This window comes from Periplaneta americana, chromosome 9, assembly GCF_040183065.1.
Source record: "Periplaneta americana isolate PAMFEO1 chromosome 9, P.americana_PAMFEO1_priV1, whole genome shotgun sequence".
Classification (NCBI taxonomy): Eukaryota; Metazoa; Arthropoda; class Insecta; order Blattodea; family Blattidae; genus Periplaneta; species Periplaneta americana.
In genome coordinates, this window is record NC_091125.1 from 61,062,097 (window position 1) to 61,206,275 (window position 144,179).

Below are 144,179 nucleotides of genomic sequence, written 5' to 3' on the forward strand. Positions count from 1 at the left end.
GACGCTATATCAAATACGAATTTATCTAACGTCCTAGAACTGGTGATAGCGAGATCGTATTTGACGACAATTTGCCATGAACGTATCTGACATCATCAGTCAACAGCAGAAGCACGTGATCGAAAAACGTGCATCTATTCAGTCAACCTGGTTTCAGTTCCGAGCCGAGACTGGCAGAATCTGTGATGATTAAAATTTACTTTTTTTAGACCCGGGTACTTCCAGTAGCTTGTCTCATGTAGAAAACTTTGACTTTAAACCAAGAACCATGAAACCCAGAAGTTCCTTATTTATTCGTGTAATGTTCTAAAAAGTAGGGATCTTTTCGTGACAGACAGTTAAATTCTTAACAAGGGCTACATTCCTCAAAACAGTGTCTGTTGTCTGCGTTTTATAAACCTTACCTTGAAAAAACATGACGTATACATGGACTGGTCGGCTTATACCGGAAGCATAAATTATTTGGGAGAGGATTTCGGCTAATTCAGGAGAGGTGGGGTGAGACGTAACTAGTTTTGTAGCATAATTGTTACGAATGGTGCGCAGGTTTTGCATGTATAATTATAATAAAAAAGTGACATATGTAAGAAGAAGCTGTTCCCTACAGTCTCACCTCAGGGCAACTCGTGGTTTCTATTCAAAAGATCTGGTATTCGATACCCTCAAGGACGGCTATTCTATTTTCATTGTCTTCTTTAGTAACTTTGGGGAGTTGCTACGAGAAGACACGTTTTACTCTTAACATTGATCCATAGCCTTACTTATGCCGAATTGCCTACTTGGATAAGACAATTAAAACAAAATGCATATGCAAATAAGTTTTGAAAAGTTTTCTTCTTATTCACGGTTTTGACTATTTAATTAATTGTGAATGTATATTGTTCGGACCATCTCTTCTTTCGCCTACCCAGGTTTCTTCCGCATTTAGATAGGTATTTTAAAGCTAGCTTAGGGATTTTAATTTTCGCAACGGCTAGATTTCGATTGCGCAATTTACTTGAAATTGCGAAATGATTTTGCGCCTAAGCATGGAGTAATTTTTCTGCCAATTGTACATTACACAATTTATTTTAGATTTTGTTATGAAAAAGACTGAATCTGAACCACAAATTTCTGTCCCACTTATGCAGAATTCGTATTGTCTGGCAAATTAAATAGCCATAATGCTAACTTACTTAATGAACATACTGGATGTGGTTAAACATAATTTTTGCTTGAGTGCCTTTATTCACTTAAATAATTTCAATAGGTCAAGATAATTTAATTTAAAATCTACATGAATTTCAAAATGGATTTTTCTTCACGAATTGTAGCTTAGAAATAGCATTACTTTGAAGTTTTTAGCCATCTCTATTTTGTGATGGTTTCTCTGCTCTTAAGTTTGCTTAAATGTGACAGGGTCATGTCAGTAGATTTCCTGGCATGTAAAAGAACTCCTGCAGGACAAATTCCGGCACACCGGCGACGCTGATATAATCTCGGCAGTTGCAAGCGTCGTTAAATAAAACAATTTAAATTTAGTGAAGTCAGTGTATTGTAAATGTGATATGATTTAAGTTTCAACAGCGTAGGACATTTACTTGAAATTAAAATATGTTGTTTACGAACAATGAACTACTTACGTCCCGCGCAAAAACAAATTTGGCGAAATAAAAAACGAATATAATGGTCAAATTTGGCGCATTTGCGCTGCACCGTCTGTAATTCTATCTATTTTTGTCGCCAACGTTTCTGTGTTTGTTTCTTATTATTCGATTCGGTTCTTATATTCTAATTTTTGTCGGATATCAGTATTTCCTTGTCATCCAGTTTCAAACCTAAATCACAGATTTTGAAAATGTCCTATGAGCATTTCTCTCATATCGTACTTCATGGTTTGGGTATGAGAAAATTATAAACTACTGTAAATTGATCCCTATTTGTCTACACACTGCTCACGAATGATTCAGAGCGGCAATTTTATTCTCAAATCGATTTGCCCCCGTTTTTTAGTAGATTCTTCTCAATTTTTGAATAATATTGTAACCAAGAACGAAATATGGATCCACAATGACGATCCAGAAACAAAAGAACATTCTTGGTAAAAGAATGAAAACACTGTGGCTCTCCCTTCCAAATGAAATTTCGAGCTCAAAAATCGGCAGGAAATATTTTGCGTTAGGCTTTTAGAACAAAGACGGAAGAATAATTATGACAGACTGCTTAGAACGAGGTAAAACTGTGATGGTAGCGTATTGTTCTTATAATTAGGGGAAAAATATTTAGACAAACGTCGCGTTGTGGTGAAATTTTCGAAAATGTTCTTGCAAGACAAAACACGCGCTCACAAGTCCCTGATTGCACTGAAGAAAATTGACGAGGTTGGTTTTTAATTGATTGACCATCTCCCATACTCGCCAGATTTTGCCTGCTGAGACTAGTACCTAGAAATTGTTGTCGAATAAAGCAGTAATAAGTATTGTGAAGTGTGGTCTTCAAGCCAAGTCATTTTTCCTTAAAAGAGTTTACATTGGTTATGGACTTTGTACTAGTTTTAAATAAAACTTTTTGAGATAATTAAAATAACTTTTCAATGCTAGGCTAAGAACTTATCAATACCGCAATATATTATTATATAAGTATCAAATACCTAACAATGTTTTCTTCTTTCACGTAACAGAAAATGAAAATACTTGCATTCCTACGCAGCGGCTTCGAGCCTTGCGAACTGGATGAAAAGCTCCAGATTGCCTCTTAATTGAGCTCAGATTCCTTACGAAGAAAACAAACTGTGGTTCTTTTCCATGTGGAAGTCTCACAAGTATGGAGCAGTGATTGACTCTCCTGTAGCAACTTGTTCTTCACTATGAGTATAATGGGTATTCATTTTAGTATCTACAATTTAAAAATGGCATGTTCAGTGTAGTAAAAAGTGGTTTCTTAGCACAAACATATTGTAAACTACTCATAAAATTAAAATGTAACGAGATATAATGCTTGTCAAATGAGATCGATATCCTCGTTAGAGCTTTTCAGTAGCCAATACTATTAAGTCCTCATATGAAAATAAAGAAACTAACTTTGAAATCGTAATTTATTTTATTTATTTATTACTAAAGATTAGTAAGAAATAGAAGTGAGTTTTGTGCATGTCATGTATGAAGCAATTTCATAAATTTGATTTGTATCTTTATTTAGGCTAAAGGTTAAAAAAAAACTCTGATCTCAGAAAAATATTTAGTCTCCATATTGTCGAGAAAGAGTAGGAATAACAGGACAAATACGAAAATAAATATACAATTTTAAATGAAACTAAAAAATATCGACCTCTTATGTCAGGTCATCTGTCAATGCTCTACACGTGTCATTTTCCGGGACGAACTTAGGACCATTCAGCAGTTGAGGTGCGGAAGGATTTTGCTTTATGTTTGTTGATATGCGGAGTCTTATTCTATGAAATAAGGATTAAAATTGTCGTATGCGTTCATGAGGCCTTCACTATGTCATCAAAGCTTTCAGAAAACAAACACAGATTAATAGTGGAAAATGTAAGAAGTTAACAAAGAAAGACACAATGAGACCATTGGATCTGAAGCTCCAATACTAATTTGACCCGCTTCTAAATCAATTCAATCGTTCTATTAAATAAAGCCAACGAATACTGATCAGTATGACAGTTACATTTCATAAATGTGAAATAAAACTAAAGTAATATCATATTAGCTTTATTCTATAAAATTTTCGGTAAATTCCAAGAGCGTAACATGGAGTTTTATTTACTTAATCGAGAATACTTTGAACATTCTCCCGGTCGTCAAGTTGATTTGAGAAATTACATTCAAACTACTAGTGCAGATGTGTAGGATGTATAAGATATTTTAAACTAAATTCATATAGCCTAATAATATAATAGATGTATATCATAGAGGTATAGAGGTGTCTGACAGGCGGAGCAGAGCATCGCTTTACACCTCAGCCCTAATAGGCTTTTTGTGCATCCGTGATAGAATGAGTTGCATGCCGACTGTGTTGCTCAGTTAAGTCAGCTCTACCGACCGCCACACTACGCATTTCTCTCCGGCTATCAAATCCATATAGCGTACATTTAGTAGTGCTGTGCTGTATCTCACAAATTTACACGAATCTTAATGCCCGTGTCAAACAATGAAGAACCTAGAGGGCTCCGGTGCCTCTTATGCAGATCTATTAGTTGTCCAGAATCCACCACCACTGTTATCTATCAATCTTTGGACAAATAGCGAGAAACACTTACTAAGGCGAACGATCGAGTCGGTGTCACAAGTGATATCCTCTATTTAGAAATGGAGATGATAATGAAAAACGGGAGAACTCGAGAAAAAGTCTTACAGCCTTCGCTTTGTCCACCAGGAATATAACTCACCCATTACCGAGATTTTATTTCGGGTCCGCGGTCGTAATAATTGATACTAGATTATAAAAACTCATATGTAGGATACAATAATACATTTTATGTTCATTTGCTCTTCAAAAAGTAGGATACGGTATTTGTTATGTATATTAAGGAAATCTCTGGCTTTAATGCTAAGGAAACTCTCAGTTTGACAACGTTCTTACAGATCCCTTTCTATTATTATTCTTACGTACTTAGCAAATATTTTTCTTGAATACGTCACTATGCAGAATACTGAAACATTCAAGATTTTGAGGGGTTGATAGTATCCATCAAAACAGAAAAACTCTAATAAACATGAGTCCTAAAATTAATGTCTTTCGAGATATGAGTACTTGTCCATCAACACCATAGGCGATGTTCAATAATGTAATAATGTTATGTTTTATTTAACGACGCTCGCAACTGCCAAGGTTATATAGCGTCGCCGGTGTGCCAGAATTTTGTCCCGCAGGAGTTCTTTTACATGTCACTAAATCTAGTGACATGAGCCTGTCGCATTTAAGCACACTTAAATGCGATCGACCTGGGCCGGGATCGAATCCGCAACCTCGGGCACAGAAGGCCAGCGCTATACTGCCTGTGCCACCCAGGGCGTCGATGTTCAATATGATTTCTATTCATTATAACGTATCCTTCTTCCCTATGTCTTAAGGAATTATACCGTGTTACCCTTTTGTTTACTGCATGTCTGACACTGCATTGGGCCTACCTAATAGGAAACAAGCAAAGAACTCACATTAGCAGACTTTCTGTTCTTACAATGCGAATTTCAAAACCCCAGTTTCGTACAAAATTTAGTTTTAGGGCCCATGTTTATTATATTTGCAGTGCTCGGGAAAAGTGACATAAGTCAGTTTCCACAAGCCATTTTTGATAATTTATTGACAACTTACACTGGTTTATGTCGATTTGATTTTTTTCTGTATGGATTATTGTAATGGGAGGAATATTTATGAATTTTTTTCCAAGCGAGCAGATGTTCCGTAAGTTGTCAATAAATTATTAAAAAAGGTCTGTGGAAACTGACATGTGTCACTTTTCCCAAGCACTGTAGATATTTTTTCCTTGTTTTGATGAATTCTACGATCTTTCATAATAATGAATGCTCTTTTTTCAATGAAATCAGATTGAACATCTCCTATAATGTTGATGACTACGCACTCATATCTCGGAAGATATTAATTTTAGAATCCATGTTCATTAGGCTTTTTTTCTTGCAAATCTAGCTTTCAGATATAGCTCCCTGTGAAGCTGATTTGAATACAAATCAAGCTTTTAGGTATAACTTTCTGTAAAGTTGATTTGAATAATTTCAAGGGAAAAATTATTTTTGGTCGGGTATCGATCCGGGATCTTTAGCTAAACACACCAAGGCTCTATCAACTGAGCTACCCAGGAACTCTACCAGACCCCCACTCAATTTCTCCCTTTACACTAGTCACACTTCAGATGCATACAAACAATTGTGTTTCCTCTGACACATAGTGCTATATAGGCCTACGTATCAGCCAGAACCTCAATCAGAGACAAATTATTCTAGTCTACAGTAGAATTCAGAGGATGATGGAAATTACATCTAAACTAGTCAATCAGGTAAAATAACAACAACATTTAGTATTAACAATGATGGTGTTGATAATAATCATAACGATAACGATGACGATAATAATAATAATAATAATAATAATAATAATAATAATAATAATAATTACTTACTTACTTACTTACTTACTTACTGGCTTTTAAGGAACCCGGAGATTCATTGCCGCCCTAACATAAGCCCGCCATCGGTCCCTATCCTGTGCAAGATTAATCCAGTCTCTATCATCATATCCCACTTCCCTCAAATCCATTTTAATATCTTCCCATCTACGTCTCGGCCTCCCCAAAGGTCTTTTTCCCTCCGGCCTCCCAACTAACACTCCGTACCTATGCATTTCTGGATTCACCCATACGTGCTACATATCCTGCGATGATGATGATGATGATGATGATGGTGATGATGATGATGATGATGATAACATTGTTAGTAATAACGTCATAGTAATCTGTCATTATTACTATACATCATGTCGAATTCAAGGAATTAATCGCGTTAGGTTTGTTCCGTTCTCATTCTTGCGAATATATAGGTATTTGAAACCAACACTAAACTTAGCGGGGCTCCTTATTAATCATGCACCCAGCATGTCGCATGGCCATTTACACGCCCAGAATAAAAAGATAAGGGTCTCTGTACGTGCTATTGAGATGCACAGGGCATAGGGAGGTAGAGTTCTCTTATTATTTTTTTACCACAGCTGCAGGAGAACGTTATGTAGTCGGCATCACAATCGTATCTCGTTTCACTCTCGCTAGGAACCCAGTTCTCAATTTTATTGGACCCGGATCTGTTCTGTAAGGCAGGGCGACGAAATTAAAATTTCCGTCTCCATCCGGTATTGAAATCTGACTCTTTCACTTGTTTCGTTGACTTGTTTAGGGCCCGTTCACACGGTACAGGAATTTCTCGAAACGGGCATTTATTTGAATCGATTTTTGCGGACAGCAGTGTACACACGATTCGATTTTTTTCCGTATATTACTTAAATTTCATTATGCATGGGAAAAAATCGAATCGTGTGTACACTGCTGTCCGCCCAAAATCGGTTGGAATAAATGTCAGTTTTGGGAAATTCCTGTACCTTGTGAACAGACACTTACGGGCAAAACTTATCCACTTCTGATAAACCTAGACAACTGGAATTATTGTTCACTCTTAAACAAAGTGAAATACATTTCTCGTGGTATATCTCAAGTGATAGCGACCGTTAGATTGAAAGTGGGTTCTATCTATTGCGCATGAGTTACATTGATTTCTACACTCTAGCTACAACACATCAGCTGTGCCACATGAAGTGGCCTATGTGATCAATGTTTGTAACTCGCAGTTTACCGTATATGAGCGTCCGTTATTTTTAGTTCTAATGTTCACTTATATCACCCAGCACAAGAGATACACCGCTAGATATGTAGGCCTACTTTGTTGTCATCGATGATATTCATTGATAATGCAACTAACGTTGTAAATCTTGTTAGTGAAAATATTCTTTTTACATTAATTCACTTGATTATTCTGTTTCCAATCGTATTCGTATTCCTTGGTTCCTTTCTTTTCCTTTCTTTGGTCGATTATTTAACAGCAGTGTATAAATTATCATATTATTTAGCTTTAATGGGATTGGTAATAGTGAGATAGTATTTGACGAGATGAGGCCGAGGATTCGCCATGGAATTCCTTGATATTCGTTTTATATCTAGGGAAAACCTCGGGAAACCTCTAACCAGATAATCAGCCGAAGGAGATATCGAACCCACGCCCTATCGCCTAAGCTACGCCGGTGGATCTTGATGGTCTTTTGTTAACACCTCCAGATGCAATCATTTTGACGGTATGAATAATTCCATTTACAAGACAAAGAAACATATGAGATGGAATTCCGTATCCCGATTATATGGTGATAGGCGAGGACAATGACTAACATGGTTAACTTTTGATGTTACTAAGAATGATGACAACATTGGCTGGAACCTTTTCATTCAGGACTTGTTTTACAAACTAAAAATGTATTATATCAGCTTTCTTTCATGTTAAGCGTGGTAAGTACACTTCAGTATAGGCCTACTGTAATACGTGGTGCGACAACCACCAAAGGCCAAGACCGACCAGCCGACTGATCTCACATCCTTATGCCTCGGCAGAGTAAACGATCATCCAACCAGTACGGGGATAAAGTATGGTTAGCACGATGATCCTCACAGCCATTAGAGCTGGTTTTCGAAACAGAATTTCTCTACCTAGCGGCTGGAAGGTCCTGGGTTCAATCCTGGGTGATGACGGGATGTTTCTCGTTGCCAAAATTCCAGAACGGGCCCGAAGTTCACTCAGTCTTCTATCAAACTGAGTATCGAATTCTTTCAGGGCTAAAAGGCGGTCAAGTCGACTACATCACCTCATTCTAGTGCAGAGGTCAAGAAAGCGTAGTGCTCTTTCTCAATGTCCCCGCCAAAGCGATTTATAGGGTATTCAGGGAGTACTTTTATCTTTACAGTTATAAGGGAAAGCTTCTGAGACGTCCAACAGCTAAACTCATTTCTCTCATGTAAACAGACAGGGTTTGGAATTGAACGGGTTACATCAGCTTCTTGTCTATGCGGATGACGTGAATATGTTAGGAAAAACTCCACAAACGATTAGGGAAAATACTGAAATTTTACTTGAAGCAAGTAAAGGGTTAGATTTGGAAGTAAATCCCGAAAAGACAAAGTATATGATTATGTCTTGTGACCAGAATATTGTACGAAATGGAAGCATAAAAATTGGAGATTTATCCTTCGAAGAGATGGAAAAATTCAAATACCTTGGAGCAACAGTAACAAATATAAATGATAACCGGGAGGAAATTAAACCCAAAATAAATATGGGAAATGCGTGTTATTATTCGGTTGAGAAGCTTTTGTTATCTAGTCTGCTGTCAAAAAATCTGAAAGTTAGAATTTATAAAACAATATTATATTACCGGTTCTTCTGTATGGTTATGAAATTTGGACTCTCACTTTGAGAGAAGAACAGAAATTAAGGGTGTTTGAGGATGAGGTTCTTAGGAAAATATTTGGGGCTAAGAGGGATGAAGTTACAGGAGAATGGAGGAAGTTACACAACGCAGAACTGCACGCGTTGTATTCTTCACCTGACGTAATTAGGAAAATTAAATCCAGACGTTTAAGATGGGCAGGGCATGTAGCACGTATGGACGAATCCAGAAATGCATATAGAGTGTTAGTTGGGAGACCGGAGGGAAAAAGACCATTGGAGAGGCCGAGACGTAGATGCGAGGATAATATTAAAATGGATTTGAAAGGAGATGGAATATGATGATAGAGTGTAGATTAATCTTGGACAGGATAGGGACCGATGGCGGACTTATGTGAGGGTGGCAATGAACCTGCGGGTTCTTTAAAAGCCATTTGTAAGTAAGTAAGTAAGTAAGTAAGTAAAAATGAAACTAGTGTCTCTTTTAATTTTTTTCATACGCAAGCTTATAAAAAATTGGCGAATTGTTTGCTAACACCATGATATAATAGTAAGATAATTTGACTCTGCTAGCATATAAGATTTAAAGATTTCATTTTAGAAGTTGTAATCTGTAAAACGGCATTTCTCCGATAGGTAAAAAAAAAAAACGACTACCAGGATTGAATATTCATGTGAACAAAAGATTCTATGTTGTATCAATGATACATGTCCACGTAGAATACATCACTCAATTTCGGTAATAAAATATGGTTCTAATGTTTGAATGTTTATTTTTGTTTCCCTTTACAAATGGAGAATATGGGTCTATGATAAGAAAACAATGAATGAGGGGCATGAAATATATTTTCTCTTCATATGAAGCGATATTCCGAAATTAATCCCAAGATCTTAAAAAATGTTTCATTACGGTTCACTCAAAGTGTACCTCACTTGTATATTAGCACTTAATATTGCAGAACTCGCGATTTGAAATCAAGCGAGTGGTCGCACAAGTCTATAGCCGCTCCTGATGCCGAGATATTACTGAGAAAGACCGCGCAGCACGATTGATTTTAAAAGCAAATTCAGTAATCTCATGTTTGTAGTGTGGGAAGGTGACGTTATTGGGCGTTGCCACACAAGTTACATTCGTTCCTGGTCTGACTACAAATAATATTAGCATTCGGCAATGGCTCATGATCACATTAGGTCTACACTTTACGTATATATTGGTATATTAAGCATGTGAATTTCTGCCATATTTTGTTTCACCACGAGTCCCATACTGTGTGCGGGAAAACATGTATTCTACGTCAAAACTACCCGATAAATGAAGGGTTCAAAACCATAGTGGGTCAAGCGCCATTTACTAAAACCGTAGAAAACAAGGATTAAAATGAAGTTATTACCATAATTCAATGGAAACATATAGCAAGTAAAATAAAGTATACACATTAAAACTAAATGATATGTCAATCTTCATCAAACTATGGTATTTATTTAACTTTAACCCTTACTTTCTCCGTTTTTAATAAATGGCCCTTGGCCCACTATGGCTCTGAACCCTTCAAATCTTTCCTTACGCTTTCTTATTCATAGTCAAGTCTGTTTTAAGTGTCCTTCCAACGTAATCTCTTTATCGTCAGTAAAAGTCCATTGCTCTCGTTCGATTTTGTTACTAGATAATGACAATCGCAATAACCACTTACCCATCGTCGTAGCTCAGTCGGCTTAGGCTCTTGCGTTCGGGCGTAGGTTCGATTCCCGCTTAGACTGATTATCCGTTTGAGTTTTTTTCTAAGTTTTCCCCAAATGTAAGGCGAATGTCAGGTAATATATGGCGATTCCACGGCCTTTTCTTATAAAATACCATCTCGCTATCACCAATCCCATCTACGCTAAATAACCGAGTAGTTGATACAGCATCGTTAAATAACCAATAAATTTAAAAAAAAAGTAATCACTTGACCGCCTAGGACGAAGCTTTTTCAAAGGCTTCTTAAAGCGCTGCCATTAATATTTTATCAGGCCCACCACATTGTTATGAAAGCAAGGTCTTTGTTTCTGATGTATGCATACACATGTTATCTATCGAAGAGAAGAAATTTTCAATTCAGTTCTCCCTGAAATTATACCACGTAATTTTCTTAAAGTATCCAGATTTAAATCACGACTCATAATTCAATTAATTACATTATTCTACAAGTCATGACTAGCTTAGTTCTCTTTCCAAATAACAATGTATGCTAATGAGGAAGGTCATTACCATACAACAAGACTGTGGAGGAATATCTGGAGTTGACACGCACGCAGAGTTTGTTTTGTATTCTTTGAAACCGATTCTAAATCCAAGGAACGTTTAAATCATAAGCATAAAGTACAACTAGATTCACATGTAGAAGTGAGTCATGTCTAAAAGTGTTACCAGTACCAAGAACAACTTTGATCTTTGCTTTTGAAGTATAAAAAATGCAGAAAGATGCTTTTTTTTCTTTCACCGTATTAAAAAAATTGCATAATATCCGTCAAATACGAAAGATATTAATATTGAAATACGTCATCGTAACTTAATTATAATTCTGCAATAGTAATAGCAGTAGTAGTAGTAGCAATTGTAGCAGTTGTAATAGTTTTACTAGCAGCAATAATAATAACAATAATAATAATAATAATAATAATAATAATAATAATAATACTAACTACAACAGAGGCCAACGAAAATACTTTTTCTTGGTGTCTTGGTTTTTAGACCTGTTCTTGGGGTTATTTGATGCGCTGTTTCAGAAAATGACATTGACTAAGCTTATCAGCTCTTGTTTCTTAGATATTGTTGAATTTATATAATAATTATATAATATATATTATAATTCTGTTTTGTTACAAAATTATCTGTAATAATCTACGGATGGTTTTCACGGAACCAAAAAATCATTTTGATGGCTTATTATTTATTTGTTTGCTATTATCAGATAAATCTATTAAAATAATCATATCCTGATCTACCTTTAGCTATGAGAACTGTGCCGTACTCGCATCTTTTATCATTCCACCCTTCCATGAGTTACCATAGCCCTCAGAGTATGGAACTTATACGTATGTCTGATATAGCACAAAGTAAAGAAAGTGGCGACAGAGACAGTGATTTTCAAACAGCTTTGATCAGAACGAGTTGAATGACCTGATTAGGGACTAAATCTTTCTAAAGAGTCTTTTAAATTGCTCGCCTACGGACTAAAGGAAAAGAATGTACTTCAGCCTGGAATGAAAATTATATTTTATCGAAGGAGAGAAGAGATTTCTGCCATTTCTTTTTTACTGAAGACAAAAGGTAGTATTTTGCAGGGACTTCGGAGGCCTTCTGAAGAAAATGTGTGTATCAGAATATACCCAAGTGAATGACTCCTTTTAATCGACACGATGAAAAAAGAGTACAACGTCTTCTCTTTATTGTTGGAAAAGATAAAATACCAGGAGCATCTGTGAAGACTTGGAGATGTTCATTATCTTCTTCTTAATCAAGAATGTGGCTAGACAGAATATCTTTACTTTCTGAGTCTTTGGGATAGTAGGGCCAAACATGTGCATTGAACAAGAAAGGATTGGCCTCTAAGGGAAGATATTGTGGTTGGAGAGTACATTGTTATAAATGTACCTTTGATAGCGCGAGACAGAATCATTCTGTCACCATTATCAGGCTTCGGCCTAGGGACACAGAGTAACCAGTATGAGGTTTAGAGTACACGGAGTATAAATGACGACATGATCCGTGTGGAAGGATGACTGCAACAGCACAGGTGGGTCCGTAATGTGAATTACCGTTGTGTGTATTGCTGTATGGCTGCGGTACATGTACAGTAACAGGCTTCGGCATAGGGACACCTGATTGAAGGTTACAACTCACATTAATACTTTAATGGTAGACATTTATTGTCTACACTAGGAATGTACTGTATATACTGCATCTGTACAGAGTGAAATATATTTTGTGCCGTACTGTGACGGACTGTTTACATGTTGAGGCACGAAGTTACGGCGCGCTCCATCTCCCACTCCACTCGACCAACACAACACTATGGTCCATGCGTTCTGAACTTCATGCGTTTCTGTGCCCAGGACCGAAGCCTGACCATTACACACAAAATAGAAATTAAAGGTTGTGAATAAAAATTGTTCGTGTTTTGAATATATAGCGCATAAATTGCCTGGACTTACCACGGAAAAACTGAAGTAGAAAGTTTCGATGGCCCACGATCAGGCAGCTCATAAATGACCCACATTGCATAGAATCAATTAATGAAATCTAATCTTGTGCCTGATCTTCATTTGTTCTTCTTGTGACAACTTCCTTGGCAACAAGAAGGCAGGCAACTATAATAAATTAGTAGAGGATATGCTCTTTCATTTCAACAGGCTTGGATGTAAAATGAGCATTAAAATCAATTTTCTGCACATTCACTCAGATCATTTGCAGAGAACCTTGATGACTTAAGCGAAGAACAAAGTGAAATATTTCACCAGTACATAAAAATAATAGAAGGCGGATACCAAGGAAGATTAAATGCACACATTATGGCAGATTACTGCTGGAATATTATGCGGGATTGTTTCGGCAGATCCCACACTCGGAAGTCTTACTACTGTTTCGAATGACTGGAATATTTGTAACATAAACTCGTGCTTTTTGTTTCAATAAGTAGATTTCGTGTATTTCACGTTTTTCATGCTAAAAAAATATTAATTAAAACAGTACCATAAACTATCTTGAATTTTGACGACCGACCAGAGTGAATAGAGGTATATGGCATTTATGCTGTAACTCAAGAACTAGAGCTGATAGGGGAAAACTGGTGCCATTTTTGTAATCAGCGAGTAGAATATACTCAGGAACAGGTCTAACATTGGAGGCACCAAAATGTGTTTTTTTTTAATTTGTTTGCTTAGAGTATACAACCTGTGTTTTGCCATACGCATATCACAGGATATTTTCACTGTTATACACTTATATTTCGGATGCTATTCATAAAGTGAACAGTAGATGTTGTTGATGAAACTTGTCACTCTTACTGTGTTTATGTGTGTCCTCATCATCTGGTGCAGATTTTGCTTCAACAGTATTGAAGGCCTGTCTGTTGAAAAGTGTGTGCATTCAGTCAGTAAATGTATTGCTGTCTGAGGAGTTTTCTCGGGGCAGCTGCGTAATGGAGACGGTGATTTTTTAACTCTGTGCAGGTATGATTTGAAGCATCCGTGGTTTGTCAGGAATTGGGTGAGGAAATAGTTTGGCCTTAGGGATATTGAGAGCCTGTGTGTAATGGATGGAATATACTGTGTAATGTATGTATGTATGTATGTATGTATGTATGTATGTATGTATGTATGTATGTATGTATGTATGTATGTATGTATGTATGTATGTATGTATGTATGTATGTATGTATGTATGTATGTATGTATGTAGCATTCCAGATGTTATAATATAATAGTTTTGGATTAGTCGTTTAGAAAGGGGTAGCGGGATGGAGTTATATTCTGTGGTCTTTCTATATCTAGCTGCAATTTTGGCCAGATATTCGGCTCTTTCGTTGCCCTGAGTGGCCTTTGATCCAGATCAGTGAAATTTCGGTAGTTTTCTTAAGGTCAATCATTTTCTTTCTGATGTACACTGCAATCGGCTGTGTCGTTCTTTTGTTTGATACTGCATGAAATGCAGTTTGCGAGTCGACGTGGATGCCATACGATGTTTCATCCTTACGTTGGGATATTATCCAATCAATTGTCATTTTGATTCCAATGAGTTCTACTTGGAAAACCAAGCATTCGTTTCCTTATCTTTGAGTTCCTGTGTATATTTCTAATGATTTTTGTACTGCTACCACTCCTGATCCGACGTAAAATGTGTGTTGGCCAGTGTAATAATAGTGTAATAATAATAATAATAATAATAATAATAATACTTATGGCTTTTAAGGAACCCGGAGGTTCATTGCCTCACATAACCCCGCTAACGGCGACTATCCTTAGCAAGATTAATAATAATAATAATAAATAATAATAATAATAATAATAATAATAATAATAATAATAATAAATAATAACACTGTTATTAATATTAGCTGTAGTAGTATTTTATTTGACTCTTTCAATATTATTTAGCGTTGAAATTCAACATAGACAAAAAATTGCCGACAAATTTTTCTGGAGTTCTCTATTAGTTGTATATATGCCGCAAAATCTAAGACACGGTACCCACAGATTTTCTTCCGGAAGAAGAGATATTGATAATTTTATCGCTTTTTAAAATCCATCGCTCTCGTTGGGTTTAAATTCGCGAACCTCATCAAGGACAACGACTCATGGAGGATGGAACTCACTTGTCTCAGGTTTGTAGTTCCGATGCCGTTTGAGATAGTGGTGCCGACAAACGAGCGAAAAAAAATCTGTTCAGATACTGAGGAAGTTGTGCTTTACGAACCAGTACCGGTACTTACAGTTAGTGATAGGCATCGACCTCACTCCGTGTGTTAGTATATTGTGTACTATCTTGGACTTTTCCTTCAAATATTTTGATGAGATGAGAGCGAGAATTCGCCATGGCTTATCCGATAACCATTTTACAGTTGAGAAAAATCACCGATAAAACCCAAGCAGTTAATCAGGCCGAACAGAACTCGTACCACATCCGAGCTCAGAGTCGGATCAACTCTTTGCACCTGACCTATGCAGGTGGCCCTGCCATCCGTTGCAAGACTTCTTTCAAGGACGCAGAATTGCGCGTACGTACATAAGATTTCTTCCCTTCCAACTTCCTTATAATTGCATATTTCCGTTGTGTACATAATTAACTATGAAATAGGTTGAATCTATTTTTTTAAAGTCAATATCATTTTGGTAATTTTAATGTTTATCAATCTTCATGAAAAATTTAACTACAATCATGCAGATTTTTAATTATGATGTAAGCTAATACTTTAAGGCTCTTCAACATGCTATGGGAATCTTGGATATTTACACAGTTTCGTAAATACATACACAAACATCTAATATTTTGAAGCTACGTAAGTGATCCCTCATCAGGGAAAGCTAATTGTTGGATCCTTTGATAAGAGTTCTTGAGATTGTTAATTTCGAAACTTCAGAAAAGCCCCTTAATCCAGATTCCTTTCAGTTATAAGCCCTTTTCTCTGCGATAGTTTTGCAAAATATAGGCTATATATTTCTTTCTTTCCTTTCCCCTTTTTGTTCGCTTTATGAGCCGATGAATTTATCATCATAGCCTTTTTATTGTGAATTTTATTTAATTTTCGTATTTCTTTTCTTTTTTATTATTATTTTATTACATTTCATTTTGTTATATTCTTCCTTACCTTTTCCATATTAACCATTTGAACTAAATGAGTTGCTTTACTATATTCCAATGTATTTTACTTTCTTTTTTTTCTATTATGATGTTATTTTCATGTTGTTTAGTGTCGATTTTATTATGCTATTATTATTATTATTATTATTATTATTATTTTTTTTTTTTGTAATATGTTAGTATTCTGTTCTTTAACTTTTTGTTAAATTTTAACTGCTTGTATACTTTTTGACCTGGTAGAGTATAAGAGAAGGCCCTATAGCCTTAACTCTGCCAGTGTAAATAAAGAATTATTATTATTATTATTATTATTATTATTATTATTATTATTATTATTATTATTAATCAGAGAAAGACAAAGAAAGGTGGAAACTTAACTTTTGTATCCGAGGGAACCTACTTTTGGATCCGTTACCAGGAGTCCTGGAGAGTAGCTCATTCCGGAACTTAAAAGCTTTTGGTAACGCTTTCAATACTTAGTACTTCTTTTCTTTGATAAGGGAACCATTATGTTGATTCGAAATGATCGCTATCTTTGACATAGTGAAATACTCAAAATTATCACACCATCACGTAGAATCTCCTTGTTAGCTCAATTGGAAGACCGATGGTTTACGAAGACCGTGCTCCTAAGTTCCAACTCGTGGATGGCAAAGTTATATTTTTAGAAGATAAAGCCAAGATTGTTAAGAGGCATATGACTCGGTTAAGAGAGAAGTTTTATATCATACTCTTATTGAATTTGGTATTCCCAAGAAACTAGTTCGATTAATTAAAATGTGTCTCAGTGAAACGTACAACAGAGTACGCATAGGTCAGTTTCTGTCAGATGCGTTTCCAATTCACTGCGGGCTAAAGCAAGGCGATGCACTATCACCTTTATTATTTAACTTTGCTCTAGATTATATCATTAGGAAAGTCCAGGATAACAGACAGGGTTTGAAATTGAACGGGTTACATCATCTGCTTTTCTATGCGGATGACGTGAATATGTTAAGAGAAAATCCACAAACGATTAGGGAAAATACGGGAATTTTACTTGAAGCATGTAAAGAGATAGGTTTGGAAGTAAATCCCGAAAAGACGAAGTATATGATGATGTCTCGTGACCAGAATATTGTACGAAATGGAAATATATAAATTGAAAATATATCCTTTGAAGAGGTGGAAAAATTCAAATAACTGGGAGCAACAGTAACAATATAAATGACACTCGGGAGGAAATTAAACACTGAATAAATATGGGAAATGCCTGTTATTATTCGGTTGAGAAACTTTATCATCCAGCCTGCTGTCAAAAAATCTTAAAGTTAGAATTTAAAAAACAGTTATATTACCGGTTGTTCTTTATGGTTGTGAAACTTGGACACTACTTTGAGAGAGGAATATAGGTTAAGGATGTTTGAGAATAAGGTGCTTAGGGAAATATTTGTTGCTAAGAGGGATGAAGTTACAGCAGAATGGAGAAAGTTACACAACGCAGAACTGCACACATTGTATTCTTCACCTGACATAATTAGGAACATTAAATCCAGACGTTTGAGATGGGCAGGGCAAGTAGCACGTATGGGCGAATCCAAAAATTCATATAGAGTGTTTGTTGGGAGGCTGGAGGGGAAAAGACCTTTGGGGAGACCGAGACGTAGATGGGAAGATAATATTAAAATGGATTTGAGGGAGGTGGGACATGATATTAGAGACTGGATTAATCTTGCTCAGGATAGGGACCAATGGCGGGCTTATGTGAGAGCGGCAATGAACCTCCGGGTTCCTTAAAAGCCAGTAAGTAAGTAAGTAAGTAAAGCCAAGCTTGTTACTTTATTAATATTTTGTGCAATAGCCGTCTATATGCTTATCAAGTATGAATAGTTATTAAATACTACCCATATAATAAATTTAAAAGATTAACGTTTTCGGCAATATTTGCCATCTTCAGATCTACAAAAATAACACATAAATGTGAACAACGTAATTCATAGTTGGTTAGAAATCAATAAACAATATATAAATTAATAAATATATATTTTTATTGATTCCTAACAACTATGAATTACGTTGTTCACATTTGTGTTATTATTGTAGATCTGAAGCTGGCAAATATAATCTTTTAAATGTACTATAGTATTTAATAACTATATTGTACTTGATAAATATATTGACGGCTATTACACAAAATATTAATAAATTATTACCTGCTTATCGGATTATTACCAACATGATCATAAAATTTCATAGACAAGATTGTTAGGTTTTCCTCGCGCTTCTTCCGTTCCGCTTCGTCATTCCACCAATACTCTCCACAATTCCGCTTTTATCATTATTTCCGTATCGAAAGTTAGGGCATCGCTTGTGTTTACATGATGATGAATCGATCATATGCAATCGTAACTGTTTCCAAGGGCATGTTCCAAGATTGGTAGATGGCAGTAATGGTGGATTGTACACGACTCGTAGATCTGCAATGAAGTAGTTTTTCCTTTCCTGAGAGAAATATGAGGCTTATGTAGGCCCGTGAGGTAAAATAGACCACCATAGATAATTTATGTATATGGATTTGATGGCTGCAAAAAATATTCAGTGTAAGGGATGGTGGAACCGGCTTAGTGAGGCAGCGAAATCGGTACACAACAAAAGGTTAACTTAGGCTGAAGTGCTTAAGGATATTCCATGTCTCGCAGGATAAGCGCCTCTCTATACGTGAATCACCAAGTACTTTTCAGTTTGTTAAAAAGAAACAGATATTTATTTTTAAGGTTATATTCCACTTTTTCACCTACTATTCTGTGTCGCCACAGGTTATGTTCATTGCGTGATGTTTGCAAAACTTGTCTCTGTTGTGTTTAGATTACCTGTGCAGTTACAATGGCAACAATAACATGCATCGCTATCTTTTTTTTATTTCTCCCCTTTTACAACTCCAATAAAAAGGGCAATGAGTAATAATGAACAACAATTAAGTATTTTAATTGCATCTGTTTTTAAAGGGAAAGCCTAGCATACCCTGAGTGCAGTCTTCTTCAGCAGTCCCGGACGTCTGGTCTGCGGTAGTTTCATGTCTGGCTACGTTTTATTATCCTTACACCAGAAGTGCCATGCGAATACTTTTCCTATGGTTTGAGAATTTTAATTTTATATATGTGTACATGCAAACGTAATTACAAGTTCCAACGAACAGACAGTAATTGTTATATCGTTCTTCGTAAACGCCGACGGTCAAATTCTCAGTATAATTAACCCATTTAAATACAAAAATTAGCCATTGTTTCATGAATTTTAATATGACTCTACCGACTGTTGCATTTATGAGCATTTATAACATAACAAATGAGTTTAAATTGCTACTTTATGGCAATACTTGAGTTGAAATTAGAGAGGCTGGTGTATGTAAGAGAGTGAATGGCATGTGACAGAGTTTCTTAACCTATATGATTTACACGACCACTAAAGCTAGAGCTTAGGGAATTTTCGAGACTCTGAAATTAATCTCAAAGAAGTAAACGAGGCATTAGTCTAATTAGCAAAATAACACTAATCTTAAATTTATTGTTGTTAGCACAAGAATAATGTTCTCTGTTGTAGCTCCAACGGAAGTGTTTCCAGCTACAAATTCAGTAGTCCCCAGTTCCATTCTTGTCTTGTGCAACAGTACTGACCGAGCCCCCTACATGACAGGCCGAAGGTATGATCATTTAACCACTGCAGTAGTGTTTATTTTACATATTTAAATCTGTATGCTATATAAAATTCACCTTAAGGAAATCTGTACACCGAATTCTGACAAAAAGAAAATGAAATTTTGGTTTCTATCGTATTTCGGTAGCGTAATATGTAAGCCGTTCAGAGCAAGAGTGGTGTAAGTCAAAAATGAGTAATGAGGGTTAAAGTAAACATTCTGTAAAATACAGCGCAAAGTAACAATTAATATTCAATTTATTTAAACTATTAGTAGTCAGTGAATAGCAAGGAGACCATATTAATTGCTACTTTGCACTGTATTTTACAGAATTTTTACCCAATTTTGACTTACATCACTTATGCTCTGAACGGCTTATGTGTAAAATAATAATATGATTTTATTTCTTCCAATTGTCAGCTTTCAGTCCTATCTTCAGCAAAAATATTGTAGTAATTCTTAATGTAAAAAATGTTATCAATTAATTTTTTTTGCCAACTGCTCAGTAAAATTTTAAATTTATTTAGCCGATTCTATACATAAAAGTATGTTAAGATCCCTTATTTTTCCTACATTTGTATCTTTTATTACTTCTGAGAAAAGTGCTCCCAAAATTGAGGATTTAACATTGCATTATATGGAAACTTTGACAGCATTTTCCTTCACTTTCTTATTTTTGTGACATTGGTGCACTTTTCTCTGGAAATATTGTACCCAGAAGACTGAAATTAATATACGATATCAATGCGATGGCATTTTACACAATTGATTAAAAAATTAAGATTATTTCTATCTTCAGCAAAAATAAAAAAACAATTGTAGTAATTCTTAATGCAAAAAATATTATCAATAAAAAAAATAATTCTTGCCAACCGCTCAGTGGAATTTTAAATTTATTTGACCGGCTGTATACATAAAGATATGTTACATATGTCCTAATTTTTCTATATTTGTATCTTTTATAACTTCTGAGAAAAGTGCACCCAAAATTGAGGAATTTAACATTGTAAGATATGGAAGTATTTACAACTTACAAATGGCTTTTAAGGAACCCGCAGGTTCATTGTCGCCCTCACATAACAACCATCGGTCCCTATCCTGTGCAAGATTAATCCAGTCTCTATCATCGTATCCCATCTCCCTCAAATCCATTTTAATATTATGCTCCCATCTACGTCTTGGCCTCCCCAAAGGTCTTTTTCCCTCCGGTCTCCCAACTAACACTCTGTATGCATTATTATTATTATTATTATTATTATTATTATCATTATTATTATTATCATTATTATTATTATTATCATTATAATTATCATAATTATTATTATCATTATCATTATTATTATTATTATTATTATTATTATTATTATTATTATTATTATTAAGTTTTTGTGAATCTTCTTCCAAAACTCTCTGTGAATTGTCAATATTACCTACCTTATATCTTCCAGGTCATTATAAATAGTTAATAAATTGAAACATTGGAATCATCACTCTGCTACACACTCACTAACGACATCTTCAACCTCCACTTCATATATTCTTAGACCTATAGCAGTAGCTTTATAATCTTGTTTCCAGTAGTGATTCAGGATGACTAACTTCAGACTTATCACTTCCATTTTATATTTATTGTATTAACAACTGAAGAAGGTAAACTTGCGAATTGTAAATGAGACAGTAGAGCAAGTGGACAGCTTCATATACTTAGGGTGTACTATAAGCAGTAACATGAGCTGCTGCCAAAAAGTCAAAAGGAGGATAGCAATGGCAAAGGAGCATTTTCTGCGGACCCCTGGAGAAAGAACTGGAGAAGAGAGTAGTGAAGTCTGGCATTGTATGGAATAGAAACATAGACATTACAACGAAGTGAAGTGACTACACGCATTTGAAATGTGGATTTGGAGAAAATGGAGCGTGTGAAGTGGACAGACAAAATAAGAAACGAAGCAGTGTTGGAAAGAGTGGGTGAAGAAAGAATGATGCTGAAACTGATCAGGAAGAGGAAAAAAATTTGGTTGAGTCACTGGCTGAGAAGAAACTATCTATTGATGGATGCACTGGAAGGAACGGTGAACGGGAGAAGAGTTCGAGGCAGGAGAAGATATCAGGTGATAGACGACATTAAGATATATGGATCACATGCGGAGACAAAGAAGAAGGCAGGAATAGGAAAGACTGGGGAATCGTGGGTTTGCAGTGAAATATCTGGCCTTGGACAGAACACTGATTGAATGACATGCCGACAATGCGAAATAATAAGCACAGCGTCCTGTAAATAGCAAGGATGATAACCTTTACTGATGGCGCATATGATGAAGATGAATAAAATTATACCAGAGATAATGTTATAGAAAATGATGTTAATGATATTGGATATACTGTATTTTGGTGATTATGATTATTAAAATTATCATGATAATGGTAGTGATAATAACAATGTCAGTTCATTTTAATTTCAATATCTCGTGACATATTTACGTGTCGTCATTCAATTAATAACAATATAACCTCTGTTAACATCGTTTAATAGTAAGTGAGGAACGCATTGTGACCAAAATTTCATTTAGACTATGATTAATTTGTTTACGAGGGTGGTTTAGATTGTTATGCATGGGTAACTTTTAACATATATATAACAACGAAGTGAATTGAATAGGTACGATTACTGTTTTGTTGCACAATTCTCAATCATACTGTAGAATTCTTTCAGATTTGAGGAAGAAACGACTAATGCAAAAATATCCGTCTTCAAAGGGACCCGACCTTATACTATGTAAAATATCCTGAGTCAGTTTGTCTGCTTTCTGCACTCTGTCTGGGGCGAATGCCACGGAACAATTAACACAAACACCAAAGCATTCTGGGTAATGTGTACATTAACCTTATGAATATTAAGAGATTGCTCTTGATCTGGAACCGAGAGCGGGGTTTAATATGTTTAACGACCGGTTAGTATGCACGGTTTAAAGAAAGTACATGTTCAGCGTAACATTAGTTACGATACCTGCCACGCCTCCTGCACACTGTTTAGAGGAAAACGACATATTTTTGAAGTTCTTTGCGCGAAGCGAAATTGTGGTTTCCCATTGCAACAGGTACGGGAATGCGCTTTTTTCTCTATCAGATACGAAGAATTTCTCACATTTGATATACACAACAAAATGGTTCTAAAAAAAGGATGAACACAATTTAAATTTGCTTAAACTAAAATGTGATTCGAAAGATTACTAGAAAAGAATGTTAGACTACTATACAAATTTGATAGCCTACCTAAAACCACTACAACGCGGAGTATTGGGTGAGTTAACATAATGTATTACTATGAATGGGAATTGAAAGTCAGTAATGATATCGATTATGACCTTAGTATACTACAGCGTTTTTTTATTTAAAATAACTTTATAAAGTAAAAGACACGATCATAATATGATTAAATTGATAAATAAACACCCAAGTAATAGACATGAAGGGAACATTTATAATTTTACAAACAATTGTATATTTCACATTCAGAAAATGATAAAGGATATAATTTCTAAAAACGTTAAAAAAATGTTATGTTTTATTTAACGACGCTCGCAACTGCTGTTATATCATCGTTGCCGGTGTGCCGGAATTTTGTCTCGCAGGAGTTCTTTTACATGCCAGTAAATCTACTGTCATGAGCCTTTCGCAATTAAGCACACTTAAAATGCCATCGACCTGGCCCGAGATCGAACCCGCAACCTCAGGCATAGAAAGCTAGCGCTGTACCAACTCCACCAACCAGGCCGACTATAATTCCTAAGATGATGCCCGCTCAAATATACAGGGTGATCAAGGAAGAACAGTAAATATTTTTGGGAATAGTAGTATGGACTATTGTGAGTAAATACTTTAATATAGACATGTATCTAATTCCCAATGATTGTGGAGATATAGGCCTAGCTGGTTACGCATAACAAGCCTTACAAATGGTATGAAGGAAAGACGGTTCTTCTCACATATAACGCTTATTTTGATTAACATTCAAACAGCTATATCTCCACACTCACTAAAAACTGGACACATGTTTATATGATTTTTTACTCAGAATAGTCCATACAACCGCTCCCTAAAATACTTACTATTCACCCTGAATCACCCTCACCCCGTAGATCAGGCATTTCCAACTGGACAACCTGTGACGTCGGAGGGCGTTTTCCCTCTCGGAGCAGAGCTGGTAAAGGACGTGAGGGAGGGTAATGTTGTATCTCCGCTATGTAAACATCTGCATCCCTTCCACTGCCACTCCTCCTACTTTGCTCTTTGAACTATGCTTTCCCTGTCAAAGAGCTCGACACCACAGAGCCAGCAGTTGGAAATGCCTGCTGTAGATCAACTGTACGACAGGATATTCAAAGATCATGACTGCGATTAACGACCAACTTTACTTGAAAAGATTCATACTGAAAGTTTGTTGTCCTTTTTGAAAAGCTTGTGTTAAGGAAGCTGATAAAAATTACATGGGCAGATTGTAACGATGTTTGTAATTTTTAGTGTGAAAACATCTTAATATGCAACAGCACAGGATAAAGCTTTAAGTTATGCTACAAAAAATGCAACAAATATCACTTAAGGTGCATCTACACGGTTAAATTTTTATTTAAACTTTACGCATGCAAGCAATGCATGCAATAGTACACGAAACACATTCAATTATGCGTACCATTTGCCACTAAAAATTATAGCGTAAGCAGCAATTTAAAGCTACCCATCGCCGGTGGGTATCTTGTCAGTTATTTAGTTCAAAAGTAGCATGTAGCGAGCAGTTGATTTTTCTAGCTGGCTGTGAGTAAACTGAAAATTGTTTTGTTTGGTGTTGTTCGACCTTTTAAGCTGAAAATATCGGAAAGTACGATTAGCTTGAACAAAGATTATAGCAAGCCGGAGTACCTATGAAGTTTTCAATTACAATTTAGGGAATCAAGAAGTTGTAAGTATTGCATTGATATTTTAATATTTATTAATTTCGTAGTGAAGATGACGTTCAATACGGCTTTTTCGCATGACACTCGCAGGCGCTGGTATGAACCACCAAGCGGCTATTTAGTGTTTCATACTAGGCCTACATAATTTTACTATATAAGTCTTCAAACTCAAGTTAATGTAGGAAGGAAATATTTCTGTCCCTTTTTCTTTTGACATGGAAGATTTAACACACTTACATATACATCTAAGTAAGAATACCCAATTGATGTTTAGAACTACAGGGCCGTGCGATGCCAGAAAGTTTCATTGTTAAACATTCTTCTTCTGAAGGACTTTCTTCAATCGAAACTAAATCCTCTCACATGGAGGGCACCGATTTTTCTGTAGCATCACAATACTCTAGATAAGAGACATCTCCATAGTATTTCATGTAATGAGAGGGGAAAAAGATAGTCTGATACTAGATATGTTGAATTTTTATTGAAACCGTGTGTATTGTTAGCAATTTACATCTGTCAAAATGTTGAAGAAGTACAACTATCATGGGAACGAATGCATTAAAAAACACCGTTGCTAGCTATTAGGTTACGTCCATTTTCGGCTTTTCCACCTTTAATCATTCTGAAGTGCCTTCAACGGAACGGAGAAAAACGGAATGAATCAAGTGGCAAAGAGGCTTCGATTTCACACAGATTCTTCCTAAGAGCCCCTAATTTCCTTACAAGGAGACGCGATATTGAGTTCTTCTTCTGTTTTTTTTTACTTGGTTATTTAACGAAGCCGTATCAACTACTAAGTTATTTAGCGTCGATGGAATTGGTGATAGCGAGATGGTATTTGGCGAGATGAGACCGAGTATTCGCCATAGATTACATGACATTCGCTTTATGGACGGGGAAAACCTTGGAAAAAATCCAATCAGGTAATTAGCCCAAGCGGGAATCGAACCCACGCCCAAGCGCAACTTCTGATCAGCAGAAAAATCCGCTGCTCTCCATTTCTCCCTCTTCCGCTCACTCATAAAACGAGGGGTAGCCTATATAATCAAAAACAAATGAAAGCAGATGACGAAGTGAGGACGCTCAAGTTGCTCAAGAACATAGTAAATTCACTTTAGATAAAAGGAACAGGTTATTTTTTTGTTTACTATTTTGCGTTATATCTATTTTCTTTCTAGAAATAATTGCAACATCGCAATAAATTCTATTCCACTTCCCAATGCATGGAAATATCCCTTCTCCGCAACCGTAAGGGGAGTATAGGCCTATGTGAACAAACATTACCTGCTGCACTCTCCTCTCTGCAAAACGCTCTACTCCCAGCGGCACTCAGTCCTTCGGATGAACCACGCATCCACATTTCGCTAACAGCGATGCCAGATATCCATTACTCAAAGAGATATAGTAATAATTACAGTATTAAATCACTCTCAAGCCGTAAATTTAACAGAAATATTATGCAAAATTATTTGTTAGATGTAACAACTCTGCCGTAGAAACGTTTATAAAATGTGTATAAATGTTTTTAAAAGATAATGGGATAAAAATTATCATGTAAAATGATTATTTCTGGAAAATCTAAGCGCAAAGGAGCAAAATGTCAGTAAACTTCTCCATTCATTTTATGTCAATGACCGTCCCTTGAAATGACAGTCATTGAACACCTTTCGCTCATTATAATGTGTTAGTATCATTCAATGGTCATAATTCTCTCATTAAAATACTTGTACACACAAGCAATGGAATTTAAAAATCCACTGTCACTTTTTAAATTTTCGCTTTGATTTTAATTCTAGAGTGCAATAAACTCCAGAAAAGAGACATTATTAGCTTCCACAGAACTGGCGAAGGAAGTCCAGACAGCGTTGTTATCTAATTCTGTACCTCTTTAGCATAATTAATATGTAAATAGGCACTGCACATATTAACAGAATGTAGAGAAAATAATGTAAGAAAGGTAAATTCCGTGTTAAAGTTGTCGGTTCGATGGTTAATCCCATTACACTTAAGTGGACAACTGAGTCAGCACAAGACCGAAACGAACTCAAGAAAAATCAGAGAAGGAAATATGCTACAACGAGAAGCTGGCGATAAATTACACACTTTTATCTCCTAAAAACTCAGTTCACTTCCCTCGAGAGCAGTTTTTACCTTGTCCATCAAGCATAATGGCAGCGATTATTAAAATACTGTAATACGATATCGGTTAAGACGTTGCGTTAATTATGACTTAACATAATTCATGCACAATTTCTCACTCTACTGCACTTACTTTGAATAATTTGAACTTCCAACTGTCTAACTGCGACAGGGATGAAATGCACATGCTGTACGGCCATATTCGACACTCGTTTCTATCTTTTGTAAATTATGCGTGGCAATAACAGTAATAAAACAAATAGATGAAATAACAATGCCAGTTGAAAATTATTTAAGTGCGCGCGGCAGGCTAATGAATTAATCTTATGTCACAATCGAATTTCGTCATAAGCAGGTACTGGCAACATAAACAAGATACACTCATTAGGTTTTATGATTCAGTTGGCGCTAAGGAAACCTGTCAATGAATTATATGTCGAAGTGTTTTATTGTGTAACAGTACTTGTTAATCCTTCCTCACATCTCTGGCCCATGTGTTATCCTTAGAGTGTTTTTGTTGCTTAGTCAACTGTCTGAAAAGAGGTTGGAATATTATAAGTAACAAAGCAGAAAAAAGAAAAGGCCGGAGAATGCTGCGTTTGTAGTGAAAAACCTGCTCTTTGGCAAAACACTATGAATGAATGAACCAATAGGAATCACTAATGGGACAACTAAGCCAGGAGATAATGGAGTAGGGTGGCCCTCCATTGCTTACATCGCTAACTAGTAACGTATTATACTAATCAGACTTAAGATATTACTTACTTATGGCTTTTAGAGAACCCGGAGGTTCATTGCCCCCTCAACATACGCCCGCCATCCATCCATGTTCTGTACAAGATTAATCCAGTCTCTACCATCATATCCCACCTCCCTCAAAGCCATTTTAATATTATCTTCCCATCTATGTCTCAGCCTCCCCAAAAGGTCGTTTTCCCTCCGACCTCTCAACTAATACTCTATATGCATTTCTGGATTCGCCTACACGTGTTACATGCCTTGCCCATCTGAAATGTCTGGATTTGTTTTTTTGTTTGTCAGTCAGCTATCCGAAGAGAGGTTTGAACCTCACAAGTGATACCACTAAGAAGGCACCACTTATGATGCAACTAGGCCGGAAGATAATGAGGTAGGGTGGCCAGTTCCTTTCCCCCTCCATTGCATACATCGCCGATTAGCTACATATTATTACACTAATCAGACTTCAGATGTATACAAACAATTGTTCTTCCTCTGACACATATCATCAAGTGAGATGATAATAATATATCAGCCAGAACCTCAATCAGAGGGTACGTCTGGATTTAATGTTCCTAATTATGTTAGGTGAAGAATACAATGCGTGCAGTTCTGCATTGTGTAACTTTCTCCATTCTCCTGTAACTTCATCCCTCTTAGCCCCAAATATTTTCCTAAGTACCTTATTCTCAAACGTCCTTAACCTCTGTTCCTCTCTCTAAGTGAGAGTCCAAGTCTCACAACTTTACATAACAATCGGTAATATAACTGTTTTATAAATTCTAACTTTCTGCTTTTTTGAGAACAGACTAGACTTCAGATGTATACAAATAATTGTTCTTTCTCTGACACATATCGTCAAGTGATATGTACTGCCAAAGATATATAATTAGCCAGAACCTCAATCAGAGGTACCTTAGAGTGTAAAATGTAATAAATGCAATACTAGCGCTACTGCGTTCAGAAACAAAAACATGCTATTGATCTTTTGCCTGGCGGTCTATAACGGAGGATCATTTCTGGGATTCTGCTGTTATTCATCCTATTGACATGCTGTATCCATTTTTCTCTATATGTTCCTGCATATTCTAATATATAATTAGTCTGTATTAAACCCACGTAACAGTATATTTTGTGAGTACTAGGCTATTCTTACTGTTCAGTGCCTAGGCTATATAGACAGATGTAAACACACAAAAGGGGCAGAGAGACGAATCAGAGCTTTCCTTCCCAAGCAAAGCTACTGTAGTATGATCCATGAACATCTAACTTGTATTCAAAATAAAGGCTGGTTCACAATAAACCGGAAACGGAAACTACAACGAGAACGAGAACGGAAATAATGTTAAATTAAATGCATTTAAATTTGAGCATTCACAGTAGCTAATTGTGACTGCTCTCATTTAAATACATTGATTTTAACAATATTTCCGTTCTCGTTTCTTTTTTCGGTTTATTGTGAACCAGGATTAACCAAACGCAGGACTCTAGTTATAACTCAACGAACAGTATACAATTTACGGCGGTTAAGTATTTCTCGATAAATTAAATTAAATAGGTCAAGTCATAAGATTTAGATGTGGCAGCAGCTGGCAGCAGAGAAATAATAATTATTCATTTGTTCATGATTTATGAAAAATTTGCGACATCCCTGAATTTTAGAATAAGGAAAGAAGAGTATGAAGTCGCTGCAGGATGTTAAACTACACGCACTAAGTAATGGGTCTGTGAGAAATGTCTCAGACCACGACATTTTAGAGCTAATTTTCCTATTAGCGTCATATCTTGGTATCGTTAATAATTCCCCTGTTGTAACATTATTATAATAATTACATTATTATTAACACGTCAATATTTAAAGCAGGTGTTATTCTTTATTGGTGATAGAAAAGACGTAACTATTCCAATCTTTGTATGACTAATTAATGAGAATTGGAAAAGACGATAGTAAAGTACGCAATGGCTATGACCTGTACATTTACACAACATGGTGGAGAAACAGTAGTCGTAATCATAGATTCTAATTTCGCTTAGGCATGGATATTTATTGTTGTAAATGTGATGTCCAATGTTGTCTCTGATGGGTGAGCCTTGCATCACGTGAATCTCAATGTGTGTAGATCTGAAGGGGCCGAAGTATGTCTTTTAGGTTAAATCTCATTGGGGACATTAAGGGTCATATTCATAGACATTCTTAGCGCGGACTTCCCGTGGATGATCAGCGAACTAACGTTTTTCGTATTCATAAACCAGTGTTAGCGATATGATATATGACATGACATGACATGACATGACATATGATATGATATGATATGATATGATATGATATGATATGATATGATATGATATGATATGATATGATATGATATGATATGATATGATATGATATGATATATGATATGATATGATATGATATGATATGATATGATATGATATGATATATGATATGATAGAGCAGGCTAGCGAAATGTCTATGCATAGCACCTAAGAAACCTCCATAATATGTAGGTAGTTATAGCTATAGGATAATAACTGGATAAATAAGCAGATACATTGGTAGATGTGTAACTAATTCGGACTTCGTTAAATTGAAACTGTCAGAATTAAGAGTGCTCTTCATCGCGTAGTAAAACACCACAATATTGATTAACGTAGAATGAATAGTCACAATTCAACAAATATTTGAAGTTATAACATTTCAATCTGAACTATCATTTTTTTTCTTTTGCTATTATTTTTTGTGACTTCAGATAAGAACAGTAAATAGGCTAAATGACAGTCTATTATTCTACATAAGCAGAGATTTCCTATGCAAATCAGTCCCACTTCAAACTATATCCAGCGTTGTCAACTGAAATGTTAGGAAAGTCGCCAAATAATAATTCAATAGCCACTAGATTCCTTACAATCAATAAAGAAAGTTTTACTTTTGTCGCTAGAGGTTGTTGAAAAGTCGATAAATCCCTATTTAAGCAATAGAAAAGTTAAAAGAAATTGTCGCCAAACTTATCAACAGAGTGGGTTATATTATATCATTTACCAGGCCTCGTAAACCAATTTATCATAGGTAGTTAACCACCATAGTAAAGTCCTAAAGATTTAGAATTACAAAAATGACGGATTCTTAATATACAACTAATAATAATCATGTTTTAACATACATGCCATTTTGAATGCCAGTTTTCATAAAGAGAACATTATTAGAACAGATTACATTCTATGTGTAATTATTTTATGCAAATAATAGTGACAAAGTACTTATAACATATTTAAACCATTATGATAAAATGACCTATTGAGACGCCAAAGGACAAGGACCTCCTACCACTGTGGTAGAACTGACTAACAAGGAGAGGACACGCTCTGTATATCACCGAATTAAATCATATTTTGTGACATGAAAGTACAAGACACACTGTTTAAAGTCATACCTGGTATGGGTGGCCAATGACCCCTCGTTTTGGAAATATTGGCTATTGTTTATGACATACTTCCGTTAGGTACCTAATAGAGAAGGATTAGACTGTGTAACGGCGTAGCTCATGTGGTTGGATGCTGAGTTGTCATCCAGGCACCCCGAGTTCGAATCCTAATGCCTTCTAATTTTTTTAAAGCTTGATATTATTATTATTATTATTATTATTATTGTTATTATTATTATTATTATTATATTTTAATTCACTTTCAGCTGTCAGTTCCTATATTCAAACATGTTGAAATATGCGTGGTATGCATTAAAATTGATGAACGAACGAGAAGTGTTTGTGAATGTGAAGGATATCTGTTTCGCAGCAGAAGTGGGAAAAATGTGTGTGACTGTGGACAACATTCTTTCATTTGCTGTGCAGCAAATATGTGTACTTTTTGTGTGTTTTATGACATCATAATGAATCGGGTACACAATGAAATGGAATAGCTGCTACAGAAATAGAACAGACACCAGTGACAAAACTTACCTTCCTACGTGAGCAGTATTTCATTGTTTATCCTTTACAATACAATGTTAGTTAATTAGTAATTTGTTTAAAACCTGATGAAGCATTCAATACATTGAGAAATATGATATAGGTATGTAAATAGATAACTGTGATCATAATATTAATCATTATTAAAAGAAAAAAAATATAGGACCAGTTAAGATTCGAACTCAGCATCCAACCATATGGTCTACGCTGTTATACAGTCTAACGCTTCCCTATTAGGCACCTAACGGAAGTATGTCACAAACAATAGGCAATATTTCCAAAACGAGGGTCATTGGCCACCCATATCAGGTATGACTTTAAACAGTACGTCTTGTACTTTCATCTCACACAATCTTATTCCATTCGGTGATATACAGAACATGTCCTCTCCTTGTAAGTTAATCTCAGAAAGAGAGTCAATTTCTACGCGACCATTCTCTGTTCTACACTCGCATATGTAAAATACACTTATTCAAATTAATATTTATACATTGGTCACTGGTTGAAGCTCTTGTTATTTTAGATTTTTTCCATAGGACCCTGCTCCTGGCGTTTCTGTATCATTTAACACCGATTATAATCCTAAATTCGTCCGAATAGCCTGTCTTTCGGAAATCCTTTGTTTCTCTTCCCCAATCACGGGTCCCATACAGTTGTGGCGTAGGTCAATTTGTCAGGAAGAATTTTCGCTACACGTCATCCTCAGCACCAATTCAAATGTTTCGCTCTGCTTGCTGTGTTTTCCATTCCGCTTGTTCTCTATAACTTCTGATAGCTGCTCCTGTGGTTTAGTCTGACGTCTAGAAACCTCCTTTCCATTTTGCGCTTGAAACAACTTAGTTTGGTATTTTGTGACTGACCATGTTTGGTTCCCGTAAAGTAGAACTGGCATGATACAAGTATGGAGGAACTGTAAATGTAAATTGGGGTTCACGGGTTCTTCTAACAAGAATGAATTTAAACTCCAGAATTTGTATGACTTCTGAATGAAGTAAACTACCCTAATTTTGAGGTTACAATGGGGGACAGTCGTCTCAATCAAGTTTTTTCAAGTGCATTTCAGATCCAATATGTATTTTCCCAACAAGTTAGATTTTTCAAAAACTGCATTCCTAATTAAATTTTTCCAAAATCTTTGTTCTTGCTAGAGGAATATTTAGCATGATATAATAAATAATAACAAATAATATACAAATTCCAACCAATTTCTCATAAATAAAAATATTGCCACAATATTCTTCATACATTAGCACAATGTTTTGTAAGTTTTGCTCGAGAATTTTTTATCGGCGATTTTTAAATTTTTCCAATTTTCTGTAGTCCCTTAGGGTTGGGAATTGCAGTTTTTGATTGACTATTACACTTTTACTACGTCATACTACTCTTGACCAATAAAACGGTCGAAAGGACATATTTCCACCAATCATGGCTAATTATCGCACAATTTTATCGCGTCCCTAGCATTTGTTTAACTTTATCGCGTCCCTAGCATTTGTTTAATTTTATCGCGTCCCTAGCATTTGTTTAATTTTATCGCGTCCCTAGCATTTGTTTCTTTGTTTGCTAACATTTCAAACTGCGCTGGTCTGGACGTCAAAAAAAAAAAAAAAAAAAAAAAAAAACAGAAAATTACAAACCACTCCAGTCGATGCACAGCAGTTTCAAATATGACTCGCATTGGCATTCAAGAACAAGAATTAATAAAGATCACTGGTCATAGCTATGCATCTTCCCTGAAACCCTATTTACAAATAAATGAAGAGCACCATTCGGAAATCCTGAATAAGTTGAGGAATACACCATGTAGGCCTACAACAACGAGTTCCACTTCTTTTACGCACACGTCCAATATAACATCAACTGAACCACCAACCACTAAAACAAACATTCAAATTTGAAAATTGTACATTCAGTAATTATTCCTTTTAAAATTATTCATGTTTATTTTTTATGTCATCGTCGTTAATTAAAACTTTTCTAACACTTGTATATATTATTTAGGATATGTTATAGTTTCTACTATATGGTATCATGGATAGTCACGTATCAGAGAATGTTTAATATTAAGATTTATTGAAAATCATCTGTCAAGTGACGTTGATTACTGGGATTCGAATAATTGAAGTGGAATGCAACTGTTTTAATAAAAATGAAACTGAATCAACAAAGCATTCTTGACTAGTAACACTGCCATCGTGATCTAGATCGAGAAGGCATTGCTAGTAATTGTCTACAGAGTTCAATGAAGATTCCATAGTTAGCAAACTGATAGCAAGATAACAGCTAATCATAACACACTACTGCCATCTAGCATGCATGTAGCGTAAAATTTGTAATGTTGAGATGGTACAATAATACATTTTGAAGACAGTTGTATTTTCGTAAGTCAATATTTTATTGTATTGGAGTACTTCGTTACTTCTAATCTTTATATACTTTCTTCTAATCGTGTAATAGTCAATTAAATCCCACTCGAGTTTTGATTTTCTCTAGATAAATCAAAACCTCTAGTGAGATTACTTTTGACTATTACACTCTTACTACGTCATACTACTTTTGACCAATAAAACGGTACGAAAGAACGTATTTCAACCAATCATGGCTGCTTATCGCACAATTTTATCGCGTCCCTAGCATTTGTTTAATTTTATCGCGTCCCTAGCATTTGTTTCTTTGTTTGCCAACATTTGAAACTGCGCTGGTCTGGACGTCAAAAATATATATAAAATGACAAACCACTCCAGTCGATGCACAGCAGTTTCAAATATGACTCGCATTGGCATTCAAGAACAAGAATTAATAAAAATCACTGATCATACCTATGCACCTTCTGAAATCCGATTTACAAATAAATGAAGAGCACCATTCGGAAATCCTGAATAAGTTGAATACACCATGTAGGCCTAAATCAACGAGTTCCACTTCTATTATGCACACGTCCAATATAACATCAATTGAACCACCAACCACATTCAAATTTGAAAATTGTACATTCAATAATTATTCCTTTTAAAATTATTCATTCGGAAATTCTGAATAAGTTGAATACACCATGTAGGCCTAAATCAACGAGTTCCACTTCTATTACGCACACGTCCAATATAACATCAACTGAACCACCAACCACATTCAAATTTGAAAATTGTACATTCAATAATTATTCCTTTTAAAATTATTCATGTTTATTTTTTATGTCATCGTCGTTAATTAAAACTTTTCTAACACTTGTGTATATTAGTTAGGTTATGTTATAGCTTCTGCTCTGAGAGGTAAAAAGAACTTCTGCTATATGATATTATGGATAGTCACGTATCAGAGATTGTTTAATATTAAGATTTATTGAATAGTAATCATTACAGTGTCTGTATCTGTCTGTATAAAGACACTACTGCCATCTAGCATGCATCTAGCGTAATATTTGTAATGTTGAGATGGTACAATAATACATTTGAAGACAGTTGTATTTTCGTAAGTCAATTAATATTTTATTGTATTGGAGTACTTCGTTACTTCTAATCTTTATATACTTTCTTCTAATCGTGTAATAGTCACTTAAATCCCACTCGAGTTTTGATTTTCTCTAGATAAATCTGCTCGTGTTCCACTCGCAGATTTATCGATAAAATCAAAACGTCTAGTGAGATTACTGTTGATAAAATTATTATGGATATAAATGAATGGGAATATTGGATTGGAAAAGAAAGGATTGGAAATTCGAAACGACTAGGAATACAAATTTTTCACAAAAAAATGTGTTTGGGAAAACTGTGTTGCAATGGAGTTTCTTTATGTATACATATATATAATATTTGAAGCAAATATACTATAAACAATAAAATCGTTTGCACAATGATAAAAGAACTCAATTGTTACGAAAAACGTAAAGTTGTAATAAAAAACGTGTCTTCTTCGTGCTTATTATTGTGTAAGTAACAATTCTTCAGAAATTCTTTATGAGGGATTGTATGTAACATATTTTCTTTTCATTGTGTTCGTCATATTAGATATGATACAAATAGATATTCTCAGACTGTGTTCTTATTGATTCCACATTACCCATTTATTCTAGTTAATTTTCAAAAGAAATAAATTCCTGTGGCAATAATTATTTAATTACATCTGAAATAGACAATCATTTGGAACTTAAGCAAGATTACGTTAAAATTATATTTGCCTTGCATCTGTGTAATTTTTTGTTTCTTTCCTACATCAGTCCAGAGGGCGACGAGAGATTAAAAGGCAATCGGCATTTAATGGCAATAATGATATCAGTCCAAATTCCCGCTGCCTTTACCCCAAGGAGGCTGTTAGAGGCTGAATAGGCTCCAGCCATAGTGCGGCTGGAATGATTAGATCAATTGAAAAACCCTTGATCCTACCGGGAATCGAACCCGCTGTCTCCCGGCTTGCAGAGTTGCGCCGCTATAGCGCGCGGTCTCTTTTCTTTTATTACTTTTTAAATTTTTAATTTACAACCTCAGAACAGACATAATATTGATATAAGTTCTGTACTCATATGTATAAACTATGTGTTATCATTTTAAATCTAATGTTAGACGATTTTAATAAAAGTGGAGAACCTGATATTAATTAAATAATCTAAAATTACTACGCTAATTAATTAAAATAATTTTTACTTTATGGCAAACTGAGTACATTTCCTTAATCCATCTCATTCTATGGATTGTTGGTCATGACAGAAGAATTGATGATGAATGCTCCTTCCAGATAATAATAACTTAGTAGATGAAAACTGTCCATCATATTTACAGGAAGACATATTTAAAATTTAAATCATTACTTGCAACAAAAGTTAGCTTGTTATTTGCGCCGGAACCTTTAATATCTCTCCACGGAATCTTATGGAAGCTATGTTTTTACAATAATTTTCACCCGACATTTCCTACTCCTTTGATATCTCATCTTTGTTTAATCGTTCATAAAATATGAAGACGTACTCAAACGCGAGCCTAGAAAACATTGCGTTATTTACGACCATACATGCAAAAAATAAGTATCAATTGGCTGTTCGATGCTCTAAATTTGATAAAAATTAATAATAGTAATACTGGTACTATTATTATCACCACCACTAATAATAATAATAATAATAATAATAATAATAATAATACGTAATAATACTCATATAACATACTTCAACAATTGTATTTGAGAAAAAAGTGATAAGGGATTTGAGGAAATGCCTTTCATTGGGTAGGATTTAGAGCACTAAAATTAGTATAAATAAATAACTACAATTTGCTGTAAGGTTTCAATGTGTCTAATGAACTTAATGAAATAAGCTATGAATAACAATCTCTGCTCTTCCTCCTCCTCCTCCTCCTCCTCCTCTTCAAACAATAATAAGTAGAGCTCGGATTTTTAGGTACTAAAAATCGGGAAAAATATATATTTTTATGTGCTAAAAATCGGGAAAATAGTGACAAAGAAGAAAAAATATTTAATTATGTTTCAATTATTTTATGTGAATATAAGTAGTATACAATATTCATCAGCATAAATTATGCTGAAGAATTACAGTACACAATGAGATTCATCCTGAAGTTGTCCATCAGAAATGACTGGAGATTATCGCGGAACACTGCCTTGTACTAGGAAAAAGAATGCCCTAGCCATTGAGAAACAATATGCACTCCCTAGAGAGATGTTTACCATTGGAAACGAACACAGAGGGAGCTGATGTTTATGAAATTATAATTGCTTCCTGAATCATCATTATGATAACTTACAAGGCACTCCTAAATGACATATCAATGTTTATGTGTATTAAATTACAGTACAATTTTTAGTGGTGGCATCTTTTATCGCTTGTTGGAGAGAGCAGACAGCAGTTCCACAGGTCCTCAGATAGGCAATTCCGAGAAACAGTTGCCAGCTGTTACGTCTATGCAACTGCACTGAACATTCGACTGATGATTAATCTGAAATGGGGCATTTGTTGATGAAAACTTAATTTTTATGTGTTTTTATGTGAATATTTGAAAATATGTATTTAAATTTTAAAAATTCAAAATATTTATTTTTATGTGAAATAAAATTTAAAATATTCGTATATGCTAAGATGACTGTCCGAAACTTAAAACACAATACATTGCGAGTTTCTATTACAGTGCAAATAAAATATTTATTTAACTAAGAATACTAGTCCTAATAGCAACAATAACAATAATAATGCGTTAAAACAATTTAATGTACTATTAAGAGGATAATAAAGAAATACTTCTCAGTAAGCCACAGGCGATTAAAAATTAACTGACATTCTGCATAGAAGGATATAAGAATATCTCGTAGATAATTTTACTGTTATTTATCCAACTGTATATAAGTTATGCCGCTTATATTACATTTCTATAGTTACGCATGTATTGTGCACACGTCTGTTTCGCGACCACGTCAAAGCAAAACTGAATACCGTTATGTTTTTTAATGTTTTGCTGGCCTCTTAATGGTTTATAATATGCACTTCAAAGTTCGTTCATTCATTCATTAATACTTTTCTGCTCAAGGGTAGGTCCTTCACTGAAAACCCAGCATTCTCCAATCTTCCCTCTTTCATGCCTTCACCGACATCACTATCTTCTACACGTGGTCCGAGTAAAGCACCAACACCATGATTTCCATTGAATTCATTATTATAAAAAGAACCTCAACATCACAATAACAAAAGTTGACAACAAACACATTCAAAATCTACAGAAAACCCACAACAACAGACATACATGACACAGGAATATAACACAAACACAATAACGCTAAAAATACATCACACTAACATACGAAAACAAAAAGACGTACAAGATTGCAACCTCATTCAAGAAATGAAATTACAATATCGTATATAGAACACAAAACACTCTAAAAAAGCACCTTAAAACACAAACGAACAAATACAACCACATAGGTGTATACAAACTCAAATGTAATACGAGTACATGCAACAACTTCTACATAGGACAGACAGGCAGATCATATTAAAAACACATTACAAAGAACATATCACAGCCATAACCAAAAGACAAAACACTTCCACATACGCAGAACATATCACAAATGCCAACCACAACTACAGTAACATAAACACAGATAAGGAAATTCTACATCTTCAACCAAAAAGCCATAAACTAAACACACTAGAACAATACGAAATATACAGACACACAAAAACACATGCGCACTAAATCCTCAATACACAACTCAGTTTCAGAACACACACACTTTTGACTCCACATTACACTACACAAACACACTCCCACAAGAAACATAATCAGGAAGCGCGAAGACCACCCAGTTCTGAGGATAGCATACAGCAATAGTGTCAGAGTTGTAAGCTCCGAAACCGGTTGTGGTGCTACAGACGTCCAGTCGGAGCGTGAACTTGCTTATGTCTGTGGAAGCACCGGAGCACGCAACAGTTATAGTGGAGCGCTCCGCTCCGTTTAGGCTGTGTCTGACAACGCTGTCATACAGGCTGAAACTAGTCAACAAGGTACCGTAACTTAGTATTTAACACGTGGAAGCAATATAAACTTTATATTCCGAGAGATATAATGTTAAAAGCTGTGTAATCAAGTTGTATACACAACCTAAATTCATCACTCACCAACTCACCAGGTTATGTATATATATATATATATATATATATATATATATATATATATATATATATATATACCGACTCCACTGGACTGGTTCTCATTTTTTTTAGTTTATTGTATACAATAAAGTAATTCCACGGTGATCGAAATTGAATGACGTCAGAGTAAGAATCGTTCCACCAATTCCTTTAATTTTTTCTTTCAATTTAGATCAAATATAGAAGTTCGTGAATAAATATGCACTAAAAATATTTTATCTACATCAGAATAGCCACCGGCGTGGTTCAGTCGGTTAAGGCGCTTGCCTGCCGGTATGAAGTTGCGTTCGGGCGCGGGTTCTATCCCCGTGGGCTGGTTACCTGGTTGGGTTTTTTCCGAGGTTTTCCCCAACCGTAATGTGAATGCAAGGTAATCTATGGCGAATCCTCGGTCTCATCTCGCCAAATATCCTCTCGCTATCACCAATCTCATCGACGCTAAATAACCTAGTAGTTGATACAGCATCGTTAAATAATCAACTAAAATAAAAAAATACATCATAATGTGATATCACATATGATCCATCAAAAGATATCTAAAATAAAATCAGTAACTTTAGTCACACATGAGAACCATTATAAAAACTTTGAGAGGAAACTGTTGGAAACAAACTCTGATGAATTTATCCAGAGTAATGATTATGCTTAATTTTCCGGATAGTAGTGATACTTGGGTAGTTAATGAAACAGACGAAACTTCCTAATAGCAACGATATTAATTATTGAATTTCAAATATCTGTCAAAGGCTGCTAGAAGGAAAACTTTGTAATGAAGATATAAAAAAACGAATTGAATGCTCTGATATAACTAACCACAGTTGTAGAAAATTGGAAAGAAGGGTCAGCCACTGGAGATACATATCCATTCTAGAGGAATACGGTATGTAGAAAGGTATAGAGAGTGACATTTACAAGTGAACAAGTTATCAGACAGTTGCTGCAGCTTTCAACGAGTCAACAAGCTTGACATTGTTTCTCTGACAGTAACTCGCACAGTTCCAGTCTTGTTCGTACAGATGAAAATCTCTCCCGCGATAATGGAGTCAATCAGTGGACAGATGAGGAAACAATAAAACATACTGACACGACAAAAGATATATATATATATGTATATGTATATATATATATATATATATACATTTTTTTCGATTATAAACCATATCAACTACAAAAACGAAATAAAAAATAACACACCACTTCATGCAATTTGCAAGATTTTCAAATAAATATCAGAGAAGGTGCAATGCAAATTGCATATAACGAGGAGAAATATATTAGCATATGTGATTGAATGTAATCAAGTGTGATGGTGGACCGTATGCAGAAACCACTACTACCTGAAAGCCTTATGATGAATATAAATATGAATATGAATATGGATATGGATATGAATATGAATATGGATATGGATATGGATATGGATATGGATATGGATATGAATATGAATATGGATATGGATATGAATATGGATATGGATATGGATAAGAATATGAATATGAATATGGATATGAATATGGATATGAATATAATATGGATATGAATATATCAAGGAATTACGTAAGGCCTAGTATTTTACTTCTGGAAAATATACTGATAATGTTGTTTCTTTTCATTTTCATTAGAAAAGCCTTATTTAAAAATGTCACATAATTAAATAAATTGAAAAAGAAAACAGGAAGTAGTACAGAAATTATTCATGATACAATTGAGTTTATTAAACACTCTAATTGAACACCGAACATCCTGGCAAAATTTCTGAATTTGTTCTCTATTCGTAATCAACAAGAGCTGATAACGCTGCACTCCTAGATTAACCGGTTCATTTCTTTCAACTAATCCCGTTTTTTTTTTCGGAATTTTGTAAATGACGAACTAAGCAGATTATTGTTCGTCCATTATTATGGCCTAACATACTCTTCACAGACGCTTGGGTTGACACTTGTGGAAAAATTGTAACGAATCAAGTTAACACGTTTCTCAAGTACTCTGGGGTAGTTTCCTACGAGTAAAATAAATGAAAGAGTATCCTCGGTAGTTATCATCACTGTTGTTGTTTAGTCAACTGTCCAAAGACAGGTCTGAACCCTACAAGTGATACCAAGGAGGCACCACTTATGAGGCAATTAGGTCAGGAGGACAAATTTAATATGTCGAGGTGTCTGACAAGGGTGTAGTTCATCACACATTTTGTTTAACTTGTACATTGACAACTTAGTAAGGAAATGGAAGAACGAAGTACATTTTGGGATTAAAGTATGCACACGATCAGTTAGTTATCCAAGAAACAAAATATAACTTACAAAAAAGCGGTATACAGCTTAAGCCAAAATGTAATGTTTTATAATTTAATTGTATCTATATTAAAATAAAGATAAAAACTTTAAAGGTAAAAATCCTATTGGATCGAATATAGTAATTCAGTATTTAAGGACAAAGATTGTTCAGTGATCGACATTCTGTATGCCAATTATATACAAATAAAACGCTGATATTTTCTGACATTTGACAAAATTATAAAGCTATACATAGTAAAAGAATTACTAATTAACACGACACGGCACTTGCACTATATGGATTTGACTGTGTTGCGTGGATATCATGCATTTTCGTGACTATTTTATCTTTCTTTCATGTTTCCGTTCTTATGATCATAAAATCACGAGATCACAGGATACTAAATATTAGCAGAGCCTTAAACCAGCTTTATTTAAGTAACAATAAGATTTATGAGGCAGTAAAACGAGTTAGTGTAGTACAATACATTTTCATAGTATCAAGTTATATTATGATAATCAGATTGTTTAACTCATCTTTATCTGGATTACGATTTTCCCGTAACAGTACGTACACGATCTTGGTAGAGTAGTAGACCATTACTTATATTTCTTTGCACAGTGTTAAAGTTGTTCGTTATAATAATCTCATGTTAAGAAGTAATTATATTAAAATATCATGACATACAAGTTGCATGTCTGTGCACCTCAATTGTCTTCTGTGTTTTTTCTATTAGCATACATATACAAACCCATGTCCTTATTACGGACTTAAGTTCGTATTTGTTGACCCATGAAGCTTCAAAACAGAAAAGTTACACTGGTTTATTTTAGTTCTTCTTTTATTTAAAAAAAATCTATACTTTCCCCCTATTCTGTTTCTGTAAATCTGCCTACTAATGAATATTAATCATATCTTCTTTCCTATTTTTCTAATTTGTCAGTATAAAATATAAATTCTCTTTTTGCTCTCAATTTCATCCTTTGTCCTTACATTATGCAACACTGACATCTCCTTTAGAGCATTTGTCCTTCTACAAACTTACTTTACCTGAAATATTTTTGTAACGAACGCCGTAGTAAAGAATTTTCTTTATTACAAATCTGTTTGTTTAATGTTTAACATCTATATTCGACCTACATTAACAGAAGAAATTAAGGGATTTGGTGGAACTCTTTGTTATACTGACATCATTCGTCTTTGGTTGTCTTGAAAATTCTTACACCATATAATTATGATAAACTCAACAAAATGAGCGAGTCCATTCCTGTATATGAGCCGTTCAGAGCAAAAGTGGTGTAAGTCAAAATTGGGTAATAAGGTTTAAAGTAAAAATTCTGTAAAATACACAGCAAAGTAGAATTAATAAGTCCTTCTTGCTATCCACTAACTACTAATAGTTTAAATAGATTGAATATTAATTGCTACTTTGCGCTGTATTTTACAGAATGTTTATTTTAAGTCTCATTACCCATTTTTGTCTTACACCACTTCTGCTCTGAACGGCTCATATAAAGGGAGTCCACATATACAGGGTGTTTCCGAACTGGTGTTACTAACTTTCAGGGATGATGGGGAAGGGCATATGTATCAATTTGAGATAAGGAATCCTGGTGCGGAAATGACTGAGTCGAAAGTTATAAGCAAAAATAGTTGTGTGGAAATGAAATTGTAATTTTCCACCACGTGCCCTCCTTCCCTTAACCTTTGGAACAGTCGTGGAAAGATGGTATGGGCCGGATGTCTCCTACGTGGGTACTTGTCCCGATACAATCTGTGAGCTTGCGTACCGTTCCCATTGGCTCATCCGTATTCGAAAATCAGGTCTGCATATTCCGCTCTCGTGTACTCCTCCATTTCACTAGGACTGAACGACTGGACATTGCAACTTGTACACATACACTACTGTCTACAGATGTGCATATCAGGACCGACCATGTCCGTTACACATTACGCTATTTGCATTGCTTTAGTGTAGTTTCCTGTCCCCACCCCTCAGACAGCGCACTGAACGGAATACTGTAAGTCAGGCGTCTCAAGGCCAACGCATAAAAGTTGTTATAGAGAGCAAGTATAAATAACATATTCAGCTGAAGAGATAAGCGCAGTACCCGAAGATAGCCGATCGCTGATTAATGTTACAAGCATGAGCGAGCTAAGTTGTAACTGTCGCGGGAGAAATGCCACAAAGCTGCACTTTTGAGTTGTACTGTCACTATAGACGGTTGTTTTCGGAAGGAATTTCTTAAGTAGTTTGCAGTAATAATAATAATAATAATAATAATAATAATAATAATAATAATAATAATAACACATTTATTTTCTAATTATATACTATCTATGAGTAAAAAGAAGACACCTGAAGCATGAAGAACCATACATGTTACGTAATTATTTAAGCACCAGGAACTGGCCACCTAACTCCATTATCTCCTGGCCTAGTTGACTCATAAGTGGTGCCTTGTTGGTATCACTTGTAAGGTTCAGACCTGTCTTCGAACAGTTGACCAAACAATAACAATATTTCATTTCTAATAAAGGTTTTTGGTATCGCTCTTTTTTTAAGTTTATACCATATTTAATAAAATAAAATTCAATTAAATAATAATAATAATAATAAAATTACAATAAAAACTTGTTGGTTGTTAAAGTAAGTATTCTTACGTTACGCTAATATTAATATATTAATTACAATAATAGTTAAATAATATATTTCGTAATGTTTTCAATAATTAAAAATAACCTAAACACCTTAGAAATTCACAAGCAATTATTTTAAATTAGAACTATTCAAATCTTAAATCTGATCTGAAATTCTTTTCTCAAGTCCTTCAGTATTTCATTATATTTGTTACACTGGTCTTGATTCAAATCAGGTAACAATTTTAGATTAATAAAGTGGTAACAGTTACCCACTGAAACTTGCGTCTCCCACAATTTCGCTTTCCCTATGAAAGCTTTTATTTCTTCATACATTTGCGGTAATAAGAACATTCTTTCCTCGGAGATGGACACAATGACTGACTGTTACATCGTAGCGGTTGCAGATGTCTATTCAAACGTCGCGGTCAATGACGTCATCCGGAGATACACGAACTTCTCCTGCATCTTGTTCCACTCTTACATTGAAAAAGAGAAAGAGGAGGAAGTGCTCTGAGAAGGCCCTATTGAGACGTCTGCTGTAAGTAGACAACGTAAACAATGTCAGAAGAATACAGTATGTGTAAGATGTATAGATAAATACACATAAATAAGGTGTACAGAGGAATAAAATTATTTCATTTCCACACACACAATTATTTCTGCTTATAACTTTCGACTCAGTCATTTCCGGATCAGGGTTCCCTATCTGAAATTGATACATGTGCCCTTCCCCATCATCCCTGAAAGTTAGTAATACTAGCCCGGAAACAGCCTGTATACAAGGTGATTCATAAATACCTGTAAACCCTTTGTGGATGTAATGTAGAGCTAAAACTAAAACTAAAAATGAAAATAAAACTAAAATGTTCGATACAACTTTTCCCGCAAATGCTTACTTTCAGAGTTATGATGCAAAATATCCTATCTTGCTAGGTATCAAAACATGGACCAGTAAAGCCTTCAGATCTTCACATGATTCCAAATGTCCTGTCCTACCAGCAGTTAGGGTTATTATAAAATAACTAACAGTTAAAATCAACTTCATTTTTGCAGAAATTGAGCAATTGGAAAGAACGAGGCGACAGTAGAATATGTGAAGAACGGAATTTAGTTATCCCATGCTAACAAATGCCTCCATTTTCTTTTGGTTTATTTTACGATTCTTTATTAATTGCGAATGAAATTTAGCGTCTGAGTGAAATGAAGGTGATAATGTCAACGAATGAGTCCCGAAGGGACCTCCGAAAGTTATCCAGCATTTGCATCTAATGGGTTGAGGGAAACCCCTGGAAAAATCTCAACCAAGTAACTTGTCCCAACCAGGATTTGAACTGGGCCCGCTCGTTTTACGGTCAGGCATACTATCCGTTACTCCACAGCGGTAAACTACCTCAATTGCTATGACGCAGCATTTAAGCTTCAAAAATAAGCAGAAATTTCTTAGGCATTTCGTTGATTTATCACATATTTCCCCAAGTTTGGGAAACCAGTTTTAAACTTTGTAACTAAAATTGTTTGGGTACAACGTTTTTATGATTGTGGTAGAAACTTGACTGCTAGATTAAAAAGATTTCAGACAAAAATATAACTTATCTAAGAGACTGCTCTATACAATGCTTCCTTGTCGTTCATTAAATTAAGAAGTTGGAAGGAACTGGTTCAGTTCATGAGAGCCAAAAAGCCTACCTAGAGAAAACCTGTTAAGCAAACGCTTTCAAGTGTCATTCAGCACTGTTTGGAAAAGCTTATGCAAACTTCTGAGAATTTGTTCTTATAAACTGCAAATGATGTTCAAATTGAAAGAAATTGATTATGGAAAAAATACAGCTTTTCATTATGTTTATTAACCCAGATGGAAATTGAGGCGGAAAGGTTAACTAATGCAGTGGACAAATGAGGCCAACTTTATTCTTAGTGATGGTGTTAATACTTACAGTTCTCGAATATAGACCACAGACATCCATTCTGAGTACACTGCATAGCCGCTTCGTTCACCTTTAATGCTAAATTTGTTTAAGTTACATTAACACGGCGCTTGTTGGTATCAAATTCGAATGTTAATCACGGAAAAATGGAAGGGGTTACAAGTTTGTCCCTCTCTCTAGCTGACTATTACTTACTATAACAATTTTCTTCGAAGAATTCACGGTACTCTGTAGAAGAAATACTTGTCAGACCAGCAGCTCAGTTATGATTGAATAATTGCTGTTACACCATTGTAAAATCAACGCATTTCTAATCCTATTCGGGTTTATTATTTATTTCTAAAAGTTTTTTGAATACAGATATTTCGTCAAGTTATAACAGGAAAAACCCAATGCTGCGCGCTAGCCTTAGCAAAATGCAGGGCATGCGATTACCCGAACTGTAGGCTATATAGCGACTTCTCCGGGTTAATTTCTACTGTGTTAGTTACTTTATAAAACTCTGCTCAGTAATTCTCTCTTTTGTCAATCTATTCTGTATAATACAAAAAATAAGAAATATGTATTATATGTCTTTCTCGTGTTAAATTTTACCGTACCCGGTTAACATGTTTCAGCCTGTTATGAGCCATCTTCAGAACTTGGCTCCTTTTGTTTTGCTTCCTGAGTGGGTGCGTTTGTGTTGTGTAATGTGGAGTCAAAGAGTGCGTGTGTTCTGAAATTGAGTTGTGTGTTGAGAATTTCATTTGAATGTATTTTTGTGTGCCTATATATTTCGTATTGTTCTAGTGTGTTTAGTTTCTGGCTTTTTGGTTGAATATGTAGAATTTCCATGTCTGTGTTTATGTCTCTGTACATATTCAACCAAAAAAGTCAGAAACTAAACATACTTGAATAATACGAAATATATTGATACACAAAAACACATCCAAATGAAATTCTCAACACTCTACTCAATTTCAGAACACACACACACACACACTCTTTAACTCCACATTACACTACACAAACATACCCCCACAGGAAACACAAACAAAAGGCGCCAAGACAGCACCAACCAGTTCTGAAGATGGCCAATAACAGGCTGAAACATGTTAACCAGGTACGATAAAATTTAACAGGAGAAAGACATATAATACATATTCCGTGTGATATAGTGTTAAAAGTTGTGTAATCAAGATGTATAAAAAATAAGGCAGAAAATTACGCGACTTTTTTTTTAATTACAGCGTTATTGTGTGTCTTATGAATCAGAGACTCGTTAATTTGTTACTATTATAAGCTGTTATTATATTTAATATGTTTTATAACTTGATAATTTGAACCGCAGTTACTGAGTTTGAAGGTACGATCAGTGATTAGAGGTGACGCTGTAGACAGACGGGCAACAGATAAAAGTCGGAATATCCAAAATCACATTTTGATGATGAAGACATGGTATTTCTGCGAAAATCTCAGAACGTTTTATTTCCAGCATCACAGTACTTTATCTAATGCGAAAGTTACATACTACAATATTAAATTACATCCTTGTAAGTATATACAAAACTTTGAAAGTTGCGGAATGTGGAGTTATAATTTGATGAAACCGACTTATTAATATTAATGTTGACAAGATTTTATCGCTTAAAATTTCCTAAGAACAACATCATAAACTTCTGAGGCCCATATATGGATATGACGACTATAGACTGAAGGTCTGTTACGCGTTATCTGGATTAAAATTTTAATGAAGTGCATCACATTCGTGACGAAATATGTAATGTAATGATGTTGCGTCACAAAGATTATTTCACACCGAAAGTGATATTAGGGCCTAAATATTAATGAAGTACGCTGCGTTCGTGATTGCAGCATGTAAGTGTCAACTTATAACACTGTCATTAAATTACACGAGATAATTACAATGTGCTGTACTATTGGATATGAACTCACCGCACAAAACTTGAGATGAAGAACGTCATTAGAGCACGTGTGATTCGCGTCTTTTCAATTTGTGTAAAGGGAAAACACCTTTACTTTCTCTACAAAAATCTCTTGTGAAGTTTTCTCGTACACCTGATACACTCTTGTTTTGATAGACAGGTGATACTTTAATGGAAACGTAGTGCCCGTGACGAAAATACACACAAGCAACGCATCCTCACGCAGGGTCAATTATATGTTGCGTTGTAGTCTACAGTAGTTAGGGAAACATGTAAAGACGTGTCCACATCAGAGGTTAATTTTTCCGTAAGTTGCTTCAAGATTGTGGTCACTGATTAGGTATTACATTCAGATTCTTTAAGTATAATTAATACCCTACTTATACACATCGAGTTAGAGACCTTCCGATGTTTTTAAAGTAGGTGGTGTTCACAAAAAAGTACAATTTATTTAATTTATATATTTATTTATTTTGCTTGGAGAACTAAGAGAAAGACTATCAGTAGCCAAGCGAGTAGAGCAACAAGTTAGGGTAAATTAGGGTCTGTTGGACACTTTGTACTTTAACTTGACTTCTAGCAGAATGTGGTGCCCACAAGTGGCGAGGTAACACGTTAAAATACAAAGTGTCCAACATGCCCGACTGTCCAACAGACCCTAATTTACCCTAATATTAGAAGATTCAATATTCCGAAATTAAAGGACGAAGAAACTAAGCAACATTATCAGGTCGAAATTTCAAATAGGTTTGCCGTATTAGCAAGTTCCGACGAAGTTGAGGAAGAGTTAGATGTTAATAGCATGTGGGAAAATAGCCGAGATAATATCAAAATTGCAGCTGAACAGAGCATAGGTTATTATGAAACTAATGGGCAGGGCATGTAGCACGTATGAGCGAATCCAGAAATGCATATAAAGTGTTAATTGGGAGGCCGGAGGGAAAAGGACCTTTAGGGAGGCCGAGACGTAGATGGGAAGACAATATTAAAATGGATTTGAGGAGGGTGAGATATGATGATAGAGAATGGATTAATCTTGCTCAGGATAGGGACCAATGGCGGGCTTATGTGAGGGCGGCAATGAACCTCCGGGTTCCTTAAAAGCCAGTAAGTAAGTATTTATTTTGCTAATAATTGTAACATAAAATATAATAAAAACAGAAATAAACTTTAGCACACCCCTGAAAGAGTAGAACTCGTACTCAGGCGCGGATTCCTGAATTGAAATTAAGAAGTACCTATATAATATAGCTGTCGTATCTCTACTACGCAATAAGGATATATAAATCTAAATTTGCAATTTTTCATTATTTATAAAATCCATACCTACATAACTTTTTAAAAATTTAATACTAGACCTATTAGAAATGATAAGATTAGGATATTTAAATATAAATTTGTTACATATTCTAGGGCCTAAATTACTACTATGATTAAATACTGTAGCGGTGTTGCATTTTGGTTCAAACAATCTTAAAGAATTCATACCTTTTGTTTCATAAGTATGAGAATAAAATTCAAAATTATTTCAATTTTTATGTATGAATTTTATTAATACGATATAATAAATGTGTCTTATTTTAAGAACATTGAAGTCTAAAAACAATTTCTGAGATGGAAAATCAATATTTTAATTATTTTTTTTGTAATAAATAAAGTGAATTAAATTGGTTTTAAATAAGCTACCCCATCCCGTAATTCCATACATAATTACCGATTGAAATAAAGTTAAGTATATTGTGCGTAATAATCTTATTGACAGTTCCTCAATAAAACAAAATAATATATTATTTTTACGTAATTTATTACAAAGGTAATTAATGTGTCGGTTCCATTTTAAATGATTGTCGAAAATTATGCCTAAATATTTAACTACAGAGGACTCCGATCTTAAAATGCATACATGCTCATCACAGGAGGTGCTCTATGTGGTTCCCACTCACTGCCTCACATCTCTCAGCCCTATCGAGGGTTAGGAACGGAGAACACGTATCTGACAAAATGAACATTTTACAGAAGAGGCAAAAAAGAAAGCATTATAGTTTCTGAACGAAGCATTGAGGAGTTTTTATTTTTGGCATGTGTACATATTATTTCGTTAGTTTTAAATCGCGATTTTTTTTTATAATTTGTCATATTTTATCTTTTTTCTTTTTTTTATTTGGTTATTTAAGGATGCTGTATCAACTACGAGGTTACTTAGCGTCGATGAGATTAGTGACAGTGAGATGATATTTGGCGAGATGAGACCGAGGATTCGCCACAAATTACCTGACATTTGCCTTACGGTTGGGGAAAACCTCGGGAAAACCCAACCAGGTAATCAGCCCTAGCGGGAATCGAACTCGCGCCTGAGCGCAACTCCGGATCGGTAGGCAAGCGACTTAGCCGGCAGAGCTACGCCGGTGGTTTTTTATCTTTTATCATGAGCTATATGAGCAAAGATATTTTTTTTAATCCGCCAGATATAAGGTCTCCATTTTTAACTCTCGCTATGTCACATTGAATCATGCATTCTTTTAAAAATATACCTGGCTGATCTTTAATTCGCTAACTCACATGCAGTGTCTGCACATCATCAATGAGTAATGAGTGCACTAGTGTCTTTAAGAGAGCCCATAGCCAAAAATCTGTGTGCTTAATGTCGGGGGATCGAGCAGGCCAAGTTATTGGACCTCCTTGACCAATCTATTTTCCGTTAAATGTATGTGTTAAATATTGCAAGTCTTGAGAAGAAAATTATGTAATGCTCCATCATGCATGAGCCATATCCGTTACCTTTGAAAGATAAATACTATCCCCAGCATTGCAAGTAATTGATTTGTCAACAAATGGTGATAAAAAGCACCTGATAAAAAGCACCCGTTAGTCTGCTCGGTAGAACATAAGAACTTATAACTCTATCCCCTTCAATTATTCTTGCCCAGACGTTGATAGAAAATACATGTTGATGCCTCAATTAGACTATCGTGTGAGAATTCTCATCGGACGAGACGTGTTGCCATGTGAGATTATCGGTAAAAGAAAATGATAAGCTACATACTGGATGAATCTTTTGTATAATGATAATCGTAAACTACACAATTACACCAAATAAAAGATATACCGATATTGATGTCAATTCTGACAATAGTAATTCTGAAGGCGATAATTCATAGAGAAAAAGGCCGACCGGCCGACTGCTGGCCTCACGTTCACATCCCCCAGCAGAGGTGGACGATCATCCAAAGAATGCGGGATATCATGTGGTTAAAACGATGATCCCAAGCTATTTTATAATTTCGCAGAGTCCGGTTTTACCTATCGTATCTTATCAAATTGATCATAATGTTGGATGGGCACCAGTACCATACATACTCTGGCCGAAAATTTCATGAGAAAATTATTTCTTCCCCGTGAGTATTGAAATCAGCATTCATTCTGTAACGCGAGTCCAGGCATGACGCCTTAGACCACGGCGCTATGACGCTGGACCAATTCTGATAATACATATGACGAAATTCAGGGAAATTAAAATTCATTTTCATACAACAGTGATAATTCCGCATTCGTAAATTATTTCCATAATATGAATTATGAAATGCACAATAAAAATTCATATCCAAGTTCGGAGAGATGTGAAAATAAAAGAAGGTGAATGAATGCCAGATCGAATATTAACTAATGGTATTCTCTTAACTACGTACAATGACAACAGAAAAGAATAGAAACTTTTGAAGTTTTACAAAATAGTTTTTCAGATATTCCAGGATTCTTTCTTTCCAAGTAGGCCTACATAATAGACACATTTGTTTCGTTGATCTGTATTCCAGCCAAAGGAGCAAAATTGTACCCTTAGTTGTACCTCCGTGGAATAAGATTGAATGTAACACTTGGGCATCATCTTACATCCCCACGGAGGTACTCAATTATTAAATCAACGTCACGAAGGCAACATATTTCTCATTGTATATTTCGCTATATATATGCAGTGTGTTTCAAAAATATCGTAAAAAAATTGTGGGGGGGATGGTGGTGTAGGGCTTTTGGAGCCGTTTGCGACAGAGATTGAAGGTCTGCCGAAGCCTTCTTCCAGAGCTATGTCATCCTAAAGTGGTAACCCTTGCAAGTACACAAATTGCTGTGTCAGTACAGGAAACAAGCAAGCAAACAATACTGTAGGCGAGAATTAAGTACATATGGGTAGTTGTAGTAGACAGTAGCGCTCCCAGTGCGTCAACAGTAAGGGTAACAGTTCCACGTCGTCTTTTACTCTGAGTTGTAGTCTGTGTTGACAGTGTACAGAGATCGCATCATTGCTTCTTCCTTCTTTAGGCCAATAAGTAGTGGAACGGCTACCGAGAAGTAGTAACACGGTGAGTTGTTTACATTTAATTTATTACGAACTGATACACTTTCAATCTATTATCAGTCTACAATCAAATCAAAATATTTGTTTCATAATACAAAACGAACCCAGTAGGGCAGTCTTGCGATGGTGACTAGTAATTTCGCGCGAGAGCTCTTTTAGGCCCGTAACACACTTGCAGAGTTTTCGCCAGCGAGAAATGTGTTGCGAGAAAATAAAAAAATTGATAACATGGATTCAAATGGACGTCCACACACTGGAAGAGATTTCTCGCTCGAGGCAAAAACCTCGCGCGAGTTTCTCGCTGGAATCGGTAGTTCAGCGAATTTTCTTGACACATTTATCAAAGATGTTTGACATTTATACTCTTTATGACGATTGAATGTAGAAAAATATATCACAGGTGGCGATGAATTGTATTGTTTTTATTTGAAAATGAGGAAATATGGCTGATAATTGCAGTCAGAAACTTATCGAACTTGTACGATGTCACCCGTGGACCTATTTATATGATACACGAGATGAAAACTATAAAAACACGAAACTTAAAGAAGAAATCTGGAAACAAATATCAGATTATCTGAAAATAAATAGGGCTATATATATTTTTTTTGATGAGATTTAATAGTATTGATTAAACATTTGAAATAATGTATCTATATGTCTTAACAGTTTACGTAATTTTAATCAGAATATAGCAAAGAATTCTCTATCATATCATGAATAGCAAAAAAAAAAAAAAAAAAAACTGTGGTCCACTGAACCTGAAATAACGCCTAAACGTATCATCATTCAAAACGAAACCAGTGTCCAAAACTCGCCCTTATTTTCGTAAGATACAATGTGATTTTCAGATATTTCTGGTTTTAATTTTAGGCCTACGTATTCTTTTCATGAACAAAATATATTCATGTAACTCCATTTCCTCATCATCTGAATACTCAGATTCAACAAAGCGTTCGTACGTAATTTGTAAAGTACGACGATATACTTACAGGTTATTTATTTAAGTACGACAATATACGTAAATACATAACCTATAATATTTCCCCCAACGAGTCATTACTATAATCAGAAAAATGCTTTCTGCATGAAGGCAGTGCATAGATGATCATAGCGAGGTGTGATCTGTGATAGCGAGAACTCGCCAAGTGTGTGGAGGAAGGTTCTTCGCCTCTTTCTCGCAACACATTTCTCGCTGGCGAAAACTCTGCAAGTGTGTTACGGGCCTTATGCCCGCTGCGCGCCCGCGGAGCTCTTTTACCTGTAAACATTGCTAAAGGATGTACAGATCTTAGAACACAGCGCATCATGACGGAACGGAAGCGCTTAAAACTTTCAAGATACAATATTTATGCTTCGAACATGGTGATGAAGTCCAGTGTTTGTTGTGTAAAAAATAATATCCTTTGCAAAAAAATCAACATAAAACGGCATTATGAGACGCAACATGAAAAAATATAGGCATTATTCAGGAGAAGAGAGAAATAAATTGATTTCGGAATTGACATCGAAGGTAAATTAATTTACATTTGGGTCAGTAGATTGTATCTAGATTCCTTTTATTACTTTATTTTAAATGTATTGTTGATGTTTTATTTGTTGCTTGTTTCTGGATATTTACTTTTATTAGACTACGTGTTTCTTTAATTTAGAAATAATATTTTATCTTTGATTCCACTTTAACTTATACTATTACTAAGCTCAAAATGTTAATTCACTTTTATTCCAATAACTATTTTCAAGATTTTGAGCAAATATGAACTAAACATTTTGAAAACTTTGATGCAAGGAGCTTTTTTAGTAACGTCAATATAAAATATACTTAAAAATATAATTTCAAAACTATTAGACCTAATTGCGCCAAATTTTGTACAGATGTTATTAATATAGATCTGTTTATATAGCTTAAATTTCTCAAATTTTGGTCGAAAATTGTGGAAGTTTTAAATATCATACATATCGCCTTTAATGATTGACCCCAAAAATTACAATGGCTCTCAATATCTTAATTTAATCAATTTGTTTTTTCGTGTTAGATGCATCTCACAAATCACTCTAAGCAAACTCATTACATAATCACGACTGGAGAGTAAGAACTACATTTTCACAATGACACAATCAATATACTCTATTTCAATCAATATTGTCATTATTTTTTCAACAAATACTCAAAAGTACTTAGAGATCACACACATGTCGAGCAGGTAGACCCTATTAGTTTCTCCTAACCAATGAAGTGAAGTATTTACATAGTAAATAATTGCTTTTAACAAGAAAATGGTTTACATACAATTAACTTTTCCTATTTCTCTTTTTGTTCCTAAAAAACCCTTCCCTTTGCGATTTGCTTTAATATGTACATGTATATTAAATAACTGAGTAATTAGCCCTATTACATAGCCAGAAATTTAGTAACGCAAGTTATTGTAATAATTGCTGCCTTTATTCGCTGCATGTGCATGTACATCCCTGATGTCTACGTTACGACGCTATGTAGTGGATGCGCAATGCGCTCGTAAACAAGGTCTAGCTCTTCTACCATGATTGGGAGCTAATATCGTCTCGTCCCTGCAGTAGGGTATAGTATTATAAGAAAAGAAATTGTTCAAGCGAATCTTACGTTTGGTTATTTCACAAATGAATTAGTTTGAGCTTACACTAAACAGTAAATTGCAATAATTCCATTAAAAATTGGAACAATGTTAATTATGAAGAAATGTAGAATCAGTTTCTTTATTTTTAAATCGTGAACACACACAAGAAATTCTGTTCGTACACCATTATCAGAAATCTCACCGTTTTTGTTAAATTTCATCTCCCTTCCTCAAGTATGACGAAGTGGATGTTTGGCGCGAGGCATAAACTCCTTATAATTAGGAACCAAGAGACATGACGCACTGTAGAGACACAATCAACGCATCCTCACGCAGGGTCAATTAAAATTGTAGTATATTCTAACCAGAAAATTATACAAGATCATGTCCACAAGGAAGGTTTATTTTCGGAAAGATATGTTCAAGATGATGTATGGTTTCTCATAGATGATAACACTAATTAGTGAACTCCGTCACCAAATTTACATCAAATGTAAGCCTATTTGGTGCAGATATTGCTTGGTGCTCAAGTAATTTCAACTGGTATGTACTCGTAAATATCTCCCGATTAAGGTTTTAGTTATTTTTTTCATTTTATGAGTTTATTCACTTATAAAAATCCTGTTCACAGGTCGCTACTAGCCGTGACATTTTTAGTACGACTAAAAGTTGATAAGTGGATAGTTTGGCACAAGACAAAGCTCATTGTAATTAGGGACAAAGAGACATAAAATCTTCTCAAAGCTACGGAACAGTTTGTTCAGGTTCACATCCAGGACACTTATATGACGCTGTTTTAACAGGAAGTTTCGAGAGGAACTTGTGTCTCCATCTTTACTTCAAATCTGGGAACGAATCTGAACAAAGCTTGAGAAGTAAAGTATATTAAAACTACATACCTACAACTGTCCTTACTTTACTTTATGAGTTAACAAGTATATTGCATATAAAACTGTAAACAATGGAACCTAATATGCACTTTTCAGTACGAGAATACGAAGAAAGATCTTCACAGTAATGATATGGGCAGTTATACAAACGGCCTGCTTGTGGTGTAGTCAGTAGAGAAAACATTATCTCTTAATGTACTCGTATATAATGTGAGCATGATTGTGGATAGAAATTTCATTATAATCTGAACATGATTGTGGATAGAAATTTCATAATGCAAGCATGATTGTAGATAGAAATTTCATAATGTAAGCATGATTGTGGATAGAAATTTCATTATAATCTGAACATGATTGTGGATAGAAATTTCATAATGCAAGCATGATTGTAGATAGAAATTTCATAATGTAAGCATGATTGTGGATAGAAATTTCATTATAATGTGAGCGTGATTGTGGATAGAAATTTCATTATAATCTGAACATGACTATGGATAGAAATTTCATAATGTAAGCATGATTGTGGATAGAAATTTCATTATAATGTGGACGTCATTGTGGACAGAAATTTTAATTATAATGTGGACGTGATTGTGGATAGAAATTTCATTATAATGTGGACGTGATTGTGGACAGAAATTTCATTATAATGTGGACGTGATTGTGGACAGAAATTTCATTATAATGTGGACGTGATTGTGGACAGAAATTTTGATTATAATGTGGACGTGATTGTGGACAGAAATTTCATTATAATGTGGACGTGATTGTGGACAGAAATTTTGATTATAATGTGGACGTGATTGTGGATAGAAATTTCATTATAATGTGGACGTGATTGTGGACAGAAATTTCATTATAATGTGGACGTGATTGTGGACAGAAATTTCATTATAATGTGGACGTGATTGTGGACAGAAATTTCATTATAATGTGGACGCGATTGTGGACAGAAATTTCATTATAATGTGAGCGTGATTGTGGATAGAAATTTCATTATAATGTGAGCGTGATTGTAGATAGAAATTTCATTATAATGTGGACGTGATTGTGGACAGAAATTTCATTATAATGTGAGCGTGATTGTGGATAGAAATTTCATTATAATGTGGACGTGATTGTGGACAGAAATTTCATTATAATGTGAGCGTGATTGTGGATAGAAATTTCATTGTAATGTGAGCGTGATTGTGGATAGAAATTTCATTATAATATGAACGTGATTGTGGATAGAAATTTCATTATAATGTGGACGTGATTGTGGACAGAAATTTCTTTATATTGTGGACGTGATTGTGGACAGAAATTTCATTATAATGTAAGCATGATTGTGGATAGAAGTTTCATTATAATGTGGACGTGATTGTGGACAGAAATTTCATTATAATGTGGACGTGATTGTGGACATAAATTTCATTATAATGTGAGCGTGATTGTGGATAGAAATTTCATTATAATCTGTACATGATTGTGGATAGAAATTTCATACAATGGACGACATTAAGGTATATGGATCGTATGCGGAGACAAAGAGGAAGACAGAAAATATTGGACAATTATGGGTTTATAGTGAAAGATCTGCCATTGGACAGAAAACTATAAATGAATATGCCTTTAAAAAGAAATAAAATAGGAAGTCGTCTTGGAAACAGACCATTACCCTGGTCTGGATGACAATGATGAGGGTTATGATTATGAAAATTCAGATCGCCTTTCCTTAAACAAAAGTCCACTAATTTTCACCTCTGTTTCCCTTCAGCTGTCGGTGTTTACAAATTGCGGCGTTAATGAGACTAGGTACCGATATCGGATGTTGTACACGGTCTGGTGACCAACTGATCAAACACGAAGATACTGTTTTCTAATATAGAACACGATGCTCTGAGCGTTCCAAGATTGTGCTCTTGATAAGAGCATTCTGTGAAACCACAATTTCTTGTGTTGTATCTAGTTTCAGATTGCACACTTGAATTAGAAGACATTCAAGAAGCAAAGAGTCTTTTACATGTTCACTTCGTTATAATGTATTGTGTGTGTACGAATAGCGCGGACATAAGTATTTTAACTTTCCGATTATCGCTACATGTTGCATTAAAGTGAAGTCATAGCTCTCGTGTACTTTGTAGTGGTTTCATAATGAATAATATCGTCGGTTTACAAGCAAAACACATTAAGTCAAAAAACAATACTTCTGAGAAAAAGGCGTATATATGCACATAATGTATGCGTATAAACTTAGAATTCGAAAAAGGAAATACACTTAAATAGAAAGAATGTAATAAAAGTAATAATATTTTGAGAATTCAGATTTATCAAAATAAAAATGCATTTCCCTCAGGAGTAATAATTTCGATTTAATGTGTTTTGCTTGTAAGCCAACGACGTTATAGTATTTTCTACATACCTACCTCAAGGATCGATATAGAGCGCATTTCTTTTTGTTGTTACTAGGAATGAATTGCCTTACAGCAGCGGTCATCAGAACACTGCACTCCCGGGCTAGCGTCTCTACCCGCGGACAAGACACTGCCCTAGCGTGCATTCGTGACTGCTGGCGGGTATGCTGTCTCTCTATCCCTTGTGCACGACGGAGCCATATTTCCTTACTCTTCATGCACTCTACCCATTCCAGCGACCACTGCCTTACAGCATACCTATTTACACTGTACTTTAGCAGATGATACAACTACTGTGACACACGATCAAGCTTTAGATAAATTTAAATTAACTGAATTCAATACTTTTGCTATAGTCAATGAATGGTTTTCTTTCAATAATGCACTGTGAATCGAAGATAAACCTAAGACTATACAGTATTTGTTAGAATTGAGCAGTCTTGTAAGAAAATGTTTTTCCTGTTTTTCAAGTTATTAAGATTAAATAACATAAACGTACCTGGAAAAATCATACTGATAAGATCTGTGTCAAATTGTCTACAAAATACATGCGTTGCAAAAATTAAGGTCAAGTGTATTTTTTTAAATTCATAAGAATCCATATTTTGCTTTATTCCGCACACAAATCCGTTACAGAGTACTACACATATGGAGACATTACTCTTATCAGAAGAAAATACTAAGAATAATGTCTAACATGGTACAGATTCTTGCAGACCAGGCCTGCACAAACGGCGCTCATTCAGTGCGGTCGCTCCTTCAGAGAGGGAGAGCCGTCTAACAGCTCGTCGGAAAGACGTAGGCCTGCTATAGGTAGAGGATAGTCCACGCAACTATCTGGTGTAGTGTGTATTATCAGCAGCTATTTCACTTTGCCTATCTACGGCTAAATAATGGAGGAATCTAAAAGACGGAAAAATGATCATCAGGCAAATTCTTTCAATATTGCATGGGAAAATGCTTATTTTTTCACAGCAGCTGGAGTCAATACTTATCTGCCACAAAAGTTTGAAAGAAAGAGGAAAACATAATATAATGCGTCATTACTAGTCTACACATACAGACACGATGGTTTTGTTAGTGAAGATCGCAGTAAAAAGGCTCAGGAGTTGAAAGTTGCACAATTACATGAGGTAGGGTACTTTAGAATTTATTAATCTTCAACAATTTAAATATAAAAGGCCAGCTCATTGTTGATATGTTGAATGAATTACGGGATTTCAGTCGTAAACTTACACATTTCGTAAGTCAGTTTCGGGAACGTAGGCCTAATATGGCTCACTTTCGAACGATAGAAACTACTCGTGATGAAGCCATATTAAATGATTATGTGCAAATATTAATTGAATTCAAAATGAATTTAATTCTAGGTTCCAAGATCTTGTGTTAATTGGAAAGAAGTTTATAATTATCATAATAAATTCCTTCAACACCAGTTGAAACAGTGTCATACGATTTACAGCGTGAACTTATTGATCCTCAATGTGGCCTAAGGGCTAAAGACAGTTTGAATAATACTACTAGACTGGTTGAGTTTTATAAGACTAAACCTCAGCAATAATTTCCAAGACTACACAAGCTGGCTGTGAAAATGATTGCTATGTTTGGCTCAAAATTTATATATGTGAGCAACTGTTTTCCATTATCAACTTTAATAAATGCAGACATTGAACATCTGTAACTGATGTTTAATTACGATCAATAGGCTATTGTTCTTTTCAGCTGCCAACAGCATAAAACCCCGTTTTGATGTACTGATAAATAAAAATATAACAAAATGATATTGTATATTTAAGTACCAATAGAGTTTCTATTATTTCTGTAAAATAAATATTTATTTATTCATTAATAATAGTCCAAGATAGTTTTGTAAATACTGAACGGGAATTCATTTCATGAACACTTGTACTAGTACTTTTGTGTACATTTTGTGCGTGATCACCCCTTCTTCCAGTCCACCCTTATACAGAGCGCAACCAATTCTGCATTCCGCTCTCGAGCTGTGAGCCGACTCGGAGAGCGCAAACCTTGTGCAGGACTGTTGTATACCTTTAATTATTAAAATGAAAATACCTACGATACATTGTACATTTATTCAACTCCGTTGTACACTAAAATTTAATTTCAACAATAATTATATATTAAGATTTGAAATGCATTCAGTGAACACGAGACAAGAAGGCAAAGTACAGACCTAGTTGACTTCTGTCGTCGATTTGCAAAAGGGGACATGTCCAAAATAACAGAGTTTTGGAAAATCGCAAAAAAACTAAGTTAACAAATCAAAATTGATATATTTTTTTCTAATTAGATATTATGGGTACGTACATTCAGGATTCATGAGTATTTAATTTTTTAACTCTGTTATGGATTTTTTTTGCGATTTCTCAACACTTTGTCATTTTGGACGTGTCTCATTTTGCAAATTGACAACAGACTTCTATGTATTTTACAAATTTTGTGAACATTTTTAACAACCTACCTGAACTTGCACGATCAGTAATTTTAAAAATTAAAAGTGTTTATATAACCGACTGCTTTCCAGATAGTTATAATTTCAAAGAATTTATAGAAATGTATGCAAATGTAAAGGTCTAACTTTGTATTTTTGACTATGTCATTTACAGTAATAACTGTTCACTACTGATTTAGTGAATTTGTTTCATTAACAATTTTCCCTGTTAATAGAAACTATTATGTAGTTTGTCTTAGTTAATGAGCAGACTCGACTTGATTTCGGCCATCTTAAGATTTCTAGTGAAGTCCTGTGCTTGCTTCCGGCGTTGGTTGCGATGCGTTTATGATCGGTAGTGTTGTGTCAAATTGGCTGTGAGTTCTGAAATTTAATTAATGAATCGTCCAATGACGTTGTTTAGTACTAAGTTAAAAAAAAAGTTTCTTGACATGTCTACGTTGGACCTTGGTGTACTAGATACTGTACTCACATTTAATGACGAATACACTGAAAGGATACAGTTGTATTCAAATAGGATATAATACCTCGAAAGACATAACGAATATGGAAGGCAGAGATCGCAAGTAACAAACACAAAAAAGAGGCAAGATCCAAGAGAAGGAGGGCAGCATTAGGTGCGCGGATGGAGAAGAAGATGAGGACTACCAACCAGGAGGGATTTAAAACATTTTTTTTTCTGTAATAGATGAGGTTCTATTGAAATTTTTACTTTTATTTGAATTAATCTATTTGATATTAATTGTACAAATTTGTATAGCTTAATGAAAGTATGCTTGTAAATTGAATTAATCTGCTTACTTTGTATTGTATATGTTTGTATAGTTTTGGCCGAAGAATTTTATATGCTTTAAATTGAATCTGTATAGCTCTATTGATAAGTTGTTTGTGTTTGTAATTCGAAGTAGTTTACATGATATGTATTTTCAATTTCTGTATATCACAACTGTTTGAATTGTTTATGCCTTAAATTTAATTAACTTACTTGTTTTGTATTATACATATAGCTCAACTGATGAATGATCGTTTGCGTTTGCAAATTTTATAATCTGATTGGCTATGTATTGTATATTTTTAGTAGAGCCATCGATGTAGCTCAGTCGGCAGACTCGCTGGGCTGCTGCTGATCCGGAGTTGCGTTCGGGCTTGGGTTGGATCCCCCTTTGCTCTCATTGAATGGTTTCTTCCGAGGTTTTCACCAGCCGTGAGACTGAAACCGGATGGTCTATGGCGAGTCCTCGGCATCACTTCATTTCACCCCTTTGATTTGATTACCTGGTTGGGTTTTTCCGAGGTTTTCCCCAACCATAAGGCAAATGCCGGGTAATCTTTTGGCGAATCCTCGGACCTCACTTCATCATTGTAGGAAATTACTAAATTGTAAAACTTTAAAAATTGTAAAATATTGTAAAAATTGTAATTGTAATATTGTAAAATTTTGACTTGTTCCACATCTTAAAGCTTCATTGCTCATGTAAGATCTATGGAATATAATGAATGAATGAATGAATGAATGAATGAATGAATGAATGAATTAATTAATTAATGAACGTCATACTTGATTTACTTAAAATTACATTTTTAAACACAAATTACTCCTTTTCTCAGAAACTACTGTATCTATCTACATGACATTTTACCACACATTTCAGATAACACTGTGATATGGTAATTCCTTTCATTGAGTTTGCTGTAATAGTTTATTTTAAAACAAAAAATTACAGATTTTTTTTTTAATTTTAGAGGTTTATCAAAAATAATATATATTTTTCTATTAGATATTTTATAATGAAAACGAATCCGTGCACTCAGAAGGAATGCATGAACATCCTGTAAAAATATCACACTTCTATACCTAGTATGTTCTGAGATAACGGGTCATTAATTTTGCCGCTTTAACATTAGTGAGATAGGGCTTGGCGACTTCCCTTGACATCGCCGATCATCCAATTGTTGTGGCTCAAAATAGGTTCGAGTTACCTTACACGACATAAAAAATTAAGTAGCTTAATACAGTAGTAGCGCAGCAGAAAGCTATGCATAACTAAACTAAAATTTTATGAAGTCTTTTAATTTTAACACACTAATAACTGTCATTAAAGAGTACGATTTTCGCCAAGGAAACCACAATTTAGGTAATGCAACTTGATGAGGAGACGAAATGGAAAATCTATTGCCCTAGATAATAATGCTACAGAATAATGAGTTTATAATTTACCAGACTAATAACGTTTGCCAATTACGATAAACATAAATAAGACTTAACATTGCCAATTTTAAGACGCGTACTATATATTATAGGCCTATAAATATAACGAGAAAATAATTACACTCGCATGATTCAGTATAATAACTTAGCAATATTGAGTAATCACCTTTACTTTTTAACTTCGCGCTAGAATATGCCATTAGGAAAGTTCAGGATAACAGGCAGGGTTTGGAATTGAACGGGTTACATCAGCTTCTTGTCTATGCGGATGACGTGAATATGTTAGGAGAAAATACACAAACGATTAGGGAAAACACAGAAATTTTACTTGAAGCAAGTAGAGCGATCGGTTTGGAAGTAAATCCCGAAAAGACAAAGTATATGATTATGTCTCGTGACCAGAATATTGTACGAAATGGAAATATAAAAATTGGAGATTTATCCTTCGAAGAGGTGGAAAAATTCAAATATCTTGGAGCAACAGTAACAAATATAAATGACACTCGGGAGGAAATTAAACGCAGAATAAATATGGGAAATGCGTGTTATTATTCGGTTGAGAAGCTCTTATCATCCAGTCTGCTGTCAAAAAATCTGAAAGTTAGAATTTATAAAACAGTTATATTACCGGTTGTTCTGTATGGTTGTGAAACTTGGACTCTCACTCTGAGAGAGGAACATAGGTTCAGGATGTTTGAGAATAAGGTGCTTAGGAAAATATTTGGGGCTAAGCGGGATGAAGTTACAGGAGAATGGAGAAAGTTACACAACACAGAACTGCACGCATTGTATTCTTCACCTGGCATAATTAGGAACATTAAATCCAGACGTTTGAGATGGGCAGGGCATGTAGCACGTATGGGCGAATCCAGAAATGCATATAGAGTGTTAGTTGGGAGACCGGAGGGAAAAAGACCTTTAGGGAGGCCGAGACGTAGATGGGAGGATAATATTAAAATGGATTTGAGCGAGGTGGGGTATGATGATAGAGACTGGATTAATCTTGCACAGGATAGGGACCGCTGGCGGGCTTATGTGAGGGCGGCAATGAACCTTCGGGTTCCTTAAAAGCCATTTGTAAGTAAGTAAGTAAGAGTAGTGTATTAAAGTATGGGACAGGAAACCATACAAAATGTAATAGGTATTTAATTAAAAGTAACAATGAAAATACAAACAAAGTTTCCCAAATTAAACTTATATTATAACTGAGGACAATGGACAAAGTACACGTTAAAGTTATAATTTAATTCTAATTTAAAAATATGTATGAATGAATTAATGTGCGTATGTATTTTATTTTAGTAGATTATTTTAGGATGCTTTATCAACATCTTAGGTTATTTAGCGTCTGAATGAGATGAAGGTGATAATGTCGGCGAAATGAATCCGGGGTCCAGCACTAAAAGTTACCCAGCATTTGCTCTTATTGGGTTGAGGGAAAATCCCGGAAAAACCTCAACCAGTTAACTTGCCCCGACCAGGAATCGAACCCGGGTCACCTGGTTTCACGGCCAGACGCGCTAACCGTTACTTCACAGGTGTGGACTATAGGCCTATGTATGTATGTATGTATGTATGTATGTATGTATGTATGTATGTATGTATGTATGCATCTATCGCCTACCCACTTCACTTGCGTGATTCGGGTTCCGCATATTGCGGACAGATAAAAGATCGGAAAGGAGACAAACAGGATTAAAGTTTCACTCACCCGATTCCCCAGTAATTCATGTCCTGCTAGCTCGAGTATGGGTGGTAGGCGACTCTCCCTATGGTCGCGCAGCCTAGTCAAATACAGGGAATGAAAGGTAAAATTTGAAGTTACATAGGTTAACGAAATCTGTAGAAGAATAAAATTAGTAATGTGACAAAAAATGGAATGGAATGAATGGCGAGCTCTATTGAATAATATTACAATTATTATGGCGATATGCATTTATTTAAAAAACATGTATCACAATATTTTAACATAAATTTTACACTATACTAAATAATATTATCTGAAATTTATTCTTATTTTAAGTTTTATTTATGTGGAATTTCCACATTTTGAATCTTGAAGGTGTCCACACCTATGGAGTAACGGTTAACACGTCTGGCCGAGAAACCAGGTGGCCCGGATTCGAATCCCGGTCGGGGCAAGCTAACTTGTTGAGGTTTTTTATGTGGTTTTCCCTCAATCCAATACTAGCAAATGCTGGTTAACTATCGGTGATGGAACCCGAACTCATTTCACCGGTATTGTCACCTTCATTTCGTTCAGACGCTAAATAACCTGAGATGTTGATACAGAGTCGTAAAATAACCTACTTAAAAGAAATCTTAAAGGAGAGGTTATTAACATATCTGAAACAGACTCTTATGTAACTGCGTTCGTCCATATATATTTCTATTCAGAATATCCAATAAGGAAGTGCTCTTGGGTATTGCTTGCTGTCTCTCCGAGAGATATGGTGAGACAGATGTTAAATTTAGGAAAACATTTAAATTTTGGTTTTTGTTCCAATTAATTACTTGTAATTTTCTTAGTAATTTGATATATAGGCCCTACATGATTGAATAATTATAAGTGCTTTTAATTACGTTGTAAGTTTTGCGTGTCAACCTACCTCATTTTCTCATTCCACACTACTGCATAGAAATAAAAATATCTCTGTAACCATTTTGTTAAAGAAAATAATTGTGGTTTGGCGTGTTTTGTAGGCTGAACGTTTGTTCCGAAAATTTGCTTCAATGGCTGACTTTATTGTGGATTTTCAAAACAAATTTAGTAGGCTATGCTGTGTTTATGAAAATGAATATTTTTCTAATGTTTACTTTGTGGTTCATTTTCTCCGAAGTAAAAGATTTACAGCATACGTATATTTTTCTCAGAAACTAAGGTAGCTAGAAGCATAAATTTTTTTACAACTTACCTACAGTATTACATTGATTTCGGAGCTATAGTTTCAGGTCATTTCGGTAAAAAGTTTATTATGTTTGAGTAATAAAGTAATTTCATTTGTCTTAAAAAGTTGTCAGTTACGACGAAAATCATGACTTATTGTTTCAATAAAATATGAAGGGTTCAGAACCATAGTGGGCCAAGCGCCATATATTAAAAACGGAGAAAACAAGGGTTAAAATTAAGTTATTACCATAATTCAATAAAACAGATAGCAAGTAATGTAAACTATGCACATTTAAACTAAATGATATGTCAGTCTTCATTAAACTATGGTATGCATTTAACTTTAACCCTTGTTTTCTCAGTTTTTAATATATGGCGCTTGGTCCACTATGGCCCTGAACCTTTCATATGCTCTCTAAGCAAGAGCTCAGTAGTTCTAAGATAATATAGAATTAGGAGTAAAATTTTCATGGAGATATATATAATACTTTCTGAGATGAAGGTACTTAAAGATGGTTAATTTAACGTGAGTAATATAGGCCCCTGATCTAATCTTAAATATAGAGAGAGAAAAAGGAAACATGCAAGAAAGAAAAACATATGGAAGATTAAAAGCAAATCAAATTCAAGAGAGACGTATCTATAGATGAGAAATTTGTAAAAATTTTACGAGGTTAACGCCACAACATTTTTTCTTTTTTTTTTAATGTGCATTTGGAGAAAGAGTCTCTAAAAGTTATGTAATCTTTGTATTAGTTGAAAGATAAAAAAAATAAAATTAGAAATGAATTAGCTAATTTCTTTAAGACAGAAAACAGTAGTACTCTACTGTGACAGAAGAAGGTGTCCTGAAATTGCACAGATAACAAGAGATTATATTAATGTTTAGGCCTATACACCGTATATTTATGATAGAAATACATTTAAAAAAATAATTGTCGCACCGTACATACGAATAACGTCCTTGTTGTCTAATATGTCCATCAGAACACTTAGAAAAGTAGAGAACTTTAAAAGTCATATGCAAAACATTTTACAGCTCCACCTGACTGAGCTCTAATTCTAGTCGTTTTATTTTTTTCACTTTGGATTTTTTGCTAAAGAACTGGTTCTTAAGATTATGAATTTTTCTGACTACTTTTTCTACAATTATACCTGGAATTGTACTGAAAGATCTATTTTCTGGACTCTTTCGCTTGACAACTCTATTATTAACTAGCGATTCATATGCTGACAAACCAGAAATACACATTTGTGAGAGAAGGAAGAGGTATCTAAATAAGAAAACGCTACAAAAAAGAAGTTACGAATAAAAGATCGAATCAATGCAGATATACACAGAATTCTTTAATTATATTCTTTATTCTGTATATTTAAATTTAAATAAATAAATAAATAAAATTAGATAAAGAAAGATGATAATTATTATGGTGTTCACCGCTGTGGAATAACGGGTAGAACGTTTGACCGTGAAAGGAGCGAGCCCAGGTTCAAAATCTGGTAATGTTAAGTTACCTGGTTGAGGTTTTTCTGGGATTTTCCCTCAACCCATTAAGAGAAAATTCTAGTTAACTTTCGGCGCTAGACTATGGTCTCAATTCGCTGGCATTGACACCTTCATTTCACTCAAACGTTAGATAATCATCGCAGTTGATAAAACGTCCTAAAACAATTAAAAGTACAGTGGTTAGGTCATCCGTTGATCATGACGAATAACGATAGCCAACCGACCTACATAACGTGAAGTCTCATGAAAAAAAAAAAAAAAAAACGCGAGGAAATCCTCGAAGGTCTTATAATTTTTAACGTTAGTCATGCTTCTATCAGACATGTTAAAGCCTAGTCTTGATTCGACAGTGTTTTCATTCAATTGATTAAAATATAAGAACAATGTAATTTAATGTACGTTTCAATACTGTAATAATAAAATTATATTGTTTTTATGTTTTAATCTTACAATTTTATTAGAAGGGGAATGTAAACGAATTTATGGGAATACACTGACTGAGAGCAGATGATGCCGAAGACCGACAAATACGATATTTAGGAATGAGGAGGAAATATTAGCCGCAGAATCTTGAGACAGGTATATTTCAAACTGCAGAAACTTGCAAAAGTGTATACTCATGAATCCAGTAGTTTTTGCGATTAAAGAATTTTCTGTCCTTTTTCCCTGAAAAAGATTTTAGTGCGAACACTCGTGATGTCCCACTTCAAAATATTCGCCGGGCTGAAATCCTCGAATGTTGGCCTGACTCCGTCTAGAAGGTTGTATAAAAAGTCACCATCTTCCTTTCCTCTTTCATATATTGCATCTCTCCAATCCTGTCTATCTCCTTCCCGTTTTCAAAATTTATCCAATCACCATAATCTAGATATACGATTACAGCATTCCTCAAAATTATCCATACCTTCCCACCGAACATCCCCATACTCATCGTCTTCCACTATGGCCGTTCCTCGATTTTGGAATTCCCTACCAAGTAATGTTAGAGAATTTAAGAATAGACTAAGGAAGCATGTATCAATTCTCGTTAGCAATAGTTGTAGTTTCAATTGTTTTCAATTGTTTAATGCTTATGCGTATAACAGAAAAATATTTAAATTACTTCACGATATTATCATCATCATCATCATCATCATCATCATCATCAATATTTATTATTGTTTCACTAAAGCTACTATCTAACTTTTACCACAGTCTACTATATACAGTCACGAAGCTTGAGTTTTGAGGGTGCTAGAAACAATAGACTGTGACGGTACTATTTTGCATTGCCTGTAATGAGGCGATATTAGCGATCCTAGTGGTGAGCAACTACCTAATGTTTGCATATTTACTACGTATTGAGCTTGGCGACTATATATACTAGACTGTGCTTTTACTATTATTTACTAAATTATTATTCACTATCACATTATTTTTGTACGTTCTAGATATTATTGTAATCATTACTGTATTAGGTAAGGCTGTTTTATTCAATTAAAGTCTGGCTGGACATAATCCTTCGAGATTAAATACATAAATTATTTTTTTTTCTTATTTTCTATTACATTGTGTGACATTGCTTATAGACTGTTCATGAAAGTGATTTGCAGACCTCTCTCCCAAAATGGACAATTTAAAGGTTTAACTTTGTATCAAGTTCTACTCTTTAAGAGGTGAGCTAAAATTTTATTTGTGAAAAGACCAGCAGCCCCATGGTTAACTTCCCCAATACGAACTATGATGACTGAACGTGACGCAGCTTACCGTAAATACAGAAGGACCAGATCTGAAGACAATCTAACTGAGTACAAACAATTACGCAACAAAGTTACTCAAGAAATAAGAAATTCGAAACTTCGGCACATGCATGACATTACTGGACCATCTTCAAACCCATCAGCACTATGGTGAGACTTGAAAACAATGGGCATAGGGAGACAAAGTGACCAAGTAAACGACTCTTCTATTTCACTGGACGCTCTTAATCATTTTACCACGATACACTCACAACCAATTGACCCCATGGAGAGAGAACAGACAATGCACGAACTACTGCAAGCGACCTATCAAACGAGAGAGAAATTTTACTTCACATACGTAACAGACTTAGACGTAAAGATAAGTACAAAAGCTGAAGGAGTCGACTGCATCAGCATTGTTCTACTGCGTAAAATCATAGACGTAATACTGCCAACTGTGACACACATCTTTAATGCCTCGCTTATGACCTCACCTCGACATATCCGACCCTATGGAAGAAAGCTTATGTACTCCCCCTTCCTAAAAATAATAATCCATCAAACCTAAACGATTATCGGCCAATAAGCATCCTGCCCATCCTGTCGAAAGCATTGGAACGCATTGTTCACAAACAATTGACGGACTTCTTGAACGAACACAATTTACTTGACGAGTATCAGACAGGCTTCAGAACTGGACATAGCACAAATACAGCATTACTTAAAGTTACGGAAGTCATACGGGAAGCCTCCGATAAACAAAAATTCTTGACTTCAGCAAAGCCTTTGACTCAGTTGACATAGATCTGTTACTCTGCAAGCTCCGAGACCTTAATTTATCAGAAAGTTCAGTGTCGTGGTTTACCTTCTACCTTCAAGTACGCCAACAATGTGTGCGGGTCTGTGATCATTTTTCTTCCTGGCGCACTGTGGGTGCAGGTGTACCACAGGGCTCAGTTCTTGGACCTCTACTTTTTACGATCTACATAAATGACATATCACAATCTATTAAACACTGTAGACATATCCTATTTGCTGACGACTTACAAATATATACCTCAGCACCTATATCGGCACTAAATTACGCAATAAATGAAGTAAACAATGACCTAAAATCAATTATTTCATGGACGAAAAAGTTTGGACTGAAATTGAACTCAGAGAAATCACAGGCAATTATAATGGGACATCAACGAATTAGACACAGGTGACTTATCTCCTGTTAAAATGAGTAAAACTGTTATCCCTTACAGTGATAGAGTAAAAAATCTAGGAATTTATATGGACAAAAATTTAAGTTGGAATACTCAAATCACACACACATGTAAAATAATTTTTATGAAAATGCACGCACTAAAAAGAATTCGAAATTTCCTTCCGTTGCTTCTCAAGAAGAAGTTAGTGCAGTCGCTCTTGATGCCTCATTTTGATTACTGTGACACTCTCTACACTGACCTTAACATGAGACTGACAGACAGACTAAGCGTGTTCATAATGCAAGTGTTCGATTTATTTGCAACGTCCGTAGATCTGACCGTATCACACCTTCACTAAATATGCTGTCCTGGGTCCGTCTCAAAGAGCGAAGAACTATTCACTCTCTCACTTTACTCTTCAATATTCTTCAAACCTCTAACCCTAGCTACCTAGCTTCTCGTTTTCAACATTTGTCCTCATATCACGAAATAGATACTCGCTCACAACACCATATCACACTCTCTATTCCTAAACACAGAACATCCTTCTACTCTTCATCTTTCACCGTCTCTGCAGCTCATCTCTGGAACTCTCTACCAAAACATGTCAGAGACTGTCGGACATTGTCTAGTTTCAAAAATAAATTAAAATTGCACTTTTTCAATTAGATTCCTTTCAGTTATAAGCCCTTTTCTCTGCCATAGTTTTGTAAAAATATAGGCTATATATTTCTTTTTCCTTCCTTTGTTCTTTTTATCAGCCGATGAATATTATTATCATAGCCTTTTTATCGTAAATTTTATTTAATTTTCGTATTTATTTTCTTTTATTATTATTTTATTACATTCCATTTTGATACATTTTTCCATAAGTTTTTCCATATTAACCATTTGTAGCCTACTAAATGAGTTGCTTTTACTATATTTCAATATATTTTACTTTCTTTTTTTTTTTCTAATATATTATTTTTTTGTTGTTTAGTGCCGATTTATTATGCTATTATCATTATTTTTTGTAACATGTTAGTATTCTGTTCTTTAACTTTTTGTTCAATATTTCACTGATTGTATACTTTTTGACCTGGTAGAGTGTAAGAGAAGGCCCTATGGCCTTAACTCTGCCAGTATAAATAAAGAATTATTATTATTATTATTATTATTATTATTATTATTATTATTATTATTATTATTATTATTATTATATTCTGTATGTTGCAATTATTATCAAAATAAATACATTAAATATGTAAAATGGTATATGTATACTACTATCAAAGGATAAGTGGCTTGAAATTTATATACTAGTTAACGTACTCAACCTTAAGATAGTGGACCAATTGTTTCATTGTTACCGGCTTACGACACCAGGCAGATACTCCTAGATTTGTGGTGGATATTCTTAAAACTTTTTCCGAGTACTGTAGCTTTATTCGGCATTCTCATTCCAGTATTTACGTCATATCACCGTCTATGGATAACCTCTATATTTTAAATGCGTTGTTAAACATGGGACCTAGTGGGAAGCTGTTAAATGTGTGGGTTCTATGCTAGCTCTCACCAGCTCCAGTCTCGCAGCTGTTTGCCCTCCCGAACCTAGACAACACGTAGGAAGGAAATAGGTAAGGGATAATTACAGCAACACGCAAGAAACTGCATCGAAGGTCAGATTGATCTTTCTTTGATCACGTCTACCTCGTAGTACCAAAACACTGCAGAGTTAGTGTAACAAGTGCGTATATCCTTTAAATCCGAATGCTTTATGTAGTCTATGTGCTATACAGGCGATATATTATTTTATTAGTGTTTGATTGATGATAGGTTGATCAGTTGCTTGGTCGACGTTTGACTAGTTGGTATGTTGGTTAGTTGTTTGCTTAATTGCTTGGGAGCTTGTTTGGTTTGTAGTGACTTGGTTTCATGATTGGTTGGTGGTTGCTTAGTAGAATGGTTGATAGTTGAACAACGTTTCTTATTCAGTTGGTGATTGGTTGGGCACTTAGGCGATTGATCGGTGGTTTATTAGTTGATTTGTTGTATTATGGTTACTACGTGTCCCATGTTACATGACCGCTGAGCGCTATTGTCGGCACTGTCGTTGTATAACAAGACATCTTAGGTGATTATAGAGCGCGGGGCATTGAGAAGATCATAGCATTCGTGGAGGGAGATGACGCACTCTGCTACTTGATGGAATCAACATCGGTTTATTTACAACGGTTGGGTAGTAGTTAGATTCTTGGTTGCCTATGGCTATTTGTTTTTTGGTTAGTTAATTATTATTTATGTTTTATTGGTAATTGATTCGTTGCTTGGTGATTGCTTGGTTGAATAGATAGTGGCTCATTGTTTGGTGATTGCATGATATATTTCGATTGCTTCTGAATGTGATGCACTATGACCTTTGTGAAATTTTGCTAGACTGTAAGGAATCAAAGTATATGATTATGTCTCGTGATCAGAATATTGTACGAAATGGAGATATAAAAATTGGAGATTTATCCTTCGAAGAGGTGGAAAAATTCAAATATCTTGGAGCAACAGTAACAAATATAAATGATACTTGGGAGGAAATTAAAAGCAGAATAAATATGGGAAATGCGTGTTATTATTCGGTTGAGAAGCTTTTGTTATCTAGTCTGCTGTCAAAAAAATCTGAAAGTTAAAATTTATAAAACAGTTATATTACCGGTTGTTCTGTATGGTTGTGAAACTTGGACTCTCAATTTGAGAGAGGAACAAAGGTTAAGGATGTTTGAGAATAAGGTTCTTAGGAAAATATTTGGGGCTAAGAGGGGTGAAGTTACAGGAGAATGGAGAAAGTTACAAAACGTATTCTTCACCTGACATAATTAGGAACATTAAATCCAGACGTTTGAGATGGGCAGGGCATGTGGCACGTATGGGCAATCCAGAAATGCATATATAGAGTTAGTTGGGAGGTCGGAGAGAAAAAGACTTTTGGAGGCCGAGACGTAGATGGGAGGATAATATTAAAATGGATTTGAGAGAGGTGGGATATAATTGTAGAGACTGGATTAATCTTGCACAGAATAGGGTCCGATGGCGAGCTTATGTGAGGGCAATGAACCTGCTGGTTGTTTAAAAGCTATTTGTAATTGTTGTAAGGAGTGGAAGTAATTTAACTCTGCAGATTTTAATAGTTTATTCCTTAGATAAAGTACAACAAAATATTCTAATACTATATTAGACCCAAATGAATACTTTTCTCAGAAAAAAAAATCCCTGAATGTTAATACTGTTTTACTCGATAAGTACTATCCGTACTAGTCTGAATTTTACTCTTATCGTTAGAAAAGCTGATAAGAAATTATTAATCTCTTTGTAGTTTTTAAGTAAAATGGACTGTTTTCTTGGAATTTTAGAAAGATTAACGCGTGCCGTTAGTTCCTGCCATTAGAAAGCCTGCAACCCAAATGGAATGACTAAGAGACGGAATGCTACTATTCAGACCGAGTGCGCGTATGTATTCATAGGTGAGCCGACAATGAGCTGTTGCCAGACTTTCAGCCTAATGTTCTAATTAGCCATGCACTTGATTACAAAACGAATTGTATATTTTTTATTTACTTTAATATATTCTATATCTGCCTTCAGTTTGCAGAGTTGTATCAGTTCTACAGAAGTATTAGCATAGAGGGATTGCAAAGATTAACTCCATGCTGAAGTTTACATATATATCGTCGTTGGTCCTGCAATAACTTCTATGTGCAAAATATACAATTTTTCAGTAGGAGGAAAAAGCAAATTTATTGATCCTATGGCAGCCGTACATAGGGGATTGTGAATTCTTACATTTTCGAAAGAAAGAAATATAATTACATATAGGAGATTTTATTACTTGCTGTATCACTATTTAAGTTATTTAAAAGAGCAAAAATCTTAAAATCGATAAATATATCACATAGAAGTTATTACAGGAACAACGACTATATACAGATATCGAACAATTTTGCTGTTAGAACATTTCACCCTTTTCTTTTGCAAGATATTACATACAGAGGAAAAAAAAAACTGAAAACATAAAACCAAATAGTACATTAAAATATTTGTTAGGGGCACAAATATAGACACGGCAAACTAAATCCAGAAAACAGGCATCAGTACTCTCTTAGTCGTTGTGGAATTCATACCCAGGAAGCTATTACCACAGTCTAGTATATACAGTCACGAAGCTTGAGTTGTTGAGGGTACTAGGAACAATAGACTGTGCCAGTACTATTTCGCATTGTCTGTGATGAGGCGATAATAGCGATCTTAGTGGTTAGCAACTATCTATGGATGCATATTTACGAGGTATTGAGCTTCGTGACTGTATATATTAGACTGTGCTATTACTTCATAAACAAACACTGTAAATATTAGTGAACACAAGGGAAAGAAAGAAAAAGAGTAGACAATTAAGGAAAAAGAAATTATAATGAACCTACATAAACAACAAAAAAGTTATGAAGTTATACAGTATTTTCTGATGAGAGCAAATTTAACATTTTTCAGAATAATGGATAAAGTTTTGTGTAGATAACATAGCATATCAAATTCACTTTGAAACATGAAGGTGATAGCGTTATGGTATGCGGATGTATGGCAGCTAATGGCGTAGGTGAACTTATGTTTATTGATGGGACAATGGATAAGTATATTTATAAAGATATTTTGAAAAACAATCTCGAGAGAAATGCACACAAACTGCGCCTGGCAGACAATTACTACTTCATACAGGACAACGATCTTAAACATACTGCAGAAATTTTTCGTCTGTGCATCGTCTGCAACACCCCTCATCAACATCATACTCCTCCACAGTCACCAGACATTAACCCCAACGAACATCTTTGGAGTGAATTAGGCAGAAGAGTGCGTAAATACATCATTACTAGCAATAAACAATTGAAGAAGAGCTTCTGAAAGAGTGGAGAGAAATAGAGGCTGAACTCACTGGTAAGCTTGTTGCTTCCATGCAAAACAGGCTTAAAATGGTTATTCACGAAAAAGGGAAGCCAACGAAGTACTAAAATATAAGAATCTTTTTACGTGTGGAAGCAAAAATCTGTACTTATACTTGTGTCTATCATTATCAGAGGTTTCTTCCACGCAAAACAGGCTTACGTTGTTATTTAAAGAAAAGGGAAGCTAACGAAATACTAAATGAGTGATCATTTTGCGTGTACAGCAAAAATCTGACCAAAATTGTACTCTACTTATACTTGTGTCCACTATTATCAGAGACAAAGAGAACAATTATTTTATTTTCTATGTTCAAATAACTTTTATCTTGATTTCCAAAATGTTGTCTATACTTTCAGGAGAGGAGATTAATTTATGTTCAGTTCCAGTGTTATAATATGTATAATAGAGTGAAATATAAAATTGTAAATCTGTATTCTGCTGATTATACTTCTGTCCGTGACTGTATTTTAATTCCATTTATATTGGAGACGAGCATCTGTAAAGCAGTCACAATCGATCTATGACATTTGCTTTGAACGTGGGTTGCAAACATGTGCAGATCAAAACCAGTCACTCTTCATTCCTGGTTTTGTGTACACTTCCATAGCAACTTCACCTATAGGCAGAGGATTTACCATGTGACTACCTGACGTTTGTCTTATAGTAAAGTTAGGGAAAAACCTCTGAAAAGGCTCAACGAGTTAATCAACCCAAGTGGGATTCGAACCCAAGACCGATTGCAGCTCCGGATCAGTTACGAAACGCACTACCGTCTTGAGATAATCCTCATGAAGACTACGGTCCATATATTTTTGTTTGTAAAAAGCTATGGCGTATTTCAACTTTTCAATTTTTTATTTTGACTATTACACTCTTACTACGTCATACTACTTTTGATCAATAAAACGGTACGAAAGGACGTATTTCAACCAATCATGGCAGCTTATAGCACAATTTTATCGCGTCCCTAGCATTTGTTTAATTTTATCGCGTCCCTACCATTTGTTTCTTTGTTTGCCAACATTTGAAACTGCGCTGGTCAGGACGTCAATATATATATATATATATATATATATATAATTACAAACCACTCCAGTCGATGCACAGCAGTTTCAAATATAACTCGCATTGGCATTCAAGAACAAGGATTAATAAAAATCACTGATCATACCTATGCATCTTCTGAAATCCTATTTACAAATAAATGAAGAGCACCATTCGGAAATTCTGAATAAGTTGAATACACCATGTAGTCCTAAATCAACGAGTTTCACTTCTATTGCGCACACGTCCAATATAACATCAATTGAACCACCAACCACATTCAAATTTGAAAATTGTACATTCAATAATTATTCCTTTTAAAATTATTCATCTTTATTTTTTATGTCATCGTCGTTAATTAAAACTTTTCTAACACTTGTGTATATTAGTTAGGTTATGTTATAGCTTCTGCTATATGATATTATGGATAGTCACGTATCAGAGATTGTTTAATATTAAGATTTATTGAAAATCATCTGTCAAGTGACGTTGATTACTGGGATTCGGATAATTGAAGTGGAATGCAACTGTAACTCACTACTGCCATCTAGCATGCATCTAGTGTAATATTTGTAATGTTGAGATGGTACAATAATACATTTGAAGACAGTTGTATTTTCGTAAGGCAATTAATATTTTATTGTATTGGAGTACTTCGTTACTTCTAATCTTTGTATACTTTCTTCTAATCGTGTAATAGTCAATTAAATCCCACTCGAGTTTTGATTTTCTCTAGATAAATCAAAACGTCTAGTGAGATTACTGTTGATAAAATGTTTGTTTTATATAATTTTATATTAGATGAAATCAGAAAATAATTAGGTAAAATAATTTTTATGTAACTGTTATTCCTTAACAAATAACAAAGTAAACAAATGACAATTCATTCAAAATTGGGATTACATAAGATTATTTCGAAACCAGGTCTGAGATATGGCAGTTAAATTTGGATTTTAAACCGCAGAAATACGAAGTAAGACAGAAGAGCTTTCTGCGATCGCTTTTAGGCTTTACGAGACTGGAGCATCAGAAGAAAACATCTAGGGGAAAAATTGAAGTATTGAACACTGTTGACGAGATCTATTAAGAAAATTGGAAATATTAATTGCAACGTATGGACGCACACAGATTAAAAAAAATTGGTATTTTAAGAGGCCGAGATCTGGTATGACCGTAACATTGACGGAAGACCCAGGATCATCTTTCTTAATCCTAAATAATTTATGACGATAGTGGCGTCTGCTGAGGACGAATAACTCTGAAGAATGATAGAATCCTTAAGTTAGTATGAAATTGAGGAGTTTAGTTTATGCACATATATTGTTCGGGAGGTTGCGTGCTCTGAACAACTACTACTCTTTTAAAGAGTAGCCTATTCAAATCGTTTCGATTATACTCGTACTTACCACATTGAGATGTTCATGAAAACGGGGGTTCAAAACAGTCTGACTCTCAATATCGATACACTTAAAAAGAGGGATCGGATCGTATTCAATAGAAATTGTGTTGCATGAAAACGCGCATCGTATTCAAAACTATTTCAATACGTCAAGCGTATGAACGATCGTTATTTGTTGGATCTGTCATCTGTTTTATCAAGAGTGAGCGCAATTTTCAATGTTGAAAAGTCGTGTAATATTATAACATATAATATTTTGTATTTTCCTGAAAACCATTATTACTCGTACCGTTCTACATTAACAGCCAAAATATTAAGTTTTCATGGTCCTCATTTAGAAAACACAACGTTGTTTATAGTCAAGGTTTATAGGACGGCCAAAATGCTAACATGTCTATGACATGTTAAGCAGTGGCGAAGCTAAAGTATACAGCCTAAATACTGGGTAGGCTGAAAAATCTGATTATTTTATATCTTTTTATAGAGCAGACGTTTCTCGGCTTTCCTATCAAAATGTTTTGTGACACAGACTCCACAAGAAGATGATTACCACTCATTTTCACCTCAAAACAGAATACAGGTATAACAATATAACGTATTTGTTTCAGAACACCCTGTTAGCCAAGGATATTCCTTATAACATCAAAATTGAAAATTTCTATTTTGTCTTTCTCTATCTGCTATTTTCATATGTAGATGTGGAGTCGATCTCCTACCTTTGTGAGCACATTTTGTTTCATACGTCCAACTTGGAAATTGTTTCTCTTTTAATTCCACAAATAATGACATCAATGTCCTCTCAGTAAGCGTAATTTTATACAAAATTAATATGTAATACACACACGTATGCACTTTTGATTAAACTGACACTCAACAACATTCACAGAACACCAATATAGCGCGACGTATTATTGTGACGAAAAGGCTAGCCGAATTTCGCACTGAGCTGTAGCGAATCGATACCCTCTCCTAGATTTCCTCTCATGCTTGCGAGTTAAGGTCGTAGCCATCGTAACAGAGGCTTCTGCCACAAGCCTCGCACTGAACTCTCCATCCTGGAGTGACTGCTAAAAGTGAACTTAATATAATATGGAAGAATAGAAGTGAAACTGAGTGTTGCGATGCATCGTTATTACGAACTTATAGGCCTGCTGCTGTTACCAGGTGTAATAACTCAAAATTTTGGGTAAGGTAAGCCTCTAAACCCTCTTAAGACTTTCGCCACTGGTGTTAACCAACTTAACTGGCTTCTGTATTTAAGTCATTTTCAATACGTATCGAAATTTGCGCTGAGAATAGGGATCGGGGGAAATCGTATTCAATACATTAAGCATATTCAAATCGATTTCAATATTCCATGAAAAATTCAATAATTTTATGCTGTGAGAAAGACATTTAAGGGCTATTTGGAGCTGTTTTTAATTGATCTGTCGATCACGACATTAGATAAGACATAAGATTTTAATGTGTACGTCTAATAATACGGTTTTTTATCCCTCTTTTCAACTAGTTGATTCCGCAATCCGCCACAAGGGCGGGTTATGTATCACAGAACAACTATGTAAACACGCATTCGGCGTCCTGCAGTACGGAGGACAAAGACTGAAAGGCGAGGTATTGTAACTGGCAGCCCCTGAGCTGTTGACGGGGCTCGCTTGCGCATAGCGACCGGTTCCTCCAGAGACAATTCTTCTGGCTATAATTATTAAACATTCATCCGTCACGGTCCACATATTCTGAGCATGCAAGAATGTCAGCATGAATCTTACTTGAGTCTTGTTCATGAGAAGTTACATTTTGATAACGATATTGAGCTATTGCTTTGCACCTTCCGTCGTGAAGCAAATCCTATTTCTCAAAGTGTGAATAGCATAACAAATCTTTAATAATTAAATATATGTTGATTTCTACATATTTGAAAAATAATGTTTATTATTAATACATCCGCCTCTCATAACAAATGGCCAATATAAGTCCGAAAAACAATTTCAAGAAATGCATATACAGTATGGAATAGAAAGACACACTATAATAATAATAATAATAATAATAATAATAATAATAATAATAATAATAATAATAATAATAATAATAATAATAATAACAATAACAATAACAATAATAATTAATAATAATAAGAATAATAATAATAATAATAATAATAATAATAATAATAATAATGGCTTCATTTAAGGGACACTCAACTTAAAAATTGGAGAAAAAGTGTCATAGAAATGAAAAAATAAATTTCTACACTAATTTACGTGACAGAACTAAATCAATACTCAGAATTCTTCCCCTATTCATTGAGAAGTCACAGTCGAATGCACAAAGCCAAAAAATAAAAAAAATGATAATTAAACGTTATATTTCAATTAATGATTGATTAAAAAATGAAATATTTTTTATTTTGAAAAGTATTGGATCTAATGAGCTGAGATTTTTCATGTTACTTTCCATGTGTATATTAAACTTTTTCTCCAAATTTGAAAAAGATTGGTCAATAGGAAAAAAGTTCCAAAATATAGTTGAGTGTCCCCTTAACCTGGCAGAGTTAAGGCCGCAAGACCTTCTCTTACACTCAACCAGGACTAAAACTTGCTTACATAATTGAACATACAACTGGATCGGAATTAAGTAATTACATACTGATACAATTTAGGTACATAATGAGATCAAAAGAGATAGTTACATAAAAATTTACTTCATAAAATAAACATAAACATAGTGGAATACATATTAATGTTGTTAGAATCAAATACGAATCACAAAAACAGAAGCCGATAATTCAATAAAAAATGTACACAGTAAAAATAAAAATAAACACATTAGTATGCATATTAGTATTAGATTACATTTAAGTAGGGTTCACATAATTAAACCAGAAACCGACAAGTGAATAAAATGTACACAAAAATAGATTACTAATAAAAAACAACACAGTTGGATACATATTGGTGTTAAGTGATAAATAAACACGATTTACACGATTAAACAATAAAAATAAGAAACAAAAACAATAAAAATAAACACAGTGGAATACATTCCATTAAATATTTGCAACTCGTTAGGTCTGGCAACTCCTCATAAGATATTTTTCTAATTTACATTTAAAAGAAATTAAAGTTCGGCAGCCCTTGACTTCAGGCGGCAGAGAATTCCAGTGACGAGAAGTAGCAACAGTGAAAGATGAAGAATAAAGAGATGATGTGTGGAGTGGTATTTCTAGCGTGTTATATTGTGGCCGAGTATTTAAGTTATGATACCGAGAAAGACTGTGGAATCGGACAGATAAGTAAGAGGGGTGTTCAAAATTCGGTTTAAGAGAGAAAGGGAATGTAATAGTTGCCATATTACAAAAAATTACAGTGAGAACTACTGCAGTAGGTGAACATAATAAAATTAAAAATGAAGTGAAACTTATTAAGCTATAATTGTGTACTAATACTTTTCAAAGTTCGTGCAATGCGACAGGTTAAGTTAATATTAAATTTAACACTTTCATACTACACAAAACTAAATAGTATACGTACTGCTTGGCGGCATTCTCACCCCTAGAATTTATGCATAAATTTGTGTAAATTGGTGCAAACTAGCAGACTTCAAAAACTTTATTTATGCCATAACATAGCAATGTACACCGTCTCGTAACAACACGCAAAGTTCTCTTAAACCGTTCGTCACAGAATTTTCTTTCATAGCATTCCACTTACCTGTGATTGAGGTTCTGGCTTATATGTATATCTATTATCAGGCAGTACATCTCACTTGACGATATGTGTCACAGGAAAAACAATTGTTTGTATGCATCTGAAGTCTGATTAGTGAAATTATGTAGCTAATCGACGACGTATGCATTGAAGGGGGAAAGAAACTGGCCACCCTACCCCATTATTTCCTGGCCTAGTTGCCTCATGAGTTTGTTACTTATGACGTTCAAACCTGTCTTCGGACAGTTGACTAAACAAACAGCGTTCGACTCATACCCTGTACTGTAAAGAAATTTAACTCAAAAAAGAAATATTAATGTTCTAATTTTCTAAAGGTAAAAGAATATATTTTGCATACAAGTTAGGTCGTACATCAATTGAAACATTCTCAACCGATGGGTGTTTTGCGAGGACATTTTAAAACCTGTTATAAAGACTTTTTTTATTTTATTTTATTAAGTTATTTTACGACGCTTTATCAACATCTTAAGTTATTTAGCGTCTGAATGAGATGAAGGTGATAATGAAGGTGAAATGAGTCCGGGGTCCAGCACCGAAAGTTACCCAGAATTTGCTCATATTGGGTTGAGGGAAAACCCCGGAAAAACCTCAACCAGGTAACTTGCCCCGACCGGGAATCGAACCCGGGCCACCTGGTTTCGCGGCCAGACGCGCTAATCGTTACTCCACAGGTGTGGACTGTTATGAATACGAAACCTTTATTGAAACTTTGTCGATGTCGGACTGAACACCTTTCCATCTGAGATGTAGTCACTTGAAGAGACGTCCGTTTCAAGAAATAACTGACAGACTCTGTACTTTATGATCTCACGTATGCCATTTTGATAAGAGTGCAGAGCAGAAGAAGATATCAGATGATAGACAACATTAAGATATATAGGGTGTTTCCGAGGTGGTGTTACAAACTTTCAGGGATGATGGCGAAAGGCACATGTATCAATTTGAAGTGAGGAACCCTGGTCCGGAAATGACCGAGTCGAAAGTTACAAGCAAAAATAGTTGTGTGGAAATGAAATAATTTTATTCCTCTCTATATCTTATTTATGTGTATTTATCTGTACACCTTACACATACTGTATTCATCTGACGTTGTTTACGTTATATACTTACAGTATTCCGTTCAATGCGCTGTCTGAGGGATGGGGACAGGAAACTACACTAAAGCAATGCAGATAGCGTAATGTGTAACGACATGGTCGGTCCTGATATGCATGTCTGTAGACAGCAGTGTATGTGTACAAGTTGCAGTGTCCAGTCAATTAGTCCTAGTGAAATGGAGGAGTGCACGAGAGCGGAATAAGCAGACCTGATTTTCGAATACGGATGCGCCAATGGGAGCAGTAGACAAGCTCACAGATTGTATCGGGCCGAGTACCCTCGTAGGAAACATCTGGCCCATATCATTTTTCCACGACTGTTCCAAAAGTGAAGGGAAGGAGGACACGTGGTGCCAAATTACAATTCCATTTCCACACAATTATTTTTGCTTATAACTTTTGACTCAGTCATTTCCGGACCATGGTTCCTTATCTCAAATTGATACATGTGCCCTTCGCCATCATCCCTGAAAGTTTGTAACACCATCTTGGAAACACCCTGTATGTGGATCGTATGAAAAGACTGAAAGGAAGGCGGAAATGAGGGAAAATTAGAGAATGTTGGGTTGCAGAAAACTTTGAATCATTAAATTTATGTGTGTATGTATGTATTTCTTTTAGTGTATGTATTGTATTGTATGTATGTATGTAAGTAAGTATGCATTCTATTGTGGTAATGTGTCACTTCGCAATGTTCTGTCAGCACCTTAACAAACAAATTTAATTATTAAAATGAACTATTATTACTTATTATAACATTATTATTATTATTATTATTATTATTATTATTATAATCTCGTTACAACTTCATAATCCCATTCCCGTAGCGCAGCTACGTGCTCGTCACAAATTAATGGAGTGTTGTATTGCTGTTCGTTTAAATTCGTATATGACAGACTGAATATTTGCATTCTATTGTATACATATACACCATAAATCAATTTTCATATCACAATTAGATACGATTCAGGTAAGTGACAGAACTGGTGATTAAAACTGCCCACCGGTGATCGCCCTACCTAATAAATGCATTAAAATTCCAATGATGAATGTTGTATACTACTGCAATGAACAGAGAAGGACCGGTGAGAACGCAATCCCTCCGAGATACAACGAATTCGGCAAGAGTTGAAATATTACCAATAACAGTATCAGCTGCAGATGTAGCGCTCTGTCTCGCTAACAAACTGGGTGACCTTGCTGTGTCTGGTGGATAAAAAATCTCTTTCCACCTAACGGACTAAACTGAATTTTCACGCCGAACTGATCTGGTGTTAAAATATAGGCTAGACTCAGACGTTAGGAATAATGTAGAAGAAAATGCTACGAGAGTTTGTTAAAACATACAGTAAATATGCCTACATTTGTAGAGCAATTCCCCTGGTTCTAATAATAATTGATGTTAGGCACAGAGTGCTTTTGTCATCTAGTCTGCTGTCAAAAAATCTGAAAGTTAGAATTTATAAAACAATTACACTAGTGGTTGTTCTGTATGGTTGTGAAACTTGAACTCTCACTTTGAGAGAGGAACAGAGATTAAGGATATTTGAGAATAAGGTTCTTAGGAAAATATTTGTGGCTAAGAGGGATGAAGTTACAGGAGAATGGAGAAAGTTACACAACTCAGAGCTGCACGCATTGTATTCTTCACCTGACATAATTAGGAACATTAAATCCAGACGTTTGAGATGGGCAGGGCATGTAGCACGTATGGGCGAATCCAGAAATGCACATAGAGTGTTAGTTGGGAGGCCGGAGAGAAAAAGACGTTGGGGAGGCCGAGACGTAGATGGGAGGATAATGTTAAAATGGATTGGAGAGAGGTGGGATATGATGTTAGAGACTGGATTAATCTTGCACAGGATAGGGGCCGATGGCGGGCTTATGTGAGGGCGGCAATGAACCTCAGGGGTTCCTTAAAAGTCATAAGTAAGAGACAGAGTGAACCCCAAGGTAACAGTGCAGACGAAAGAATTAGATCAATCAGAAAAATCCATGACCTCAAAGGAAATGGAATGTGTTATTATTAGACTTGCAATGCAGCAACTTAACTGCGACGTTACCGCGCACCCCCGAACTATAGCCTATAACGAGCAAAGACATTAGTACTACCGTAACGAGTTGTAATAATACAGACATTTATCTTTACAGGGTAAACCGTAAGTAATGTAATTAATTTTATTCTGAATGATGATTTCTTTAGTAATGAGCGACAAAAAAAGTAAAATGCTATTTTGCTCTATTTTGAATAGCTTTCCAGAAAAATATGCATTTAAAATACATGAATTACGAGATCGTGCAATGCTGTGAATTCAGCAGGGAGTGCATATAAGGCTGTGTTGCTCTGAACTGCCCCTTCATCTGACTTGTTATGAACAGGGAAGTTGAAGGTTATTGCCACGTACATGGTTTTTAAACTCGTAAGAAAAAATACAGATGACATAGTTTAATTTTTTAGTTTAATCTGTGTTAGAGAGTGGAGAATGAACACTGCTCATTTCAGGTTAAATAAAATCTTGGAAAATTTAAAATAAACTCTAGAACCTAATTTTAATTAAAAGTTCAGAAAACACAGGCGCTGAGGTACGCTTATTAGAAAATAAATTTAAAAGATTAAGACATATTTGTACTCTCCAGTTTCAATTCAATATTCTACAGAACATACACAATAATAATGCTTATGTCACATTATAAAATCAAAACTTTAAAAAACTTTTAAATCTGTGAAGGAAAAAAGGAAAAATACCATATGCTTATTTTACGTTAAACGAACTAAGTTAAAAATATAATTTTTAAACTCTTTGATTTAATTTTAATTAAATATTCGGTGAACACAGACAACAAGGAAAGTTTATTTCACGTTATATAAATCCAATTATTATTTAAAAAAATCTCCTTTTGTCGTACTTCAAGAATTTTCTTCAGTCAATTAGAGAGTTCCCTCCCACTTTATTTTTTTTAAGTAGTAACCGGTAAACTTACATACAATAAATAACATTTCCCTTAAAAGCAATTGTGTGTGTTACGTTACATTTCTCGTTGTCTCCTCCATCTCTCGTATTACACGAGCTGCATCTCTCCAGCAGACAATAACCTTTATAATGTTGTCAGAGTGCATCAAGTTTTAAAATTCATTGCAGAAGAAAATGTTACATTTGTTGGGATCAAATTTCTGCACATTTAAATTACAAAACTAAAACTATTTCAATCATTTATCAACAATAATCTCACTAGAGGTTTTGATTTATCTAGAGAAAATCAAAGCTCGAGTGGGATTTAATTGACTATTTCACGATTAGAAGAAAGTATATAAAGATTAGAAGTAACAAAGTACTCCAGTATAATAAAATATTAATTGGCTTACGAAAATACAACTGTCTTCAAATGTATTATTGTACCATCTCAACATTACGCTAGATGGCAGTAGTGTTTTATGATTATGTTTTGTTGTTATCATTTGCGCCAACTATGGAATCTTCATTGAACTCTGTGGACGGTTACTAGTCAAGAAGGCTTTGTTGATTCAGTTTCATTTTTATTAAAACATTTGCATTCCACTTCAATCATCCGGATCCCAGTAATCAAAGTCACTTGACAGATGATTTTCAATAAATCTTAGTATTAAACAATCTCTGATACGTGACTATCCATAATATCATATAGCAGAAGCTATAACAAACATAACCTAAATAATATAAACAAGTGTTCGAAAAGTTTTAATTAGGGATGATGAAATAAACAAGAAACGTTTTAATTAACGATGATGAAATAAAAAATATACACGAATAATTTTAAAAGAAACAATTATTGAAAATACAATTCTCAAATTTGAATGTCTTAGTGGTTGGTGGTTCAATTGATGTTATATTGGACGTGTGCGTAAAAGAAGTGAACTCGTTGATGTACGTACATAGTGTATCCCTCAACTTATTCAGGATTTCCGAATGGTGCTCTTCATATATGACCAGTGATCTTTATTAATTCTTGTTCTTGAATGCCAATGCGAGTCATATTTGAAAGTGCTGTGCATCGACTGGAGTGGTTTGTAATTTCCTGTTTTTTGACGTCCAGAGCAGTGCAGTTTGAAGTATTGGCAAACAAAGAAACGAATGCTAGGGTAGTGATAAAAATAAACAAATGCTAGGGACACGATAAAATTAAACAAATGCTAGGGACGCGATAAAATTGTGCGATAAGCAGCCATGATTGGTTGAAAGACGTCCTTTCGTACCGTTTTATTGGTCAAAAGTAGTGTGACGTAGTAAAAGTGTAATAGTCATCATAATACGTTGCTCTCATAAATTGATTGAGCATAATCTTTATATTAATAAAAGCTTTTTAGGCTGTTAGTGTGACACTTTGAAAATTTAATTTCTTGTCTGAATTTGACGCTTAAAATTTTCTTTCTTGTCTGAATTTAAAAAAACCTTGTAAGGCGGAATCCATTAGCTCACTCTCAGTGATAGCATGAGTTGTAAGATGGGTCATTAGTAGAGCCACATTCTAACGTGGACAACTGACCAATACATTTTTCTTATCTTTCTCTTATTTAGAAACAGCGTCCTGTTATGAGGCATATATCTATGACACAGTTTTGAGCTTTCTTCCTGAAGAAAACAACATTAAGAGATTTATCGATAATAAAATTCATAGCCAAAGAGACCAACTTCGGATCCGCGACAGTATTACAAAATAAGTTAGAACTAGGAATAAGGAGGGAAGATGGAAGATGAAGGTGATGACGAAAGAAAAAGGGATACAGTAAAATGTAGAAAAAGAGAAGATGGAGGAAGAGTAGACGATGGTCCATATGGAGGATGAGTAGAGGGAGAATAAGACTAAAAGTTTAAAGAAGGAGGAGGAGGAGGAGGAGGAGGAAAAATAAAATTGGGAGCCGCAAGAAAAAGGGAATAAAATAAATAGAGGAGCTTAAAAAGAGGAACATGAAAGAAAAGACAAAGCATGTGAGGACAGATAATACAATGAAGAGAAAAAATTACACAATAAAACAAAGAATAAACAAAAAATGAAAACAGGAACTAGAAGAGAATTAGAAAAGTAATCTAAGAAAGAAAGGGATACGATGAAAAAGAAGAAGTAATAGAAAGAGGACAATAAAAATTTGGAACAGTAATGGGTCCAAAAAACGAAAAAAGAGAGAGAAATAGAAAAGAGGCGAAGAAGCATAAAATTGAATAAATATAAAGACATTAAAAAGAGAGAAATAGAAAAGAAACAAAGTGCAAAATGAAGGAGAGAAAAACGAATACAATAGTGGGTTGGAATAAAATGAGGATGAAGAAGGAAGTAAGGAAAGAAAATAATGAATAAAAACTTATAAGATGAACAATAATAGAAGCTGACAAAGAAATGGGAAAAGATAGAAAGAGAATTAAGTGAAGGGAAGGAAAGTATAAGTTAATGAATATATAAGTTGAAATATAAAGGGCAAGAGAAAGACAGGAAAAGTAAATGAAGACGAAAAAATGTACGATGAATGAAAATGTGAGTTAGAAGAGAAAGGGAAAGAAAAATAAAGGAAAGGAAATGAAATTAAAAAGTGGAAAAATATAAGATGAATGGAAATATGATTTGGAAGTAAAAGAGAAAAGAAAGAAAGGAAAGGAAATGAAGAAAAGAAAAATATGAGAGGAATGGAAACATGATTTATAAGAGAAAAGAGAAGACAAAGAAAGGGAAGGCAATAAAGAAGAGGAAAAATATAATTTAAATGGACATATGAGTTGGAAGAGAAAGGAGAAAAGGAAGAAAAGAAAGGAAATGAAGAGAAGGAAAAACATAATTTGAATGAATATATTATTTGGAAGGACAGGGGAAGGGTAGGAAAGGGAAGGAAATGAAGAACAGGAAAAACATACTTTCAATTGACATATGATTAGGAAGAGAAATGGAAAGAGGAAGAAAGAGAAGAAAATGAAGAAGAGGAAAAATATAATATAAATGGAAATATGAGTTGGAAGAGAAAGGGAAAGAGGAAGAAAGAGAAGGAAATGAAGAAGAACAAATATATAACAGGAATGGAAATATGAGTTGCAAGAGAAAGGGAAAGAGGAAGAAAGAGAAGAAAATGAAGAAGAGGAAAAATATAACATAAATGGAAATATGAGTTGGGAGAGAAAGGGAAAGAGGAAGAAAGAGAAGGAAATGAAGAAGAGGAAAAATATAAGATGAATGGAAATATGAGTTGCAAAAGAAAGGGAAAGAGGAAGGAAGAGAAGAAAATGAAGAAGAGGAAAAATATAAGATGAATGGAAATATGAGTTGGAAGAGAAAGGGAAAGAGGAAGAAAGAGAAGGAAATGAAGAAGAGGAAAAATATAAGATGAATGGAAATACGAGTTGCAAAAGAAAGGGAAAGAGGAAGAAAGAGAAGAAAATGAAGAAGAGGAAAAATATAAGATGAATGGAAATATGAGTTGGAAGAGAAAGGGAAAGAGGAAGAAAGAGAAGGAAATGAAGAAGAGGAAAAATATAAGATGAATGGAAATATGAGTTGCAAAAGAAAGGAAAAGAGGAAGAAAGAGAAGAAAATGAAGAGGAAAAATATAAGATGAATGGAAATATGAGTTGCAAGAGAAATGGAAAGAGGAAGAAAGAGAAGGAAATGAAGAAGAGGAAAAATATAAGATGAATGGAAATATGAGTTGCAAAAGAAAGGGAAAGAGGAAGAAAGAGAAGAAAATGAAGAAGAGGAAAAATATAAGATGAATGGAAATATGAGTTGCAAAAGAAAGGGAAAGAGAAAGAAAGGGAAGAAAATGAAGAAAAGGAAAAATATAAGATGAATGAAATATGAGTTGGAAGAGAAAGGGAAAGAGAGAGAAAGGGAAGAAAATGAAGAAGAGGAAAAATATAAGATGAATGGAAATATGAGTTGCAAGAGAAATGGAAAGAGGAAGGAAGAGAAGAAAATGAAGAAGAGGAAAAATATAAGATGAATGGAAATATGAGTTGCAAAAGAAAGGGAAAGAGGAAGAAAGAGAAGAAAATGAAGAAGAGGAAAAATATAAGATGAATGGAAATATGAGTTGGAAGAGAAAGGGAAAGAGAAAGAAAGGGAAGAAAATGAAGAAGAGGAAAAATATAAGATGAATGGAAATATGAGTTGGAAGAGAAAGGGAAAGAGAGAGAAAGGGAAGAAAATGAAGAAGAGGAAAAATATAAGATGAATGGAAATATGAGTTACAAGAGAAATGGAAAGAGGAAGAAAGAGAAGGAAATGAAGAAGAGGAAAAATATAAGATGAATGGAAATATGAGTTGGAAGAGAAAGGGAAAGAGGAAGAAAGAGAAGGAAATGAAGAGGAGGAAAAATATAAGATGAATGGAAATATGAGTTGCAAAAGAAAGGGAAAGAGGAAGAAAGAGAAGAAAATGAAGAAGAGGAAAAATATAAGATGAATGGAAATCTGAGTTGGAAGAGAAAGGGAAAGAGAAAGAAAGGGAAGAAAATGAAGAAAAGGAAAAATATAAGATGAATGGAAATATGAGTTGGAAGAGAAAGGGAAAGAGAGAGAAAGGGAAGAAAATGAAGAAGAGGAAAAATATAAGATGAATGGAAATATGAGTTGCAAAAGAAATGGAAAGAAGAAGAAAGAGAAGGAAATGAAGAAGAGGAAAAATATAAGATGAATGAGTTGGAAGGGAAAGTGAAAGATGAAGATCGGAAAAATGGAAAGGCCAGTAACAGAAGAAGTATGAAATAAAATACTGTAAAGCTTCGATTAGGAATAGGAGCATTTGGACAAGGAAAAAAAGTGTAAAATAAAACAAAGAAGAAGTTGAATTAGTAGATTACGGGAGATAGACTGAAAGTAAAATTTGGAAAATGAAACAAAATGGATGCCGAAGGAACAAATAATATGAAGACACTGAATAAGAATAGGAGAGAAGCAGTTACAGAAGGGAGATGTAAGCGATGGAAATAAAAATAGGCTTTGAGAGAAAAAAGAGACTAGATAAAAAGTAAAAATAATATACAGTTGAAAAATGAAACGATAGAAAACAATAGTAAAAGAAAGAGACAGGACAGGATGAAGAGGAAGAAGGTTAAGTCGGTGTCGGCCGCCGCCGCGTCGTCGTCTTGTAATTACGCCGGTGGTTCCAACGGGCGGGCGTGCGTCCGTCACCGTTGCGGATCTGATCACGAGCGGTTTCGATCATGACTTGCGGCTCATTCACACAAGATGCTAATATTTATCGATGCTTATTAAGATAGCGACGGTAGCTTATATTTTTATAAGGCAGAATCTGAAGTTTAATTAAGCAAACATTCATCTGGAGCTGCAGTCGTGAGCACGAATAAGCGTCAGCAACAGCTCGTATGCAGTGCAGTGAAGAAGTACATCAGGAGATTCTCTCTCAGCTTTTGTTACTCTTAGGATTTATGAAGAGCTCAGTGCAATATAATAAAAACCCTCGTATTGGTCAGAATTGAGATTTCACTGTACCGTAGTGTTGAAGAAGAAGAAGTGAAGATGCATTACATTACATACAAAACAATGGTTTCACCATTGCCATTATACAGTACATAAATATATGGCATCTCTAGATCACTAACTCTTAGCTCCAAAATCCTGATTCGAGGATCTTTCTTGCTGATTTTTGAACTCGAAATATCTTTGGGCGGGAATAACCAAGGTTTGTCTTTAGGTTCTTCTTTTGTTTCTCAATCGTAACGATGGAGTTACGTTTGAACATAGAGTACAGGGGAAAAAGGGGGGATGTCCACTTTCAGGCAAAATTCAGATTTCCATTCGCTTATATACTTCATATGAAGTGAATTCATTCTACACTTAGAACAGGGGAAGAAAGTTCTTAGTCACAGAATAACTGCTGGTTAAATTCTCAGTATTATATTCGCAATGATAGAGTTTCACATTTTAAAATTGGTTTCCTGAGAATTGTTTAAAAGTGGACATCCCCCCTTTTTCCCCTGGACTCTTCTTACAATATGATACAAAAGGTTACAAGAATCCTTTTCAGAACGGTGGAAAAATGACTTGGAAATTGTCATTCTGAGTCTTTTCTGATCAGCGTTCAGACATTTAAGAATCCATTTACTAGACAGTTTTCTCAAACTCAAATCATGATGAGCGATGTAAAAGATACGCTCACAGGAAATTTCAGTTTTGTCTCAACCCGTCGTCTTAATGTCATGCTGACCACATGCTAGTTTCTTCGGCATCCTCTCTGGCTGCATTCTCTCTACATTCCGCAACTTAATTTTTTTGGTAATGTACAAAGTACAATGATCTCTGAATGTATCCATCATTATCTTCTTTCTATTAAAGATTTGGCACATCTGTCGTTTCCGGTTTCACCATCGCGATGCATCGGTCTTCCAAAGTCCCACTGAATTGTGTTCCATTATGATCTTCAATTGCAGATTCTTCCCTCCTCTTATTTTTGTATGCAATGCTTTCTTCACAGTCCTACTCTTATACGTTTATTTGTTATACAATCTTTTACAGAAACTTAAATAAAACATAATTCAACGCATTCTGAGCAGTGCCCCGTAACCATGAGACTAAAATAAAATGCTTAAGATTTACTTCATCTCTTTGTAAGAACTGCCAAATGACATGTTCATTCGAGCAAACTAATCGCGAGCTTAATTTTTTCGGGATGGAGAAGGGGGGAACACAGTTACACTGCACGCATTCAAATCTGCAACTCCTACCTTCAACATAGACTTGTCAATACTTTTTATACCAAGGAAATGTTTGTTCCTGCTTTACATTTCACTGTGGAATTTGTCGTGCGGCACGATATTACAACCGAATAGCCGCAGACCAAAAGGGCAATGTTAGGTTATGCACTGCAGAATCACTACCTGAAGTTGCTACCTCATTGTTCCTGTTGGTCAGTGACCACACACCTCCATGTCTTTTGTCCAATTTTCATAGTCCACATATTGTTGTAGAACAATGACGTTTGTGCGAGATCGTGCGTATTTGCTTGGTTTCCTCACAAAACCAACCCGCGGTAAGTCTAAAATTCCACATTCAGTATTCCCAATCGAACACACATAACAATTTCCGTCTTCTTACCGCTTAAGCGCCATATTCATTTTACTGCTTTAGGCTTTTAACATATTATTTTTAGAGACGTTCAATATAGTAATAATTATAAATTGGAAACTTACCACGCCAATTTCACCTAAATTGCACTGTTAATTATTGTTTTTAAATATTTGCAAAAATTAAGTAAACTCTACAACTTCACTAAAGTTACTGCATTTCGTGATGCATGTAACATTAAGGAAGTCGTTTGTTTTAAGTTCGCATTTATAGACTGGGGGGAAAAAAAGACAGACGTATATCACGGCCTGCTGGAGTATAGATATTGTTGTTTTCCAAAATTGCCGTCATTGAACAGAAACCTAGATGGAGATATCATTGCAACTAATTAGAAATTCCTCTTTCAGGTATGTAATAAACGATTTTCGCACAAAATAATGTACGATACACGAGCGGTATGTTTTCTTTCAATTCTCGGAAATTAAAAAAGCTCAACTACGTTTCGCTTTTTCAAACTTTTCCTCGAACATGAAAACTTCAACATACCGCTCTTGTAACGCATATTACTATTATTTACACGATTCAGAGACCGTCTGTAATCAACATAGTTCTTTGGTGTCACAAGAATTAACAAAAATAACATTTGACGAAAACTACAAGTGTCCACTCAGCACGAAGGATATACCTTACCTGTTCAATACGTGACAAACAGTTGACACCGATATATACATCTGAACGAATGAATAAATACTTATATGTATTAATTAATTAATGTAAAATGAATTAATTTACGTATTAATACAATATATAGGTAAGCCTCATACAAGGTCCCATATGTGTTAGTTCAAGTATACAGTTCCCAATGTTTATAGACCATAACGAGACCCAATATTATGTTTTCATATGAAGTTGGCGATGAAGATGAATGTGATAATGACGACGAAATGAATTCGAGGGCCAGTCTGCTACAAGAAGTTTCTCGGAATTTTCCATTCACTTGGTTGAAGAAACATTCCGAAATCTCTCAACTAGACTAACTATATCAAAAGAGATCCGTACGTAGCCCAACTAGTTTTATAATAATAAAATTATAATCGAAAATTGTGGAGTAGGCCTACTCAGTTTCAGTCAGACAGTTTCACTTAGTGTCAGTTTCAGTTAGTCTCAATATATCGTTCAGTTTCATTGAGGCGGTCAGTTTCAATTACTGTAAATCAGTCATTTTCGTCAGTGTCAGTCAGCAAGTCAGTCACTTTTCAGTTAGTGTCAGTCAGTCTTTCAGTGCGTCACTCAGTTTCAATTACTGTCAGTCAGTGTCAGGTAGCCAGTCAGTTTAGTCAGTGTTAGTCAGTTTCTGTCGGTCAGTGTCAAGTATTGCTCACTTACTCAATGTCTGTCAATCAGTTAGACAGCGAAGTTTATCAGTCAGTTTATTCAATGTCAGTTCCAGTCAGTCATTCAGTCATTCATTATTAGTCATTCCCTCAGTTTCAGTTAGTGTCAGTCAGTGAGTTGGTCAGTCAATCTATTAGTCAGTTTATCTAGTGTCAGTCAGTCAGTCAGTCTATCAGTCAGTTTAGTCAGTGTCAGTTTCAGTTTCAGTCAGTCATTCACTCAGTTTGAGTTAGTGTCAGTCAGTCAGTTGGTCAGTCAATCTATTAGTCAGTTTATCCAGTGTCAGTCAGTCAGTTAGTCAGTTAAGTCATTTACTCAGTTTCAGCTGGTGTCAGTCAGTCAGCTGGTCAGTCAATTCCCCATCAGTCAGTTTATCTAGTGTCAGTCAGTCAGTTAGTCAGTCAGTCAGTCAGTCAGAAAGTCTATCAGTCAGTTTAGTCAGTGTCAGTTTCAGTCAGTCATTCAGTATCAGTCATTCACTCAATTTTAGTTAGTGTCAGTCAGTCAGTCAGTTCGTCAGTAAATCTATTAGACAGTTTATCTAGTGTCAGCCAGTCAGTCAGAAAGTCTATCAGTCAATTTAGTCAGTGTCAGTTTCAGTCAGTCATTCAGTATCAGTCATTCACTCAGTTTTAGTTAGTGTCAGTCAGTCAGTCAGTCAGCTGGTCAGTCAATCTATCAGTCAGTTTATCTAGTGTCAGTCAGTCAGTCAGTCAGTCAGTCAGAAAGTCTATCAGTCAGTTTAATCAGTGTCAGTTTCAGTCAGTCATTCAGTATCAGTCATTCACTCAGTTTTAGTTAGTGTCAGTCAGTCAGTTGGTCAGTCAGGAAATCAGTCAGTGTCAGTCAGATTTCAGTTAGTTCCATTTAGTCAAGTCAGTCAGATTCACTCATTCATTCATTGTCTGTCCGCCTATCCATCCATCCGCATATTTACCCGCTCACTTACCCACCCTCACACCCATTCATCGATGTCCGTCCCATCTATCTATCCTGTTATTGATCTATCTATATTATATTCACGTGAGAAATTTGATCTATGTTCATAAGTAGCCTTTATTCCATCCAATATCAGTTGGTACAGGTTGGAATCTGCGTCAATACAGAACACATGACATTCACGATGGACAACCATCTACGGCGTTGAAAGAACTTAAATCGCAATTGTGGCTTGCAAGCAATGTTGAAGCCAAGCGTCTCAGCTGTTGTGCATTATTATTATTAATATTACTATTACTACTATTATTATTATTATTATTATTATTATTATTATTATTATTATCACCATCATAATTTATTTGTTTATTTGTTTTATTACTATTTTTATTATTATTTGACTTTTTCTCCTTCTTATTTTTCGTCTTCAAGAAACCGAATCTCTCTTTGTGAATCTGCAATCGATACTACAAAATTTTCAGATCATGTGGTCAGTAGGCCTATGACGTAAGACTGCAGCTGGAGACAACATGTGGCAAATATAATATAAAAGACACTCATCAACTTCTTATGGAAGAGTGAATTCTGTTTCCCTGCTATAAATTTCAACAAAGGTCAACAGTATTTTAGCTAGATTTTATACTACTATACAATAATTATGCATAACGAAAACTTTATTGAATATAGCCAGTAATGACACTGTATTCCTTAATTATTTTCAAATATTGCAAGTTTACCAAAATATACTATGTACAGTTCAGGTGAAATTGTACATCGGTTTATTTTTAGAAAAATCATAATTGTGCGTAATTAAAATGCACAATTTATATATTTTATGAATGTTTTAATGAAAGTCAGTGAACATGAATGAATAGAATAAAAACGTGCAACCAGTTACGTACGGTGTAACGGGTTGACTATTATTTCCGAAACACCTGTTATCACCTAAACTCACTGCACTGCAACTCGAATAACAGCGGCATTCTCCAGTTGTCTAGCAGAGGCTTAACAATTTCCAGATCTTTGCATCACACCACACAAGGAAACAAATGCTTCGCCTCTATCAGTTCAGACTGGGGACTTCGGCAAGTATGGAAATGTCCATCGGCTTGTACCCTGTAGAATGCAGTCTGGATTTCATTGTCGAAGTGTCATCTCTCTAGATCATAACTCATCTTCTATATTTCCCCCTCGCCCCCTTTGGAATCTCTGTCTCCTATGCAGGCTTTATGTTAAAAAGCATCGCAGTAAGGTACATGTTGAGGAATCTGAGCGTTCGAATTATATGAATAACGTGAGAAAGCGACGTTCACGCACCAATCTAATCCCTTCTTTTGCAGCATCCCTATTGCTACGTGGTGACATCATCATCTTTTCTTCCACCCCTTCTCTGAACCCTTCTCATCCTTTTGAACCCTTCCCTTTTTTCAATATTAATATCGTGTCAACTCGACAGGTTTAGACCACCTCCTCCATTTTCACTACGTGAGAAAGTCAAAACAAAATATAGGTACACAGATATATGAACTTATTGTACTAGCCATTCAATGTAAGGGAACACACGTGTTGAAGATCCCTTTTACAATCCGAGCAGGGAAGAAGCCCTTTACTATTGCTCCTACCACATACATACCATCAAGCACAACATTAGAAATACAATTCTTGAACAAAATATTGCTCTGAAACATTCGTGCAATATAATATTCTACTCTTTACTCAGTGTTTCATTAAAATATTATTTACATTAATTTTAGCAAAATATAAAAAAGTCTAATCTAAGTAACTAAGTTATAAAAGGATTCATATCTTTAAACACAATAGATATAACAAATATATTACGAAAGGACATTATTGTTATTATTGTCTACTTCCAATATTTAATAATTAAATGTTTTATCATATGTGTAATTTGAAACTATAGGCCTATATTGCATATAAATAACATTAAATAAATTTAAAATTCAATTTATTTCACCTAGGTATTAAGAAAATAATAATAAGATAAAAACTAAAGCCTATGAATTATTTTATCTAAAAGTTATATTCAATATAACTTTCTGATTTCTCATTTTTTGTACTCCCAATGTCACTTATAATAATTGATATTAGAGGAGAAAAATTCGCTCCGGCTCCGGGGATCGAATTCGGGTCCTTGGTTCTACGTACCAAGCGCTCTAACTACTGAGCTACCCCGAAGTTCAATCCACAGCACCGGATCGAATCCCTCTCCTGCATTGTTTTTCCTTTGTGGCCTGACTCCAAGTTCGACATGTATGTTGACATTATATACAACTGCCATTATACAAGAAGCGCAATCAATTGAGTGACTTGGTGGCCGAGATTCCTCAGTAATATACACTGTTGGTCGAAGAATCTACGTAAAGATTAATTTTTTGGTCTACAGAATATAGGGTAAACATTGGTAATTTCGTGATAATTTCATGAAAACTAATTTAAAATGCAAATGTGTAAATATATCCTTATTCCGATTTTTTCACCTAAAAGACGATAACTTTCTGTACAAATCTGGAGACATAAAAGATTGGATACGTTCTTGAATATGTGCCAAAAACCACTTTTCCAACTTAAGCTGAAAGGTTGGTTATTTCGTGATAACCTTGGTAATTTCGTGATATTGCATTGATAATTTCGTGAGAGGTTGAAGAATTGTGGAAAAATTCATTAAAGTCAAATGAAATTCTCATTTATTGTTACAAGACTTCAAACATAGTAATTCCGTCTAATAGGCCTATTCATAGCAAGAAAACATAGAAATACATATCAACACATAATAAGAATGAAATCAAAGTAAAAATTGAAATTGAAAAGGGATCTTCTTTGCCCTGAAAGAGTGAACACTTTTATTACGGACTTTACTATAGCCTACATTACTAGGGTAACTCCAAAAGTAATGCATAACGTTTGTTTAAAAGTTATATTTTTATCCTTCAGCTTTGCTATTTTCACAGAATGTAGATGCATCCTTAAGGAACAAAATGTCACTTTTCCACATAATCCCCGTCCCTTTCAACTGTCTTACGTAACCTAGGAACGAGGGCCTGTAGATCAGCACGGTAAAAGTCTGGACCAACACGTCTGAGCCACTCTTTAGCAGCGTGCACAAGGGAGTCATCTTCTAACCTCGTTCCGCGAAGGGATCCTTCAGTTTACCAAAGAGATGGTAATCGCACGGGGCCAGTTCAGGACTGTAAGGCGGATGTTTCAGTGTTGTCTGTCCGAATTTTCTGATCTGGTCTGTGGTCTTGTGGCTGACGTACGGCTGTGCGTTGTCGTGCAATAGCAAAACATCCTGCTTCTCCCGACGGCGTCGAACACGACTCAGTCGAACTAGAAGTTTCTTGAGATTTGCAACATACCCATCAGAATTAATGGTGGTTCCGTGTGGCATGATGTCCACAAGCAAGAGTCGTTCTGAATCGAAAAACACAGTAGCCATAACGTTTCCTGCCGAAGATGTACTTTTGAATTTCTATTTCTTTGGTGAATTTGCATGATGCCACTCCATTGTCTGCCTCTGTGTCCGGTCCAAAATGGTGGAGCCATGTTCCATCTTCTGTCACAATTCTTGCAAGTAAGTCATCTAGCACTTATCATTGACACTTAGCATGATAACAATTCAAACAGAAGCTACACTGAACCCATTGCGTCTCCGTTTTCTTTTTTGTTATCACATCTTGTCCTCATATTTCTAAAATTCCTATTGTAATACAATTTTTAAAGTAGTATAAAATGTAACACTTAATGCTCAACAAAATTTTGCCTAAACAGCTAATATTTCTATCAGTAAAGCTAAGCCTATATGGCGATTACAGATGTATCTAAAATTCCAAAAGCATTTCCTAAAATTTCATGAAGATACAATAAATCTTTGTACCAAATATCATATGCTTACCTTTAGTAATAAGCCTGTAATGTAATTACAAACATCCACAAAATTTGTACGCTTGAGAAGTCGACGCAAACTTGCTCTCTCCAAACATAAAAGCTCACTGAAGCAACTACAATAGTCACACAAAGCTTAGCTGTATGTTTCTGGAAACTGGACAACATATGCAATCCCTTGGCGGAAATTTGGATCTCGTAACACCATTGATTAGTTCACAAAAGAACAAAGAAAAATTATCACGAAATAACCACTGCCACGAAATTACCAATGTTTACCCTATCTGTTATGATAACAATTGATATTAATGGCAGTTGACTTAGTATAAAATGTCTACATGTCGAACTTGGAGTCAGGCCACAAAGGGAAAAACAATGGAGGAGAGGGATTCGATCCGGTGCTGTGGATTGAACTTCGGCGTAGCTCAATTGTTAGAGCGCTTGGTACGTAGAACCAAGGACCCGAGTTCGATCCCCGGCGCCGGAGCGAATTTTTCTCCTCTAATATCACTTGTTACCATAACAGATATATTATGTAGGACCAAAAGAAAATTAATCTTTACGTAGTCACTTATAATACCTATGAATAAAACGTATCCTTCTCGCAAAATATTTATTTCGTTTAAAATCAATATATCTTATTAGTATTACCTATTACTCTGTATTTTATATCAATAAAGATTACTGTTTACAGTAAAGTTAAACGTCTACCGCTGTGGAGTAACGGTTAGTGTGCCTGACTGCGTAACGAGCGGGCCCGGGTTCAAATCCTGGTTGGGACTAGTTACCTGATTAAGGTTTTTTCCGAGGTCTTCCCTCAACCCATTAAGAGCAAATCCTGGGTAACTTTAGACGCTGGACCCTGCACTCATTTCGCCGGCATTATCATCTTCATATCATTCAGACGCTAGATAACGACAACAGTTGATAAAGTGTCGCAAACTACCCCACTGAAAAAGCTAAGTTAAACAAAAATCTGAATCAAAGAGATATCTAAAAATTACCAGCATAACCTATAAACATATCATCACGTATGACAATTTTTTCTTACATTTTCTGAATCCCATATTTATCAATGGAACTGTTGAGCCTAATATATAACTTTAGTGATAGTTTGAGAATGGTGGACATCACGCCGAAAACAGTCACAAAATTATAGTACCTTCTTAAGTTTCAAAAGTTAACATAATACTTTATTAAAAGTTGTTAATTTAATAAGTTCTAACATATTATCATTGTGATATGCAAGTGTTAAAAAGTATGTGAATCAAGAAGGAATAATAATGTATTTTAACATATATACTATTTGTAAGATATATGATTCAAAGTACTAATTTCCAGATCTACGAATTATAAAAAAGAAACAGATAACTAGTAATATTAGTTTATCCTTGACATTAGTTAAGGTAGCAAATATTTATACAAATCACAAATAAAAATTGCTTAGAAATAATTATGCAATTAGTCATATGCAATCAGTAACTTTAACTCCCACTATTTTATCATGTCACAATGTAAATATACCACCATGTTTACCTCCAGAAACATTGCTTGCTCTTATGTTCTTATTGCTCTTATACGAAATTTATATTTTAGTTCGTATAATTAGTTAAAAAACTCGGTCTTTTAAATAACCCCACAGCTAAAAGATATGCTGGATTGATATCAGGGAAAAGCGCTGGACATAATAAATGATTCGATTTTGTAAAGTAAAAACCATTTTAAAACACAGTTTATGGTAATGATTTAAACATTCAATAAGAAGTAAATTTACTTTTGACATATTATAAACAAAACCTGTTACCATGTTAACCAAGCAAAATGAGTGTGATAAATAAACAAATCCCGTTGTTCGATACATATAAACGTGTCACCATTGTTTCATTACCATCCGCATGGCAAAACGTCTCTAGGTCGTCCGAAGAAGAGATGGACTGAAAATTCTATTTTGAGACGTAACAGGCCACTCGGCCTAATACTTGTTAGGAAGACGACGACGGCCATTTTGTATATACGTTAATTTTTAAAAAATTATATCTATTTCAAAATTTAAGTTAGTTTTATTTCGTTTTATTAAAGGATATAGTAATTTACAAATTTTAATGAAATAAACTAAATATTAAGTGAAATAAAGTAATATTTTAAGTTACTAAAATAGTCGAGGATCAATACATGTTAAATACACATCGTCGTTGTTCCTACAATAACTCCTATGCGACATATTTATCAATTTTCAGATTTTTTCTCTATTAAATAACTTAAATAGTGATACAACAAATAATAAAACCTCCTATATGAAATTATATTTCTTTGTTTCGAAAATGTAAGAATTCACAGTCTCCTATGTACGGCTGCCATAGAATGAATAAATGTGTTTTCTCTTCCTACTGAAAAATGTTATATTTTGCACATAGGAGTTATTGCAGGAACAACGACGACATGGTATGCCAGAAAAAAATTAGTTTGTGCATTTTCTTCCCATATCGAACGTAGCTTATAGAAATTAAATTGATGTAACATAATCTATAAATAAAAACTTCAACATGGAACTTATAAATGTGAACTAACTTTAAACAATAAACTATTTTTTTATTATAAACGCGATATTTAATCTTTAATTAAATCTTACAATCTTCTAATACTGATAGTAAAATATGTCTAGCCGTTATTATAATAGTAAGAAACAAATTTATTATCACATTATCATTGATTTCATTTAAATTTATTTGTATTTAATAGTGATATATTTTAATTAGGATTATAGAACATTCATTTCTTTTCTTACAAAGCACATACTTTTTCTACTAAGTTCTAACCCTATTTCATTAGTTCTTATGTACATAAATCTGGATGAACAAATAATTTATTTCGGTCATTACTATTACAAACAATTTCATTACGATTATACTATTAAATTTTTATTTCATGATACTATTACCAATGCATTCTAATGATTTTTCTTGCACAAAGCTCGATTTTTTAAACCACAAAGACTGCTTAAGGCACACAACTGATTAACGAAGCACGTAACGAGTATGTCTTATTCATTAGTCATACACCATACATATTTATCATGCATGGACTTCTTTGTTGCTTTGCAGCATTATTCTGCTCTACCATACTCATAAATTATTGATGTTAAATGAGATTGAAACTAAGACATAACTGATTTACTGTTCTGCTATTCAAATATCTTACAGAACAAAAAATGCATACCTTTGTTTACTACAACTGGCTCGCGTATTTAAGAATATAACGACCACTTCTGTAATTGTTAATGTCATAGCACTTGACAAATATTTATGTTACTCGTGGTACAAGCCATTCTCAGTTGCTGTCAATTTTCATAAGAATACTATTAATAAATCTTCTGTCAATTACATAGACTAGATCGAATTTTGCAAAAAATAAAATAAAATCTGAAATTATTTTATGTGATTCAGATAATTGTCATCTCTATCAGGGTAGCAGAAGATACGATGTAAAACGACCATATCGACATCATGAGAAAGAGATTGGTTAGAAAAAAAAAACAACCTTGACAGCAAATGCCAAACTGAATGTCAGAAGATTAAAGACATTATTATAGAAGCTATGTTTGGCTAGAAATCTCAAATGACAAAGCAAGCCTTTGACTTAACGAACAAGTAAGACTATTAATGAATGTATAAAGACGCTTTCAGTTTCATATTTTCAACATAAAAACCATTTATTCTACATGGTAATGGTTCTACTCACTTTGCTTTATGGTAGTGAAACCTGGGTACCAACTTACTTACTTATGGCTTTTAAGGAACCCGGAGGTTCATTTCCGCCCTCACATAAGCCCGCCAGCGGTCCCTATCCTCAGCAAGATTCATCCAGTCTCTATCATCATATCCCACCTCCCTCAAATCCATTTTAATATTATCCTCCCATCTACGTCTCTGCCTCCCCAAAGGTCTTATTCCCTCCGGCCTCCCAACTAACACTCTATATGCATTTCTGGATTCGCCCATACGTACTACATGTCCTGCCCATCTCATACGTCTGGATTTAATATTCCTAATTATGTCAGGTGAAGAATGTAATGTGTGCAGTTCTGCGTTGTGTAACTTTCTCCATTCTCCTGTAACTTCATCCATCTTAGCCCCAAATATTTTCCTAAGAACCTTATTCTCAAACACCCTTAATCTCTGCTCCTCTCTCAAAGTAGAGTCCAAGTTTCACAACCATACAGAACAACCGGTAGTATAATTGTTTTATAAATTCTAACTTTCAGATTTTTTGACAGCAAAAACGAATTAACCAAATTCAATTCAATTCCTTAGGAGCGTTGAATACTATACAATATTGGATAAAATAATGAATTATGATATTTGAGAAGATTTAAAAATAGAATTCATATGTAATAAATTAATAGATAACGGACTAAACTGTATTGAACATTTGCAAATAATGGAAAACAAAATATTTCCTAAAACAGCCCTGTAAGTTATATTATTCAGAGGGGAAGAAGAGATCGATAGGTCGAGGGTGACCTAGGAAGTACTGGGGACAATTGTGAAGTCGGAACGTGAAATTTGAGTGATCCGTGAAGTGGAGAAGAAGAAAAAATATTTTATTACAAAGTACACTGGAAAAATTTAGAATCATATACTGTAATGCAGTGCCAATTGAAAGACCAAAAGGCATGACTTTGCTATTACGTTCCATGCTCAAATATGTACAAGACAGTGCATCACCAGTAAGAATTAGGTACTTTTGTTGAAGTAAAAAATATTGGAAAATAATAACTTATTTCAATATAAATTAACAATTGAATGCAGTATAATCAGCAATATTTGTATAAGTTATACCTACATACAAACAATATATTAGGACACAATACAAAACAAATAAATTTATAGCTACAAACAAGTACACACGCACACACACACACAGGCACGCACGCAAACGAGCGAGCGCACACACACACACATTGCTTAAATATAAGTTGCATAAAATGTAATTATATTTTCATCGGAATTAGTTTCTACTTTGTTGTGTTAATCATAATTTAAAAATAATTAAATTCCATAATTTTCGTTTTTGTCGTCGTCGTTGTCATCGTCATCATCATCATTATCACCAACATCATCATCATCATCATCATCCTTCTTACCGAGTCCGTTGCGTTCATAACTGTTCAAACTGTCTTTGTTTCGCCTCATGTTAATTTCTTCGTTCTGCTAATAATAATAATAATAATAATAATAATAATAATAATAATGATAATAATAAAATAATAACAAAGATTTTATTGCAAGCAAAAATTACATACAATAATAAAGATTTTAAAATGCTATTGTAATACTCGTATATGAATATTCTTCAAAATTCGAAATTGATTACCAATCTCATAGACAAACACATATTACAAATTATTGTACAAATACAATGTAACTGGGACACACCCGAAATTAATTACTTTTTTACATAACTCAGCAACTATTTCTTTCAATTGCCTACTTCATGATTTGTTCCAAATATTTCAGATTAAATTCGTGTATAATCGTAATTTCTAAGCCTGACTTTAATGTACATGAGAGTTCTAAAAATGTTCATCTCTTCTATCTGTAACATAATTAACATTAACTTAATATTGTCCAAGCTTCACTTCCATATAACGCAAATGATATTGTAATTGTTTTTAAACTTCAAGTTCGATTACTTCCTTGTACTATGAGAGTTTCTTTCTTATTTTAAGACGTTTTATCAACTGTGATGGTTATCTAGCGTCTCAGATGGTGATAATGCCGATAATGAGTCCAAATCCAGCACCGAAAATTACCCAGCATTTTCTCTTAATGGGTTGAGGTAAAACCCCGAAAAAACCTCAACCAGATAACTTACCCCAACCAGGATTTGAATCCAGGCCAGTGTGTTCCCCAGTCAGGAATGCTAACCGTTACTCCACAGCTGTGAACCATCAGAGTTTTCCTGATCGTGATCTTTCTATACAATGGAATCACGGCCCAAAATCGGGCCTTAGCCTCCTTTATACTATTTCTCCATCTTCTCTAGCCAAAGCCATCCTCCTCCATGCTGTAGTACGAACACTCGTCACAGCATCTATCCATCTGTTCTTAGATCTTCCAACTGGTATCTTACCAAATAATTTCCATTCCATAATTCTCCTTGGTATTCTATAATCCTCCATCCTATATTCATGGCCAACTCACTCCAATCTTCTCAATTTAAGGGGTTAGATACAGCTTACAGCAGTAAAATGTTTGGAAATATTCAACATTTTTTCCTCCATTACTGTATCTTGTACAATAATGAAAATTGGTATGTGTAAAACACTATCCTTCTGCTATACGAAAAAAAAATATTTTTACAATTACAAAATAATTATTTATATATTTTTTTCAAAATTCAAAATAGTTGCAGTTCACTGTGCAGTGATGAAGAGTTTCCCTCATAACTCATAAACTTGTTAACTTTTTCATGTTCTCTCTCTTTTATTTTATTACTGAAACTCATGTTTGCAATATCATGCTATTTTAACTACATTCCTTAATAAATAATATATATATATATTTTTTTTAAATTTTGTGTTAGAAGGAAATACTGATATTTGACCATTTTTTAAATGAATTTAATTTTTATCGGATAATCTATCAAAGGTAGAGAAGTCATCTTGCATCATATTGTAGATATGGCATGAATAAAAACACATAGAAAATTTCATCACAGAATGTTGGATAGTTTTTGAGTTATGTGGGAAACCCTTCATCACTGCACAGTGACATGAATTTTGAAAAAAAAAAAAAAGTAAATAATTTTCTTTAAATCGTAAAGATATTTTTTTCATATAACAGAAAGACAGTGTTTTACACATACTAATTTTCATTATTGTACAATATACAGTAATGGAGGAAAAAAATGTTGAATATGTCCAAACTTTTACTGCTGTAAGCTGTACCTAACCCCTTAATGTAGGTGCCCAATCCGTACACTTATATTTCTCATACAGATCCTTATTATATCGGATTAAATTTATCCAGCACAGCTCCAAAAATCCTCCTAATATTCCAAATACTCCAAGCATCATCTCAGATTTCTTTGACAAAGTCCAAGTTTCACTTCCACAGGTAAGAACGCTCTTTATTATTGTTTGGTATATCTTTATTTTAGTTTTCTGGTGTACACTATTAGACTTCATAATCCCTACGAATAAAAAGTAGCTTTATTAGCCAATGTAATACGGTTTTGTATCTCAGTTGTCTCGTCATTATGCTCGGTTATCGTGCTACTTAGATATTTAAAATTTTTTACTTCCTCAGAAGTATCCAACATTCTATTGTTCTGTTTGAAATTTTGTCACGAGTACTGGTTTGTATCATCCACTTTGTTTTATCAATATTAATTTTCAATCCAATCCATGCAGCTTCATACTCCAATTCTTGGTATATTTTTTATTGCTGTTTTCGATCTTCCCATAATGTCCAGGTCATCCACATATCCTACAAGCCTTGGTTCTCTGAACAGACGTATAAGAGTTGCGAGGCCCGCCTCGCACAAATCCGGACTACACGAATGATAGTGAGTGGTTTCTATGGCTGCGAGGTAAGCAGCCTCGCACCTCGCATGTGTCGGTTCAGAAAAACCAAAGCTTAACTGAGTACTTTTATATACCTAGAATTTTTTGGAGTCCACGTTAGTTTGTTTAACCACCCATTGTAATGCCAGGTTAAAAAGGATTGTTGCAAACCATCTACTTGTTTTAGACCAGTATTTATTTTAAAACTATTCGTCATACCACCAAATATCTTCACTTGAGCCACTGTATCTATCATAGTAATTTTGACCAGTCGGATTTTCTTATATTTAACTTCTTGTTCTACCAAAATCTTGATCGTGATAATGATATTTAATTTTACAATTTCATCTTTCATAAAACTCTGTGCTTTATATGACATGATAAATATGGCATCAATACGCGTTATGGTGTATACATCCAGATTCCTGTATTTAAGTCACATCTAACTCTCTATTTACATTTGCCTACAAATTTATTGATCTCCCGAAAGTATGCTAAACTAATATTTCCACTGATACTGATAATAAATTAGCTCCAATCTGCTACAACAATTTTTTAAAGTATATTTCCCACTATTGTCCTCAATTTATCAACATGTTATTTCTTCTCACAGATTAAACTCAGCTCATGTTTCTTCCTGAATTATGTTCCTACTAAAATAACTATACCAATCCTTCCCACATAACATTACAAAAAATCACTTTACTTACGTAACACTTAACACTTCACACGCTTTAAGTCATTGGAATCTGTACTATTCCCAACACAGTTCATTCAATTCATCTAGCTTAATCTTTCAATATATCGTTCTCTCATTTTAATAATAATAATAATAATAATAATAATAATAATAATAATAATAATAATAATAATAATAATAATAATAGTAATAGTAATAATAATAATAATATTTATTTACTTATTTATTTACTCAATTAATTGATTTATTTACTTAATTTATTTAGTTAATTATTTAATTTATTTACTTAATTTATTTACTTATTTATTTATTTGTTTATTTATTTACTTATACTGGTAGAGTTAAGGCCATAGGCCTTCTCTTATACTCTACCAGGTCACAAAGTATACAAGCAGTGAAAATTTAACAAAAAGTTATAGAACAGAATACTAACATATTACAAAAAATAATAATAGCATAACAAAATTGGCACTAAACAACATGAAAATAATACCAAAATAGAAAAAAGAAAGTAAAATACATATCTAAAGATTGGAATATAATAAAAGCAACTCAGTACAATTTCATCTTTGTTAATAGTGAAAACGTAAGGAAGAATACAATAAAATGGAATGTAGGGCTAATAAAATAATAATAAAAAGAAGACGAAAAAATACGAAAATTAAATAAAATTTTTACTGATTATTATTATATTTACACTTTCGCCTTTACTTATTTAATACCTCGTCATAATACATTTGCTGCTCCATTACTTTAATATACACGACCAGTATTAACCTAACATTTCCCTATAACATTTCCAACTGCCCAAACCTAAAACCTTATTTCAGTCTTTCCGTACATCAGTTCCTCAGATTATAAGCTTTGTAATTTTTTGGGTTTCTCATCCACATAGATAACATTGTCTGTGCCTTATATATTGTACAGTATATACGCCTAGTCGTAGAAGGTAACAACTAAATTTAAAAAAAACTTTTAAGTCGTTTATTTTCTCCTTCTGTTTAATCTTCTTCTGTACCGAGTTACAATCCAATGCGGTGTAGGGGAAGGTACGCTATATAGTTATAGATTAACACTAGACAGGCAAACATTACGGGCCTCTCTGGTTGCAAGATCAGGTGAAAGGTCACGCTGAAACAACACAGGAAAAGGGACAAATATCCAGTCCTATGGACGGAAAATAATTGCACCACGGACAGCTTAGTTGGGAAGCGAATACTGTACCCATATAGCCACGGTGAAGAAATTCGTTATCATTAGACAATTATTAATTTTCTAAATAAGATTTTGTTCTACAATGCCATTAATTTCATTGTTTGAAATACTATGTTTGAATTATTTCGTTTCATTCATAAAGAGGCCTTTTGTATTGAGTATTCATTGTATGATATAATGCCCGATTATCTGCTAACGGATTTTCTAAATTAAATTATCTGTTTCAACTTTCAATTATGTATAATATCGGAAATACTGTATGATTCTACTACCAATCGTAGAAAATAACGAAAATATAAATAAATGATTTATTAAATGGTTTATTACAATGAAAACTTTTACATCACAACCCGAACTCAGTAAATGGTGTGGAAGGTCAGAAACAGTTGCGTCCAACCGACTCTAAACAAATATTGGTCTCCTCCCCTTCGTCCACGTAAGAAGGACTCAACGTTTTTGGAAAGGTGTAAACCTTAACTGTACTTAACTGATGGGGTCATCATCACCCTTTCTTTTTGTTATAATTCTTCTTGAGGGTAGCGCACGCATCTTGCAGCAGAAGGGGGCTGCATGCAGCATCCCTAGCAACTGCTACTGCCTCTAATGGTCTACTTCCCCACGTCCAGTGCTGGAGATAAGTTTCTTTTTTGAAACTTCTTCAACCGTGTTGCTTCATTCTATGGGCTACTGTTAGATATGCTGTCACGACTAAGTGGACGCACAGAAAATTGGGAGTCACATAAACTTCGAATTTTATATCCTCTCTCCATTATGCGGGTATAAACATACAGCCCGAGACTGCTTGTTCGTCACATTAGTTTCGCCAGTGAACTATGAGATTATATGCATATGTATAAATTTGTAGGCTGTATATAATTCGGTGGCTGAGAACATTTAAAGCTTGAATATTCTTACGAAAATAAAGCAATATATTATATCTGAAAAGAACAGGGACCATGGAAGCCCGTTCACTTTTGTATATTTTCAGAAAATCAGTTAGAAATTTTAAATATTATAACGTTGTCACTTTGCAACACAACTTACTACCACTGTATTTATGTTATCAAATGAAATGGGTAGAATATAAAAGGTACGGCAGTGAATGAAGCGATTATAAAAGGCCATAATATTTTATAAATTTATTACTTCATCGATTTAACATATAAAAAATGAAAATGCTATCCCTAGAATTGTTAAAAAATTAATAATAATAATAATAATAATAATAATAATAATAATAATAATAATAATAATAATAGTTTCATTTTCCCTGGCAGAGTTAAGGCCATCAGGCCTTCTCTTCCACTCAACCAGGATCAAATCACATACCGAAAAATACATACCGATATACAAATATTAACTTAAAAATAATAATAAACATAATAAAGTAAAAAAGAGAGATTGAATACATATACACAATCAGTATTAACTTTAAAATAATAATAATAATAATAATAATAATAATAATAATAATAATAATAATAATAAATATATAATAAAAATAGACTGAATACATAATCACAAAGAGGAAAATACATTCTAATGTACAAGTATTAACTTAAAAAAAATTGTGTGCCATTAATATGATGACGAGCTAATTAACGCACAAGCAAGTTCTTGAACATGCTAACATACGCTATAAATTCATGGTAACAATATCATCGTTGCACAGTATGTAATTTTGCCAATATAACTGGATTAAATTAAGTACTCATCTTTCTTTTATTGATTTTGGAACAAAATACATTCATTCATTCATTCATTCATTCATTCATTCATTCATTCATAATGTTCTGCCCAAGGGCACGTCCTGGAGTACATAATAATGCTAGGAATATATTGTGTTTCAAGTTTTATGAAAATTAAATAATTAAATGCATCCCTCCACATAATGGTAGAAATAACGTCATTGTTCCTGAAATAACTCCTATGTGCAAAATGTAAAATTTTTCAGTAGAAGAAAAAATACGTTTATTCATTCTATGAAGTGGTACATAGGAGATTGTGAATTCTTACATTTTCGAAAGAAAGAAATAAAGAAAGAAAGAAATATAATTACATATAGGAGTTTATATTATTTGCTGTATCACTATTTAAGTTAATTAATACAGCAAAAAACTGAAAATCGATAAATATATCACATAGGAGTTATTGCAGGAACAACGACGAATATTCGTCTCTGATGTACATATCAAAGCGTAAATAACTTATTACGTTCAAAATAATTCTATTGTATAGGATGTACTGTTTTTATGTGAATCTGATATCAAATCTATAACATAAATGTGTAATAACTATTTTCTTTACTACTGAATAGTCCTATATTGCGCCAAAGTTAATATGTAGATTCACAACTACAAATCGACGAAATATTTTCACTTTTATTAAAATTAGTTGGTTTCAACATATTTACATATTTCATTCATAGTGTTCTGCCCAAGGGCAGGACTTTCACTGCAAACTCAGCATTCTACAGTCTTTCCTATTTCCTACCTTCCTCTTTGTCTCCTCATTTTTTAAGTAGGTTATTTTACGACGCTACGACGCTTTATCAACAGCTTAGGTTATTTAGCGTCTGAATGAGATGAAGGTGATAATGCCGAGGTCCAACACCGAAAGTTACCCAGCATTTGCTCATATTGGATTGAGGGGAAAACCCCGGAAAAAACCTCAACCAGGTAACTTGTCCCGACCGGGAATCGAACCCGGGCCACCTGGTTTCGCGGCTAGACGCGCTAACCGTTATTCCACAGGTGTGGACTTATCTCCTCATATGATCCATATATTATCTTAATGTCGTTTATCATCTGATATCTTCTTCTACCCCTAAATCTTCTTCCGTTCACCATTCATTCCAGTCCATCCTCCAGAAGGCAGTTTCTTCTCAACTAGTGACCCACCCAATTCCGTTTCCTCTTTCTATCAGTTTCAGCATCATTCTTTTTTCATCCACTCTTTGATGCTGAAACTGATCAGAAAGAGGAAAAGGAATTGGCTGGGTCACTGGAAGGGAGGAAATTCAACTTTTTGTTGTAATTGACACTACGAGCTTAAATTTAATATTGAAATTCACGATCTGACCAACTATAGACTACGTATTTATTTTTAGTGTGGAAAGTATGAGATGTTCATTAACTTGGGCCACATTCGACCGAATAATTCTTGACCTTTGTACGTAAGACAACAAATTAACTTTATTTTAAAAATTTACTGCAACAGGTGCTTATTCCAAATTTATAGAAATTAAATGAATAAACTTACTTACTTACTGGCTTTTAAGGAACCCGGAGGTTCATTGCCGCCCTCACATAAGCCCGCCATTGGTCCCTATCCTGAGCAAAATTAATCCGTTCTCTATCATCACATCCCACCTCCCTCAAATCCATTTTAATATTATCCTCCCATCTACGTCTCGGCCTCCCTAAAGGTCTTTTTCCCTCCGGCCTTCCAACTAACACACTATATGCATTTCTGGATTCGCCCATACGTGCTACATGCCCTGCCCATCTCAAACGTCTGGATTTAATGTTCCTAATTATGTCAGGTGAAGAATACAATGCGTGCAGTTCTGTGTTGTGTAACTTTCTCCATTCTCCTGTAACTTCATCCCTCTTAGCCCCAAATGTTTTCCTAAGAATCTTATTCTCAAACACCCGTAGTCTCTGTTCCTCTCTCAAAGTGAGAGTCCAAGTTTCACAACCATACAGAACAACCGGTAATATAACTGTTTTATAAATTCTAACTTTCATATTTTTCGACAGCAGACTGGATGATAAAAGATAAATTAAAAAATAATAACACGCATTTCCCATATTTATTCTATGTTTAATTTCCTCCCGAGTATCATTTATATTTGTTACTGTTGCTCCCAGATATTTGAACTTCTCCACCTCTTCAAAGGATAAATTGCCAATTTTTATATTTCCATTTCGTAGAATATTCTGGTCACGAGGCATAATCATATACTTTGTATTTTCGGGATTTACTTCCAAACCTATCTCTTTACTTGCTTCCAGTAAAATTCCCGTGTTTTCCCTAATCGTTTGTGGATTTTCTCCTAACATATTCACGTCATCCGCATAGACAAGCAGTTGATGTAGCCCGTTCAATTCCAAACCCTTTCTGTTAAAATGAATAAATGAAAATTAAAATTGGAAATTAAAATATTTAACGACAACTGACGATATATAATTCAACATTCTTCCAGGTAAAATTTTGGAATTCAATTCCAATCACAAATTAATTCTCCCGTACAATAAATTAGTTGAGTTGTTGTTTAAATACAGCAGCATTGTGTTTTGTAAACTACGAACTGGAAACACGTGCACTTTGTTATAATGAAGCCATAATACAGAGTGCCCTTGCTGCGTCAAGTCTACCTGCCGACTGAGTGGCAGTTCCAATGCCGTAAAATTCGTCGCTGACCGGCAGACTATTAACCAGTTTGCCGCACAGAAAATAGTATCTTAACTTAGGTCACAGCGAAATGTCAAAATGGTGAAAAGTTTCTGGGATGCACCCAGCGCTTTGTAAAAATTGTTTTCAACCACATGATAAAATTGTTACTTGATGTAAATGTACACACTAATATTGGTGTGCGAGAAGTTTTAACATATGCAATATTCTTCAATTTATTCTGAAATAAGAGGAATAGAAATCTGGAGATAGATGCAGCCGCAATGCTCCATTAATACCATAATAATTGATGTAAGTTCCATTTTTCTGCTCGATTAATTGAGTACCCTATTCAGTATTACCATATTTAGCGATAAGTCGCTAAATCTAGGGAATTTTGAATCAGTCTCGGCGACAAATTTTGTAAAATACGATTAGCGACTTTCCTGCTGATTTTTACAGTATATTCTTCCACTTCTTTCTTTCTTTCAAGTTAAAACATTCAACTGAAGTCATGCACTTCTTAGTTTTAGAAGAGGCATGGGTGCATTACTGAGTACTCTAATGATTCATACGTGAAAGCTCTGATCTCATATATTTGTGATCAGTTATCAGGTGTGAAAGATGCTGATTCAGTGATTCTAACGGGTCAGGTCTCTCTCTCAATGCTACTGCTCCAACACCCATAAACGGTGGCAACTTTGATTGACACGTGACTAGTCGCGAGCTGCAGCTAATGTAATCTTGGTTCTTCCCCGCAACGCGGAGATTTTTCATTCCGAACCGATCTGAGGCAATTTAGTTTTGGAATTTTGTGTCAGCAGTTCGTGTGAAGTAAATGAGACTGTAGCTTTTGCTGGTTTTAATAGGATGACGACGAGGAAATGATATTTTTCTCCGCATATGTGCGTTTTTCTTGTTTTTATTTAGTGATATTTATTATTAATTTTTAGCGACATTTCTGGGGATTTCTTAACAAATTTTGGAAAAATTTAGCTACTTTTTGTTGAAAATTTAGCGAGATTGTAGGGCGAAATGTTGACAACAGTGACCCTATTACTTTTCAAGTCAATTCATTAATAAAGATTTTAGATTTCACTACCTCCTCGCAAAGTACCTAACCATTATTCGTGAACATACGACACAAGACTGTTACAACATTTTATTATACGTCATAACGAAACATTTTGCAACGCACTTTTATATGATAAATCTATTGTGTTTCGGTAAAGGGAGATAAGTCATAAAATGAATTTGAAGATAAATGAACATTATACTTCGGACCCTTATTGCAAATAATTTTCTACACAAATAAAGTACATCAACTGTTAGTATTCTTTTGATTTTTGCACATTCACTTGTATAATTTAACTTGTATGTTCACCTGGGGAACAAAATTCCATCTGCACAAAAAATGACATCACTCTTTACCCGAACACCACAGAAATATGCTTGATATTATACAATTCGCATATCACTTTGCGAAATTTATTTTCAATCCTTCGTGATGATGCCCACTTCACGAAAATATTTCATACAAAATTATTTATTTTGCAATTTACATATCTGCTAAGTTTCTCACTATGAATAATTGGAAGGAAATGCACATTACCTAACCGATAGGAGCAAGATTTATGTTTTATTTCATATCTGCCACCAAGTTGTAACAGTAATGTGTATTTACATGAAGAAACGTACAGCTTGTTTAGTGTTACTGCTGTGATTCTACGAAATTCAACGAAGCTGAAATAGACGTGGAATTTAAGTTACAACACATAAGTATGCATAATATTCAGACGAGAAAAAAAGGGGTTTCAGGAAATAAGTATGTATCTTAAAATAGATAAAAGTAAATTTTAAGAAAAATGCAAAAATGCCCTACATCTCATACAATAAAGATAAAAATGCGGGAATGGCTCTAATTGATGAAAGCGTCAATAGTAATCATGCCTACCATGTTTATTCAAATCATAGTGTCCAAATATTTGTTTTATAAGCAAATTAAAATTTTGATATCCCATTTTGATGAATTTGTTTTTTTAAACTGGTTACTCTAATTTTACAATAATGGCTATAATGATGCTTTGTACATGATTTCTTTAGAATAAAGATTTGAAAATACTTCGATTTTATTTTTAATAGCACTATTCCCAACATTGTTACAAAATAACTTCAAAAAACTGGAAATCTTTTAGTAAATTATTAGAGCAATTGTAAGGTTTTACAGAAATTATAACAAAAAAACTCTTCAAACATTTACACAGGAATCTTTAACAAGAGTAAATCATGTGCTAAGGCTATCAGCGTCCTTTTCTCCATCCAGGAACATTACAGGTCATACGGGTTTGCAGGTTTATTTGCGGATGGTGTTTTCCTTTCCAGAAAAATCCAAAATATTTCTACAACAATCCTTCTACATCTATGATTTGAAATAAATTGGTAATTCCATTGATGTATTGATATCCTACGGAAACATTTTCCTCGTTTGTGTAGTCCATAAGCTAAATATTGATTGCTGTAAAAGAGTAAATATGCTTCTCCTTTATATAAGATGCAAAACAAGAAGTTGAACTTCTGAGATATGGGGCGATCAGAGCACAAGGGAATCAAGTCAAAAAAATAAACTTTTTCAGAAAATTAGACTTAAAATCTTTTATATATATGTTAGTTAATTACCCATTAAAGCTTAGTGTGATTTTAAACATCCGCACCATTGCAAATATGGTGAGGACATGATTCTTTTATGATCTGAAAGTAGTCTTATCTAAGATATGTACAGACGAAATATCTCTCAATTGACCAAAAGTGGACTTGATTCCCTTGTGCTCTGAACGCCCCATATCTTGAATGGAAGGGAGTTTGTCGGTTTCACAGTGTCTTTTGTAAATGTCTTTCACTTACGGCTTAAACATTCTTCATAGCTAACCTTGATTACAATTGTATGTTTCCCTGTGATAGTGTGATATTCTTCTGGTAACATAATTCCTCTTCTTTTTATTTGCTTTTCCACTTTTCCGAATATCCTGTTACAGAGTATAAAATTATGTCCAACAACAAGGAATAGAATCCTGTCACATTTCAGGGATGATGGAACTTCATTGTAGAACCAACAACAGATCATCGATATCATAATAGTATTTTTTGTGACCCGCATCCATCTGAGACTAGAAGAATCTTTTCAATTTTATTCTTGTCATTACATGTCAGTCTATGGTAAACAACAAATACAACTTCAGACCTTCCTTTAGGAGCCTTCTGTTCTAGCCATGTGTAAGAAAATGCACTTTTGGTCTCAATATTTTGTCTTGTCTTTGCTCAACTACTGTTTCACTGTACATGTAATATTGCCTGGCTTAATGTATTGCTTGGCTAGAAAGACGTGGAAATACCAAATTCTGCTGACAATCAAAGATAAAAGTATGAAGGTCTGGAGACACCTCATTCTTGACTTATAAAAACTTTTCACTCTCAGCGGATGAATACGTTGAGCAGTCATAGCCTGTAATCTTCTGTCTGACGTAGTATCGTCATAATTAATAAAATAACGCTTATTACATTTGTTTAGATCATACCTGCACAAACAGCGCTCAAAGAGCGCGCGCGCTCTTCGGAGCGGGAGAGCTGTGTTTACCGCTCGCCGAAGCGGAGAGGAAGATACGTCAGAATGACATAGACTTGCTATGGGTAGAGGAGAGGGAAACGACCACTCAGTTATCTAGAGGAGTGCAGTGTATAGGCCTATTCTCAGTAACTGTTTCATGTTGCTTACCTACTGCTAAGTACAGTATGGAGGGATCTAAAAGACGGGACGTAACATTTAACATTTAACGATTTACAGCTCGAACTTATTGATCTTCAATGTGACCTAAGGGCTAAAGATCGTTTGAATAATACTACTAGCCTGGTTGAGTTTTACAAGACTAAACATTAGCAATAATATCCACGACTACACAGGCTGGCTGTGAAAATGATTGCTATGTTTGACTCAACATTTATATTTGTGAGCAACTGTTTTCTATAATCAACTTTAATAAAGGCAGACATCGAACATCTGTAACTGATGTTTCATTACGATCAGTAGGCTACTGTTCCTTTCAGCTGCCAACAGCATAAAACCTCGTTTTAATGTACTGATAAATAAAAATATAACAAAATGATATTGTACATTTAAGTAGCTATAGAATTTCTATTATTTCTGTAAAATAAATATTTTTTATTAATTAATAATAGTCCAAGATAGTTTTGCAAACACTGAACGGGAATTCATTTCATAAACACTCTTACTAGTACTGTATTTCCTTTCGTGTATATTTTGTACGAGATCACCCCATCTTCCAGTCCACCCTTATACAGAGCGCAGCTAATATCTGCATTCCGCTCATGAGCTGTGAGCCGGCTCGGAGAGCGGAAACCTTGTGCAGGCCTGGTTTAGATCAATATTTTTCATAACAATACAATCCCGGTCTTATAAATGAGAAGAGAAGTGTAGACGTATAATTATTATTGTGTAAGTAAGGCCTCAACAATGTTGGTTTTCTGAAAAATCTGGCGAAAAAACTATAACCACACAAACTTTGGTAAACATAGACCATTCTGTTTCATGTGCTCTGGAAATATAACGTAACAATATGAAATATAGCCCACTTTGTTCTCTTCAAGTAACGGTTGGGATATCCCATTTTGATTAATTCATTAATAATAATATATATCCCATTTTGATCAATGTACTGATTTTCTCCATGCATTTTACACGTCTAAAATAAACCATTTTGAAACTAAACCTTTCACTGTGTAAAGTCTTCAACCCAAACTTGCCAATGACGTCAATAACTCATTTTCTAAAAAATAGTCACATAGCCCATTTTGATCTCGGGCGCCTCAAAGTAAACTTGGACAACATGCGAAAGAACGTTTTGATATGAACAAAAATAACAGACTCCTTGAAAAGCAGCAATCAAACGTAATTATAACACAGTTCTGTAAGTATAGGCTACCATAAAAGTTGTTTTTGACAGAGAACGTGTATACGTACCTCAACAATTAAAAAGTGTAAAATTTATTTTAAAAAAGTGACGAGAGATTCATATGATCGCTGATATTGCGAAAACTTTTATGCTTTCGGTTTGGTATTGCTGTGATAATTTAGATTTTTAAAGAATTGATTCTATTATTTTATGAGGATTGTGAATATGACAGAGTGAAGTAAATTTATTAAAATTTCTGATTTCTGTTATATGTAAGATATCCCCTATTTGCGACTTGAAGGCGCTTGGGATGCATGGAGAGCTACATGCTTCCTTCATCTTGGCACTATAATGAGATGGTGTGGTCGGCACCAAGCTTCGACCACCTTTTACCCCGGAAAAAAAACCAGGTACGTAATTTCGTAGAAGGCCGAGTAACCTCGGGGTCTGTCTGAAAAACTTGCAACGAGAAAATACCATCAACATCCGGGATTAAAACCCGGTCCTTTCAGTCCATAGTAATATTGTTGCATTGTAAAATTCCTTTGCAGAACGAAAAGTTACATTTATTCGGATCAAATTTCTGCACATTTAAAGGAGGAAACAAAAATTCTCTCAATAATTTATTACCATAATACACTGCTCTCTTAAATTGACTGAGCGTATTGGAAATTAAATCAATGGGTTTCCAAAAACACTCACTAAAACGTTTCATATAGAACAATGAAATTCTTATCTCGAAAGGGAAGCAAAAACGAGCAAAATAAAATCATATTAAACTTCTTTGTTTGAAGTATTTCAAAGAACAAGCCCCCTGAAGTTAATTTACTGTTTACCTTGTATATATTACTTAATCATTTGTATTTGTATGCCATTTAGTACGACTTTGCTAATCAATATTTTATGTCTTGTAACCCACATGTATTCTCCTATTAGTATATTAACTGTATAACATATATATCGAGTGAATTAATCGTCGAATTTAACTCGAGCATTTTAGGTCTTATAAATTGTGTGTTTGTGTGTGTGTGTGTGTGTGTGTGAGAGAGAGAGAGAGAGAGAGTGTATATTCCCCTTATGTTATGTAACTGATTTTGATTATGGTAAATTAGGGTCTGTTGGACAGTCGGGCATGACGGAAGTAGGCACGAGTGGGGCTACTTCCGTCATTGACTTCTAGCAGAATGTAGTGCCCACAAGTGGCGTGGTAACACGTTAAAGTACGGAGTGTTCAACATGCCCGACTGTCCAACAGACCCTAGTTTACCCTATGTGTAATTTTCTACTTTATTTTATATATTATGTAACCGATCTTGACTATTTGTAATTTTATATTATGTAACTGATCTTGACTATTGTAATTTTCTGCTATATTTTATGTAATTTCTAAGGTATTTTCTTTTGTGTTGTTTTGTAATCTAATTTTGTATTTCATGTATATTATTGAAACCTGGTTGAGTGGAAGAGAAGGCCCCATGGCCTTAACTCTGCCAGGCAAAATAAAACCACCACCACCACCACCACCACCATATAATACATATATAGGCTCTAAGATAACAAAAATATAATTCAAGCAAGAAAGCAAGTCTGTTCATCTTGCAAATACCATATCAATTTAAGAGTCTGATCCGTTGCTAAGCTAGTGAGAGCAGAATAGTGACACATATCCCACTGCCGTTGCTAAGCAAGTGACGCCGTGTTATTTAACGACGCTCTATCGATTGTTGGAGTTATTTAGCATCGATAGAATTGTGGTAGTGAGATAGTATTTGGTGAGATGTGGCCAAGAATTCACCATGGGACTATTTGATATTTGCCTTAAAGTAGTAAAGTATCTCAGAAAAATTTCAAAACATAATCAGACCAAGAAGGAACTGAATCCACGCCCAAGTCCAGATTCGGATCAGCTGGGAAACGCAGTAGGCCTACCTCCAGAGCTACGCCGGTGTTTAACACACTGATTATTGTCAGGAAGTTACATTTCACATTTTGATGACTGGTTTGTGTTGCTCGCACTAGGTACAAGTTATCGTTTTCTATTACGAAATAATCTCTTTAGTATTGCAAGGCATCAAGTAATTGATTCATTCTTATCTAGATTCTATTATTCTCTGATCTGCAAAGTCGACATGCTCCAGATTTATAAATGTCTCATGCCATAAGATGAAAGTACCTTTGTTTAACTAGACTGATTTTTATCCCTTATTTTCTGTACGAAGTCTTTCTTCCATTGCACAATAATTACCTTCACTCAGCTGTAACTTTTACAAACTGCATAAGTAACATTAAATATATTCCAAAACTTTGTAATCTATTCTCTACAAGAAGTAACAAAATACTGTGTCCAAATTTGTCTTCTATTGATCAAATTAAACTACAATAAAATTACACTCAGATATAGGCTTCTGGCTGCTTCACAGCGTCCTAGAACTTAGGCTAACATTTAAAGCATAGAATAACATTGTGAAACTCTAAATATTTGTGAAAATCTGGCTTTCAGGTAGTAGCTTCCTGTGAAGCAGGTTTGAAACATTTCAAGGGAAAAATTGTTCCGGGGCCGGGTATCGATCCCGGGACCCTTCGCTTAGCACACGAATGCTCTACAGACTGAGCTACCCAGGACACCGTTACAAGTTTTCCCTTTATATCCACACAACTGAAATGGGTTGACAAGTTGGGTTTCTTTGCGCCTTGTCAGCTCATTTGAGTTGTGTGAATATAAAGGGAAAAATTCTGTAGTGCTCCAGAAAAGTGACACAAGTCAGATTCCACAACCCTTTTTTGATAATTTATTGACAACTTACGGAACATCTGTTCGCTTGGAAAAAAATACATAGGTATTCCTCCCATTACAATAATTCATACAGAAAAAAATCAAATCGACATAAACCAGTGTAAGTTGTCAATAAATAATCAAAAAAGGTTTGTGAAAACTGACTTATGTCACTTTTCCCAAGCACTGCAGAATTATAACGGTGTTGTGCATAGTTCCTGGGTAGATCAATCTGTAGAGCATTCGTGTGCCAAGCGAAAGGTCCCGGGGTCGATACGCGGCCCCGAAACAATTTTTCCCTGGAAATTATTCTAAATAATTGTTTATAGCATAAGTAATTAAATTTTGTTTTAAAAATCTAAAGGCCTTTCAGAAAGAATGGACATCCAGCCTATTAGCGTACAACTCGGTAATAGGCTCTCTACTTTCCGCTAAGATCTCCCATGCATTTAAGAGAATCCTTGACTTTTTTACTTCAGTACTTGAGATGCAGAATTTAATGATGTAGTTTTAAGGTACATGGCACCTCTGTGATTTTTATGTATTTGTAGCTAACACATTCGCTTGAAATTAATTGGAACAACTCAGGTCCCTTTTAATAGCTATAAGAGGTTTCTGGTGTTTATATGTCTTAAATTTTATCTCAGTTTTACGATTCTTAACTTTAAAACATGATATGATCTGTAAAACTCAGACAGGGGTTTTGTAATGTCATTTAATTTTATTTCCGAGGTTTAAATGTAGCTACTTCAGTTTTCAAATCAACTTTAAACATTAAAATAAAATTTATAACGCAAACAACAAAAGAAACGTGCGACAAGACCTCACATGTGGTTACTGATAAAGGGTACCTGTAAGCTTATCAAGGGATTTCTTTTAGAAGTCGTATTATTAATTACCAGCTGCACTGAATCGTGTTCACAACTTCAGTTACTCACTTCTATTAAATTTAGTTATTGCTACTCTAAACATGACTTGAATACACTGCTCCGTCGATTTAGTAGGAAGCATTTGAGTCTAAAGAAAACAGAAAACAGTACAGTACAACGTGGTCTACTATTGACGAGAATACAATCCCCGCATTCCGGTACGGCATCGTCGTGTGACAAGCACTTTCAAATTTGAGTGTTTCTGATAAAGTAAATATTATTCAACGCCTTGAAAACGGCACAAATGTTAAGAATATTGCTGGAGAGAGTAAGTAAATACATTTTCTATTCTTTTCCCTATTTATTTAATCCTTTATTTATTTATTTTATTTATTTGTTTATTTAATTATTTAATTATTTAGTTATTTATTTATTTACTTATTTATTTACTTATTTACTTATTTATTTATTTATTTATTTATTTATTTATTTATTTATTTATTTATTTATTCGTTGCAGACTCCATAACGTGGCTCACGAGAAAGATAGGCTTCGACACGAATTGGAGTCCTGTGATTATCATGGTCCAGTCATGGCCATATTCACAGTCGCCTAATATAAATACATGTTTGAAGTTCTAAACAACAAAGGAAGTGCTATATATATATATATATATATATATATATATATATATATATTAAATTCCTGTTAAACGTGCATTTTGTAGGCCCATAAACTTGTTCAATGTTGGTCATGTTATGACTAAGAATGTGACGTAGCGCCGTAGCCTGTCTTTCTCGTGAGCCACGCTCCATTAGTGACGTCACTCGTTGCTAGGAAGCCATCTTCCTTTCTAAACAACTCGTTGTTAAGGAGAGTGTCAGCTGTAATGTCGTATCATTACGTGTATTGTATTATTACGTTATTTCTTGCTTTTTAAAGCGTACCGGTATATTAATAGTGACCCTCCGTGACATGCGCGTGAACTGCGTTTATAAAAATTAAAATTTACTCTTAAGTACGTGGGCTATACTTCGTATTCTCGTTTAATTGAATTCAGTCATTGAACGCTTAATTATGTATGTAGCAGACTCACCAAAAAATCCCCAAAACATTTGAAATAGCATAAAATAAAGATATATAATCTGATGCTAAAGCAGTGTTGCTTTATAATTCAAACACAAATAGAATGTGATCTTCATGTTATAAAACATATTTGTAACATATCTCAATATGTGTATATGTTATAAGATAAGAAATTGATAATGTGTATGACAAAGTATTATTAAAATAATTATTATAAACTAGTAATTAATTATAGAATGTAAGAAGAAAAGTTACTCATTATGATGTTCTGCCTCGAATACAAGTACACTACATTTACTGCACAAATATGAAGATACATTTTGCACACAGATTTTCATATTATTTTCGTAATATTTTTTAAGGATATCTATAGTGCGCGCTAAGCAGGAGCGTAAGTCATAAATTCCAAGTTTTCAGTAGAGCAAAAGCGAAGTTTGAAATGAGCACCAATGTGATCACGATGGTCTGGAAATCCGGCGCTCTACATCAGTGATGTCAAAGCTAGCGCATTTTTGTGACCTTGACGTCGTGCGCGGGCATCAAGGGCTAGGTATGGAAAGAGGAAGGGTTATGTATATGAATAAGTAGCCTGTTGGATTAAGAAAACAGTGCACAAACTTAAAACGGAACGACAAATTTTATGTAGTTATTTTTATATGGCTACTTTCTGTTTGATATTTTATTTATTGTCTGTAAAACAAAAGTAGCACCAATTTCTTAATATTGCAGTTGTGTTTTAAACGTTAATAACACAATAAAGAGTTAAGAAGAAATATTCACATAAATTCCGTAATATTAAAAATATAGGCCTAATGTACTAAGTGGATGAAACACATCATTCATAAAGAAAGTGATATCCCAAAAAAAGGGAATGAGTATGACATGATAAGTTGGAATTGATATTTTTAGTAGGTTATTTTACGACGCTTTATCAACAACTTGGTTATTTAGCGTCTGAATGAGGTGAAGATGATAATGCCGGTGAAATGAGTCCGGGGTCCAGGACCGAAAGTTACCCAGCATTTGCTCATATTGGGTTGAGGGAAAACCCCAGAAAAACCTCAACCAGGTAAATTGCCCCGACCGGGAATCGAACCGGACCACCTGGTTTCGCGGCCAGACGCGCTAGCCGTTACTTCACAGGTTTGGACGAATTGATATTAGTGGGATCTTTAGCCTTATAAAAGTAATCAATGAACTAATCAAAACAATATTATAATACAGAGCAAACTTACCTAGGTACTGTATATGTTTTAAGTGTAACTAATATTCCATAACAAAATCTTATTGCTTTATGCTTTTAAGGTGATATTGGTGAGCAACTTTCTATCATCACAATATTAAATTATTTTCTCGAAACCTTCTGAAGCTTAGAGGTGACATTTTTACAACACATGGACACATATATTTTGCTTATAATGTAACAGTTGTTCCTTTGTTAATTCATTTCCTTACAAACATTTTCCATGCGAATATTTTCAAAATTTGTAATACTGTACACTATCTTCAGTAATACGTATTTAAGGTATTTTTTTACTTGATTATTTAACGACGCTATATTAACTACGAGGTTATTTAGCGTCGATGGAATTGGTGATCGCGAGATGGTATTTAGCGAGATGAGGCCGAGGATTTGCCATAGATTACCTGACATTTGCCTTACGGTTGGGAAAACCTCGGAAAAACCCAACCAGGTAATCAGCCCAAGCGGGAATCGAACCCGCGCCCGAACGCAACTCCGGATCGGTTGGCAAACGCCTTTGCCTACAGAGCTACGTAGGTGGCTTTTACGGTATATATTACTCGTAGATTTACGAAAACATTGTTTCAATACCTGTAAGGCTACTAAATAAATAAGCCTATAGGCCTATATGACAATTTCACTGTTCTACAAAAACAAAGTTGAGAAAATATTGCTTTCGAGTTAAAAAAAAAACAAACTTGTGAAAAAGAGCATTAAAATTAAAACTTACATTTTTATAATGCAATTATACTTCTCAGACAAATCTAAAAATTAACATGGATACAGTTTTAATAAGTTCTCTTCCCTTTATCTATTGAATCAGTGCTGGCCAAGCGGCATATACTATCTCTTTCGTCTGTCTCTTTCCTTTCCACTGCAAAACTCTCAGGTTCTCCTGAGCTCTAAGTGCGCGTTTGCGCCTATGACCATCAATTGACATGACTGCTCTACATCATTATGGATGAGGATAGACATACGTTCTTTATACCATCTGAAGAAGTTACATTTTCTGTATTCGCATGGAGGCCATAACTCAAAACCACCAATTTCTGACTTACGCCCTTTTTACCGCGCAGCAAAAATATGTATTCAAGGCATTTTATAAAAATATATGTAAAGCAATTATCATCAATTAGCTATTAATGTTAATAATTAAAAATTATTTTGTGCTTAAATATTAAATTTTTCTATATTACTAAATAATAAAAATGGTTGCCTTCTGAAACTAAATCATTTTTGTAAATCATGTTTCAGTTAATAAAGACAATGTAAAAATATTTAAAAATGCATATAAAATCTAAAATATCTCAAACTCCTTACGTAAAACAGCAATTTCGAAGGCCGTTTCGGATTCTACAACCAAAAATTGATATGAACCGATGTGTCACACACCAGATGCTGTTAATTAGTGTAATTATTGTGTATGCAAAATATCTTTATTACAGTTGAGATAATTGAACACAATAATAAAAATATCCCAGTTTTCAAACATACATTGCATGTATGATGCAATAACCTGCAGTTCAACATAACTCTGTAATAAACACAGATACAAAAATTGTTCTTTACAAGCCTGTAGTACTCTAATTATATTTACCACTGCTCATTTCCGATCATAATATGAACATTTAAAGAATGCAGTTTCTTTAATACTTTCGGGGATTTTCAAATACAGCAATTTAAAAGTCTCAACTATAAAACTTAAGCTACCGTTGACTATAAGCATTCATTGAGTCATCTTAATAACAGACATTAATTTGTCCGGTTAGCCTAAAATTAATTTTGTGGTAGATTTATTGTATAATAAAATAAGCATTCTCCAACAGACCAGTTTCGTTATTTCGCATTGGCATAGTTATTATGCTGAACTGTAGTTATAATTTTCAGTTAGGTGGAAAATTACTCAGTTTCGTATACAGATCGTAGCTGCGATACTTAACGAAGTATTTACTTTGAAAATTACGACATACATATGTTCATTTTCATGCGAATTAGACATGAATGCTAGACTAGGTGGTCCGTTTCGACGAATAAGAGAATAAGAAGAAAAGTCGTCCGTAAAAGTCCTAGTAGTCCTTCTTCCCTTATTTTTCCTCTCGATCGTTAATAAAAATACAGAAGTGGTATATAACTAATTTATTCAGTGTTCAAAAATATTTATATAATTACAATTGTGAGATAGATCTCATTTGGACACTATTCTGTTAGGAGAATTTTATAATTTATAAAGAGAAACAAATTTCTGAATTTTTAAAATTTGCAAGTTTGTATTTTTTTTTAAACTCTTGCAATATGTAATATGGATTTATTTACCATATATATAGATATCCACACATTTATCTGATGATGCCCATAACAAGGGGCGAAAACGTTCACGTGTAGTAAGATGTATTAGCAAAAATAACTTTGTTGACATTTTAATAAATAATAAGCTAAAGACGGAAATATCAAACTTTACTTTTTGAATTCATATTAGTATATGACTTATTGGAACACACACAAAAATGAATTCAAAATTCAAATTTCTGAATAATTTGCGATTCGAATAGTCGCATTTAAGACATTGATAGACAGTTTATTTCGTTAAGAAGTGTAAGATTTTTCGGAATTCACGAAAACATAGTTCTTACACAAGTGTCCACACACTTTGTAATTATATCTATTTCATAACAAAAATATATGTTCTATATAGGCCTAGGTAAGCTACCCGATGTTAGGAAAATGCCGTCGAAGAAAGAAAACGTAATTAATACAGGCGATCAAAGTATAATCATGAGGAGGGGAGCTTTTTTCCTCACTCCCGAATTTATCCGAAATTCAAAAGGGAACATAATATTTTTAACACTGAATAAATATTATCTACGAGCCCACGTTGTACTGTAAGTCCTGTTTGAGGGCAACATTTTTAAATGTCAGTAACTCAGTACTTGTGAAAGATAGAAAGCACAAAACCTATATGCGAATTAAATAGTAGGGCCTAAGTGTAATATATTTTATTCCATAATACGTATTTTACACATGGTTACAGAGTTACTCAAAACATGGTGCAGATTTCGCTCATTTCCCGTCTGCCACGCCCGAAGTACAGAAGTTGAATCTATTCATATTTCGAATGAAATACGTACAAAAGTTAACACGAACATTTCAAATAAATACTCAGATTTTAGCTAGCTTTTATGGTTTAAGAAGTTTGGTAGAATTTGTTAATATATTAAAACCCAATTTATTCTTCCAAAGAGGATTTATACATAGGTACCTAGAAGATTAACTGACCATGTCTCTTTAACGAATCGACCGATTATCATTAATCTAAATTGTATAAGTTCATCTTCTAGAATTCTATCACACTATGAGCAAAAATGCCAAAAATTGGTATAGCAATACGTTTTAAATTAGAAAAACACTGTTGTGTATATACCTTCCCCTTCAATATGCAGGCACGCAGTACTACCATTTATTTAACCTAGGCCCACCCTATCCAAAATCACAGGTGAGATTGTGAACTGCAGCGGGTGTTACTGTTATCTGAAGATATATTATCCCCCGTCGTTGGAAGAGGTTGCCTTAGTGCACAGACCTGCTCAGCTCGGTCCCAACTTCAGTATCGTTCTTCTTGGGTATATACTTACGACTAGCGTGAAAAAATCTGCTGTAATTAATGACACACAACAGATTAAAATTTATCTTTAACGCATATTCATATATTTAAATCATAGTGATTTTTCCAAAGTACCATTTTTGGAATAGTGAGCATAAATGGGTTTTAATAAAGCTTTGTTATATTGAAGACTTACGTAGTCCGCTTACATAACATTATTCAACGGTAACTTGGGAACCGAGGTTTCCCTGTAATTTTAATTTGATTTTTAGCAATGTTTTATGAACTATGAAAATATCTATTTTTGGTGGAGTAGTCATAACGAGATGTTATTTACATGAGTAAACAAAATGCACCACCGCCTTAGTTATGTCAGTGGCCAGATATATTATTTACTAAAATTAAAGTATCTTAATCTTCCGTCTAATTATCACTCTACTACTAAGGGCGGAGTGTCCTATGCTTTCTGCAGTCGCTTCTATGATTTTTAGAAATGGTAATTTAAAAGTCACAAAAACGAGCAGGCAACTGGTGGCAAAAGTACTAAATTGCAACAACCAACATAAATAAGTGATTTACTACAATACAGCAAATGAAGAATTGGCTATTCATGTGCCGAATGCTAGCAGACAGATAAAATATTGTCCAAGTCCAAGTCAAAAGCATTAGCATCATGTTGGAGAACACTGTGACAGAGTACTGCGACACATGCCTCATTCTGGTAAGAGTATAGGCCATTCAGTATCTCACGAAACCAACCTGCGCATAAGGGGAAAGAAGAAGTGGACTGGGAAGCTTCCCTCCCTCTCTACACTTCCACTTGCAGGTAGCTAACTCGCTTATCCCACCATAAGGTTTTTACGGTGCATGTAAGTATTTGGTTTCACGAGATAACGAATGACTTATAGCAGTCTTTCCAGCCGCGTCCATGTTTATAGTGCTTGCGCGCTGGTCTTTAATCCAGACAGTCCGTGTTTGATCCCCGGCCAGGTTGTGATGGAATTTGTAATGAACAAAACAGACGTTGCAGAGGGTTTTTCTTGGGTTATTCTCGTTTTCCTCTATCATTCCACCAACACTCTTCATGTCCCCCTTATTTCATTATCAGCAATAACAAAAATAGACTGGGGTGAAGTCTAGGGATTAATGAAAAAAACAGACGTTGCAGAGGGTTTTTCTTGGGTTATTCTCGTTTTCCTTTATCATTCCACCAACACTCTTCATGTCCCCCTTATTTCATTATCAGCAATAACAAAAATAGGCTGGGGTGAAGTCTAGGGATTAGTACGGGTTTCCAATACTAATATAGAAAGGCCTTGGGGCTCTGGCTCCTGGGGCTCATCAGGCTATTCGCATGCGGACGGGACCTGTCTCTGTCAGGGACTGAGCAAGATGGTCCAACTATCAGCGTTGGCTGATCAGGAACGGTTTGGAGCTCAGGTCCCCTGGGGCTTATCAGCCTACTCGTCCACAAAGCAGGACCTGGATCTAACACAGGCTGAGTCAGGATGGTCCACCTGTCAGCGTCGGATTCACGAATACCACACAGGCCATCTGTCGGACTTGGACAATCACCGTACCTATGTATAGGGCACACAATGAGCCAAACCGTGCCTAAGTGTACGGACCCGTCCCGGATCCAGGCCACGTAAAAGCAAAGACAAACCAAGCAGTTTTTCCAACGTCGCGACGCGTCGCAGGGTAACTATATGCAAGAACAGGACCTGCACGCAGTAAAATACAGGGACATAATTTTATTTTTACTAACATTTCTAATATTAACCCTTGGATTAAAGATTGAGAACCATAAACACCGTTTGCTACCCCCTTCCACGACTGGAATTCAATGATGCTGGCGTAAAATACAAACAAATCACTTTAATAGGTATAGGAGGGAAGAAAATAGTTCATCCATTTACTTAAACTAGGAAATATCGCGATTTTGAGTTTGATAATTTTCATTAGGTTTTTGTTTAATCAAAATACAGTACAGTAATAACAATGTGTTTTTACTCACGAACTGAGCTATCCATGCGGATGTAACTTATTCATTATGCAGTGTATATTATACTGTCTACAGCACATTAGCGTACAATATAGAGAATGAAGTTAAATTAAAAAATTATCATAATATGGACATTTAAACACATTTTTTAAAATGGTAGCCGTTCATTTCGATACAGACTTCAGTCCTTTTGTGCATATTATCGCACTATAGACTATTGTACCTAATTCCAATTATCAGTTTCGCCCTTGATACTTAGTAACTGATGTTGAAATAATTCTGTACCTACACTATAAAAGAGTACCTTACGTACTGTAAATTCAATCTTCACTTCTGCCCGACAGAAAAATTACTCTGACATGCTATCTACCGTCCATCCAAGTAGTTACGTCGCAGGGTCGTAGAAAGGGGGGAATCACGTGACAATTAATTACGTAACGAGGCCCTTTTATTTAAGTTATTTTAAAAAGTTGTAGGTCTATATTATTGCGTAGACGTCCAATTTCTAACAGAAATTAATGTTTTCAGAAAAGAGCTAAGACAGCCCAGCCACTAGCCTTTACAGAGAGGCGAGCAGAAGCTGGTGGGGGAAACCGGGATGCAACATAGGGAAACGAACGACAGTACCTGTGCGAAAATATGATTCAATACTGAAAGCTCTTTCGTCATTGGAAAACGCGAGCATATTTCTGGAACGTACTACACTCACTAACTCGGTATATGTTTTCTATGTCCGTAAGGCGACTTTGACTGCATATGCTGCCCTGGTTCTGTGTGGAGGACGGTTGGAAGTTCACTAGTAGAAGGGGTGGGAGTAAAGTACAGTCAAAAACTCAAGTACAATAAAAATTGAAGTAAAAATAAAATGATGTTCCTGTATAAGCAATAGTATGTACTAACATCTTTTCATATTACCTATCTACATTGCTTTTCTGTTTAACTGGCAGATGGTAACAAAGAAGGCTTAGAAACGAGAGAAAGTGGAGTGTTGGTTCCAGTGTTTAAGTAAATTAATGGATATTGTCTACTCTGAAATTTTGTAGATTGACAGAATTTTGTCGGTGATTTAGCGATAAAAATAACGTTTGATGGTCAGCTGCAGTAAAATTAACTTACGTTTTTTAATCCTGAGTTGTGTTATGTCATAATTATAATATGCGTCATCTCCATTCTCTGCAATGACGATTTAGTGATGGAAGATAGATCTGTAGTTAAGTGCTGCCGAAGTTATAAATACAGTATCTAGGAACAATCATATCGAACCGAGGAAGCAATGAAGAAGAAATAAAGCAACGAATTTACAAATAGAAAGTTGCAATTAGGCAGCTGCACTCAATTATTCGGAATAAAAGTGTTACAAGCAATTTTAAAAGAAGAATATATGAAACAGTTATAGAAAGTATTAGCCTGTATGGCCTGGAGATATTGAAGATTTCAAAACGAAATGAAGGGAAAATAAAAGCAATGGAGCTGGACTACTGTGGCATAACAAAAACAGAGTTAGAGAATGATACAATTGAAGTCAACACCTGTATAGTAACAGTTAGTCTGACTGACCTATGAAATGAGCAGATCCAGGTTCAAATCCTGGTTAGAAAAAGTTACCTGGTTGAGGTTTTTTGGAGTTTTTCCTCAACCCGTGAAGAACAAATGCTGGGTAACTTTCGCGCTGGACCCTGGACTCATTTCGCTGTCAGTATCTCCTTAATCTCATTCAGACGCTAGATAACCAGAGCAGTTGATAAAGCATCTTAAAATAATCAATTAAAAAGAAGATACAATAGTAGGCAGACATTGGTATGTGCACCTCAGAACAATGGTATTCAATCTATGGCACGCGTACCTTCAGGAGTACGCAACCCACTGACTAACTATGTAAAAATGCTGACATAGGCCTATTTGACATATTTCTTTTATTACGCTTTTTGATCATTATTACAGTTTATTTTCTTTCACAATATCAACTTTTGTTTTCCGTTGCTGCAATAACATTTTATGTAATTCATTACCATTATTATAGCATCAATAACTACTGTAGTAGTAGTAGTAGTAGTAGTAGTAGTAGTAGTAGTAGTAGTAGTAGTAGTAGTAATAATAATAATAATCATAATAACAATAATCACTTAATTTGCACATAACATCAATCTTAGTCTTTTGTTAATTCTTATACACAGGCCTACTGTATGTATGCTAGGGTATTAGAAAATTAATGGCAACATAAAATTACAGTTTCAAACTAAATTTATTTAGGTTATTTTAACATTACATAGACTACTTCAAATATAGTCTCGTTCCATGTCAACAATACGTTGTCAAATTCTTGGAAGACGGCGGATTTCATTTGCTGCAGCATTTCTGGATATCTCTCTTACTGATCAATTTAAAGCTCTTCGAATGTCAACTCTTGGTTGAAAGAGAATGTCTCGCTTCCACCTAACTTGCACGAGTTCAGTATGGTAGGACTTCTCTCCCACAAGCCTCATGCACAGAGTTGCATGTTTTTCTCTTGCAACTTGGATTTTTATGAAGCAACTTTGTTGGTACCTTTAGGGATGTGTTGTTTACTACAAATCAGAAACAGCCACTGTATATACAAAATATGGCTCTTGCAAATTTATGAAACAATCGCTGCTCTATTACGTAGTACAAGATTTCAATGGTCACCGCTAGGAGCACTGATTTACAGCATTGTTGCCATTATTTATCGAATGCCCTAGTAAACGCAATTAAGTTTGAGGGTACGAAAGTAAAATAACTGTATTTTGGGGGTACGCTAACAGAAAAAGATTGAAGAAGAATGACAGAACAGAGATACCCGTAAAAATATATCACTGGATATCATTAAAATCCAGAAAAGGATGAAAAGCCCGATTCTCATGGAATGATGAAGTCAGAGAAGCAATAAAGGATGGGAACACGAAAGATAATGATTGGCAAACTAGGAAAAGGTGGAAGATTGGATGCGAGAGACACTGACTGGTGTAATTTTACTGGCAATATATTCGCATACGAGTATATAATATGTATATATGCATATATATGCACAAATATACATAAATATGTATTAGCATCGGTTCGATGACACGAGTATACACGTTTATATTTGTTTCTAAATCTCTACATTGAATAATATGCTCGTTGCTGCATCCGTACGTATTACGGCATCTGCAGGTTACCGTTCCCATTCAGCCCAACCCAGTTTCTTTAAATGTCCTTAATGGTGTCTTCTTTCTAGTTAACCTTTACACACCTATCTTTCGATTCTTAATTCTTAAGATCTTTCTGGTCATTTATCTCCCCCTCTGCCAAATTATTCTTTCCTCCTTCCAGATTATTTCTCAAATTCTTTTCTCCCCCTTTCCTGTCTCAGTTTTTTCTTATACAAATAAATGCAAAAGGGTTCTCTTCCTTACAACCTTTTAATCCTATACGCAGGAGTGCGCTAGATCCCCTTAAAACAGGTCTAACTAACTCAGAAGTTCACAGACTTGTATCGGAAGGGGCTTTGCATTATAGACGTAAATGTAGTCTCCCCTTTTTCAGACGTCACCCCTCCGTGTTTCGTAGATCCGTAATGATGAAGCTGGACCGTTGGGGATGCTGTGGACGTGGCATATTATAGCAGAGGTCCTACATCAGTTTTATTGATGAAATAAATATTATAATTTTGTAGTGTACTATAATAGATAGTCATAGCTGTTTTAACTGACTTTTTGCAGTTTAAAAATTTACAACATGAGTGCAATATGTCCTATTTTGGAACTTACGAAATTCTAATAGAGCTTACGGATGGTAATATATGTCATCATCATTATCATCATCATCATCCATAAGTTTAGGAACTTCAGAGCTTTTCCTGTTTCAAAATTGTTCAAGTTCATCTTTCTTCAACTTTCCAGTATTTCTCTGATATTTTATTTTCGGAACAAAGTTGTAGGCCTACTTCTAAGTAATTTCGTTAACTGTTTTCTTTATTTGTTTTTCTATTCTGTTAATTTTCCTGTTAACTTAAAATGTTTAGCATTTTTACGATATATTCGTTTCTTATCCTATTGAGAAATGTATAAATGGTAGACGTGTATCCTTCACATGTTATTAAGGCGCTTGGATACACGGAAGTAGAGCTCTATTCTTCAATGACCTGGGCTGGAAAATGGGTGGCGTGGTGGGCACCACGCTTCGAACGCTTTTTTAACTTGGGAAAGATCCAGTACTTAATTTGATAAGAGGCTGCACGGGCCCGATGTTTTTTTTTAGTATATTATTTTACGACGCTTTATAAACATCTCAGGTTATTTAGCGTCTGAATGAGATTAAGGGGATAATGCCGGTGAAATGAGTGCGGGGTCCAGCACCGAAAGTTACCCAGCATTTGCTCTTATTTGGTTGAGGGAAAACCCCGGAAAAAACGTCAACCAGGTAACTTCCCCGACCGGGAATAGAACCCGGGTCACCTGGTTTCGCGGCTAGACGCGCTAGCCGTTATTCCACAGGTGTGGACTCCCGATGTTGTTCTCGAGTTTTGATAATGAGAAAAACCCCACCACTACCACCCGGGATTATACCCAGGAACTTTCAATTCGTATCCAGTTGCTCGAGGAGAATGTGCTTTGCTATATTTTTTACTTTGTCTGACTTTTGCTGTTTTCTTAGCTTTCAGAATTCTATGCTACTATAATAAAAAAATAGTCTCCTCCTACACGTTGTGAACTGAAGCCTTAAGGGGTTAGGTACAGCTTACAGAAGTACAATTTTGGAAATATTCAACATTTTTTTCCTCCATTACTGTATCGTGTACAATAATGGTAAATTAGTATGTATAAAACACTGTCCTTCTGCTATATGAAAAAAAATATTTTTACGATTAAAAAAAATATTTACATTTTTTTTTTCAAAATTCAGTTCACTGTTAATTGATGAAGCTTTCCAACATAACTAAAAAACTATCCAACATTCTGTGATGAAATTTCTTGTGTGTATTAATGCATGTCATATCTACAATATGATGCAAAATCACTTCTCTATCTTTGATAGATTGTGTGATAAACAATAAATTCATTTTAAAAAATGGTCAAATAGTATTTTTTTCAAACACAAAATAAAAAAATGTATTATTTATTAAGGAATGTACTTGAAAGAGCATGATATTGTAAACATGAGTTTCAGCAATAAAATAAAAAAGAGAGACGATGAAAAAGTTAACAAGTTTATGAGTTATGAAGGAAACGCTTCATCACTGCACAGTGAACTGCACATTTTGAATTTTGAAAAAAAAATATATATTTGAAATAGTAAAAATATATATATATATTTTTTTCATATAGCAGAAGGACAGTGTTTTACACAGAAATTTTCAGTATTGTACAAGATACAATAATGGGGAAAAATGTTTAATATTTCCAAAACTTTTACTGCTGTAAGCTGTACCTAATTCCATAAATTAGGAATGCATTATCAGTTGCGTTTATTATGTTTTATATATCGGTACCTCTCTGTTCCGATCATGACGGTTATAAAGTAATTTTGATGTAGTAAGCACAACTATCTTCAACAAATACACATGCCTACACTTATTCACTCAATTATTATTCGTAGCTTCGTTAAAAAATAACTTGAATGTAAACTAAACATAATTATTTAGTTAATTCTGAAATCTGGTAGGTTTATTTGGTAGTAATGTACAGTAATTCATCTTGCTTTAATTTTATCAAATTTTTATATTTGTAAACTTCGATACATTTCACAATTTATTTCTTCTTCGATGAATTAAATTCGAATTCTTTGTGTCAGAGCTAGTTGAAAACTGCAATTCTTTCTTCGATGCATTTTAGTACGTGACGGTAGAGTTTTATAGTCTATAATAATGCATTATGCGGTATGTTAAAAATTTTGGTTATTCTAACAAAAAAGTTCTTGTCTGCTTGTCTGGACCTTTGTTCGGATGTTGGTTCGATTCCTACTAGGGATCATTACCTGGTTGTGGTTTTGCCAGGTCCTTCCTAGCTGTAAGACGAATGGCAAGTATTCCTATGGCGAATCCATGGCCAAATTTGGCTAGCTATCTCTATTTATATTTATATTAATTTCTATCTATTTACAGCCATTGCACACAAAGTGCATTAGACTTAGTCCGAAATAAAATTTACAAATAAATATATATTAAAATTCACATTGAAATTTACAAATTCTCATACTCAGTATTAAAAAATTGAATAATATTATAAAAAGACGTAGGCCTATTTATGAGCAAATCAGAGATAATTGTTTCAAATTCACCCTCGCTCATATAAAACAAATGGCGAGGAATTTTATTAAATACTCTTAAAACCATAATGTACTAGAACTGAACACCTTGTTATCTACATCGCTTTAATTTACCAGACTCACCACTATGTAAACATGCTCAACAGATAACGGGTAAAAATAGACCACATCCTCATAAAATGAAAAACCATGGATTCTAGATTGCAGGAAAAAGTCAAAAGACCAGCCACTACAAGACATTCTCATCTATCCACAATTTGGAAAATTACACACTCCATTTACAGTGGACAACGTGTAATCAATATGTACCTGGACACACGTGCTGAGAAGTAACAAGTAGACTAAATTCAAGAATATGATTGTCTAGAATATACACTTTTCGGCTGAAACAATTATAGACGATCAAAGCTACACTTTAATTGGAAATATAATATTTAACACCAAATTGAAAATATACCTTAAAGTATATCATTTAGTTTGTTCTTCATTTCTTGAAGACAACTTCACTCACAAGCAAACGTTCTGATGGGGGCAGATAAAAAAGTTAAATTTTTTTCTTCCACCATGTTAATAATGCCAAAAGAAGTGCTTATACAAATTTTGGCCACTCGACCACAATTACGAGAGCCATAAAAATATAAGTTCGCCAGGGGCCGTAAACAGAAAGAAAACACAATTTCATTGGACAAATTTATTGGAATAGATACAGCAATTGTTGAGCTATTTTTCATCGGAATTGAGACATTTCTCACATCATGCGATCGACAGAGAGAGGTGCAGACGCAGTAAAACGCTGGTTCCGATCTGAGGCTGCTGACTTCTAAGACACAAAAATTGATCCTATGGTATGACAAAGTGGGAGATATGTTGACAAACAGCGCAACAATTGCTGTATCTGTTTCAATAAATATTTCCATGCAATTGTGCTTTTTCCTATACACGGCCCCAGGGAAAATCACTTTCTGGACGGCCTCGTAATTGCGGTCGAGTGACCAAAATTTGTATAAGCACTGCTTTTGACATTATTAACATGGTGGAAGGAAAAATTTTAACTTTTTTATCTGCCCCCATCAGATTGTTTGCTTGTCAGATGCGTTCCACCAGACTTGACACAAATCTTTGCACGGCGCTTGACACTGTAGCATGTCCTTTGGGATTTTTTAAATTTCAGTGCGAATTTTGTTCTTCAAATCTTGGATCGTGTGAGATCGTTCTTGATGTACGTACTTGTCCCTTCAGCTAACCCCAGAGAAAGAAATCAGCTGCTGATAGATGAGGCGACCGTGCAGGCCAATTTAAGTTATCAAAGGGAGAAATCACATGTCACGGAAACATTTCTCTTAAAATTCTGCAAAGAATGGATGGAAGTGTAGGCCAAGTCATTATGTAAGTTGCGCCTATCACTTCTATTCGACATGTCCAAGGCTTGTGAATGTTGAAGAACAGACAGATGAGGACTCTGCTGAAACGAAGTTATCACTCCACAATTTCTAGAGTAGGTACGGTTCTAGGGCGACAAGGAGGGTTCTTATCGGCGACTCATGCACTTTCCCCACACTCATGCATAAGTGCACGCACGCACGCACGCACACACACCACGCACACATACATACATACATACATACATACATTACATACCATGCCTTGCGAATGTGATATGCTGTGTTGTACTTGGATGTAAATTTGGCATCACGGAATACAACCGGCAGTTCATCTAATTTTTTAGTTGATTAAATCCGAATTAGTATATATGCTTAGATTACGATATTGTTACAAAAACTCTCAACACATAGAACGTAGCCTCTCATAAGCGCTTTACAAAACGTCGTCGCCCTGGGCGGCACAGGCGGTATAGCGCTGGCCTTCTGTGCCCGAGGTTGCGGGTTCGATCCCGGCCCAGGTCGATGGCATTTAAGTGTGCTTAAATGCGTCAGGCTCATGTCAGTAGATTTTCTGGCATGTAAAAGAACTCCTGCGGGACAAAATTCCGGCACACCGGCGACGCTGATATAACCTCGGCAGTTGCGAGCGACATTAAATAAAACTTAATATTTAATTTTAATTTTACAAAACTTTATATTTCGCCTTCATTTGAAATTTAAATATTCGCTTCAAAACAATTTGTGACAACGCCCATATAATATAAGATTAGAGAAAATATATCTATTTATTTTCAATATCTCATTTGTAGGACTTTTTGGAATTACGAAAGTGGTTCTGTTTTAAGTAAAATAAGATTCAGGCCAATTCATTTATTATTTTCCATAAATCTTACATCAGCACCGAAACTTTAAAACTAGAAAAAGTCAATAGTTATACTTCTTTTTGGCGAGATGAGATGAAGTGAACTCGAGGATTCGCAACAGATTACGGCTGGGAAAAATCTCGGAGAAACCCAACCAGGTAATCGTCCCAAGCGGATATCGAACCTAAGCCGAGCGCAGTTCGGAATCAGAGACAAGCGAGTCTGCCGACTGAGCTACGCCAGTGGCTCTACAAAAAAAATGTACAATAAACACAGCAAACATTTTCAATTTAAGTGACACATTATATCGAAATTTGAAGAAATATTAAAATATAGATAATGGAATTAAAATGGCAGAACATACTCGTCGTCGTCGTCGTCATCATCATCGTTATCATCATCATCGTCATCATCATCATCATCATCATCATCGCAATCACCATTTCCAACTTCGATTTTAGTTAAATGTGTTTAACCATTATCAATTTCCTAGTTCGATCAGTTTAGTACATTATGCAACGAGCCTATAATGGTAGTAATTAAGACGCCAGTATGTTTGTTTATGAAACGAGCGCAAGCGAGTTTCATAATTTTCATACGAGCGTCTTAATTACCATTATAGGCAAGTTTCATACGACTTTTTATGATCGACCATATTTCTAACTTGAAATTATTCATAAGTATTCATGTTATGGTTATTTAAGTGAGGATCGGAACTGACCTTCTAAATTGTGAGATGTGCGCAGACGCGAAAGTATTGATTTTTTCCGAGAAACGAATGTCATTGACCTTGATATAATCTAGAGAATAACATGAACATTAATCTTGATATAACCTGGAAATTGATTTAGAATTGAAAAACGAGATGACAAATTGAATTTTTTTGAATGTTATTTACAATTAACGCTAATTATTATAGTAACGGAACATAACCTTCTGCGACAATATTGGATTTCCAGCCTCCGTGACGTTTCGCTAGTTGTCTTTCGATTGCATATCCGAGAATAATCGATACTTACGGTTTTATAATGCTACAATGGTGATTTCTCATTGGCTGAACAACTGAACTATAATGAATAGGTGTACTTTAATGATGTGCATTAAAGGGCTACTACCAGGTGTATAATTACTATATTTCGGCATGGTCGAGCATAAAAATATTTTTCTCTCTGCTGTCACAATTCTGAACATTTTCATTTTATGTCCTTTGACAGCGACCTTAGCTCTTTGATTTACAGATTGCCCTTGTTTTTCACTCGTAAAATAATTTAGCTATGAACATTACCGGTAATTTTTAAACAGTGTGAGTTATGTTACATATTTAGAAGAATACGAGCATTTTGGTTCGTCAGTGTTCATTATTAGTAGTGTAATTGAGTAGTAGGCCTACAATAGGCGCTGCTCTTACCGGTGCAGGACTGTATTCTCTAGCAAATAAATTTAATTTACACCCCAAGTCATTGTAGCAGTTTACACGCATGTATCTCGGAGTCGACAGGTGAGCCAGCCCTGATGCATGCCTGTCTAGTTCTCAGATGTGTCACCTCTTTCTTTACTTTAGCACCTTACTAACACCATTGTATAGTTATAAACCATTAGTGCAGCCTTAAGAATTTCTAGCCATTCTTTCTTCGAGACTCCTCCCAGTCTAGCTAGGTTTTTTATCTAACACTATTAATTTTAGTTATTGAAGGAAAAAGCTTCGAATTGTAATATCTAGTAGCTGTTTCTTTGCATCTTTGATAAATAAGGTATTCAGCATTATGTAAATGCGGCTGCTTATAATGGATTCACCGGAGACGTAATAGCCGGCCAGTCGAAACAGGTCCAGTTGGGCTCAGCTGATGGTGCAAGTGGTGATGCTGACATCGTATTCATGCATTATGTTGCTCGTACAGTGGGAAACATTCCTTGTGGTTTCCAAGAGATCAACAATCTCAACTGTTCAAGCATTTCATGAAAAAGCGCTCTAAGATCAGTTAAGTTAAATCTTCTATTTTGAACATCTGAGGGCACTTCCTTTATTTCCTACTGTACTGCACGAAGCAGTTTCATTAATGTACTTTCTGTCGTGAAAATCCCGTTTCCCCTTCCACCAATTCTGTCGTAGCCATCTGCTTCGATCGTATCATATTTATCTTCTTATTGAAATTATGAAAATAACAAATTTTTATTTAAATATCCTAATCTTGTCAATTCTAATATTAAATTTAAAAAGTTATGTATGGATTTTATAAATAATGAAAAATTGTAAATTTAAATTTATATATTCTTATTGCGTAGTAGACATAAGATAAATTGTATTATATACTTCTAAATTTCAACTCAGGAATCCGCCCCTGAGCACGAGTTCTACTTTTTCAGGGGTGAGCTGAAGTTTTTTTGTGTTTATTACATTTTATGTTACAATTATTATCAAAATAAATTAATAATAATAATAATAATCATAATAGTAATAATAATAATAATAATAATAATAATAATTTACTGATTTCTGTATCATACCATAAAATTTCCGGATTCCAGAAAGTTTCAAATTTTAAGAAGAATAAATTTGGAAATATAATATAATACAGTATGTACAATGTACACTAACAAAATTCGATGTACATTATATAATTTTTCTAGGTATATAGAACACGAAATAATAATAATAATAATAATAATAATAATAATAATAATTACAACAACATGAAAAAATATTGTATATTTATTTTATTTTATTTTATTGGGTTATTTTACGACGCTGTATCAACATCTCAGGTTATTTAGCGTCTGGATGAAATGAAGGAAAATATTGTATAAAACATATTATCATTAAGAGTTGACATTTCTTGCACAAGTTCATACCTTGCCTTAATTTTCACAGGATGCAATACTTCAGTTGATCCGTACGTTACGATATAAATAAATCCTAAATATACCTAGACATGCTGAAACCAGTACTTGACATTTCTCTGTGGAAAACCTTTCTAATAAGATACAACCACTTATTTATAAAAATTATAATGACTAACACATTTAAATTATTATAATAATAGGTGATAATTCCTCATATGAAATTCTGACAATTATCTGACACATCTTCTGATTTCAATTCTGACGATAGTAGCAAAGACAATGGTAAAATTATATTATTGTTATGTATTGTTTAATTTTTCATAATTTCTAAATTGTGTATGTATACATTCGTTCTAAAATGCTCTTCTTATTTCTTTGTGTCACTTAATTGCATCTATAACGTTGCAAAGCCTGAAAATATTGTAAAGTTTTAATGACAAAAACTAAGAAATATATTAGATACTTAAATGTTTAAAAATAAGCAGTTATAAGATAACAGCAAACAAATTCTTAGAGAATGAAACAAATTATAATTTATTTGTTGTTTTTGCAATGTAGCGAACTCAAAAGTTAGATAGCAAACTTGGAAGTAATGATATAAAACTCCCGTAATTAAAGAGGTTTTAAATACTACCAGCTTATTAGAGCCAGGAACATTTGTCATATAGAAAAAAATTATTTCTCTTCATCATTTAAAATTTACGATGCACTTATTTTATAATTACAACCTTCGGTTATGTATCTTTCTGGATTAATCAATGTTCATTTTTCATTCCAATATTATTTCACGTTTTATTATAATTTAAGTAATATCCATCGATGCATCCCACATCACATGTTATTGTTTTTATACCCACTACTCTAGATAATCATAAGAGAGAAGATTTATAATATGAGAAATAGTATATTTAAATTACAGAAAATAGCATTTGTATAACTATAAGAAGAATATCTGTTTATATATTTTTTTTTCAGCAATTTGTCATATAAAGACACTGTGATTAAAAATCGAGTTAATTTAGTAGGTAGTTAAATATTTTCATAATAGAAGTATAATAAAATATTTAACCGGATGCGGTGCGTTATATGTTAGGTTTAATTTCCAACATACTATCTTAATAAAACGTACTCCACTATTTCTATGTCAATTTTAACATGGAATGCATTACAAATTGATTTTGTTTTAATAATTTTACGTTGTCTGTCAATTTATTATCTTCAATTTGGAATGAATAAAATTAAATAAGTTGTAATAAACATAGAGAACACATTTTCTGCTGGTAATGGGGGGAATAATGCTCTACACACATTAATTTTCTTCTATTGTAAAATGTTATACTCCAATGCATTGATTTTAAACTCTTTAATAAAGTAATGCCAGGGTTAATTATAAAATCGCGACGAATTTTCCTTGAACAACTACGGACTCCCCCATTTGTAAATAAAATTTATAGCATTATAAAAACCTTCCCCCCTCCCTGTGTGCACTTAGGTGATTCTTGCATAGACGGACCGGCATACTCCCTCTCTTCTGGAGGTCGAATAACTGTGAGGGGTGGTCTTCTCGCAAGCCGGTCACCACCCTACATTTACATTTCACTGTGGGTTTCCTGTCTTACAGAATGAAGTGGGTATCTTTACTTAAGCTTACTTTACGCTTGAGTTAGCAATTATTTTTGTTTTTTATATAAAAAGTTCCGTCTTTCAAGGTCCATTATAAGATAACAGTAGCTTTGCAAACCCCATCATTTAAAACATGGATATCAAGAAGGGGTGTGAGTAGCAAGAGATGAGGATATGGTCGAAAACACACGAATAAAAAAAGGTAACAGAATTTTTAACAAAACTGAAATTGTGGTTTGGTAGAAAAAAGATTTATATGAAGATGTTTAGAGAAGGATTAACATCTATTTCAAGACCGGTGGCATGTTCGACTTGTAGTTTAATACTCGAGTATCAATTTCAAACAGCAGCAGCAGCTTTTTTGTTGCCACATCTCCTCGAATGCTCTATGTATACTCGTACTGTATCTAACTGGCAGAGGAGTTCATTTACGAAATTAACCGAAAGCTTCGCCAGCAATTCCAGCCGCATCTCGTTCCACACACTTCATCAAATGTACCGTCAGCAGAAAGGTGTCGGTTATTGAGCCATTGGCTTTATAGCAACATCTTTTAAGATAAAATAATTGGATAGCGTATTAATAAACGATCTTATCTGATCTTCATCAACGCTCACTGACTTCATCTCATTTCGGTTCTCTGATAGAAACACAAACACCGTCCAAATCTGGTCAGACATGCATTTGCAAAATTTAGGAAAACATAACCACCAAAACAAGAATAACAATAAGAGTAGAAGTAATAATAATAATAATAATAATAATAATAATAATAATAATAATAATAATAATATCAATTGCAAACTCATATTTCTCTTCATCGTGTATGAAATGGCCAAAATAATGTCTGTATTCTGGTCTCAGTGATTTTTCATTTTATCTGATATTAAAACTACTTAGGAAGCCACCGGCGTGGCTCAGTCGGTTAAGGCGCTTGCCTGCCGGTCTGAAGTTGCGCTCGGGCGCGAGTTCTATCCCCGCTTGGGCTTATTACCTGGTTGGGTTTTTCCGAGGTTTTCCCCAACCGTAAGGTGAATGCCAGGTAATCTATGGCGAATCCTCGAACTCATCTCGCCAAATACCATCTTGCTATCACCAACCTCATCGACGCTAAATAACCTCGTAGTTGATACAAAGTCGTTGAATAACCAACTTAAAACAACTACTTAGGATTTTCACTTATATGTACTGTTACGTTTGATAAAGTGGAGATACCAATGATAATGGTGATGCTGTTGATGTTGAAGGTGGTAGTGTTAGCAATGAAGGTGGTGATATGATTATAGTGTTGCTGATAGTGTCGATGATGACGAAGTGTTTATAATGACTATAATAGTGTCAGTGATAATAAAGACGATAATAGTGTTAATTGTGACGATAATGATAATAATCGTAGTTTTGATAATGATGTTAATGATAATAGTGTTAGTGATGACAATTATGCTAATGATAATAATAATGAGCCACCGGCGTAGCTCAGACAGTAACGCGTTTGCTTGCTGATCCGAAATTGCGCTCGGGCTTGGGTACGATTCCCGCTTGGGTTGGGTGTTTTCCGTGATTTTATCCAACTGTAAGGCGAATGTCAGGTAATCTATGACGTATTCTCGGCCTCATCTCGCCAAATAAAATTTCGCTACTACCAATTCTATTCGTTAAATAATCTTGTAGTTGATACAGCATCGTTAAATAACCAAGTAACAAATTAATAGTGTTGTTAATGATGATAGTAGTATTAGTTATGATGATAATATTAGTTATAATGGTAATAATGTTACTGATGATGATAATGTTAGCAATGATGTTAATAGTGTTAATGACGAACATATTATGATAGTGGA